The sequence below is a fragment of the Diaporthe batatas genome (assembly GCF_019321695.1).
Source record: "Diaporthe batatas strain CRI 302-4 chromosome Unknown Contig00018, whole genome shotgun sequence".
NCBI classification, from domain to species: Eukaryota; Fungi; Ascomycota; class Sordariomycetes; order Diaporthales; family Diaporthaceae; genus Diaporthe; species Diaporthe batatas.
In genome coordinates this window covers 439,555-565,688 of record NW_025408565.1, presented here as the reverse complement: position 1 = coordinate 565,688, position 126,134 = coordinate 439,555, and the positions used below count along the sequence as shown (strand labels likewise).

At 45.7% G+C, this 126,134-nt stretch overlaps 33 protein-coding genes across 33 annotated transcripts; 17 read left to right on the top strand and 16 right to left on the bottom strand.

The window, feature by feature from the left end:
- Positions 1-9,308: 9,308 nt before the first annotated feature.
- KVR01_012182 (uncharacterized protein) lies at positions 9,309-10,508 on the bottom strand (the record flags this gene model as incomplete). Its single annotated transcript, XM_044782615.1, has 1 exon — positions 9,309-10,508. Exon 1 carries the CDS (start codon positions 10,464-10,466, stop codon positions 9,309-9,311), a length of 1,158 nt encoding a protein of 385 aa, XP_044638760.1. The 5' UTR covers positions 10,467-10,508.
- A 1,493-nt stretch (positions 10,509-12,001) lies between these two features.
- KVR01_012282 (uncharacterized protein) lies at positions 12,002-12,883 on the top strand. Its single transcript, XM_044790713.1, has one exon. It carries the CDS (start codon positions 12,082-12,084, stop codon positions 12,856-12,858), a length of 777 nt encoding a protein of 258 aa, XP_044638860.1. The 5' UTR covers positions 12,002-12,081; the 3' UTR covers positions 12,859-12,883.
- A 3,170-nt stretch (positions 12,884-16,053) lies between these two features.
- Positions 16,054-16,956, top strand: KVR01_012287 (uncharacterized protein; the record flags this gene model as incomplete). The annotated part of the gene is made up of 2 exons (XM_044786582.1): positions 16,054-16,551; positions 16,621-16,956. The coding sequence occupies 2 exons, from the start codon at positions 16,054-16,056 to the stop codon at positions 16,954-16,956; spliced, it is 834 nt and encodes a 277-aa protein (XP_044638865.1).
- Positions 16,957-17,122: 166 nt separating this feature from the next.
- KVR01_012142 (uncharacterized protein) lies at positions 17,123-18,083 on the bottom strand (the record flags this gene model as incomplete). The annotated part of the gene is made up of 3 exons (XM_044790419.1): positions 17,751-18,083; positions 17,313-17,662; positions 17,123-17,244 (listed from the first exon to the last, which is right to left on the bottom strand). The coding sequence occupies exons 1-3, from the start codon at positions 17,852-17,854 to the stop codon at positions 17,123-17,125; spliced, it is 576 nt and encodes a 191-aa protein (XP_044638720.1). The 5' UTR covers positions 17,855-18,083.
- A 133-nt stretch (positions 18,084-18,216) lies between these two features.
- On the bottom strand, positions 18,217-20,060 carry KVR01_012254 (uncharacterized protein). Its single transcript, XM_044795074.1, has 2 exons — positions 19,693-20,060; positions 18,217-19,626 (listed from the first exon to the last, which is right to left on the bottom strand). Exons 1-2 carry the CDS (start codon positions 19,826-19,828, stop codon positions 18,359-18,361), a joined length of 1,404 nt encoding a protein of 467 aa, XP_044638832.1. The 5' UTR covers positions 19,829-20,060; the 3' UTR covers positions 18,217-18,358.
- Positions 20,061-25,871: 5,811 nt separating this feature from the next.
- KVR01_012202 (uncharacterized protein) lies at positions 25,872-27,786 on the bottom strand (the record flags this gene model as incomplete). Its single annotated transcript, XM_044790889.1, has 5 exons — positions 25,872-26,003; positions 26,141-26,439; positions 26,573-26,831; positions 26,913-26,976; positions 27,056-27,786. The coding sequence occupies 5 exons, from the start codon at positions 27,784-27,786 to the stop codon at positions 25,872-25,874; spliced, it is 1,485 nt and encodes a 494-aa protein (XP_044638780.1).
- Positions 27,787-28,472: 686 nt separating this feature from the next.
- On the top strand, positions 28,473-29,750 carry KVR01_012219 (uncharacterized protein; the record flags this gene model as incomplete). Its single annotated transcript, XM_044785337.1, has 2 exons — positions 28,473-29,575; positions 29,636-29,750. 2 exons carry the CDS (start codon positions 28,473-28,475, stop codon positions 29,748-29,750), a joined length of 1,218 nt encoding a protein of 405 aa, XP_044638797.1.
- Positions 29,751-30,125: 375 nt separating this feature from the next.
- Positions 30,126-32,424, top strand: KVR01_012281 (uncharacterized protein; the record flags this gene model as incomplete). The annotated part of the gene is made up of 3 exons (XM_044794801.1): positions 30,126-30,328; positions 30,391-30,715; positions 31,207-32,424. The coding sequence occupies 3 exons, from the start codon at positions 30,126-30,128 to the stop codon at positions 32,422-32,424; spliced, it is 1,746 nt and encodes a 581-aa protein (XP_044638859.1).
- Positions 32,425-32,884: 460 nt separating this feature from the next.
- Positions 32,885-38,712, top strand: KVR01_012133 (uncharacterized protein; the record flags this gene model as incomplete). The annotated part of the gene is made up of 3 exons (XM_044789450.1): positions 32,885-33,699; positions 35,005-35,044; positions 38,503-38,712. 3 exons carry the CDS (start codon positions 32,885-32,887, stop codon positions 38,710-38,712), a joined length of 1,065 nt encoding a protein of 354 aa, XP_044638711.1.
- A 1,818-nt stretch (positions 38,713-40,530) lies between these two features.
- KVR01_012233 (uncharacterized protein) lies at positions 40,531-41,560 on the top strand (the record flags this gene model as incomplete). Its single annotated transcript, XM_044793837.1, has 2 exons — positions 40,531-41,118; positions 41,180-41,560. 2 exons carry the CDS (start codon positions 40,531-40,533, stop codon positions 41,558-41,560), a joined length of 969 nt encoding a protein of 322 aa, XP_044638811.1.
- A 3,548-nt stretch (positions 41,561-45,108) lies between these two features.
- KVR01_012154 (uncharacterized protein) lies at positions 45,109-45,828 on the bottom strand (the record flags this gene model as incomplete). The annotated part of the gene is made up of 1 exon (XM_044784415.1): positions 45,109-45,828. One exon carries the CDS (start codon positions 45,826-45,828, stop codon positions 45,109-45,111), a length of 720 nt encoding a protein of 239 aa, XP_044638732.1.
- Positions 45,829-45,839: 11 nt separating this feature from the next.
- On the bottom strand, positions 45,840-46,304 carry KVR01_012248 (uncharacterized protein; the record flags this gene model as incomplete). Its single annotated transcript, XM_044783790.1, has 3 exons — positions 45,840-45,974; positions 46,041-46,167; positions 46,255-46,304. The coding sequence occupies 3 exons, from the start codon at positions 46,302-46,304 to the stop codon at positions 45,840-45,842; spliced, it is 312 nt and encodes a 103-aa protein (XP_044638826.1).
- Positions 46,305-49,203: 2,899 nt separating this feature from the next.
- Positions 49,204-51,104, top strand: KVR01_012290 (uncharacterized protein; the record flags this gene model as incomplete). Its single annotated transcript, XM_044791350.1, has 4 exons — positions 49,204-49,590; positions 49,660-49,900; positions 49,958-50,026; positions 50,086-51,104. 4 exons carry the CDS (start codon positions 49,204-49,206, stop codon positions 51,102-51,104), a joined length of 1,716 nt encoding a protein of 571 aa, XP_044638868.1.
- Positions 51,105-53,965: 2,861 nt separating this feature from the next.
- KVR01_012205 (uncharacterized protein) lies at positions 53,966-54,555 on the top strand (the record flags this gene model as incomplete). The annotated part of the gene is made up of 3 exons (XM_044794406.1): positions 53,966-54,063; positions 54,126-54,259; positions 54,326-54,555. 3 exons carry the CDS (start codon positions 53,966-53,968, stop codon positions 54,553-54,555), a joined length of 462 nt encoding a protein of 153 aa, XP_044638783.1.
- Positions 54,556-54,904: 349 nt separating this feature from the next.
- On the bottom strand, positions 54,905-57,082 carry KVR01_012158 (uncharacterized protein; the record flags this gene model as incomplete). Its single annotated transcript, XM_044785968.1, has 2 exons — positions 54,905-55,630; positions 55,826-57,082. The coding sequence occupies 2 exons, from the start codon at positions 57,080-57,082 to the stop codon at positions 54,905-54,907; spliced, it is 1,983 nt and encodes a 660-aa protein (XP_044638736.1).
- An 827-nt stretch (positions 57,083-57,909) lies between these two features.
- Positions 57,910-59,279, bottom strand: KVR01_012275 (uncharacterized protein; the record flags this gene model as incomplete). The annotated part of the gene is made up of 4 exons (XM_044794401.1): positions 57,910-58,325; positions 58,414-58,481; positions 58,536-58,918; positions 58,998-59,279. The coding sequence occupies 4 exons, from the start codon at positions 59,277-59,279 to the stop codon at positions 57,910-57,912; spliced, it is 1,149 nt and encodes a 382-aa protein (XP_044638853.1).
- Positions 59,280-61,598: 2,319 nt separating this feature from the next.
- On the top strand, positions 61,599-62,661 carry KVR01_012180 (uncharacterized protein). Its single transcript, XM_044782826.1, has one exon. It carries the CDS (start codon positions 61,691-61,693, stop codon positions 62,498-62,500), a length of 810 nt encoding a protein of 269 aa, XP_044638758.1. The 5' UTR covers positions 61,599-61,690; the 3' UTR covers positions 62,501-62,661.
- A 307-nt stretch (positions 62,662-62,968) lies between these two features.
- On the top strand, positions 62,969-64,477 carry KVR01_012173 (uncharacterized protein; the record flags this gene model as incomplete). Its single annotated transcript, XM_044792771.1, has 4 exons — positions 62,969-63,188; positions 63,253-63,435; positions 63,573-63,875; positions 63,918-64,477. 4 exons carry the CDS (start codon positions 62,969-62,971, stop codon positions 64,475-64,477), a joined length of 1,266 nt encoding a protein of 421 aa, XP_044638751.1.
- On the bottom strand, positions 64,466-67,607 carry KVR01_012164 (uncharacterized protein). The gene is made up of 9 exons (XM_044782118.1): positions 67,344-67,607; positions 66,237-67,264; positions 66,153-66,171; positions 65,862-65,899; positions 65,640-65,672; positions 65,511-65,578; positions 65,431-65,454; positions 65,272-65,297; positions 64,466-65,213 (listed from the first exon to the last, which is right to left on the bottom strand). Exons 1-9 carry the CDS (start codon positions 67,591-67,593, stop codon positions 65,056-65,058), a joined length of 1,644 nt encoding a protein of 547 aa, XP_044638742.1. The 5' UTR covers positions 67,594-67,607; the 3' UTR covers positions 64,466-65,055.
- A 964-nt stretch (positions 67,608-68,571) lies between these two features.
- KVR01_012263 (uncharacterized protein) lies at positions 68,572-71,908 on the bottom strand (the record flags this gene model as incomplete). Its single annotated transcript, XM_044790819.1, has 3 exons — positions 68,572-69,188; positions 69,250-70,106; positions 71,802-71,908. The coding sequence occupies 3 exons, from the start codon at positions 71,906-71,908 to the stop codon at positions 68,698-68,700; spliced, it is 1,455 nt and encodes a 484-aa protein (XP_044638841.1). The 3' UTR covers positions 68,572-68,697.
- A 986-nt stretch (positions 71,909-72,894) lies between these two features.
- On the top strand, positions 72,895-73,973 carry KVR01_012146 (uncharacterized protein; the record flags this gene model as incomplete). The annotated part of the gene is made up of 4 exons (XM_044784169.1): positions 72,895-73,057; positions 73,128-73,291; positions 73,419-73,608; positions 73,672-73,973. 4 exons carry the CDS (start codon positions 72,895-72,897, stop codon positions 73,971-73,973), a joined length of 819 nt encoding a protein of 272 aa, XP_044638724.1.
- A 166-nt stretch (positions 73,974-74,139) lies between these two features.
- KVR01_012166 (uncharacterized protein) lies at positions 74,140-74,579 on the bottom strand (the record flags this gene model as incomplete). The annotated part of the gene is made up of 2 exons (XM_044782963.1): positions 74,140-74,468; positions 74,525-74,579. 2 exons carry the CDS (start codon positions 74,577-74,579, stop codon positions 74,140-74,142), a joined length of 384 nt encoding a protein of 127 aa, XP_044638744.1.
- A 2,650-nt stretch (positions 74,580-77,229) lies between these two features.
- Positions 77,230-78,772, top strand: KVR01_012243 (uncharacterized protein). Its single transcript, XM_044781341.1, has 4 exons — positions 77,230-77,460; positions 77,532-77,620; positions 77,722-78,371; positions 78,460-78,772. The coding sequence occupies exons 1-4, from the start codon at positions 77,391-77,393 to the stop codon at positions 78,638-78,640; spliced, it is 990 nt and encodes a 329-aa protein (XP_044638821.1). The 5' UTR covers positions 77,230-77,390; the 3' UTR covers positions 78,641-78,772.
- Positions 78,773-82,951: 4,179 nt separating this feature from the next.
- Positions 82,952-83,537, bottom strand: KVR01_012127 (uncharacterized protein; the record flags this gene model as incomplete). The annotated part of the gene is made up of 2 exons (XM_044793821.1): positions 82,952-83,221; positions 83,286-83,537. The coding sequence occupies 2 exons, from the start codon at positions 83,535-83,537 to the stop codon at positions 82,952-82,954; spliced, it is 522 nt and encodes a 173-aa protein (XP_044638705.1).
- Positions 83,538-84,667: 1,130 nt separating this feature from the next.
- Positions 84,668-85,664, top strand: KVR01_012179 (uncharacterized protein; the record flags this gene model as incomplete). Its single annotated transcript, XM_044783015.1, has 2 exons — positions 84,668-84,708; positions 84,764-85,664. The coding sequence occupies 2 exons, from the start codon at positions 84,668-84,670 to the stop codon at positions 85,662-85,664; spliced, it is 942 nt and encodes a 313-aa protein (XP_044638757.1).
- A 1,120-nt stretch (positions 85,665-86,784) lies between these two features.
- KVR01_012271 (uncharacterized protein) lies at positions 86,785-88,666 on the top strand. The gene is made up of 5 exons (XM_044787490.1): positions 86,785-87,184; positions 87,270-87,500; positions 87,562-87,629; positions 87,691-87,860; positions 87,926-88,666. The coding sequence occupies exons 1-5, from the start codon at positions 86,986-86,988 to the stop codon at positions 88,425-88,427; spliced, it is 1,170 nt and encodes a 389-aa protein (XP_044638849.1). The 5' UTR covers positions 86,785-86,985; the 3' UTR covers positions 88,428-88,666.
- Positions 88,667-91,185: 2,519 nt separating this feature from the next.
- KVR01_012231 (uncharacterized protein) lies at positions 91,186-91,881 on the bottom strand (the record flags this gene model as incomplete). Its single annotated transcript, XM_044794299.1, has 2 exons — positions 91,186-91,802; positions 91,872-91,881. 2 exons carry the CDS (start codon positions 91,879-91,881, stop codon positions 91,186-91,188), a joined length of 627 nt encoding a protein of 208 aa, XP_044638809.1.
- Positions 91,882-97,888: 6,007 nt separating this feature from the next.
- Positions 97,889-100,754, bottom strand: KVR01_012286 (uncharacterized protein; the record flags this gene model as incomplete). The annotated part of the gene is made up of 6 exons (XM_044782892.1): positions 97,889-97,921; positions 97,974-98,329; positions 98,386-99,289; positions 99,340-99,619; positions 99,698-99,776; positions 99,848-100,754. The coding sequence occupies 6 exons, from the start codon at positions 100,752-100,754 to the stop codon at positions 97,889-97,891; spliced, it is 2,559 nt and encodes an 852-aa protein (XP_044638864.1).
- Positions 100,755-101,302: 548 nt separating this feature from the next.
- Positions 101,303-104,792, top strand: KVR01_012225 (uncharacterized protein). Its single transcript, XM_044781575.1, has 10 exons — positions 101,303-101,627; positions 101,771-101,794; positions 101,901-102,019; positions 102,099-102,607; positions 102,695-103,005; positions 103,058-103,273; positions 103,358-103,588; positions 103,769-103,828; positions 103,934-104,130; positions 104,198-104,792. Exons 1-10 carry the CDS (start codon positions 101,517-101,519, stop codon positions 104,691-104,693), a joined length of 2,274 nt encoding a protein of 757 aa, XP_044638803.1. The 5' UTR covers positions 101,303-101,516; the 3' UTR covers positions 104,694-104,792.
- Positions 104,793-105,095: 303 nt separating this feature from the next.
- On the bottom strand, positions 105,096-115,377 carry KVR01_012178 (uncharacterized protein; the record flags this gene model as incomplete). The annotated part of the gene is made up of 7 exons (XM_044794659.1): positions 105,096-105,293; positions 105,365-106,857; positions 106,951-107,004; positions 107,079-108,046; positions 108,081-112,711; positions 112,795-113,252; positions 113,346-115,377. The coding sequence occupies 7 exons, from the start codon at positions 115,375-115,377 to the stop codon at positions 105,096-105,098; spliced, it is 9,834 nt and encodes a 3,277-aa protein (XP_044638756.1).
- A 948-nt stretch (positions 115,378-116,325) lies between these two features.
- On the top strand, positions 116,326-117,543 carry KVR01_012285 (uncharacterized protein; the record flags this gene model as incomplete). The annotated part of the gene is made up of 3 exons (XM_044784963.1): positions 116,326-116,757; positions 116,838-117,092; positions 117,157-117,543. The coding sequence occupies 3 exons, from the start codon at positions 116,326-116,328 to the stop codon at positions 117,541-117,543; spliced, it is 1,074 nt and encodes a 357-aa protein (XP_044638863.1).
- A 466-nt stretch (positions 117,544-118,009) lies between these two features.
- KVR01_012185 (uncharacterized protein) lies at positions 118,010-118,933 on the bottom strand (the record flags this gene model as incomplete). Its single annotated transcript, XM_044786196.1, has 2 exons — positions 118,010-118,562; positions 118,635-118,933. 2 exons carry the CDS (start codon positions 118,931-118,933, stop codon positions 118,010-118,012), a joined length of 852 nt encoding a protein of 283 aa, XP_044638763.1.
- Positions 118,934-119,421: 488 nt separating this feature from the next.
- KVR01_012227 (uncharacterized protein) lies at positions 119,422-120,598 on the top strand (the record flags this gene model as incomplete). The annotated part of the gene is made up of 3 exons (XM_044790055.1): positions 119,422-119,852; positions 119,942-120,021; positions 120,084-120,598. 3 exons carry the CDS (start codon positions 119,422-119,424, stop codon positions 120,596-120,598), a joined length of 1,026 nt encoding a protein of 341 aa, XP_044638805.1.
- Between the last annotated feature and the right edge of the window lie 5,536 nt (positions 120,599-126,134).

Sequence of the window (126,134 nt, the reverse complement as noted above, 5' to 3'; positions counted from 1 at the left end):
AAAAGGGTATATCTTTCTTAATTATAACTTTTAGTTATTAAAATTTAAACTTATATAATTACTATTTTATATAAATAAGTTATTATATAATTAATAGTATTTCTATTATACTCCCTTTTAATTATTAATCTATTAAAAGCTTTAAATAAAATATTTATATTAATTATATTTTAATTAAAAATATAAATATTTCTTTAATAAATATTTTATATTTATTAATATTATAAAAATAACTTTTAATCTTTAATATAAATTTAATAAAATACTTATATTAAATATATAATTTAAATAATATATTTAAATTAGAAAAAGTTTAATTATAATAAAGTTAAGGATAATATTATTAATAATATAATTAAAAGTAAATTCGTTATATATTACTTAAAGCTAAAGGTAAAATAACTATAAGAGTAATAATAGTTAAAAATAATTAAATAGGTATTAAAATTTTAAATTTTTAAATAAAGGATAGAGGTTTTAAAAATAAAGAAAAACCTATAAATATTATAATAAATACTATATTTAACTTTTTTAATAATAAAATAAAATATATTATTTTAAAATAAAATTTTAATTAAAATAAAATAAAATAAATAATTATTATAAAATTAATTTAATAATAATAATATAATAAGAAGATATTATTTTCTCCTCCTTTTAAATAAATAATATTAATAATAAAAATATTATATAATTTTATTATATTAAAGAATTAATTAGAATTTAATAATATAAGTTATTTAATTATAAAACTAAAATATTAATATATTAATTATTTTAATATATTGATTATTATAAATCTATTTTCTTAACTTAAGTTTTAATATAAATATAAGTTAATATATTATTTAAGTTAGATTTAAAATTAAAGATTATATTATTTATATTAATAATAAAGTTTTTATAAACTTTTAAATTATTATTAATAATTAATTTTAAAAGTTTTTATTTTAATTAAGTTTATTTAATAATAAAGGTATTAAAATAAATATAAGGAATTTATCCTTTTTATTAGCTTTATACCTATTAAAATAAAGGTACTTTTAGTTTTTATATTCTAAAGTTATTAATAAACTTCTTTAATTTTTATAATAAATATATTCTTTAAATTATTACTTTATTAAATATTTTAAGTTTATAAATATTATATAAAGAATTTTTATTATAAAATATAAACTAAATTATTAGTATATAAGTTTTAAAATAATAAATAATTAATCTTTCTTTATTAATTAATAATTAAAATTAAATTATTTATTATTAAGGGCTTTAATTATTAAAAGCCCTTATATATATTCTTTAATATAACCTTTATTTTAAACTTTACTATTAACTTAATTACTTTATTAATATTATAGAAAAATTAATTAAAAATTATAACTTTATATTAAATATTTTTATAATATTATATTTAAAATTTATATTTATACTTTTATATAAACATTTTAATTTTAATAAAATAATTAAATTAAATTTATATAAAAGGTAAAAAGACTTTTATTATAAAACCTTTAAATATTAATTTAATTAATAAAGTATATATAATAAAATCTCCTTTTAATAAAATAAAAACTATTTATTATTTTTATAAAGGTTATAATAATTAAGAAATACCTTTTTTATAATATTATTTATTTATAAGTTATATATAAATAATAAGATTTAATAAACTTTAATTAAATATAAATATTATATAAACTTACTTATATTCTTCTTTTATTATTAATTATTATTTTTATAAATAGTCTTTAATAAAAAGTATTTTATTAATAAAAACTACTTTATTTTTTATATTATTAACTTTTAATAACTTTACTTTAACTTAACTTATTAAGTTATAATATACTTTTAAAAGTTTATTATAGTTATAATTAAAAGGAAGGTATTAAATATTTATATAAATTTTATAAAATAATTAGTTAAAAATAGTTAAAATAATATTATTATTATATATTTTATATTTTATTTATTATATTAGGAATAGTTAAATAATATAGTTTTAATATTTATATATATCCTTTTTAGTAATATATTATTTTAATATAAGAATATATAATATTTTACTTTTATACTTTAAAGGAATATATATTTTATAAATAATTTTTATTTTTAATTTAAGGTTATCTATAATATATTAAGTATTATATTTTTATTTAATTACCTTTAAAATTTAATTGTAAAGTGTACTTTATAGTTTTTTTAAATATTTTCTATTTTTAAAAGGAGAGGCTATTTAGAAAAATCTTATATATTAAATATTAAGTAATATTCTTAAATTCTTTAAATTATATATATTTTAATTATAAATAAAATATTTAATTAAATATATTAAAACTTAATATTTAGTTTAAAGTAGCTTTATATTAATTTTAATATTATTTTAATTTATTAATTAACTTTATTAAAAGTTTTAAGGGTTTATATAATAAAGTATTAGTAATTATATTTTTAAACTCTTTTATATAGTAAATAATATAGTTATATATTTTAATTATAGTAAGTTAATAAGTAATATATACTTTTAGAATATTTAAGATTAAACCTTTTAGTTATTAAATAAAGATATTAAAGTTTATTTTAAGAATAAAATATATATTATATATATAGAACTATAACTATTTAATTATATATAATATAATTTAAAATTTTATTTTATTATATTATAAAATTATTTAATAGTTATTTAAATTCTATTTTATAATATATTATATATTAAACTTTATTTTATATTTATATTAAGTAAATATTTTATTTTAATAAGTTAATATTAATTATTAAAATAATTTTTTCTTTTTATAGTTAATATTAATTAAATAAAACTTATTTAAAAGTATTTTCTTTAAACTATTTATAATTTTTAATAATTATTAATTTAAATAAACTTAACTCTTTTTTAAGAAATTAAAGAGTAGTCTTATAATAATATTATAGAAAGGTATTTATATATAATAGAAGTTAAGGAAGTTAATAAATCCTTTATTTTTATTATAGTTATATAAGGTACTTATTTTTAATTTTAATAATCTTTTTAATTATAAAGGTATAATTAAAAGTTTTATAATAGTATTTTATTAGATTAATTTATTTTTAATATTATTATAATTTAATTATATTAATTATATTTTTAATAAGCTTTATATTATATAGAATATTATTAAGATTTTTAATATACTTTATAATATACTTTTTATTTTTTATTAACTTTAATATTTTAATATTATTATAATTTATATTTAGTTTTATAGTTATATTATTAAAATAAAGATAATATATAAAAGGAATTAAATTATAGAATAATTAAATTATATATTTTATAAATTAAATTATTAAATTTATTATTTTTATAATAAGTTATAATAATAAAATAACTTAATAAAGGTAGAAAATATTATAATATTTTAGCTTTTTTATTAAGTTTAATTTAATTATAATTATAAAAAAGAATAAGGAAAAATTTTATATATTATAAATTCTTTTATAAACTTATTTACTATAGAAAGTATAAAAATATTTTTAATTATAATTATATTAATATATTAAATATTATTAATTAAATAATACTTTTATTTTTTATTAATAAGAATTAAAGATTTTAATAAGATATATAAGATTTTTAATAATCCTTTTATTTCTTTATTTTTAAGTATTTAGATAATAGTACTCTTTAAGGCTTTAAGAATTTAATTAGAATTTACTTAATAGGCTTTATAGGAATTATTTTAATAAATTAAGGAGGTATAATATCTTTACTAAATTAGTTAATATAAAACTAATTTTATATTAGGCCTTCTTTTATTAAAAGTATATATTTAAATATCTTTTTTTAAGTAAGAAGCCTTTATAGTTATTTATTAGTATCTTTTAAGTTAATTAGAGGTTAAATAACTTTCTTTTTAATTATTAAAAATTTAAATTAAATTTAAAAGTTATATTTACTTTCTTTATTTTATTTTATTACTTTTTATTTTTATTTTATATATAAGTTTTTAGTTAATACTATTTTTAGGAATTATTTTATTTAATAGGTAATTATTTATAAAGTAAACCTTATTTACTATTTATTTATATAAAGTAAAACTTTTAAATTTAAGAATTATTTAATTATTTTTATAATAGATAGAATTAAGGGCTTTTATTAGTTTATTTTTAAATATATTATTTTTACTTTTATAAATAGATACTATAAATATACTAAGGGTTTAATTTAATTAATCCTCTTACTTATAAGTCTATTTAAAGTTATTATATAAGTCTTTTATATAAATTATATATATTCTATTTAATTTATATATATTAAATAGTTTAATAATTTTATCTCCTCTTTTATTACTTTTTAACTTTAAGGATAAAATCTTTTTAACTTTAATTAGCTTTTAATTAAATATAATATAATTAACCCTAACTATTCTAATATTTAAAAATACTCTTATTTATAAATAAACTTTTAATATTAACTATTTAAAAGGTTTTAATTTCTTTTCCTTAAACTATATTTTACTCTAACCTTTATAAATATAATATTTATATAAAGATACCTATTAAACTATTTAAATATTAAATTTATCTTTAAAAAAATAATATCTTAAAAAATATAATATATTATTCCTTTAATTTAATTATTAATAATAAAAAGACTACTTATACTTAATTTACTTTAATAAATATTTAATTTTTAATTATACCTATTAAAATTATAATAATACTATTATAAATAGTTAAATTTATATTATTTAATATATTAAATATTAACCTATTTTTTTATAATAGAGAAAGGTAGAAGATTTATTTTAACCCTTATATTTAATAAAATAAATAAAAGTATATTCTTATAAACTCTAACCTTTATAATAAAATAAATTAAATTATAAAACTTTAATTAATAATATTATTCTCTTTAATTTTTATAAAATTAATTTTATAATAAATAATTTTAAAGGTAATATTTTATTAAAAATTTAATTTATTTTAAAATTTAATATATTTATAATATTAAGCCTAAAAATAAAGGTTTTTACTATTTAAATTATATATAAATTTAAATAATAAGTTATTTAAAATTATATTTTATTAAAAGTATTTAAAGTTTTTAATTAATATTATATTTATTTTATTAAAACTTAATAAATCTTTAATTATTATTTTAACTTTTAAATTTAATATAATTTATATAATTATTTTTAAATATTATTATTTTAAAATTTATTTTAACCTTTTTTCTTTTTAAATAACTTTTTAATTTAAAGTTAAATTAATTCTTTTATAACTTTTAAACTTTAATTAAAAATAATTATAATAAATTCTTAAATTATAATATCTCTTTATACTTTAATAAAAATTAAATTATATCTTATTTTACTTTAATTTATATCTTTTATATAATATTTTTATTTAATAATATTAAGGTTTAAAAGAAGTATAAATTATTAGGTATATATATAATTAGTTTTTAATTAAACTTTCTTTTTAAGGATATTACTCTAATTAAAATTAAATATATAATAGTATTATTTTTAATAAAGTTACTTTAAGGTTTTAATTAAAAGTTCCTTTTAGAAATATAGCTTAGTAATAATAATTATTTAATACTTTATTATATATAAAAGATTTATCCTTCCCTTTAATAATAGGAATTTTAAAACTCTAAATATATAATAAATAACTTTAATATTATTTTAATTATAATATTTTTAAACTTATTTTAAGTTTAATATATATTTAAAATTATTCTTTTAGTTATTTTTATATTTAATAATTATAAAAGATTTTTATATTTAAAATAATAAAAACCTATATTATTTTAATTTCTTAACTTTATTATATTTATATATATTATAGCTTTTTTATTATAAGTATAATATTAAAATATTAATTTATCCTTATAAAATTTAATAATAATAATTTATATAAAATATTATTATTAACTTCTTCCTCTTTATTATTTTTATATTTATTTAATACTTTAATTAAACTAAAAGTATTTAGATTTATAAATTCTAATTATCCTTTAATTTAATTATAAACTCTAACCTTTTAAGCCTTTTAAAATTATTTAAATTTAATATATTATAGATTCTAACTTTATCTACTTAACTTTTTATTATCTTAATATAATTTAAATTTAATTTTTATAATTAATTAATAATATAATTTATTTTTATATTTATATTTTATTTTTATTTTATAAAATAAATTATTAAAATTATTTTTAATTAAAACTATAGTTTAATTATTTAGATTATAAATCCTTTTAAATTAGTTAGGATCCTTTTTACTTTAAGTTAAATAATAACTTTATTAAACTTTTAAATAAATTAGTTATTATTATACTTTACTCTTTAAGTTCTTAAAGCCTTTTAAATAGTTAAGTATTAGTCCTACCTTTTATAGATAATCTTTTAGTTAAGGATTTTAATTAATTTATTTTTCAAGTTTTTTATTTAATATCTTTTATAGATTTTAAAGAAATCTTAAAAGAAATTAATTATTCTTTAATTTTTAAAGGAAGGGTTTTATAAAATATTTAAATTATAAAGTTTTTTTATTTATATTATTCTTTAAGGTTTAATTATAGTTAATAATCTTTTACTTTTAAACTTTTAATTAGAATTTAGGTTTATTTTAAGAATATTTTTAATTATTTTAATAAAATTAATTAAAAGGTTTAATTTATAAACTTATAATAATTAAGAAGTTTAAATCTCTAATCTTTTAATTTTTAATATTTATAATAATTTTTAATCTTTTTAAAGATTAAGTTTATTATAATAATACTTAAAAGTATTAACTTTTATTTTATTAATATACTTATATTAATAAATAATATCCTTAAACTTTTAAAAATTAAATAATATTAATTCTATTAAACTTTAAAAAGTTATTAAAAGTTATATTTATAATTCTATATTTAAATTAAATATAAATATATTATTAATTTAAAAAGTAGTTTTAAGTTATTATTAAAATATATAAGGTCTAATTAAATCTATAATTTTAATTTAAAGGGATTATAAATAAAATTAAATCTATATAATATTTACCTTTAAGTTTATTCTTTTTTACCCTTCTATAATTAGGATTTATTTATCCTAAAGTATAAATAGAAGAAGAAAACCCTTTAATAGAATTAATATCTTTTAATAAAAGGGTAGGTATTATATTAAAAGATTTAAAATAACTAAAATTAAATATTATAATTTAAACTATTTTAATATAATAGTATTATATATAAAATCCTTTTAAAAAGAGTATTATAACTTAATATATTAAAAGGATAAATAATTAAAAATAAAATAAAAAAGTTTTATATAAAAGTATATTCTAATAAATATATAATAAATTATTAGTATTTATATAAATATATATATATATATTTAACTAATTTACCTTTAACCTTATATATTAAATTTATTATAACTATATAATATACCTTTTATTATTAACCTTAAATTTTTATTAAAATACTTTTATATAGATTTTAAATATTTATTAATCTTTAATTAAAACCTATTATATTATTAAATTAATACTTTTATTTTATTAATATTAAAACTACCATTAATTAAATATATATTTATTAATATTTAAAAATAAGTTTAAAACTATATTAATATAACTTTAATTTTTCTTCTCTTTCTTTCCTTAATTAAATATAATAAACTTAATATATATATTCTAATTATATTATACTTATATTATTATATTTCTTTCTAACTATAAATATAATAATTTATTTAACTATTTAAATATTTTTACTAACTATATATACTATATTAATACTTTAATATAAATTTATCTTATTTAATATTATAATTATAAAATAAATTATTAAATCTTTCCTTTATTAAAATAATAAAATAACTATAATTAATAAAAGATTACTTTTTTATTATTATTAATAATTACTTTATAAATCACTAATACTAATTAAAACCTATATAAAAATAAATATTTTACTCCCTACCTATTATATAACTAATATTTTAACTAAATAATATCCCTTTATCTATATAGCTAAGGTCTCTATAAATTTAAGAGTAATTAAAGTTCTAAATAAATAACTTAATTAATTAAAGTACTATTTTAATTATAACTTTTATAATATTTAATTTCTTTATATACTCTTATATACTTATAAGTTATTATTTTAATATTCTTTTTTTTCTCCTTTTACTATTAACCTTTTTAATTACTTTAAATAAAGTTTAAACTTAAATTAGAAAAACTAATAAAAACAAGCTACTAAAATAAGTAAATAGCTTTAAAGGAACACTCTATCTAACCTTTATAAAAGGATTAGTATATAAGTAGGTTTTAAAAAAAGAAAGTTTTAAAAAAAAGGAATAAAGGATAAAAATTATTTAATAGAGTTAATTCCTTTAAGAAAAAGATTAAAATAATAAAAAGAAAACCTTTTTTATAAACCCTTCACTAAAAATTCCACATAACCCCCTTTTCCTTACACCCTACTATAATAAAATTATAACTTCTTTTTATATAAGTTATTTTAAAACTATTTTAATCTTATTATATAACTACTTTATTAACTTTAACTTTAATATTATAATAAATTAGCTTTTAAATTATTTATATTAATAATTTTAATATAATACTATTAAAAGTAATACTTTTTAGCTTTATTTATATAGTATAAAGCTTAACTATATACCTATTAAGACGGCTAGTACCTATTAACTACTAGCGCAATAGACCGCTTAGCTAAAAGATTATAATAACTAATTTAAAGTAATTAATTATTCTAATAGTTTATAAACTTAGTCTCTCTAAACTATTATAATCCCCCCTAAGGCCTTATAGAGTACTTAAATAGTTTAGAAATAGATTAGATACTTATAAAAGGCCTAAAAATCTTTTAAATAAAATAAGTATTTATAGTATACTTAAGTTACTTTATTAGAGTAAACAGCCTATCTTAACACTATAACTATAAACTATAAACACTACACCTATTAACCTACTAACACTTTAAATAAGATTTTTTTAAATTATAAAGGTTTAAACCTATAACCTTAAAATTAATTATTAAAATAGCTAGTACCTATTAACTACTAATATAATAGACCGCTTAGCTAAAAGACTATAATAACTAATTTAAAGTAATTAGCTATTCTAGTAGTTTATAGGCTCAGTCTCTCTAGACCGTCACACCTATAGATATATTATATTCTCTTTCTACTATTATTAGTATTATATTTCTTTAAACACTAGGTCTTAAGTGTTTACTATTGTATAAAGGTGCTATGTATATTTTATATGTATGGGGATTAAAAATGAAACCACTCCTTCCCGTGCTAAAACTTCACTCCACCTCTAAATGAGTGCTCGATCTTCTCCTTTGCCCTCACTTCCATTCTTGCCTCAAAATCCTTGATGCTGTCGTGGGTGATGCCTTCTGCAGCTAATGTCTGTGCTAAATCTGCAGCGTTTCGAATTGCTGTATCCCCACCGGAGCCACCCATGGGGCTCATTGCATGTACTGCATCACCGACTAGAGTGACCATTCCGGTATGGTCACCTGAGGAGATTTGAATATCCGGCTGGCTGGATAAGATCGGAACGCAAGCGGACAGTTCGTGGGAAGCAGAACTGAGCAGGAGTTTCAATGCTGGATGCCACGACTCAGATACTCGCACCATGTACAGCCTCTTCTCCTCCGTTGTCTTTGGCAAAAGCTCCGCATATTGCGATGGCGCGGTGCAAACAACCCAGTACACGTAGTCGTCAAAGTCTGGTAGCTTGCCGTGCGATTCACGGTGTACACTGGTCGACCACACCATCGGTTCGATGACGGTCTGGACATTCGGCTCGTGATCCAGGCACATACACCAACTCAAGAGATCTGGCGTATTACCGAGTGCCTCCCTCAAGTCATCCGTCAGTGGCGTTCGACCCCACATGACCCAGCGCTCCAAGTCCAACAGCTTGCGATCTGGCTGGAGTTGCCTTCGAACACGGCTCCTGAGCCCGTCCGCACCGACGAGTAACGACCCATGTTCGGCCGAACCATCTGTGAACTTGACCCGTACATGACCTTCGACGATCTCGTACGACTCAAATTCCTTCTCGTAGTGAATGGCGTCCTGTAAGTCAAGCGAGGCCAGCATCCGGAAGAAGGTCCTGTCGAGCGGCATCGACTCCGCTGGGTCCACCGGCACGGCGACCGGGAATTCAAGCTTCCTGGCGTCTACGTATCGTGGCGCATGGTGGCGTCGGTCAGCAGTGGTGCGCCGGAGCAGGTCCTGGAGCTCCGGCGAGAGTACGCTGTTGAGGGCGGCCTGGCCTTCCCTCGAAATGCGGAATCGATGGCCCTGCTTGATGTGCGTTTGTGCCTGGCGCTCGAATATGCGAAAGGGGATGGAGCGAAGTCGTAACCCTTGCGCCAGCGTAAGTCCGGCGACCCCGGCGCCGATTATCAGGATCGGAGCTTGAATAAGAGGTGATTGTGGCATGACTGACGAGATACAGGCAGGGAGGTGTTGTTCAAATTCAACCTGAACTCTTGTCTTCCCGGAAAGACATATTTGATTGACAAACATGCTTCATGTTTTGACAGTAACAAGTAACTTAGTTAAGCATTAGTGAGTTCCGAGGTTGGGTTAGGGTTACATGTCCATCAGGTGGCGTTAACATTATCCCTTGAACGGCTCGGAGGTAGTACCAACGCGTGCTGGGCTGCGGAACATTGGATTCCACAGTGCGCGTCTCCAGTGGCCGAACTCCCTACTTCTCATGGCTTCAAGTCTCACGACAGGCGCAACTGAAGCCCTAGAGTCTCTATTGGGGAAACTGTCCATAAAATTACGGGTAGTACAATATCAAGTTCATCGCGCCACTCGCAGAATATTTTGGAAATGCAATACCGCTTTCATTGTGAGGACCAAACATTTGAATGAACCGGTCAGTATGGCCCAAACTGTGACTCGCCGCCTTTGAGCAGACCTTCATTATACACCGGAAGATCGAGCATGTGACATGGTGGAGTCGCATGAACGTGCGCCGCGAAATCGTAAGCCCAAAATGAAATCTGCCCAGGTCGGCGCGCTCCCAATAGGTAAGGCATTAATGGAAGAAGTTCCCGTATTACACTCATCGGTTCTACTTTTATGAGATCTTGACCTCAGTTAGAGTGTGGCAAGCAGACATTGTTAAATGTTACATTTGACAACCAGCTCATTAGGCTTTAATCAGCTTAATGTAATAGAACCTGGATTTTGTTCTTATCCTACTTCCAGTACTATCTAGCATATTCGTAGGAGATGTGTTTCCATAATCGTCTGAGTTCCTAAGCGAGCATGGATCTTGGTACTATAAACCTGCCCTCATCAAGTTCCCATATCTTCGTTACGACCGTAACTCGTTCTCGGTATCCATGGGATAGGTTTGCTCGGCCAGGCAGTTCTAAACTTATCAGGTGTCAACGCAAGAGAATAAGGACGACCAAAACATTGGAATCATGTAGCCCACACTTACGCTAGGGTTCGTAATATAGCGGCAATGTTGACGACCAACACGAGTTTTAAGCGTCGATTCGCAGTCTTGCAAAGCGGGCAGGTGTGGTGTGAGGGGCTGGGACCTAGCGACCTTCGTTGGGACTACAACCCCTAAAAAAGAATCATCACGCCATCTCTTAATGCGTGAAGGCCCCCACTGGCCCAGGAGGTTGATGTTGGTTGACATTGAGCGGTTGGACCTGTCCAGACGCTGCGCGGCTACTATTTGCGGTGTTAGTCAACCACGCTAGCCGGCGTGCCGGCCTTGAAAACTGTTGGTTGCCCAGGATTGGCACGCCCCGCCTCCTCCTTTACATGCCCACTGCGGGTGGTTAATGCCCCCACCCCACCTCATGTTTCTTAGACTTGACCTCGCTTTGCGTTCAACATTTTCAACCAACTCCACGGGACAAGAAAACACGAAAAGCCACTTTCCTTCGGCCTGACAGCAAAATCTTCTCCAAATTGGTTTCGCCTCTATTCCGCGAGGACGTACATCTTCTCCAAGGGGCAAATTGTCACCGACTCCGGGCCACACGAACTCTCGGCCAGCACTCGACCCGCAGTTGTCGCAATGAGCGGTATGGAGAATGAACCGTGGCCACCGGTACCTCCAGACACGACATGGGATAACATGGCAGCAGACGAAGTCCTCGAGGATCCATATCACCCTTTTGCTGTAAATCAGAACCAACTGTACAAAACCAAGGACGGCACGAAGGTGTATAAGATGGGCGGGATGCATCGAGCATACATCCTGCACATAGCAGCCGGGGACTGTGCAATTAAGACTCATGGGAGAGTACTCAATAGGGTTCCGGAAGGAACGATATATTTTGACGGCTATTTCATGGAAATGGCAACACCGCTTTCACACGCCACGACCTCATCGGCAAATCGCAAGCAGGCCATTCGGGAGATGATCGAGGCTATCAAGACGCTGCACAACAGACACATCATACATGGCGACGTGAAGCTTGAGAACATGCTCCTAGACGCTGAAGGCCATGTCAAACTCTGCGACTTTGAAGAAGGGCTCTTTGAGGACGAGGACGAGGACGTCTGGGAAGGCAGTGTAACGTTGCACTATTTGTCGCCGAACAGGACTCGTAGAGGGGATGATTTGGGCTGTGACGCGCCACCGAGGAAGGAGGATGATATCTACGGCCTGGGCTTGAGTATCTGGTCACTTTACACGGGCCAGATTCCCTTCGAGGAAATCGCACGGGATGACGTTGCTCTTGCAGAGGTTGTCTTGCCGGGGGGAACGGTGGATGTCAACTTGATCGACGATGAGGAGATTAGGGATCTTGTGAAGGGTTACCTGAGGCAGGGGGGAGCTCGCATTTAGGGAAGAGTTAAAGAAGGGAAAGCGGTTACAGTTCCTTAGTTGGTACCATACAATAAACTGTAAACACTTTTTTCTATTGCCCAATTAGCAACCCTGGTTTCTCTTGGATCATAAAACAGTACATCGGCGTTCAATGCCTGCCATGTCATCTTTCAGCTATTTCCGTGATTCTCAGAATATTATCTATGTACATACCTACCCTAGGGCAGGTAACGGTGGGTTGCATTGGGGTCCGCGAGCGAGCAGGCTAATAATGCATCGTGATGAGAGAACAGGGCGATTTATAGAACACGCAGTGTCGACTGCCTCACACAGATTGGAAATTTCTGGGTGACAGAAAACAACCCATTTTCAACCAGGATGTCGTCGTTGCGAAGTGTAAGAAACTGTGATCCCTGGTGAGCCACAACTAGTGGTGGGAATAGTGTATTCACACAGACTGGCGCACAAGAACCCAAGACTCAGCCGGGAGCGCGAGATGTGGGACGCGATCGGTAGCATCGCTCACCCGGAGCACTTGCTCACTCTACAGCAGCAAGTTAACTCTTTAAGTCGCGTGTGATGCGCAGGGCTTCAGGGATTGGGGTGGATCGTTGGAACAAGTACGATTGGGACGATACGTCCCAGGCCACGGGAAGGGCCCAGGCCCTGGGAGGCCCTCTCGGAGATCCGATTACTCCACAGCGTCGTGAACTACCTAAACTACGTAAAGTATCCAACAATTCATGCACCATTCATGCCGTCACTCAACCGCCAAGGCGACATCATGGATTAATATAACACCGCAGTGGCACGCAGCAGTCTCAATAACGGAGTTCCGACGCATGCCGGAACCATGTGGCGCGATCAGTTACGACGTGGTCTTCTTTCGGACGAGACCTCGCAGTTTCAATACCGCCAGTGGCTCCAGCGTATGAAACCTTATTGGACCACTACAGGATAGAATATAGTTTTATATAGTTTTACTTCTATTCTATATATATTTAAGGATATATATAATACCTTTATATAATAGTAAATACTTAAAACTTAATATTTTAAAAAAAATATAATATTATTAATAATAGTTATAATATAATAAATATTTATAATTTTAATTTTATAATATATAAATAAAATTAAAAAGTATTATTTTAATAATAATATTAATTAAAATTATAAATAAAAGTAATTTATAGTTTAATTATTATAAAAAAGTTATATAATAAGATTAAATCTTTAAAAATAATTATAATTTAAATAAATTATATTAAAAAGTTTAATTAAAAACTATTATTTTTAATATATATATATATATATATATATATTAATAAAACCTTTATTAAATAAATATTATAATCTTTATTTAAATATATAATTATTAACTTTAAAAACTTAAAATAAAAATAATTTATAATATATTATTTTAAAACTTTTATAATAAAGTATTAAAACTCTTAAAGAGAGTTTTAAAAATAATTTATAAAAAAAATCAAGAAAAAATATAATAAGTTTATTTTTTTTAAGTTTATATTTTTATTATTAATAACTATTAATTTTTTAATAATATAGAAAAGTATAATAAAAATAAAAAAGGGGGGATTTAAAATTCCTTTATAGGAGGATTATAAGGATATATATAAAGTTATTAAAGAGTTTATATATAAGTTTTAAAGGGAAGAAATAAGTAGTTATATAGTGCATAGGAAAAATATAGTGTGGCTAAAGCCGTAGGATAGAATGCTGTTCAAAATCAAGTGTCCCCTTCACCTCTGGCGTTAATCAGACGAATATTGATGACATCGGAGACCCGTTGAAGTGTTACTATCCGGTGAAGAACGCGGACAAATTCGATGTTAACAAAAGTGTATTGTTCGAATACCTTACCTCCATATAATATGATCAGGATGGAAATTAATTCCATTTGACTTGTGAAATACTCTGCATAGTGTTTGATGGTCTGGAAGTACGCTCACAGCTCAAGTTAGTTTGATATTTACCTAGGTACAATCCATATACTGGCTAGTCCCTAGAAACTAAGATATATTATGCGCACTTGTGAATTTCTGTACTAAGTTGCCATGGCTTGCAGAGGCCAACAAAATGATAAAAAGTACTTGAGCAGCCACTGGATATTCTAAAGTCGATACTCTCATTTGAGCTGCGATATTGTCATAATCTGAGCTTACCATTTATAAGCCGGCGCATGTTCTCCATGCCTTCTCAACTTGTACTTATTGCTCGTCACGCTGGGTTTTTCAGCGTTTATTAGCGTTTGTTACCACTGTGTCCAGGGACCGTACGCCTCCGGGATGTATACGGATCAAGAACGAAACCATCTAACAACATTAAATGCAGGTTTATACATGAGTAGTAGACCTCTCCAACACATGGATGTAGTGATCCTAGTGCTCATCGAATTGAGCACACACAGATTATCAGGTACTAGCCACAGGGATCATTCTCAAGGAGGAGCTAACGTGTTTTAGTTGAGCTCATCCCTGTCACATGGTAAGACATTACAAAGGTGGGCCTGCTTATGAGAGACGCTATATGTCGTAAAGATAATGCTGCTCGGGTGTTAAGATAATGAGTCGAGGTGTTCCGCTAAAGGAGTCAGGATCGACCGCACTATCGTAAATGCATCCTTAACCTGCTAATAACAGATCTAGCTACCTTAGTAGGTAGTCCAGCGCATTGCGTCTGACTGAGCCCTCTTCCGAATACGAGCGGGTTCGTGAAAAGAAGTACAGTTCAACAAACATAAAAAGCAAAATTCAGATTAGAATTACAAAGGGTAATGAGATGAGCAGTTCCTGCACTACGCCATAGCGCCAAGTAGCCAGGGCCGCGTATGTGTTCGAGTCATCCGCCCGCGGTCATGTGGGCAGCCAAGGATGCGAGCCTGTTCCCGGTTAGGCAGGTCTTCAATGAGTCCTTGAGACTACTGAATATTAGCTTGCCGAGGTTCGGAACATCGGGCTGATCCCTGGCACCGGCTACTACGGAACTACTTCTGGGACACATACATCATCTTTTTGTTTGGCACTTCAGACGAATGCGAGCTTTGTTGGGCTTTTTTTTTTTGTTTCTCTGGCTTTCGCGACCCTCTCAGACTCACCTTTGGAACGATAGACGGCAGCGGTTGCACACTCTCTAGCGAGCGGTTCACCACGCCTCCCAAAGCTGCGTCGCACGGCATCTAAATCACTCACGATGCGGTCATCAACGCTCATCCTGGCCGCGGCAGGCCTCACAGCCGCCCAGGACGCCTCATCAACCTGCACAGATGGCCTCTACATGATCGTCGCCCGCGCGACAGGCGAGGACCCCGGGACCGGCCGCGTCGGCGCCGTCGCCCGCAACGTGTCGGACGCGATCCCGAACTCGTACATCGAGCCGATCGTGTACCCGGCCACCTTCGCAAACTACACCACCTCCGAGGCCGCGGGCGTGACGGCCATGACCAAGGCCATCAGGGACCGCGTGGCCGCGTGCCCCGAGGGCAGGATCGCGCTGCTGGGGTTCTCGCAGGGCGCGCAGGTCTCGGCGGACACGCTCTGCGGGACGGACGACGGCACCGGGTCGGCGTTCCCCGACAAGCCCGACCTGGGGCCCGAGTACGAGCGGAACATTGTTGCTGTGATCATGTTTGGTGATCCTAGCCACTCTGTGGATGCCCCGTTTAACGAGGGCAACGCGACGAGGAACGGGGTAAGCTCGCACCCGCTCGATGCGATGGCGGCTGGCTGGCTGTATGAGTTTGAGCTGACGCGATACCAGATCTTTGCGAGGAATAACGTCACGGCGTGCGAGCCCTACACGAGCAAGATGCGCTCGTGGTGTGACTCCAACGACCTGTACTGCGACAGCGGCAACAGCTCGAGGGTACATGGCTCTTACTTCAACAACACGGCCTACCTGAACGACGCTACCTCGTTTGTCATCAGCCAGTTCAAGGAGGGTGGCTCTGGGTCCAGCCGCGACAACAGCACATCGAACTCAACGGACAGTTCTACGAGCAGTGGCTATTCCCTCAGAGCGGGCATGGGACAGTCGCAGATGCTGTCAGCGGCATTCGCAACAGCGTGTGGAAGCCTTTTGTTTCTCTTGCTATAGACTGGGTTGGGTATTTTGACACCGAAATTTGCATGGCGTGTTGCATTTAGAGAGGCTCTAATTTTTTGTGCAGGTCGCAGCAATGCTGTAATTCTAGAGATGTATGTGTATGACCTGTGCAACATCACTCATCACTCCACCTCTCGGCCCCCGGAGCCCATTATCGTCAGGCACCTGGAGGCATCGCATCCTCAGGCTTGGCGTCGTAGCTGATCCTACCGGCCGGCAGGAAGAACAGCGCCACGACTCCACCCCGGCGACACTGAGGAAAATGGTGGCTGCCAGGGTCTGCGTGAAATATGTCAGAGAAGTTCCCAAGAGGATCTACCGGGCAGGATAGGATAGGAACGACTCACGCGGGCTCGTCCAGCCCTTGCCCACCCACCCGTTCAGGCCCGCGAGCTGCGCCCCTTCGTCGATCGGCACGACGCAGTTGATCTCGCCGTACGGGTGCGCGTGGTACTGGCCCTTGAAGTCCTCCTCGCCGTCGACGGTGGCCATGTAGACGGTCGTCACCGAGCAGAAGCGGGTCGCCTCTGTCGGCGGCGAGACGCGCGAGCGCCGGTAGCGGGACCCGTCGATGGGGATGTTGGCTACCCACCCCTCCTCGAGCCCGGACTTGATCAGGCTGGCGAGGGTGTCGTAGTGCGGCGTGCCTGGGCCGTAGGACTTGTTCAGGTGGTCCTCGAGGGACTTGCCCGGTGTGCTGCTGGGTGGTCAGTGGGCGGCGACGGTCGGGCTTAACTAGACTACAATTCGAAGTCCTAGCGGCTCTCGTATGTGCCAGGACTCACAGGTTCTCCACCTCGGACAGGAAGGCTGAGATTTGGCTGATGAGCTTCTCTTGGTTCGGGTGGATGGTGCCGAGGGGCTCCGAGCCGCCGGTGTAGTCTGCCATGTCTAATAACAAATGCCGGAGTGTTGGGGCCGCGGGATGCTTTGCAGGTCTTGCAATGTTCTGTCGATATCGACGCTTCACCGCGGTGCTTCACCTGCCGCTCCACAAGATATGAGACGCTCTGAGATGCTGCAAAGTTTGATGATCCTTCCCGACGGCGTGGTGGAGCATTGTCGTATTTACGCACGCCCAGCACAGCGGCCCCAAATACCGAGATGGCTTACCGTGAAGCTTGGAAGTTGGGGTAGCTCTCCGGTGGGACCCGAGCGGGAGGATTCGATGGGTCCGTTGGCATTTTGCTGCCGACGTCAGAAGGAAACATTGGCACTGTATGATTATAGGCTTTTCACGGCAGGTTGCACTGTGTTTTAACAGCATTTCTTTGTTGAGCTTCTATGACTCGGTCTTCTATCCTGGACGCTTTCCCAATCACATCTCTAAATCAGGAGTGGAATCTAGACAAATGTCTTCAAGACGGGACACATGAATCGAAAGAAAACATCTCTAAACCTTGTGGTGACCGACAATCTCCACATTCTCAAACTCGGTCTTCTCGCCAGCGGCGATGGCAGCCTCAGGGGTCGTAGCGATAACCTCCTTGACGCGCATGATGTGACGCCCCGTGCGCAGCCAGTGGGCCAGGACATAAAACAGGACAAAGACAAAGCCGACGAGCGGCACGAGGTAGCTGATCCGGGTGCCGGCCGAGTCGGCGATGGCGCCCTGGATCGGCGGGAAGACGGCGCCTCCCGACACGCCCATGACCATGACACCGGCACCGCGCTTGGTGTGGCGGCCGAGGTTTGCGGTCCCGAGCGAGAACAGCGTCGGATACATGGGCGCCATGAAGAAGAAAATAGCAATGAGGACCCCCACAGACGCAGCACCAGTTCCGTTGGACACGTATGCAGTCATAGCGATAGCGATAGCCGCGTAGATGATCATAATGAAGTCAGACTGGAAGACGGTCGCCAGGGCCGTGGCGACGAAGCGGCCGACCGTGAAGGCGATGAGGCCGTACGACAGCATCTGGGAGCCGGTGGAGGGGTGGAAGTGCGCGTTCTCGGTGGCGTAGTTGATGAAGAAGGCGGCCACGGTGACCTGCGAACCGACGTAGCAGAACTGCGCGGCGACGGCGGCGATCAGGTTGTACTGCCTGTAGAGCGGGCCGGCCCCGATGCCCTCGTCGCTCGCGGCGGCCGGATTGTCGGCGGTCGAGGTGCCCTCGATGACCTCCTCGGAGACCTCGGGCAGCTTGGCGAAGAAGAAGAGGACCGCAACGGCGGCTCCGGCGCACGCGACGGCCAGGTAGACGTACTGCACCGACGTCAGGTCCTTGGACCCCTCGCCCGAGAAGAAGGCCTTGGACGCGATGAGCGGGCCGATGAAGGAGGCGACGCCGTTCCACGACTGGCAGAACTGCAGGCGCGCCGAGGCCGTGGCCGGGTTGCCGATGACGACGGCGTACGAGTTGGCGCTCGTCTCGAGGGTGGCGAGGCCGCAGGCGATGACCATGGTGCAGGCGAGGAAGCCGCCGAAGGCGGCCTTCTTGTTGTCGGGCGTCGTGAAGTGTGCTGTCGGCCAGAACATGATGGCGCCCAGGGAGTAGAGGCACAGGCCCATGATGATTGTGAACTTGTAGCTGCGTCGCTTGAGGACCTCGGCTGCGATGGGGGAGAAGAGCAGGTAACCGCCGCCGAAGTACATGACCTGCAGCCCCGTCGACTCGAGACGCGACACATCGAGGACGGTCTGGAAGTGCTTGTTCAGCACTGTGGAAACAGTGTTAGTGACTGTTTGGGGTCAATCTCCAGGAAGCACCGCGGATAAATGCTTACCATCCAGAAGACCATAACTGAAACCCCACAGGAAGAAGAGTGAGATGACGAGTGACAGCGGGAAGATCAGGGCCTTTCCGGTCAGGTAGCCACCGGCGACCGTGCCGGTGGAGATGGGCATGCCACCACCAGCCATGATGCTGAGATATGTGGGGTGTGTGGAGTATTAGATTTATAATATATGTCGGAGAAGACAAAGCTGAGATAGGCAGCAGAGCGTCTTTATATGCAGAAGCAACCCCGGATGTCTGAGTGGTGAAACCGAACGTGAAGATGAAGCCCACGATGCGGATGAGGTCCCCAGAGCTCTCATGCCAGAAAGGAGCTGGGTGCGGTGAGGCTTTATACATCCGGGCCGACTGCAATGAGACCTGATTCATGCGACATTTCCCCAGGCCCACAGGTCTGGAGTTGAAGATCTGGAGTATGGGGTCTGGCAGCCGACGCATGGACCTCAAGCCGACAGCACGCGGGAGCCGTCCTAGAAACAATGCGTTCCATTCTTCCCCACGGTGTGCCACCATTCTGGCTTTCCAAGGTTGGGGGCCAAGACCTCCCAAGCATGGAGCGGCCGGCGATGATGTGTGTGAGGCTCTACCGATGCGGCGGTAGTCGCAGGGACGAGCCAATCAGATATCCGAATGGGATCAGTGTAGAACCCCTGATGGCGCCGAATAATGCGCCGGAGACGGGGCTGGCCCAGGCCTGCCAGGCAATCTCGCATGGCAACCGTGGTAAGGGCTGGCATTGGGTGTCTCGGCGGGTGAGCAGGTGGAGTGCCCTTATCTCAAATATTCAGATGCCCCTTTTTCAAGCGTTTTTTCAGGACAGCTTTCCCCACCTATTTAGTATAGCGGAAGCTAATATAGTTAAAATACTGATAAATATTTAGGGAACTTTTAGAGAAAATATATTAGTTTAAAGAATCTACTTATTGAAACCTATTCTAAATACTTAAAAGGTTATTTAAAATTAAAACACTAAAAATTTAGAGTGGAGGGATAGGTTTATATAGTATTCTAAAGTATTCTTTTTAAATACTCTATAATTCTAATACCTTTCCAACTAGTAATCCTTATAGAAATAATATATTAAAAAAGAAAATTAATAAAAGCTTCTTTTTAAAGTTTTTTTTATTTTTATAGCTTTCTATTTAGTAGAATCTAATATACTTAATTAATAAATTAAGTAGAGGGATAAAAGTTACTCCTTTAATTATTTATATCGCCTTATCTAAATTCTTTTAGAAAAAGAGTATAACCTAGGGTAAAATAATTAGTATTAATATTATAAGCTTAGAAGGGTACTTACTTAAGGAGAGAAGAGTTAATAGGGAAGAAATTTGAATTTAAAGTTAGGGGGGGAAATAGGCATCCCTTTACCCTTATAAGGGGTGTGTTTTGGTTATAGACCTTTGTATATTGAAAGCTGACCTCTCCTCTCTAGCCACACCTTAAGTAAGTAATAGCTATGAGTTAAGCGTAGCTTTCCCAGTACGGAGGTTTGTGTGTCAGAGATAAGAGTGCCCGCCTGCGGGTTGTGAGCAGCAGACTCGCACCCAGTGCTCGCGTGTAAATCCTCGCTCGATTCGGCGGCGCCGCTGCGGAGTCCCCAGGTCTTGGGGCGTACGGCCGTTTGTCTTGGAAAGGTCTTGGGGCTGTTGGCTGCTTGGGTGTGGGCGCAGGGGGGCCATAGCTCCAGAGCTCCCACCCAACTACCGTGCCGCCGTCACAATATTGCCTCCGATTTTTCCCCAATCTGCCCCGGAAAGCAACCCCAGACCCACCGATTGGTCCTATCGCGGCCTGGGGATACTATGCAGTACCACTCTATCGGCCCATCTCGATGTGTCAGGCTAGTCCTGGACGAGTTGGTGCATTGGAAGGAGGCTAGAAGGACGCCAGAAAACATGATGATGTCTGGCATTCATTGAGGCCGTTGAGGTGCGTCTGCTGTCGCTGAAATCTTCTCTCTTTCCCCACGGGCACCCCACGCGGGACGATGCGCCTCGTCGACCTCGATGATACCATCCTGTCTCAGCCCTAGCCCTAGAGACCTCAGCTGTCACCCTACGGCCAAACTATCGAAACAGCGGACCGAACCCCTTAGATAGCGTGCTTAGATAGGTATTCGACTCTGAAGACGTCGTTGGTAGCTGTAAATAATACGAGCTGGTAGTTGGATGACTGCTTGCAATATTAGCTGTTGTGCCCAGATCACTGGAAAGAATCATTCGCTTATACGATTCCGTACTGCTGCACAATATACTTTTCCCGCGGGGTGAAAAATGGACCTGTGTTTTGTGATCTTCGGTTGGCCTTACTGAATGCATCACGAGCAGGGCTTGTCCGTCCCAGCTTGGCACGAGCAGGGTCAAGGTCTGTCTGAATAACTCGCACGGCACCCCCACTAGCTCTCGCTTCTTGACCTTACCGGGCAAGCATGTCGTCGCCAAGCTCATCACTCATTGGTCTGACCACGAGACCTTTGTATCTTGGCCCACGCAGCTCTGGCCGCTCCGTGGTGGCAGCTCGAATCGCATCACCGGACTTTCTCCCGTCTCTTGAATTCTAAATTGTATGCCTTGTTAGATATTGGAGAGATAGTAGCCGAACATTCATGAGGAGCTTCCTGAATGTGCTTGCAGCACGATTGGAGCTGCGGTTGTTAATTGAGGCACAGTTGGGGGGCAATAGTCTAATAAGCTTTCTGATATCTAGAATGCAGATGAGTTTAATAGTAGACACGGTCTTTTATTAAGGTACTCGTTCAAAGTAGTGTATCCAGTTACTGTTCCATGACAACCTGCATGTGTATTCAGCTAGGCCCAGTGCTCATTTGCCCCCATCATTACGGCACTATGGCTCCGAGTCAGCCCAAAAGACACCTTAGGCTGCATGGATGCTTTCGAATTGTTCATTCTAGAGAACAAGATAATTTAGACTTACGCAGACACTAATCGTATCACTGCCGCAACTCCCTGAGTTAGGGTCCGTCCGGCACGCATATGTCTCACCATTAAAAGTACTCGTGTAGCTGGTGAAATGGACGGGATCCGGGCTACACGTGAATGTGTCCGTGAAGCAAGGGTTCTCCGTCGTCGTGAGGCCGTCGACTTCATTACAACTATCATCGTATACGGACCCTTTGTTTCGTTAACACAGCGGGCATCCTTGCACTAGTGCGCAAATGTGCGGACGGGATGCCGGCTTGGAAGATCTCGAACTTACACCGGGTCCAGAGAGCGCCTCGGGCTTGCGCACTGCCAACGGCATAGTTGAAACCTGGACATATGGCGTTGACGTTGGTGGCCGAGTGCAAAACTGCGAACACGGCGACCTTGAAAGTGGAGAACTGCATCGTGGACAAGTTTTAGAAATGAGGTGAAAGGATTGTCCGGCTGATTGCTGTGCTGAAGAAAAATCATACAGTCTTCCCAGAAAGGCGGATTCTGCGGGTTGACTTTATAGTATGGCGAGAGTAAAGCGTGAGTCTTAGTCCTTTTGCAAGCCATCGCGTAATACTGAATTGACTCACTTGCTTGGTCTGTGAATAAGCAACGGTCATGCTTCGGTGCTGGCGAAGTTGCACTGCCTTGAAAGCAACACAGCTTGAGACTGATGATGGCATCTGAGACCAATAGTTCCCATGATCCCGCATCTATCCCAGTCAGCGATATGTCTGTCCATTGAAATTCTAGCATATTGCCACGAAGGCAGACGATTGTGAAGCGGAGCCAGTCTACTGTGTAAAGTCCTATTTTACATTTCATTTCGAAGGCCATTCATATGGTAAGTTTGTCCTCGGCCCAGTGATGTCGTTCAGTCTGTTAGGCTGTCATAGTTGTTTCGATTCAGTGATTGTTTCTGTGTCAGGAGGTGGTGATTTACAGTTATATGCATCTGTGATCCTTCAACAAGTTTCATCTTTCTGCTTCATTGAGCATAATGAAACGAGACATCGCGTCTTGGCTCTTCTCATCTTTTCGATCCCTTCTCGAGTTCCAGGAGGATGGCTTGCGCGACCACTCGGTGGTCGACTGCGCCGTCATGCAAGTTCCTTTCGATCCTTGATGCTGAATGACAGACTCATATTACTGCATAAAATGTATCTGATTCCCCCGCCGACGTGTGTGACACTATAACACATGAGATAGGTCCAGTATGTGAAAAAGGAAAATGGTGCTACGTATCTGTTGGTGAAGCACAGCTGGCATTTGTTTTTCGATCTATCTTGGTAATACAGCATACACCCAATTATGTCTGAGTCTTGTCTACAGCCTGGGTCCAATGTGGAGTAGCCATGTAGTACTATCCACACATTTGAAACCTTGAGCGCTCATCACAAGGATCTTAACTCAAATCAGGTGTACGAAGGTGCGATATATCAGTACCTCGCCTTGAGATGAGCTTGAAGAAGCTGTTCGAGGGCTGCGGTGACAAACAAGGAGGTCATGAGACTGCTCAGCTGGAACTATGGCAGGGAAGACTGGGTTCGGGAAACTAGTGCTCGCTTGTATTCGAAGTAGGCGTATGGCTCAACTCCGAATGCCGAAGAGGCCGTAGAGACCCTGATTCAAAAAAAAAAAAAACATGTTGTAACTGAGAATTAGTAATGCGCGTGTGGTCGCTCTGACTCAGGTCTCCAATTGAACATCACGAGCACGGGATCTGTACGTGATCAGATCCCGAGCGACCCACCGTGATACCCAAGGACACAACATGAAGCCTCATTGATCACAGCATTAGGTCTACTATCGTTTCTAGGAATAATAGCCGATGGAGGCACTTGGAATCACCAGTTCACACCGCGGGTGTGCAGCGATTTAGCAGATATCATACCACAAGCCTCGAGGGAGCGCGACTCAATCCCCTGATTTGCCAACTCCACAAACACTGCGGATCAAAAGACAAAACCCCGAACAAGAAGCGAATTATAGCAGGGTGGACACCACGCTGCGAGGGTGTACCTCAGGCTAAAACATAGATCTTTTCAGACTGGTCCTATTCTCTATTATATTCTTATAAGTTATATTATTAGGCTTATATAATCTTTACTTTTTATAATTATAAATAATTATAAATAATATTTAAATAATATTATATTTATTTTTATATTCTTATTAATAAATAATAGATCTTATATAATTATTTTTATTATATAATAAAAGAAATTATATTATATTATAGTCTTTTATTTTTTATTTTATATTTTAAAGTTAATATTAAATTTTTAAGCTAATATCTACTTATTTAATAATTATATCTACTTACTTAATTCTTATTAATTACTTATTTAATATTAATTTTTTTAAATAACTCCTTTATATTTATAAGTACCTTTTAAGTTAATACTAAGAAACTCTATAATATAATTTCCTTCTCTAATTTCAATACTTTAGGTATAAGCCCCTTTTAGCACACCTTCTGGCACGCCTTCTGGCACGCCTTTTGGTATGCCTTCTAGTACGCCTTCTAGTACGCCTTCTAGCACGCCTTCTAGCATGCCTTCTAGCATGCCTTCTAGCACGCCTTCTGGCACGCCTTTTACCACACCTTCTAGTATACCTTCTAGTACACCTTCTAGCCTATATATATTTAGGTACTAACTAAGTATTTAAATATTAACTAAACACTAAAAGGCTAGAAGTTTAAAGGGTTAGAAGATTAGAAGGAGGGCTAAAAAGCTAGAAAATATATAGTCTTTACCTTTACCTTTCTAACTTCTAACCTTTTAGTATTTAGTTAGTATTTAAATACTTAATTAATATCTAAATGTATATAGACTAGAAGGTTTAAAAGGTATATTAGAAGGGGTGCTAGAAAGTATACTAAAAGGGGTGTTAAAAGGGGTGTAAAAGGGGCTTATATTAAAAGTATTAAATATTTAAAGAATTCTAGTTAGGTATATAGTTTTATATAGGCTTTATATATAAATTCTTATATTAGGTGAGTGGTTAAAAAAAACTGGGTGAGTGGATATAATTGTTGGGTGAGTGGATGTTAGCTCTAAATTTTTATTTATTATAAACTAATAGTAGAATTTAAAATTTCTATATTAGTAATACTTACTTTAATACTTATAATTACTAATATTTTATTTTATATAAGATTTGAATTTGAGTCTATCTTTATTTAAACTTTAATTCTGGAATATACACGCCTTCCAATAGGAATGTGTCAAGCTAGGGACAAGTCGGACTTGCTCTCCGTGACCTTGACAAACATTCCGGATTCCAGGAAAACAGCATAGCTCTCAACATCGCACGGCTTGGTTGGATTGAGCAGTTGGAGATCGAAATTACGGAATACCTTATCAGAAACAAGCAAGTTAGCTTGTGTGGTACAACGGAGGCCCGAACGGCATTTTCCGAGATTAGAGACCACGTGATTCCTCCGATGAACAACGACGGGAAAAGACTCAGGACAGTGCAGACGGAGAAGCTCACCTCAAAGACTGTCTTGCTCAACTTCATGAATGCGATTCTCCTCCCGACGCACTGCCACTGGCCTGAGCCGAAGGCTAACTCGACATTCCTTTCCATCTCGCGGCGGATGGGCTCTCCATCCAGCTCGATGAACCGCTCGGGCCGGAAAACCTCAGCGTCGGGCCCAAACATAGATCGCGATCGGAGGACCGCGCCGGTATTGGAACAGATGTTGGTTCCGCCTGGTACCCACTGCCCTCCCAGCGTGTCGCCGCCAGGTGGGACGACTTTGGGTAGGAGCCCTAGGACTGGAGGTCTCACTACATATGTCATTATTAATCAAGTGTGTCTATATGCCGCCCGATTCTGTGGATGGCGGCTCTCATATAGTCCAGGTAGTAATGTGCAAAAGGTAATGAAAGCGCACAAAAGTTGACTCCAGGAAGCACTCACTGCGGAGCCCCTCATAGACAACGGCCTGTAAGTAAGGCAGCTTCAGGGCCTGGTCCATCTGAATGGGTCTGCTGACTTTTCCTTCTTCAACGGCCGCATTGATCTCCGCCTTCAGCTTTAGATAGACCTGAGGCGTGGTCATAGTATGAACCAGGATGGAACGTATTGCCGACGCAGTGCTTTCACCGCCGGCGATGATCATGAAGAGGCCCTCAACCTCACACTCTTGTTGGTTCAATCCATGGTGCATGAAGGACCCCTAACATCCAACTTAACAAATGAAAGGAACATTCACATATGCCTCGTCATATGGGTACCGGTGAGAGTGGGTGATGCTTACTAGCATGTCCATTACCTGCTCCGAGTCCGGCTGGAAGCGCTTACCAACATGGTGCTCCGCGACGCTGTATAACATTGAGTAAGATTAACCTTTTTAGAGAGAGAATAAGATGGACGAAATTGCATACGCGTCCTGCTACTCACCCCATGAGCGCTCCGAAGCCCTTCTTGTCCCGTGGACTGGGACCGAATAAATGAAGGAATGGCTTGGAGAAGAGTATCTTACGTGCCCAGGAAACGTCAGCCGCCGCGGACGTGCCAGGCCATAGAACTCGGAGGCTTCCTAAGAAGCCATACAAGTCGGTCTCCTGAGCCAAGTACCCAAAGGCCTCTCCGAATGCGAGGCGTGTGATGACGTCCATGGTGAAGAATGTCGTAAGCTCGGTGAGGTCCAGGTGCCGATTCCGATGGGCGTACCTGTCCCTCATGACGCTGAGCAACATACCAACCTGCTCATCGATGCCAATCTCCATATCCAGTATCTCACGGCCCGTGTAGCCGTGGACGACACGAGACTTGTATTTGGTGTGGGCGGTAGGCTCTTGCTGAGAGAACATGTTGTCATAATATGGATTAAGTCGACCGCCCGTGTACCAGGTGCCTCGGTGATACCCGCTGCGCTCCTTGTTGATCTTGCGGATGATTTCCGGATCGCCTGTGATGAGCTCATTGGGGCCGACACGCACCAGCTTGCGCTCCTTGTTCAGCTCGCGATGCACCCAGTACATCCGCCCGCTGTATGTAGTCTTGGCGAGCCATAGGTATGAGAAGTTGGCAAACCAGGATACTGGGTGGAAATTGCGCAGCTTCCACCACGCTACAACACTGCTGGTGAGATACCAGAGTGCCACAGATGTCAGGGGGATGAGAATCATGGTTTGTTTTGACTGTGGAGTGGTGATGATGCCGCATGGCGAGGTCACTCCGAGAGCATGGCGATTTAAGCTCCTTGTGATCAAGAAGGACAAAACCGCTGTCGCGAGGATGAATGATTACTTTGACAGCAGGAAATCCGAGTCTAAAATCTTACTCGGGAATCCTTCAACACGACGTTATTCCTCACACCGCCATTATTGCTATGGTTCTTTTACAGAAGGGATACACAATCCAAGTAGGGACGGCCTCGGACTACCTAGTATGCCCTCGGATTCTACCCGTGTATAGTGTCCCTGTGGCTCTTTGTATTTTCATAGCTTCAAACTCTAAATTGCAGTCTAATGTGTATCGCTTACAGTAGCATAGTAGATCAATTATCAGGCTACAGCTTATATGCTTAGAGGGCGGGGAACCTAGTCTTTCTGCAACGGGGAGAGGTGAGCTTGGTGGGTCCAGCTCGGACTAGAAGCTGGGCGACGTGACGTTGATGGTAGAAGGATCAAGAATAGTTCGCGGCAGTCATTTTTACTCATCCAGCAATTTTTTCCTTGACGCAGTACTTGTCCCGGCCCGGGTTGCCACTTACTTCAGTATTAGTATCGTTCATTCCCCCCCAGGATATGATCACAACAACGCGAAGAGTGTCCTTATCGAACCCCATCTGCCTCAGAAAAGAGTAAGAAATATGGCCGCCAAATCACGCGATACGTGGTACTACCCTCCTGAGATCGCTCATGATCTTGACGGGGAGACTCGTCTCACTGAAGCGCAAAAGGTGGAAATCATCGGGGCCGCATATGAATATACCCGCTGCGTTATCCCTCACTACACCAACTACAAGCGATATGTGGGCTTTGCCCGTTGCATGATCATAGGCATCATCGCCGAGTTTAGGGGCGACATCATGGACGAGAATGGCGGAGACAGCATCGTCGGCTACTCGCTTGATGGCGTCCTGGCTCAACTCTTCGAAGGCACCAAAGGCCATGCCCTCATGGCGAGGGAGTATAAGTCGTTCCTGATTCCTGCCGCGGACAAGTCCAGCGGCCGGAAACATGGCGAGTTATTCCGACGCTATGTCAACGCCCTGGCCTCATCACCTCGAACCTGGTTCCGCATCCGCGACTGCGATGCCCTGTCGCGCTTCACCATCTTCTCAGCCCTGGCCTGTAATGACATCGAAGATGTCCCGACCGACGATGAGTGTGAGCTGCTCAGCGAGATCGGCATCTACCTGTACGACGCCGTGGCCTTCTTCAAGCACCGGTCCGAGGGTGAGACCAACAACACCTTCGCCTACGTTCCGTGGGACATGCGCATCGAGAGCTTTCGCATCGCTCGCGAGATGCTCTGGGCTTTGGACGCATATTATGTCCGTAATCCCATGGGCCCTATCATGATCAACTTCGTCCGCATCGTCGGTGGGCCGGTGCACATGATGATGCGCCGATACCGCTTCGTCGAGGAGGATTGTACCATCGGTAGAGTTGAGGGCGACGACATCATCGAGCTGGCCCGCCAGAAGGTCAAGCTCTGGAATCGTGTCGACGTGGCACCTAAGCCGGACGGAAATGGCAACACCAATTCCGTCGAGGCGCAGGGGGTTCAACGCTACGAGGACTTGATGGCGCGTCGTGAGGAGTGGATGTTTCCAGGACTCCCAGAAGCCTTTGAGGCCGGTGAGAAATGTGAAGATTGTGCCTATCGCGCTTCTTACGGCGCTGAGGTGCGGCACAAGTTTGGTGGCGTTCAGTTGTGCCAGGCATGCCGTGACAAGTTCCGCTCCTAGTAAGTAAAGCACGGAGTTCCCTAGTTCACCTTATGGCAATTTACTAAGTAATGCGGCAGTGTTGAAAGGCTGCCCGAGAGGGTCAAAACAGTCTACCCTGAGATCTTTCTGAAGACACCAGTGCAGGAGACAAACGGGAAACGACATGCTAACGGGGACCTCAAGTCTGATTGATGCGTGCATTTACTGTGTTGTCGTGTTGAAGGGGTCTATGGAAACACTCGGTATTGCATTTGTGGGCCTCAGATCCTGCGTTTCTCCGCCAACAACACAATTCAATAGATAGATAACCGGACGAAATGGCACAATGCATCCAAAGCCTTCATGCTTATCGCTATTGAATGTGGCAGTTATCACCCCTTAGTGCTTACATAGTAGCTAAGTGACCACAAGCAGTGTGATTTACCTTGGCTTAATGCACAGGTGCGGGGAAGATCATTATAATCCATCTGCATAACAAGCCCCTTGCCACAAATGTCGGGTCAATGTGAGTAAAAGTCCGCCACCGCTAAGATTGGTTCTCAAAAACGGTCACTCAACATCACCGCCATGTCGCTGTTACGACGCGTTTCCAAATTCTCAGACTTGTGTCTGCCAATGTTAATCTGTCATCCCATAACTTCATCAAATGCTCTTGTCTATCCGCAGAGTAGCACTATATTTAGTGGCAACTATTCGGCACAGGTTGACTTAGGATATGCGATCTACGAGGGTATCACCAACGCCTCAACTGGGTTGAACACCTTCAAAGGGTGAATACATGACCTGTACCCATGACTATATCCATGTGTCTTTAAATTTGATTTGTGAATAGCATCCGCTACGCGGCACCCCCAACCGGACCTCTCCGCTGGCAACCCCCTCAGCTACCAGCCCTGAACCGTACCTCGGTGCAGCCTGCCCTATCCTACGGGCCGATTTGCCCACAGAGTTTCAATGCGGTACCAGGAAATGAGTTCATCCTAGGCGATGAGGATTGTCTCAACCTGAATGTCTATGCGCCCGCTAATGCTGACAAACTGCCAGTCCTGGTATGGATCCATGGTGGTGGCTATGGGTTCTTCAATGGGCAGCAGGACATGTCTTCGATTATCACGACAAACAACAACACGTTTATCGGAGTTGGTATTCAATACAGGGTAATATGCCTCCCTAATTATGCGGAGGATCATATGAATGCTTACGGATGCTATAGCTTGGGGCCTTCGGCTTCCTGTCTTCAGATGAGGTGGCCCGACGCGGCGCCCTGAACGCTGGCCTTCTGGATCAACAATTTGCCTTGGAATGGGTTCAACAGCATATCGAAAAGTTTGGAGGTGATAGATCACGAGTGACCATTTCGGGGTTGTCAGCTGGGGCGGGTTCAGTCAGTAAGTAACCCCGGCACTCTTTGCCTGTCTTTTCGCAAATACTGTACTCCTCTCCTCGGCTCCCGAGAATGCGAGTCCCCGGGACGTAGAGCAAAAATCATGAAATGACCACCAGACACGAATATACATTGACTAACTCATTATTACCAGTGCTGCACACTATCGCATATGGAGGAACCCTCGGAACCTCCCTGTTCACGAGTGTAGGTGGCCGATGCCGTAATTAGTGTGTGGTCTATGTTGCTAAAATTCCATCTCAGGCTATTGCTGCATCTCCGTACCTACCCACGCAGTACAGGTATAATGACTTCCTACCCACTCAAGCGTACTATGCTTTCGCCGGGGCATCGGGGTGTCCCGCAGACTTTGCTTACGGAAATACGACGAAGACCATCTTCGAATGTCTCCAGTCTCAAGATAGCCTCACTCTCCAGCAGGCGTCTTATAGAATCTCTGCCTCAGGCACATTTGGATCCTGGGGATTTCTCCCTGTCACGGACGGGTATTTCATTCGCGAACGCCCAAGTGAGGCCCTCCTCAAACGGAGAATTAATGGTCAACTGCTCCTCACAAGCAATACTGCAGAGGAAGGGCCTGCTTACACACCGCAGACCGTCACTTCGGAGGAGGAGCTAATGGCATGGCTTCTTCATACGTTCCCTCTTCTCGGCATCGAAGACGCCAATAGAATTTTATACTACTACCCCTTTGTCCCACCGTCAGACAACACTACCCTGACGTATCCGACTGCCGGAGACTCTGGCGCCAGTGCGATAACCACCAGCCAAATTGCACACGGGCACCAGCAACGCGCCAATCTCATCCTCGGCGAGACGACCTTCATGTGCCCATCCTACTGGCTCGCCACCGCCTTCAGCTCGCCCAGCACAGGACACCGAAGCTACAAGTACCAGTACTCGATTCCCACGGCACTACATGGCTACGACCTAGAAGCTGACTTCGGCCCTCCGCGCAGGAACCAAGGCACAGACTTCGTACGCGCGTTGCAGCTAAGCTGGGGGAACTTCGTGCGCTTCGGGGACCCGTCCACCCCCTCGAGCGTGGCAGACGGAACAGACAGTGCCGGCCCAGAGCCGCACCCGCTGGAGCACTGGCCTGAGTTTTCTGCTGCACGGCCCCTGATGGTCGATTTTAACCAGACGGGCGGTACCCCTTATGAGTTCACGGCGGTGCAGGTCCGGAACGGCGGTGCAGGTCCGGAACGACGGGCCGCTTACGGTTGTTGGAGGCGGGGACAAGAATGTGACTTTGCATTCGGAGCCGGGACTGATCAACGACTTTCGCGTCGTGGACGCGTATGGTTGGGAAGGGGGACGCGGGGCGAGATGCGATTTCTGGAGGAGTTTTGGGCCGATTGTTCCCGAGTGATAGTTGATTCTAGAAATGTTTCTACGTGCTATATGCTGCTAGCTCGCTCGTTGAGCAAATTGGCCAGGGAGCCTCTTTGCTGGATCTGAGAATGTACCTCTTCTGTGCGGGACCTCAAGTGATTGGAAGAGAAGAGTGAGATAGATTTACCTAGGGTTTATATTTTGTTAAAATAAGTGAGAATGATTTAATGTTAAATATAAATACACTTATTATTATAAATTATAATGCAGTTCATTCTACTATAGTACATTATATTAGTCTTAAGTCCTTCAGTAACTATTAGGTGGCCTATTTGATATAAGACAGGCTCTGCCAGCACCGTTACAGTAGATACCGAGGTCCTCCTTACTCGTACCGCAGCCCCGCAGCCCCACAGCCCCACAGACTTGTACTACAGCGGCTAGGCACCGCACACCTGCGCCACCCAACCAACACATATCAATTTGTTGTTGCCTACATTGCCTCAAGGTATATATCCAATGTTTGACATGTTCGATCTACAATCTATTTTGTCCCCGTTCACACTCGCGATCATTCAAAACACAAATGGATAATACTACGACAGTTAAGAACCCAGAACGCGAAGAACTAATCCGACTCAAAAGACTCATCCGCAGTTCGAGTGTGGCACCCCACGATGAAGTTCACCAATTCTACGGCCACCGCGTTCTTAAGCACGATACCGCCAGTGGCGACCATCTCGCAATCAAGTTTGAGGAGCTTCTAAGCCCTGCAGGAGATAATGATGGCCTCCAGACAGAGGCCGACATGATGCACTACGCCGCCACTCACGGTGTGCTTGCACCGAAAGTGCGCGCCGTCTACAACATACATACAACATCGTCCACCAGGCCTGCTGCGAGCGCAATGGTCAGCGAAAGGCTGCCGGGGCAACGCCTATCAGAGGTGTGGGCCGAGCTCAGTGGCGAGGAGAGAAAGAGCATCATAGCGCAGCTCCGCGAGCAGATCAGCAACATGCGCTCGTGCACACAGTCTTACATCGGGCGGCTGAACAACAGATCCACGTGTAACGTCTACGAGCCTGTATCGATCGTTGGAGAAGTCTGTGGGCCTTTCATAGACGAGGAACACTTTGACAGGTGGTGTCTGGACCGTGTGCCAGATGGCGTATTTGGACTCACCAAAAGAAAATGGGCCCGCTGGCTTGAGAAAGACCGGCAGCGGCCTCACCGAAAACTCGTGCTCACTCATGGAGACCTGTCGCCCAGAAACATCATCGTGGATGGCGGTGTCGTCACGGGCATAGTTGACTGGGAGAGGAGCGGCTTTTGGCCTGAGTATGCCGAGTACGCCTTTGCCATGGAACTCTTTCCAAAGGTGCACAGAAGCCAGGAAGAGTGGTGGGTCCCCGTGTTGCAGGAGATACTGCCACCTTGCTCAAAAGAACGTCTGAAGTTTACTCGAGCAGTTGCTTCCATGTGGTGCAAAATACTTTAGTTGCAGGTTGGGTGATCACATGGGCACATGTGGACTGTGTATTTCACTGGGGCTGGAATTGAAACCGAGAAAGGATTGCCAAGGGACTGTAGATTTTAGCTATTTCGATTCATTACAACGAAATACTAATGTTTTCCCCTCAGTATTATAACCTATCTAGGTACCTCCGTGTCTTACATCACGACATGCACCACTACTTGCGAGATAAACATCGCCTACACATTATGACACCTTCTCTATTTCCCGAGACTGGAAATGGACGCGATAAGTCCGACTGTGCATTGACAGGTAATCCTTGGCATACCCAGCACAAGTACACATGTCATGGTCAATACACCGTATTCCCGATCTCTCGTCTGACGACTCGCGTCTCCGGAGATAACTGAAAGGTGAACGCGAAGTCTGGTCCAACGGATCATACAAACATCTTAGCCCTGCTGAAACTTATAAATTTGTTTCCATCTATGTTCAAAGACATCGAGGAATCTTCAGTTTCTCATCCAACACTACCTAGGTAGTTACTACATGCGCCAGCTGGCCGCTGCCCACCATTTAAGACGGTGTGTGGTTAAAAACATGCCTCTTCCAAAACCCCTACCCCCGACCGGTTATGGTCTATTGGGACTTACCTGGCGTCCGGAGAAGCTGCCAGACGATCGCTGCTTTGGGGCAATGAAAGCAGCCATTGAGAACGGCGCTACGGTGTGGTCCTCATCATCCATCTACGGAATGGCTCCTGAGCCGCCTACCGCCGGGCTCCACCTTCTCCGCCGATTTTTTGAAAGATACCCAGAGTACGCCGACAGGGTCACCCTATTTATCCGTGCATGCTGCGATGCTGCCACGCTGGCCGCCACCAACACTCGGGAGGGTGTCCTTGCCAGCTTCGCCGAGTGCGACGAGATCCTAGCGCCGTTTAAGAAGATTGATATCTTTGGGCCGGCCCGTATCGATCCTGAAGTGCCTTTGGGAGAGACTATTGGTGCCCTGAAGGAACTCGTGGACCGGGGTGACATTGGGGCTGTGGGCTTGTCCGAGGTGCGGGCTGAAACCATCAGAAACGCCAGCAAGATCTGCCCGATCAGCGTCGTCGAGGTTGAGTTCTCGCTCTGGAGCACCGAGATCCTGACCAACGGTGTCGCTGCAACCTGCAAGAATCTGGATATCCCCATTCTGACCTATTCCCCCCTGGGTTATGGTTTCCTGAGTGGCAAAGTGAGGAGGCTCGAGGATATACCCAAGGGAGACGTACGCCTGATGTTTGGTCGTTTCCAGCCTGAGGTAAGGATATGATATTTGTAGATTTTCCCTGCACAGACATGCTTGGTCTTAGCTAGAAGATGATTTAAGACTGACAAAAGTTGCTCGCAGCATTTCTACAAGAACATCGAGCTCGTGGATCAGGTGGTCGAGATAGCGAAGCAGAAAAGGGTCACTGCGGCTCAGCTCGCGCTTCAGTGGATTCGGTCTCATTCGAATGTGGGAGTCTGCGGAACCATCATTCCGATCCCTGGTGCTTCAGCCGACGTCCGCGTTCATGAGAATTGCGAGGTTGTTGACCTGACGCTCGACGAGAAAAGGAGACTAGATGATATTACCCAGACTATTCCCGTCCATGGAGGTCGTCAAATCCCCGGAATGGATCACATCTTGTGGACATAGATCCCGGCACTTTATCCACCTGGAAAATGTATTACAGCCATCACTGCAAAACACTAGGGGGAGAATACATACATCCGGCTACGCCATGAATAAGTTCACAATAGCAAGTTATGAAAAAAACTGTAAATGTGACGGAGGACGGGGTCAGGAAGCAAAGCGTAGCGTAACCTTAAGTGAATAAAGATCTGAATTTGATTCACGTGCATACAGAAGAGTACAGATCGCCGTGGCAAGTGGTACCCCCATTTATCAAACTATTATAAAGCGATGATGAAACGAAAAAGTCGACCATCTAATCGAGACATATCAGGCGGAGATGCGTCGCTGTCAAAGATTGCGTACTAGGCCATAGTCTAAAATTGATGATAGTCCGAATCTCCTAACTACTTCATAGAATTAATAGATTGCTTGATGAAAAGATTAAGATTCTGACATTGGCACTTTGCACCGTGGACACTCCAAACAGACTATGATCCCATTAGAAACTGAGCCATCCATGAATGTCCTCTCCGTGAAAAGTTCAAGCACACTGTCATTCCAGAAAGCTCTTCCTGCCTTAAAGAGACCTTTGTTTCGCCTTACATGAATAATCCCCATTCATGTAAGTCAGTTCGAAAGCTTGTGTCGAACCATCAACGTCGAGATGTTACACGCGTTCCACGCGCTGAAGATGTGTTCCCTTAGATGGATTATTGATAGAAATCGAAGATGTATCCCGGTCATCGAAATGATATTCTTCAGTAGCAGTTGCACCAGTACCGAAGGGTCTAACTCAAAGACTCTATCGGGAATGGTAGAGTTATGTTAGGAAAAGGCACCGTAGCTGTCGGGCGCAATGTGGGAGCCCATGCCAAAGAGGTGGTAGAGGCCGACCTGGAACTCGATGTCGAACAAGAGGTCGATCTTGAACTGCTACTCAAGCTGGATCCAATGGTGGCCTGTGATGTAGAACTTGATGTCGACCTGGAAGTAGTCGACGTACTACGCGATGTGGTTGTGGTCGTTGGAGTTTTGAGTGTAGAAGAAGAGCTCGTTGATCTTGTAGAGGTTGTTGTGGCAGTTGAGGTGGATGATCGGGTGCTGAGGAGCGGATTCCAGTTTGGTTGCACGTCCAGTGTCACGGACACCGGGAGATTCACAACTCTCCAACCAACGCTGTACCACACAACGAGGTCCACAACAATGCGGCCCGGCGGAATACCGAGTGGTACCTGTCCAGTAATTGCCCGTTTTGATGGGTCTAACGTGACCCAATTCACAACAGGAGTGGTCTGAATGACGACGTCTTGGATATTGAACACGAGGAAGCTCACGACCCAAAAGAAGAATGTCTGCCCAGTCGTAACATAAAGAATGATTGGGGTGTCCAAATTGAACATTGGATCGAGCAATGCTGGTCCTAGATCAGAGGTAGTGTCGATAGACTTGGGAGTTAAGGCCGTCTCATCTGCTCCAGAAACAAGAGAAGAGCTCGAACCGAATTCATCGGGTAGTGCAGGGGAGACATCGACAGCTAGAGGAGCAACAGACGGAAAATTAAAAAGAAGGAGTCCCAAGATACTGTAGAATTGGAAGGTAAACATCATGACATCAGTGTCTCGTGTGCTGTTGTGGGGGTGACCAGAAGGAGAGAGAGCTTAGAGAAGGTGATGGTCTCGACAACACAATCGAACGTTGTTTCGAACGTTGTTGTTTGCGAAACAGTATCCGTGGAGAATTTTGAAGGAGACCTTACATGATAAATGTGAGAGAGGCGGCGCGTTCTCGCGTATGTTTAGACGCGACGATCCATATTACTGTGATGGTCAGGAATACGCGAACCACGCTAGCCCATGTCTCACTGATCGTGAGATATCATCAACTGAAAGTGACCTGGGAGCCATTTAGATGTCTTGAATTTCCAGGGTTGCCAGTGACTCGATATTAGAATCATTCTGTGACCCCGGATTTCTCTCGTAGGTTTCCAATACTTCTGGAGGATGCTTCACCCATCTCCAACAATGAAAAGTGATTTGGCGATGTTACAATCATGGCTCGCGGCGATTTAATTGAGATGGTCTGATAATTCCTGTGGTCTATGCTCCTGGTTCTCCATACACGCTCCATGACGACTCATTTTACTTGAAGTCGCGCTCAATCGTGGAGTTACTGAGATCGTAGGAATTGAATAGCCTGTATGACAGCTCTGAAACGTTATCTTGTCGACGATCTCGTGGGCTCCGCTGCGCCAGATCCAGAGAATTCGCCAATTTGCGAGAACCGCATGGAATGAACGGGCTAGTGAACCATGCTAGACTGTCCCCATGGATCACAGTCCGATAAGGCCGGTAGTTCGGTACTATATAGCTCGGCTCCCTTGCTTCATTGTGTGCAAACGGTGCGATAGATGTGCCTTGTCTCAGAGGGGAAAACTCCGTGGTTCAAGGCCTATCCAAGTGAGACACTCGCGTTACTTCCTAGCAGTGAATTCCACACCTCGATGCTGAATGGACTTGAATTCCCTCGTATTGCTTGTCAGAAAGGCCTGGTCATCACATGTGAAATTGCGGGTCAAAGTCACCATTTTCCCTATGATAAATTGCATACAATAACAGCGCCTCTGGATGTATTCATACTGATTAAAAATTTCATATCCGAAACTTTGCGCTGGAGAAACACATGAAGCTACGACAAGGAGATAGATGAGTTACCTTGGATTGGCCACTTTTCCGTCTTCGACCTCATTCATTTGAATAGGTAGTGACCTCCCAGCGACTCTAGGCCTCCGATCCGTGCCAGTTGATACGCCCCCTTGAGTTAGTGGTGGGCATGCCTCCGGGATAAAGCCCGTGAGAAGGACCCTTAACTCCATATCCGATGCCCAGGGCTTCCTTCATATCGTGGATCGGCCCATGTGGCCGGCCTTCCTGTTTGTCTAATTCCCTCTGTTCAGACTTTCGCCTCTTAGCCTCTTGCTTCTCCGCCTTCAGCCCCTCGGCCTGGGTTTCCAGCCATAACTTCGCAATCCACACCGCTACTATCTGATCCAATTCTTGCTTGTTGAGAGCTACCAGAACCTCGAGGCTCTCTTCTTGGGGGCTCTCAGCGCTGCCCTGCCCGTTGACGGCAATAAGTCGGGTCGAGGTATCGCGCCATTCAAAGACGCCCTTCCTATGCCGCGTCTGATAAAGTGGTTTCCGGCTGTCCTCTTCGCCCCACATAGTTTCATAGAACTCTTTCACCCCCGTCAAACCCCTCGATGTTTCCTTCTTTAGCCGTATGCCTTCGAGCTGCCCTGTCTTCTGTGAACTGACTGCCGCTATGGGTGCATCCAGGTTCCCCAGGTCGCGATGCTTGTAGATCTTATAGAGCTTGTCGCGCGCGTCTGATTCCTCCATCGTGCCGTCTTCTTTCAGACGCCGATTTGCAGACACGTTCAGCAGTGTGACCATCGTTGCATGCCCGTCGAGCGGCCGTGAAAGTTGGTAAAGCGGCCTGGCTCCCGGGACCTGACCCCTGACGAGCACGGCACCGCGAGCCAGGATGAGCGTCCCGGGAGTGACCGTGAACGGTGGAGGAGGCTCTAGGTCGACCGCTGACTCATCATTGTCTTCGATGGCGCCAGGGCGCGGTCCCTTTTCCTGGGGAAGGCCTGCCGGCGCTCCCGGGCTGGACACGGAGTCGTAAGGGGGAGGGTCGCCGTATCCGGCACTGGCAGAGTCAGGGAGTGGGTCTGCCATTATTGGATTGGATGGCTGAAGCACCGACTCCAAAATGCGGGAGCTAAATCAATCCGGGTCGATTGGCGCAAACATCCAGGAAACTTTCCCAAGGGTTCCCTGGGGGTGGACTTCAAGCTTTACTAAATATTCGGGAGAACGCTCCCCGCAGAGTTGGTGGTTCGTGATGCGAGGAGGCGATGCAACCGAAGACGAACACATGGTGTAAGCGCTAAAGCGTCCTAGGTAGGCGGCTGAAGTCATGTCTAGGCAACCTTGGAGATGTTGGCGAATCGGGGCCAGACCTGTGTAAGATTTGGCTTGGGTTTGTGGCGCTGTGCTTGCGTGACCAGCAACCGTTGGAAGCCACAAATGCTCAGTTTGCCCTGCCGAGCAACTATAAGCTGGCGATAAGGGTCAGCAGACCAGATCTTCCGCCCCCAAAGCCTGGGCATAGAGTTATACCGGTTAAGGTGCTGCATCTGTGAAGACTGCACGACCTCATATGTTACTGCACCCTGATCGACTGCTCCGGGGCCGGTCAATTGTGTCGCATGTTGAGGGTTTTCCAGTGGGCGAGGCCAGATATTCGTTTTACCACGGAGGGTACCGGTGCAGTCGCTTTGAGCATAACACCACATCCCGCAGAAAATAAGACTTTCGGTAGGAGTCAAATTTAATTTCATCCAACACGGCTCGCATGTGGAGGACGAGGAGGTAATAGTACATATGCAGATTTGTTTTGCCGCCTGACGCCGTGACTCGGTGTTGGAGTGACGACAACCGTTGAAGCACAACGCGAGGCTCTTGGCAAATACCAAATTTCTATCGACCGACAGCGTATGGCAGTGGGTCTCATACAAGTGCAGGTGCATCATTAAGCGGGCCATATTCCTTGTATATGCAGAGACACCAGCTACTCGAGAGCACGAATACGACCGTCAGAACTATGCTTTGTGTTGTCTGCAAGTGAACACAATTCTTGAAGGCCCAGGAATTCTATTTAGAACGCTCGTTGATTCGCTGTTTCAAGTTTACAAAAGTTTCGCGAAATAGACAGTGAATCGACCGAAAAGGGCTACTACCGGGCTATGCCTCGATTCAAGGTTTGGCTTGGACGCTTGGCGTTCATCTCGCCCTCTAGGATCTTCACTCAGGGGCCGGTAATCTCGGTGGTCTCGAATCATGCGCCACTGAATACCGTCGACTCGGTAAAAATGGACGCTGCGAAAAAGCCGTCGATTATTGATATATGAATGGAAGCCCCTCAGACAGTGGATGATGGGTTAGTTGACTATATGCTACTTGTTGCTGCCCCAGTCACACTCTTTTGAGCGAAAGTCCCTCATTCAAAACGCATTTCTTTTTAACGCCATGATGCTTCCATCACTCGTACCGCTCGGCACTGCTTGCCTTTTCCTGGCCCAGGCCCAGGCCGGACCCCTTTCCTACCGTGCATCTCCTGCGACCGTGACCGAGGGCGAGGGCACTGTTGAGGCCAAGCTGCCCAGCGGAGACGCCGTCACCGTCTACCTCCACGGAGCCACTGTGACATCATGGAAGTCGAGCGATGGCGACGAGAAGATCTTCCTATCGACCGCCTCAGCCCTGGATGGTAGCGCTGCCATCCGCGGTGGTATCCCAGTCGTTTTCCCCAACTTTGCATCTCCACCAGCGGAGGGCCAGACCTCCAAGATGCCCTCCCATGGCTTCGCCCGCAACAGCACATGGACCTTTGATTCGTCCACACCCGAGGAGGATGGATCAGGTGTCGCCCTCAAATTCCTTCTCGACTCGGCCTCATTGAGCGCGGACTACCAGGCGAAGTGGCCCTACTCCGCCAAGCTGGCCTACACGGTCAACCTGAAGCAGGACAACTTGAACGTCCATTTCAGTGTCGAAAACACGGACACTGAGGCTATTGACTTCCAGTTCCTTCTGCACACCTACCTCACCGTCCCTGTAAGCCATATAATACCCCCAAGTGCATCAAATTGTCATCATACTGACCAACCCAACACAGAACATCAACACAACAACAGTCTCTGGCCTCAAGGGCTCCACCTACCAGGACAAGACCCAGAACTTCACCGTGTTCACCGAGGCCTCGGACGCGCTCACCATCACCGGCGAGACGGACCGCATCTACAGCCCAGCCGAGGTGGCGCCCATCGTGCTCAACGCCGACGGTGCCCCCCGCGTCACCGTCGAGAGGAGCGAGACCCTGCCCGACACCACCATCTGGAACACCTGGGCCACCAAGATCCTCAACTCCAAGGACTTCGCGCCCAAGGACGCCTGGCAGCACTACCTTGCCATCGAGCCCGGCTACGTCGCCAAGTTCAACAGCCTGGCCCCTGGGCAGACCTGGGAGGCTGGTGTCAACTACGTTGCCCATGTCTAAGGGAGCTGATCAAAGAAGCAGCGGGCACGGAATGAAGCAAAATGTTTCGGGTCTCTCCGCTAGTGTACCAAAAAATATCTTCCAGTATATATAAGTCAGGAATTGGACATATTCTAGCCTACGTCTTCGTGGAAAACGAATCTTTGACTTGGTGGTGTATGAAGAAATGTAGCATGGAATACAGTGCACGCCGCAACATAACCAACAAACCCTGCCCATAGTTACTCGTTAACACTCTCGAACTACTAGTACTCTCATGGGCTATTCGCGGATCTGGATGCGTGATTTGGAGAGTGGTCTAGTCCTCGTCGCTTTCATTCAAGTCATAGTATATGTTAGTCCATCTCGCTAGAGGTTTGCTGAGGTCGCTTTTAAGTGATTAATGAAGTTTGATACTATGCAACCAATGATTCGATCGGACAATGGCCGTTACGAGGGCAGGTGTTCATAAGTAATACGTGACTTTAGTCGGCTATGGATGCCAACTAGTACGTCACTCTTGTGATTACTATGCTTGCTATTCAGGCCTTCAAAACAATCCAATGATTGGCAAGCGGATTAAGTAACCACAAAACAACTGTTAAATCGTAGAGTGGATAAGGTAACAAAAGATCTGGGACCAAAAATTGATCCTCAGTATAAAGAGGCCGGAATGAACAATGATACTATTTACACCGTCCTCTAGCATCCGACGACCATCAGAATATCTGGAATCCTGCAGGTAGCAAGGCTCAAGTTTCACCTTCGGCTTTAAAAGTGACTAAAAACGGTTTTGACGATCCACCGGAGCAGCTACCCTAGGGTAACGCCATACCATTACTGACCCTCAAAGCTTCTCTGGTATCTATTAGACCACAGCTGATGAGTCGGTCCAGAATATTTTCTAGGATATCTACATAGGACTACAGGCCACACGCCACCAAACTCTCCTCAGGTATTTGCTGTAGTCAACATCAGCACAGAGAATTCTGCTTGTATAACTAGTGCAGCACGTAATGTGGTTTAATCTGTAATGAGTCAAGGGATTCAAATGAGAGGCAAGAGCGGGTGTCGCGGGTGCCTTCGTAAAACGTCCTATGGCACTATTTGGATTGCCTTCAGGAGTTCTATACTATATTTGGGGAAGTTGAGAGAGAAGGACACGATCGAAGTATAGAAAGATTGGAATACTTTTGGTTCGTGCTGGACGAGCTGCTGTGGCCCTAGTATAACATAACAAGCTTTGATATCAAGTGGTTGGCCTTACCTTTTTTTGCATCCGTCACTAGATCAGATTTCTGCTGGATGAATTCAGCTTAGAGACCAGCGTCATCATTTTTGGAAAGCTTGTGCGAAGTCTCATTCATAGAACCATCTTGCCCGTTAACGCTGTCACGGAAAATGTTATCTGGCCCCCAGTTAAATTTAAAATGTATACGCAAGAACACTACAGCACACGTAGACCCTGTGCTATAATATAGGTATGAATACTTAGATTTCTTATCTGATTTTGTTTCCTTAGCAGCATTATTAAACACACTACCTTTCTAAAAAAGAAAGACCTAGTACTAAACTTACTCCTGACCTTGAGCTTTAAGGCTCGTGCATGTGTCAATTTTAACTACCCTAGGGTAGGGGAAGGCTTAGTTTCGTTTTTCCGAGTGATTGTTAGTGAGGGTTTAGACGACTATTAAAAAATTGGTTCCATTCCGGCCTCTTGAAAAGGGCCTAGTAGTGGCACCTGTACCAGAACAGGCCAGGGTCATTCCGGATCAGCATCTGTGCGTTCAGAAACACCCGGTTTGTAACACGTCCCCGAGTTAGTTTCGCGAATGAGTTACCTAGCTTAAATCCCCCATTCTATTAATACTTCCGTAAAACCAGCCAATGTATACTTCAGTAGAACCCACAAATGCCCGATGCAAATGCACTGGGATTTGTTGAATTCCCTTTTAGCTCTATGCTCGTCGATCACGCCTCAGGGTCGTCATACCTAGGCATGCACTTCGACAGGGATCGGTCACGCACGGGAAGCTCTTAATCCTTGTACTGCGGTTTGCGCCATGATTGGCCACCGCGGTGGCTCGGTGCTCGGTGGCCACGTTTGCTCCAGCGCGCGTCTTTGCGCGTCATGTTGTTGTCGGGCGAGCACATCCGCCGCTGATCAGACCTGGGACGTATAGGAAAGGTTTAGCGCACACAGAAGGAGCCTCACATGAGCCTGTCTTGTAGACGTCCTGGAATCTGACGGCCCACTGCTTTTGCACATTAATTTGGATCAGAGAACGCACACTAGGGAAACCTACGATCAAACTGACACAAATAGACCGGAGTCTGCACTTCTTCACGGGATCGACTTGTTCACTGATACTTCAACCGCCGGATGCGTTGTTCTCATTCTCAGTAAGGGTCACAAACGTTCACCGGCGATGCAAGGATGGTAAATAATGTCAGGGAATGAGTTGCTTATCACGGAACGAAATGCCGTCTTAGCCCAGGCTTCAATCGATTTTTCTATGCATACAGTATATCGTTAGCGGACAGTGGCTTACTCACTTATCATCCCCTCTTCACCCTTCTGGTGACGGGACGAAGACTCGGCTACGACGTCACTGTGAATAGCAGCTTGCGAATCTAATCTTATCAATATGAAGATAGTCTCAAGGTCTAAACAAGTTCTTGAATAATGAGCCGCCGTATTGTGGGGGTCTCCCATGATGAATCAGTGAGCGGCTCCGGCCACCACGGACAACAAAGGCTGGATCAGCCTCAGGATAGTGCGGGTCCCATGTTGGCGTTTTGACGAGTCTGAGATTCAATGAGCCTCCCCTCTCTACTTGTGTTGAAGGGAGAGTAGTGCGGGTGATCAAGTCCAAGACAGCGATTGTTTCTTTCCCTCCTGTCGATGGATTGGACCCTCCTCAGGGATTTTCTCCAGTACCACTCACACGGTTACAGTTGGAGTGGCGGCTTGCGACCCCATCCCGGCCGGCTTCATGCCGCTACCCGTACTGTCATGGTCCGATGTTTTCTGAGGGCGAAGTAGATTTGGCGGATGTAACGGCAGATGCGCAAGGGCAGGCACCTGAAGTTTGCGGGAGGTGGTTCTGCTCAAGACCTAATCAATGCACGACTGGCCCATGTAGTTACTACTCACCAATAGTTGCAAAGATCAATAATACGCCAGGGCAAGATGGGGGCGTAGAGGCTTGCTACTCTGTACATCAGCAAATAATTATTGCCTGACCAAGCCCCGGTAGCTCCCATCAAAAGGGAGGAAATGGTGCAGCGCGAGGGGCAGCTGCAGGCCAAGAGCCTTGGAAACCAGGAATTGGATGATTCCATGCAAAAGACAAATCAGGTGACGCATTTTTTGTCTGGTACTTTGCGCAAAATTGTTGATATAATATGAAGGTAAGTACCCTAGGGTACGTGACTTTCCGTCAAGACAGCCTCATGTTGGGGGGTCCTCAGGTACCCAGCACAGGACTCTCGGTTTCCCCGCAACCATCTCCCCCTCTCAACTAAATGATTCATTGGGCGAAAGGCATCCCACAACCTAAAATGTCTCAAGGCCTTCGTCCTGCAGTCGGCGGCTGACCAGCGTGTGAGTTGCTGCCAGCTTGAGCTTGAGAAGGTTGAGGGGCTCTTTGTGGCGGTGGTCCCCGCCAAGGAATATTGTCGCCTGCCGCACAGCCACTACACCAGCCACCCTGATATCCATTGTCGCCGTCTCGCCTGAAAGGGTTTATGACCTGCCCCGAGCCCGATGTACTCCAAAAGTCACCCCAGATTATCGCATTGCGACACCGAATGCAGAAGCTAGAGCCTCTTTGCGAGATCACATTCTCGCGAGGCGGGATCCATACCGATGTGCTCTTCCAAGACCTGGAGACATAATCTCCTAGAAATTCGTCTGCGAACTCCGGCGTGTCTTTGAGGTGTTCAAACAAGGCGGAAGCGATGCCCCTTTGCAGCGTCACTGATCTTCCCACCCATATGAACTCCATGAGCACTGCCTTCAGGTACACAATCTGCCAGATATAGGCCTGCTGGAGCCCTTGAAGGAGGTCAATGGCCCATGGGCTCAAGCTTTTGGATAAGCCCTGATCGATGTGGCGCCAGGTTGGCCGATGAGGACTTATGCATAGCTCCTTCATCCGCTTGTCGCAGTAGTTTTGCACAGCGATTCCCACCAAGATTTTGAGTTTTTGGATCATCAAAAAGTCTGCAGTGCGCCAGAGAGCAACACAGTGCTCGACAAAGTGTTCTTGGGAGACATTTTCCATGATATCAAGCCCTATTTTAATGTTAGCCTGAGCAATTCGCGTTGTGATCTACTAGTATGCCTACCACCACCGTAAATGTACTTGAGAACGAGATCGATACAGATGGGGTCTTCCTCTGCAAGGGTGATCTTTCTGGTATTTGACTCCTGTGGTTGATGGTAAATTGTCAGCATTGGTCAGCGCATGCCTGGTTGGCTTGCTGAGCCACCCACCTGAAAGGGACCCGTGAGAGCCTTGCGGAACCATAGGCAGCGCGGCACAAGGATGGCCCCGTGACACTTCCACGAACGATCTCCACAGACGACTTCAACATCAGAAAAGTTTCCGGAACTCAGAAGGCTGTGATGGAGGTATTTAGACTTCGTAGAATATTGAGATCTTCCAGAACAGATTTGCGATGGGGGCAATGGAGGGATTGCAGCTTACTCAAGATCACCAGACTTATAGTCAACTTCAGCAGCGGTCGTCTTTGTCATGATGATCACGCAGAACTTGGCATGCTGGCTGAATGTGAGGTTGTTGAATGGTTGGTGAAGACTGGGAGTCGGGGGATTGTGAACAGCAGGATGAAGGCAGGGCGAGATGGATGAATGTTGTTTTCACTAGGCTTGTTGCTGGAGGGACAGATCGGCCTCTGATGGCTGACCATACACAATTGCATGGGATGATGTCACAAAGGCTCAGGCTGTCAGGTCCTCCAGGCCTGAAGTGGAGCTCAGAAAAACATTACCTGCAGATGACCCAATACAGGCTTTGCCGTAGCAACATTGAACTCAAGCTACTCAAGTTACCAGCCCAGGCATTGACTTGCAGCGCGCCCCTGATTCGAACATCATAACCTTGAAGCCTCCATCACATTATCTTGGCTCCGTGTCTTCCTCTTCCTGGTTCAGACTGACTCTGTACGCCATAGCGCATTCCAAGATCAAGTAATGCAGAGCTTGTGGCTAGCCAATATAAAAAGCATGCCCCAATCTCCATCAACTTAGTTATGGTCTAACTAATCCCCTATATCCCACCAACATCTTAACAATAAGAACTAAATCTAAATAAACACAAGAGGCAGCCAAAGGCACATCTATAATATAGTTTTGTTTTCAATCCCTATATATATAAAATATATGTAGCGCCTTTATATAGTAGTAAATACTTAAGACCCAGCATTTAAAGAAATATAGTACTAATAATAGTAAAAAGAGAGAATATAATATATAGGTATGTAGTTAAGCCTTGTACTATATAGATAAGGCTAAAAGGCATTACTTTTAATAGTATTATATTAAAATTATTAATATAAATAACTTAAGGGCTAATTTATTATAATATTAAAGTTAAAGTTAGTAAAGTAGTTATATAGTAAAATTAAAATAGTCTTAAAATAGCCCTTATAAAAAGAAGAATTCTATAATGTGAAACTTAGTAAGCTAGCTCTTTCCCATTAATATACTTGATAGTTACCTAAATCTACCCTTATTAAATAAGCTAAATTATAGTCCCTGTCCTAAGTATATAGCTAATAAAATAGTAATATTATAATAATAAACCTATTTAAAAAAGCCTTTTTATATAAATTTTATAAAAAGATTAAAACCCTTTTAAAAAGTTAAGTAAAGTTTATTTATTATATATTAAATAAATACTATATAAGAAAAGTGAAAGTTTAGGTATTTAAAAATTAAATCTTTCTCCTTTAGGTATATTATTTTATTATTAAGGATTTATTTACTTTTATATAATATATAAGGAATGTAGTGGAAGAGGGAGCTCTATAAGGGAAGCTAGTAACTCTATATATGAATAAGTTTAAGGGTATATACTAAGTAATTATTGACTTTATGCTTGAGGTATAAGCTAATAGCTAATCTAAAAGTTGAGAAGATGACGAATAGATAAATATATAGTTGAACAAAAAATATAATGTGGCTAAAGCCCGCGCATCTACAATACTGCCGACATTGCCTCATATACTAGTAGTATCCTGCTCCGGAGCTCCACACCTCCCGAGGTCTCCCGATCTGATTCTGAATTATCACATGCATCGTGCCAAGCAGATGCAAAGCTGCGGTGTGACCCCAATGTTCGATTACGTACCTGCCTCAGGACTGCGCCCATTGTTTACTGGTATTTAGACGTTATTGCCCTCTATGAGAACCGTTTCATTCCAAAACATCACAACAGCAATACTTTGATGTGTTCCTATCTCCTTCCGAACGGTGCCGTGTCACAAAGCTTCATCCGGTTTCACACGACCTGCAGACTGAGATAACAAAAGAAAATGACCCGAAAGCCTCAACCCGGTCCTTTGCGTCGGTCAATGCTGTAGAAGCTGAGAGACAGCGCGTACGCCCGCCTCAAGACGGGACGAACACCATTGGGGCCAGGGCCAAGCTGGGCGCCACAGCACTGCACCGATACAAACTTCGATAATGTCACAGGCTCCGCCTGCCAAAACCTTCAGTTTTTTTTTTTGTTGCAGAAAACCGGGTTTTCAGTCGGTCCTTTCCTTACTGTCCTGGCGGATCGCCATCCACGGTCTTTCCAAATATTATCAGGTGCGGACTCTTGGCAAGAAATGACGCTTGATCCCAGCTCGACGTTGGGTGTGGATATCCTCCATCCGGTATGATAATGCGCCGTCAGCTATGACGACGATGGCGAATCGGAGGCAAAATGGCGGCTTGAAACGCGGGTTGTGTCGGACATCCATACCTCGTCCGAATGTTGCATTTGTTCCACAGCCGTCCGCCTCGGACGACATCTGGTCAACTGTCAATGCACAGCTTATGCCAAGGCAGATTGCATAGTGGCTTATGAAAGCAAACCCAGTGTTCCAGATTCCTAGGTACCCTAAGACTGTACGAGGGTAGAATGAACGCTGAGCTATTCCCCATTTGCCCACTTTTATCGAGCACCAAAAATAAGGGAGACGTCACTTCAAAAGCTCACGTCAAGTGGAGCCGCCGAAACAAGATGAAGGGATGAATCGTCGAGGTGATTTAGATTGCACGCAGGAGTCCCACTCGACTCCACACAAGTCAAAATTGCGGCTCACAGCCAGTGCTCTCAAACGAAACGGGAATCCGGTCTCATTGGGCCGAGAGATGGCGTCAGGATCGCAAGTCTACATGGAAGTATGTATTCTTTTGTACACCGAGCAAGCAAAGTCTCTGTGTCTTGGCATGGCTGATTCAGATGGCACCGCAATACCCGTGCAAGTGTATAAGACGTCAGATAAGTTTCCTTCCTGATGCTGGATTTAAATTCCATCAGTCAGCGAGGTATTTGAGGTCATGTTTAGAAAGTTTTGCGTGGTAAACAAGTGCAATGAACTTTTCAAGCCCAAACCAGACAATGACTTCGCCAGCCCGCCCCACGATGTCCGAAAATGCTGCTCAAGTGTCTTCTGAGCCCAGCAGTCGCTCCTCTCCGGCATCCAGTGACCTCGGACTGGTCTCCCTCAATTCAACACGGGTGAATCGTGGAAGTACTTTCTGGGAAGAGCCCATATACTTTGATTACTCTCCGAGCGGCACGCCCACTAGCTCTCCTCCCTACACGCGACAGTCATCGATGGTCGATCTCCGTGATCTCCACAAAGAGTCACAAACCAGTTTCGACTCAAAAGATAGTCAGGATGCCGAGCTGTATCATGTATTCTCGCACCGCCGGAAATGGGCTATCGTTATTCTGATCGGTGTTGCCGGGCTCTTCTCCGGCCTCTCTTCCAATATTTATTTTCCTGCTCTAGACGCTATCGCCCAGGTCGGTACTTTTGTTCCAAGATCACGGCCTGCGGCTGGATGAGCTTTTTTCACTAATCTTCATTTAAAGGATTTTCATGTCAGCTCGCAAGCAGTATCTCTGACCATCACATCGTACCTCATCTGCCAAGCAATATCTCCCATAATATGGGGGTCTCTCGCTGATTCCCTTGGCCGCCGACCAATATATATGGCGTCTTTTGGTGTTTATATTATTTCAAACATTGTGTTATCTTTCGCTCCGAATTTTGCTGTCCTTCTGGTATTCCGGGGCATGCAGGCTGTTGGGAGTGCATCCACAGTAAGCATTGGTAAGTCGTTGACCGGAATGTTGGTTTGGACAAGACTCGTTAAGTATTGGCAAACAGGAAATGGCGTGATTCAAGACATCACTCCCTCGTCAGAGAGGGGCAACTTCATCAGCTTTTACCAAGCCAGTATGTCCGAAACACATTGACCCACGCCATGCCCGAGATCTCTAATCAAGTGCCTCCAGTTCGCAACTTCAGCATTGCGGTCGGGCCCGTGCTTGGCGGCGTGTTGGCGAACTATCTTGGGTTTCATTCAATTTTCGTCTTTCTCCTTGTTCTTTCGACACTCACCCTCGGGTCCCTGGTCGCATTTCTCCCTGAGACAATGCGATCGATTGCAGGCAACGGGAGCTGTCGCCTCGGAGGAATATACAGGCCACTGATCGAATGCTGTGGCGTCAAGTCGAAATACCATACGCAAGACGCACCAAAAGACGGGCCAAAGATCACAGTTGACTTGGATACATTTACCTCACCCCTGAAACTACTCGTACAGCGCGATATTCTGACAAACTTGGTCTTCGGCGGGGTCGTCTACGCGATCTGGTCAATGGTGACCTCAAGCACGACGGGGCTGTTCAAAGACCGCTTTCACCTCAACGAGACCATGATCGGCCTCGCATATCTGCCCAACGGAATCGGCACCATAGCGGGCTCGGCAGTGGTGGCCAAGCTCATGACACGGGACTTCCGGGTCTGCGAGAAGGCGTACAGGGCCGACAACAACCTCCCCAGCGACTACACCATCCCCACCAAAGCCATCCCGGCGGACTTCCCCATCGAGCACGCCCGCCTGCGGAACCTGTGGTGGATCGTGTCGCTGTTCATCGCTTCCATCGTGGGGTATGGCTTCTCCCTCGGCGTGCCGCGGTGGGTTTCCGACCAAGCTGGGTACATCGCGCTCCCCCTCACCCTACAATTCATCATCGCGGCGACGAGCAACGCAGTCTTTGCTGCAAACCAGACGCTTATCTCGGACCTCTGCCCTGGAAAGGGAGCCAGTGCTACGGCGATTAATAACCTTGTCCGGTGTACGCTTGGCGCCATCGGTGTGGCTATCATCGATACCATGATTGCGAACTTGGGGGTTGAGTTTGCGTTTCTTACATTGGCGATTGTCATGGCCTGTTGTGCGCCGCTTGCCATTTTGACTTGGTTTTTTGGACAACGCTGGCGAGGAGAGCGAACTTCTACCAAGGCTTAAAGGCAGAACCATAGAAATGGAGTATTACGAGCGGACGAGATAATAACGTGTTGTCGTCTTCCATGGTCTGCAGGGTTGCGACCCACGACACCTATTACACCGAGTGTAGTACTGTATAAAAATAAGCACACTACAACCATTACACTGAAGACTTTTGCAATTCCACTCCATGCCACTAAGAAACACAATGCGTGTGATGTAGTGTAGACTCAAGTGTAAAAATATTGGAAAACTCCGGCAATTCCGTCTACTCTTTCATGGTCGAGCCTGTAGTTAATGAGAAGGATGGGGGGCTCTGCAATGAAAACATTTGAACATCTCCAGTCCCAGACGATTCTTAAACCGGCCCTCGGGGACCATGCCGATAAGCTTAAAAGAATGCATTTCATCTGATATATATCCACTTGAGATTCTCGAGGCATCGAGAATCATTTCCAATCAAAGTTTTGAAACCTAGCCTACCCTAGGGTATACGTTTGGCCGCAATGCCGACGGTATCAAAATACCCCCTCTTTTCGAAAGCTTTCGACTGCAGCCAGAACCCTTCTGGTTAGAGTCCGTCGTGTTGCTCAGTGTGCAATATTCGAATCCCATTCGGATATTCTGCATTAGCCATGTGCAGGCTCCAGCTTGTCGTTGGTTTTATGCTGCGTCCACCGTAATTTATGCTGGCTTCCCGTCTTCCTGCAGGAAGTCCATATAGCCAGACCGAACAAGGCTCTAAATGAGCTCATTGAGGCATTCATACTTCTCTCTTTTTTTTCCCTTTTTTTTTTCTTTCTCTCTTTACTCTTGTCCTTCTTTCGTGATTTAGTGGCACACCGGAGACTGGGCTCAAGTTGACAACGTCTTGCTCCAGACTGCGCTTCATGTCTCGACAAACCGATGGGCCAGGCACTGATGCTACTGTGCCGTTGAGCTTCGACTCGCTCACGGACTGGCTATGATCCTTGGACGAAGCTACTACTTGGCAATATCAGCTGCGTGGTGCCCGTTGATAGAAATCTTGGCACCCCTCATGCTTTCATCATGGGACACTAAAACGGCTGCATCGGCAACTTCCATGCTGTTATAATCTTACTCCATCAAGGGACAGGTGATCTGTATAGAATTCCTTCTACAGATCAATATTAGCAGCATAATGAACTGGCGTTGCCGAAGCTACGAGATGGGTAGACTGCCGAAGCCTCCCGAGGTCTCTCTGAATGGCAACCGCATCCAACGAAAGGCTCCTGCGTTGAGATTTGGTGTCGACTGTAGGTCACGGCCTTGGGCGTTTACCACTTTATGAAGGCGTTACAAGTGTTTTACATGTATGGGGACCAGAAACGAAACCACACGTGTAGGTCACCACGTGTCCCTTTTGGTGTTCGGACCAATTTCCTACTTAAAGTCTTTGTGCTTTGGGCCCGTCCAGTTGTGGGTCATGCTTGTGTCCCTGTTCGACTGTTTAGTCCATATTCCAGTCCAACATCTTACCTCAATGAAACATGAGGCTTCCCTAGGGAAATTTTGGCGGCTATGCCTACGGCTCTACTTGGTGTGGGCAGATGGATGAGCCGGTGGACGACCTCACCCACGATCATAGCCGGTGGACTACCTGACCCACGATCATCGCAGCGAGGACCTAGGGTCACGGTTCTCGCTGACCCGCCCCAGGCATGATCAAAACCTTTAACTCTAAAAATAGCGCCTCTCGGACGCCGGCCAGAAATACCACCTGATGAGACGGGTCCTACCGTGAAACTCTAACCTTATAACCAGGCGACCAATCACTGCTTGGCGATCGTTGGATCTTTAAATGTTCACGACGTGATTCGCACCGCACACCTCACGATAGTCACGGCTTTCTGCCCGGGCGCGGATACACGCTATCGAGTATCTGGGAGACCATCAACCTATCCTTGAACATAAGAGTAGGCCGTTATACTGGAAGAATAGCACATACAATTCATTCTGTTCATCTGCTGCTGGAAGAGCTGCTAAGCAGATGTCGAAACTCCTTGTCTTCGGAGGGAGATATGCTGGGTTGCGGCAGCTTACGGTACGCCGGAAGCACCGGAAAATATTTTTAGTGGGGAGTATGCATTTGCGCGAGATATATTGTTTGCCGACGCTTCTCTGCTGCTCTTGTTGGATGCTTTGGTTGGCCCGATGTGGCTTTTCAATTGAGTGGACGGGCGCAAAATACATGAGATGAATTTCGCTCTGGAGAACGCGATTGGGCCCCAGGGTACTGTGCCCACTCGACTTTTCCGACAAGAAGTTGACCCCGAACTAATTAGTATGTATAGATCGGCCTAGAACAACTACCGCAGAGACTTATTGTCACCCTTTGGTTGTACGTAACAACACCAGAATTTGCTTGGCGGAGGCCTATCGGTATTGTGGTCATACTTTAAACTCAGCCGCACGGGGACAATACCCAGCCTCGCGTGCAGCGGCCGAGCCTGGAGACCGTTGTTCTGCCACCCTGGACGTCGGCAGGCGCCCATGCTCGCCTCTCGATAAAGCTTCGCGAGCCGAGTGCGACCGAAAGAGCTACCTAGGTTCAACACAACGGGCCGCTGTAAGCTGCCTTGAGGCAGTGTGCCAAGAATCCGCAATAAGCTTGAGTATGTTGGACGGCGTCGGATATTTCAGCGGGATCCGGTGGGTCAAATGTACATTGGTTTTCGAGAATCATCTTCACCGTAAGCCACATATCAGTGTTGTGCCTATAAAATCAATGGAAAGTCCCCTTCTCCCAACCTTGCTTCTGGTGTTCATCTCATCACTCGCTGGCAAGTCTGTGCTCACTCAAACTGCACCCTGCCTCCTCTCTTCTGGAACCGTAAGATCACTCACCAACAACTTTCACAATGTTCGTCTCCATCTGGACGCTCTTTATTGCATTGGCCGCTGCGAGTCCAGCCGCACTGTCACCCCGGCAGTCACCAGACTACGGAACTGTGAACTTGTAAGAGAATCACTCGCCGTTCATTTCATCACATGTCCAGACTGACTTATCGTCTCTTCTAGCTTCTGGGACACCGGTTGCACGCAGCCTGCAGGTACCGAATATCCTGCGAACAATGTTGTCCAGCCCGGTCCGGCCGGCGTGGCAAGTATGCAATGGGTCCAAGTGACTTGCACCAGCGTCTTGTGTACAACGAGTAAGTGTCCTGCCAACAATTTACGGGGAGTCCCATAGTGAATATGGCTAACAAGAAACTGTGGAGGCCCCACCCTCTTTGCCTGCGCCGATGCCAACTGCAACCAAGCTCGGATTGTCCGGGTCGGCCAGTGTACGACATACCAGACTGGGGTCTGGGCATTCTGGCAACGCGAATCGGCTACAGGCGCAGGCACAGGCACACAGCCCCCTCCAATGCCGCCCCCTCCCCCTCCTGCGAGCCCGTGCAATCCTTTCCCGTTTATGCCGCCTGCGGATGAGATAGACGGGCGGTAGAATGGTGACGATGATGGTGTGGGTGATAGTGAAGATTGAGCGGCACATCAAAGTTGTTGGAGAAGGTGTCTGGGATAATGACTTGGAGGGATACAGCTCGGAGATGACATCGAGTTTGGCCAGACGTAATGGGAACGTTTTAATTCTTTGCACATGTGGTTTGGGTGACATGTCACGAACTTGTGTTGTCCTATTGATTAAACAAGTTTCAGAGTAGATAATGATGGCAGCAAATAATCACTACGACTGCAACTCTGGTAAACTGCGACTTCAAATAACTCCCAAGTCATCTAGTTAGATGCTCATCTTCCAGAGTTGAGAAGGCAGGTGACAAAGGAACATCGCCTACTCAAGACACTTCGGGGATGAGCACGACAACAACATACTTAGTGGTTTTCTGGCCATCCTTCAACGGAGTCCAGTAACTCACAAAGTCCTCCGCACCACCGTGACCAAGCGGTGCTAGCCTCTCGAAGCTCATGCTCTTGCGCAGAGTCCGACCTGCGTGACCGGGGGTGCTAGGTGCCGAATCTCCCCCTCCCAGCCCCAGAGCTGCGAGGCCGACCCCGCTGGACTTCCTGGACAGCGAAAGGCCCCGGGGCCTCCGCAGGCCGTTGTTCCCATTGAGCGTCAGATCGAGCTTGACCGACCGCCCTTCGGCGATGCTCGCCCGGACGGTGGACTTGAATGACTTGTTGACCGAGGGTGAGTTTCCGGCCTCCGAGAGGACCTTGAAGACGTTGTTTCCGATGACGTCTGCGAGGCATTTCTGGGTTGAACCGTTGTTCAGGCTGTCCATTACAGCTGTTGAACAAAAGGCTACTGGTAGTTGGGCACGCAGGCTTTTCTTATCACTACCACTGCCCGTTGTCCTACCTGCTGGGATGTACTCGAGGACGATGAAGCGTGAGTAAGGCGAGAGGACTGCGTGGTGGGTTGGAAGTGGCGGAGACGGGTAGCTCATCGAACCACGATGTTCCATTGGCGTGTTCGGTTCAGACGTCGACAGGTCATGGGTGCTCTCCGTCTCGATTGGGGACACGGGCGCGTCGCCCCGTGAATGGCGTCTGAAACCCTTGAAGAATTTGTTACGGGAAGTTTGCGGTGGGTACTTGGCATCCCTATCCCGACCGGGCCGCCTGTCCTTGCTGCTGAATGCATTCCGCCACGAGCTGCGGTTTTCGCCGTCGTCGTTGGTCGACAGCTTGCGGTCCCTGAGAGGAGGGACGTAGCCCAGCAAGCCGGCCACGCTCTCCTGCGACTCAAGGACTTCAGTCACGTCCACTTGACCGCCAAGGTGGTAGCGGACCTGCCCGTCAAGCCCCATCAGGTGTGCTGTGAACAGCAGATTCCAGAAGACGCGTCCGTCCTTGCGATAGTTCAGCAGCAGCTCGGACCACTCATGGTTCTTGTTGACGGCGTCCCTGATGCGGTCGACGCCGCTTGCCCTGGTTCCTGGGCCCTGGAGAAAGCGGCAGTTACGATCGCAAAGCTCCTCGTGCTTGTATCCAGTGATACCTGCTAGCCCGTCCGATACATAGACGATTGGACAGTCGTCCTGCCACGAGTCCGTAATGCAGAAAGAGTCACCAAATCCTGAACAGATCTGGCTGGGCGAGTAACCTGGCCCAATGGTTTGCAAGCCGAGAGATAGCTGGTTTTTGAGGAAATCAGGGTATATGTCCTGTGACAGGCTTTTCTCAATGTGTGATTTCGCGTCGTCGAACAGGCTTTCCAGTCCCGGCAGAAGCGAAGAAGAGACGTTCTTGATGTCGGTATTGAGGCTTTTGGAGACAGCCATTGGGAGCCTGATGGGTTGAGATGCTGCTACTCCGGTGTGCTTTATGGAGATATTGGCCATGATGGATGAGACCATGCTCATTGTGTTGCTGTACTCCTCCACTTTCATCAAGAAGTCGATATCCTTGTAACGGCCGCGAGACTGCGCAAAGTGTCTCATACGAGCGATAGCCCCTTGATCCTTCAAAACGGCATTGACAGTCTTCATTGCGAAGACGTCAAGGATTGGAAGCTGCGGAGTGAACGCGTCCTCGAATTGCTCCAGATTAGTCCTGGCGTCTGGTTCGCCGAACGTGTTCCCCGTCCAAATGCCAGGAGAGAAGAATGGCGACCGAGGTGTCCCAAGAGTATCGTAGTCCGTATATTGCCTGAGTGCAGAGTCATTGACATGTGACTTGAGACCTGATTTGTTCTTCAGTCGTCTGGTCAGTGGGTCTGGAATCTTCTTCCTGCGAGAGCTCAATGGCGACAGGGGCGAAGGAGGCGGCGACAACGGCCTGGCAGCCTGCTCAGATGACTCGTTGTCCATCTTGAACTCCGGGAAGGGCAGAGTGGTCTGTGAGGAATCGCGCCTGAACAAAGTCCCATACAGATGTCGTCCTGCATCCCCAAGGCAAGGAGTAGTAAAGCTGTCGTCAGAGCTGTCCGACTTCCTCGCCGCAACCCCCAGAGGATCTGGGGACTCCAGCGGGGAGTTCTGGCGCGGAGAAGGTGTTGTTGCCGCCATGCTGGTCTTCGAGCTGATTGGTGCCTATGCCAGTGTAGCCTGGGGACTGATTCAAGGTTCTGAAAAACCCCGTCCGGATTGGTGCGAGGGCATGTACAACCGCAATGCGCGGGGCCTAGTTAGATTATGAACTTGTGGCCGGCGGCAGCTGAACGTTCACAGCATCGTGGGGCCCTGGGTGGTCGAAGGCTCAGCTAAGGCAAGTCGGGAAAGCAGTTCGGCCTGAGCTGTGATGCTCTGCCACGGCCGAGTCCTGAGAAATAGCTGTGTCTTTGACAAAGGCATGCTTTCGTGCTCGGCACCATCCAGACCCGACATCCTCTCCTGGAATAGTTGTATGGAAATAGTTTGGTTCATGATGCGCCGGCCCGAATTTTGCACGTGTGAGATGCCATAGTGAACCGCTATGCCATCTCAAAAGGCCCGTGGGTTTGAACCTTGAAAAGGGGTAACAAAGAGCGTCTTCTCGAACTGGCCTTGGGGGCCGGCCTGTGCACACCAGCTGCTGATGTCGACCATCACTAGCGATGAACGGTTCCTGGCGCCGACCCGCAGTCAGACAAGCCAGAACCCGAGCAGCAAATCAGAGGGGGGGCTAATCCAGCTTCGCCTAGCCTAGACGGGAGCTTTGATACGACTAATGCAGAACCTCCATGTTGAGTGTTTCCAATGGGGCCAGTTGGGCTTGGAAAGCATTAGGCCATGATTCTGCATGCCCATTCGGGACGGGATCTAATGACTCGATTGCGAGGGTGCTATGGGGGATCCGTATAGGCCTGCTCTAGAGACAGATGAGCTCCCCAACCCGACGAAGGCTTCATGAACGGTCAAAACGTTTCTCTTAGGGGCCTCTTATCCGTGGCATCACTCCCCTGGCGCCGTTTGTGGCCAAGATCCGTCATTTCCACGCCGTCGCGAACACCTTGATCCGCCGAGATTGAGGGCTTCCCGGCCGACGAGCCGCTGAGCTCTTCGTATGCGTCCACACGATTGACATCAACGGCGGTGCCCATCTCTACAGGGTTAGACTGAGAAGATGTGGTCCTCGCTTTTTGCCCAGAAGCGAACACACCGATTGTGATTAGAGAATGTGTGGGTGGCTGCGGAGTTGCCATTTCCTCTTGGTCGAGTCTCCGTCGAGGCAACCGGCGGAGAACAAACCGCCGCAGCATTGACATGCTGCCAGCGATTATTCCAATCCCACATTCAAACATTGACCATATTATTACATTGGCGATGTTATCTGGGGTTTGGAATCCCATCAGTATTCATTTCGCGACCACAGCTGCCCGGGTGTGTAGCAAATCTGCACATGGTGGGAATACACTCACAGAGCTGATCCTTATCGATACCCCAGTACTTCAGGTAAGGGATTCGGACGATTGTCGACAAAGAGGCACTGTGAAAATATGGTTAGCTATGAAGCATAAATAAGGTTCGGGCTTTAACATGCCTGCCACCAAGGGTCAACATGACCCATGTCAGGACCTTAGTCCTCCTGTCCATCTGCATATTCCACAGGACCAAGATTGGTAGTCCGGCGCAGGCAAAATCCGTGAGAATAGATGTCGCAGTGACCACGAACCCAATGACCAGCACGGCGTCGTAATCACACTCATCAGGGGTAGCTGTGTGATCCCAGTTCTTTTCTATAGGCTGGCAGACCAACATTCCGCCGAGCACTCCCGTCAACCCCGTCATGACCACAACGGCAATGACAGTCCAGAGTGCAATCTTGTGGCTTCGTTTAGCCGCAACACGTAGCATGGTTAAGGAGATTGCGCATTTGGCGAACATGGCGGCCACGAAGTAAAGACACTCCCAGATGAGGAGAAACTGGAAAGACTTGGTTAGACCGGTACGTGCATATCTGAGTCAAAGTGGAGCTTCGCAAAGCATCAGACATAATGCCTACCTTATGACCTTCAGACCACTGCACCATGTTGATCAACTCATCGCGGGTGCCTACTCCAATGAAACAGCCGTACGCGGTGACAATACAAGTGGCCTGGAATGTGAGCATGCCCGCGAGCATGGCCCAATCGTCGGCTCCGAAGAGCCCCTCCCGAAGACGAATCCAGCATCGTAGCGAGACGGCAAAAAAGGTGAGGATAGATAGGATTATCGACAGCACCAGAGTCCCAATCGCGAGGTCGTCGGTCGGCGTCAGGTAGAGAGACTTCGTTTCAAGAATCATGCTGTGAAGTCCGGCGCTTGTCGCATGTCATTTTGACAGGGACTCTTGCGCGCGGAAAAAGAAAAGTGACAGGAAGCTCGGGTAAAATTGACAGTCAAGCAGAGGTCCGCAGTGGCTGCGGAAAGAGGAGTTCTTAAGGCTGCTTGCTCCATGACAATCTTGCAGAACCCTCCTGATCGTCCAGTGGACCCCCCTCGGGTGGTAATCACCGGATAAGCTTGTCCAACAGGGCCCCGTTGTGCGTGCAGGGGCTGAAGTTTCAATCACAACCTGGGCTTCTATAAGCTGTTGAGAGATTTGTGCATTGGTACGCTGCTTGCCCTGGCCGCTGCTCGCCGGGGCCTGTTGTTTTGCGCGTCGAACGCTATGCCTTTTCTGATGCTTAATTTCGATGATTTCAACATTAATAATTCAACTGCCTCATCTCTTTTCTGCTATGGAGAAGACAGTATTGCTGAGCGTACCAGTTGTGTCTGATTGCCGTGTTCGGCGCCTGAGTCGTGTATCTAGGCACTATGGATACAAGACCACGCAAGCTCCGCTGTGAGTGGCAGGGAGTCGACTAAGCGCACATGAACTCTCCCGGGGAACTCATCCAGTGCCGCGCATGAGGGGTTCTTTGCCATTCCCCGGACCTTGTTACAAACTCAGCCCGACCGGCCGATGAATCCTCCAACACGGCAGGCACGGTAAGTACCGCGGCACCGGGCCCTCCGCTTTCTCGACGCCGGAGATCGTTGGGCGTCGAGCCCACCAACAGGGAGAATGTGAGTGGAGAAAGTGTGAGTGGCTTCGCCCGAGCGGCTTGCTCCGCTTTAATGTTCAGTGCGCCTGTGGCTTTGCACCGAGCTGGTTATTCTGGGTTGGTGTCGGTGTTTCGGAATGGATACAGTACCGTTCCGAAGGATCAAGTGCTCCACGACCATCCCACGCATTTTCTTCCAGAGAGGCTGGCAATAAATACCCGCCGCGTCACTAGAGAGCCTTGCCAAGGCAACACCATAGGACCGCTGAGGCCAGGGGTTTGGTTACGAATACCGCGCGCTATCCTCCGCTGGCAATGTTGGACATAGTCCACCGAGACCCACGGCTGGCAGCCGAGGTGTAAATTTGCTCTGCTTACCGCGGCGCTTGGCCACGGATCAACTTGCTGCGCTATCGGGAGACCGGTCGTAGTTAGCATTCTTCGGGATCGACCATCGGCATCATCAGCCAACGGGACCCCGGGAAGATCTGCTGCAAACCTTCAAATATCGGAACTCGATTATGGACAGATCGACGTGAAAGCCATTCAAAGTGTACTCTTTGTGGCTCATCTACTGCATATCCACCGGCAGATCGAGATCTGGGCTCCACTACTATTTCCCGGCATATTCCCGGAAATATGAGCCTGGCAGTTGAGTTCTAGAACATAGATTTGGTTGCATCTCTTACGTCGTCTGGTGTTTGTTACGGCGCTCGGCTAGCCTTACAGTAGCCAGGAACGTCCGATCTCTGGCATAAGACCCCGACCTGAGATAAACGAATGGAGATCTATTTGGCCCAGACTACAGACCACGAGCACGGCATTCTGGGGTTCTTGAATTGTTATGACCAGAGTAGACTAGTCCATGCATTCAACAAAGACGGATTTTTATGTCCACATTGGCGTGTGCAAGAGCACCCCATGGGATCTTAGGATTCGTGAAAGTCAGCCGACCTTCACTCCTGTGATGGCTACGGCGCATTTAAACGTCGGTCTGGTGCTCGTTAGAAGTGTCTTCCTCAACGGGTACCAGATTACTCCAAGTACCTAGGTCGATGTCGCTTGAGAGCTGCCTATGAGTCGTGATCAACGTCTCCTTTCACGGATATCTTCGAGCTTCTGAGCTTAATTCCTGCATCGGAATGAACAATGCCATAAATTTGCTCCATGGAACGGGATTGAACATCCATGGATTGGACATTGATCCAGGACTGCCCTGGCAGCCCTGCCCACCTGCCAGATGTGCCAAGACCATGCAACCCTGGACCTGACTGACACTGGCCGCTGGAGAACGACATGGACGGGAAATGATGGTGGGATCAGCATATTCTTTTATACGTTTATTACTATACGCGCAGGACGAGACTTATACCATTTCCACACAAAATAGTTCTTGGGAATGAATCTTATTCCGGCTTCCCAATACGTACGTATATCGTAAAGCAAACAGAGCAAGCAACCCACTGAATTATCCCCGTTCATCCTTTCTCTGCATGCCATTACGTCAGCTGCTCAGCCACTATTGACATCACGCCAAGTGCAAACACTGAAGATTCTCAGTCTCGCGATGGAAGCTTCACGCATGCCTGTCTCCAGAGCCCTGCTTGCACAAACTTGCCCCTGGACTTGTGCAACATTTCACACTCATCGGACCTAAATCATCTTCATGCCTAGATTCCATCTCAGAGATTTGTTTTCCAGCCGTCACTCCTCAGCGCCCAGGACAATGGGCTCCACCTCCAAACGTGGCCTCTGCTGGCCAACCGACAACCACGGCCGCGACGAAGTCATCGCCTTCACGAGGCCAGGGTCCAAAGTATCATGGCTGTACAACTGGTCCCCGCGCCCGACACCCGACGCGAGCGAGCTCCAGTTCGTCCCCATGCAGTGGAACCACGTCAACATCGACGAGCTGCACGAGCACGCCAGCAACGCCGGCGCCCAGACCGTCATCGGCTTCAACGAGCCCGAGCTCCCGGACCAGTCCAACATGCCCGTCGAGCTCGCCGCCGCCGAGTGGCTGCGGTGCATCGAGCCCCTCCGCCAGGCCGGCGTGCGCGCCGGCAGCCCGGGCATCTCGTCGGCGCCCCACGCCGTCGGCTGGCTGCAGGAGTTCCTGGCCAAGATCCGCGAGGGCGGCTCCGACGTCGACTTCTACTGCTTCCACTGGTACGGCGTCGAGCTCGGCCAGTTCTACGACTACATATGGAGCACGCACCACCAGCTCGGCCCGGACAAGCCGGTGTGGATCACCGAGTTTGCTTGTACCAACTGGAGCGTCGAGGACCCGCTGCCGCGGGAGCATGTTGAGAACTTTGCAAGGGAGAGCGTCAAGTACTTGGACACGCTGGATTGGGTGGAGCGTTATGCCTGGTTCGGGCCCATGAGGGATTGTGGCACTGTTGGGCGGTGGGCTACCATGCTTGATGAAGAAGGTGGATTGACACCTCTTGGCCAAGCGTACAGGGACGAATGAAACAATCGAAGATCATTTTCATCAGCACTGGCACTTGAAAGATGAGCCTCTGCGGGAAAGTCTTCATTCTCGCTGACATCATACAATACTCTGTATTATTCCTGTATTGTTCCTACGACTTTGAAAAGGACCATCGTGATGACTGCCAGACTGTAGAATTCTTCGCTGGAAAGGAATCTATACGATGCCAGTATGCACACCCAACTACAATGTTCTCGTCAGCTGTGGTGATTCGGAGTCGGCAGGCAGACGGGTAGGGCCAAGCCACTACTACCTAGGTACTAGTACAGGTGGCACACTTCCCAAGCAACGACTTTTAGCATGTGATGATCGCCGACTGCCTCCAGTTCCAGGTTTGACGCCTAGCCCAATGCCCCCAGCGGCAACCCTGCTGAACAACAATCTCTCAAACGGGCTCTTGTTACCGATTCCTAAACCCTCTTTTACACCTGTCTTTGAGCATGCGCAATGAGTGAAACAGAGCTAACACGTATCGCCGTACAGCGGCCGGTCGCATCCCTTACTGTTGCCGAGGACATCGAAAGAACGCGTCGACCGTCGCGTCATGAAGAGGGTGACACTTCGAACAGTGGACAAATAGCGGAACAGGCTCTGGCGCCGGTAGATGGAGGATTGGCTGCTTGGAGACTGCTCTGCGCTGCTTTCGTATTTGAAGCATTGCTATGGGGTAAGTACACCAATCCCGGCGACTGAGCTTGATTCGTAACGTCCGCAGAAGCTGAACCACCCAGGTTTCCCCCTCTCCTTTGGTGTCTTCCAGGAGTATTATTCGAAAACACCAGAATTTGCGGACAACCGCTACATTTCAATTGTAGGCACAATTGCATCAGGCTTCGGATACCTTGGAGCGCCGGTCATCATGCCTTTGGTTCAGCGATACCAGCGGTGTCAGCGGCAGATGATTTGGGTCGGGTGTAGGTCTAGTGCCTTCTCAACAATTACAAAGCTATGGAAACGGCTCCTCTGACCACTTTGTCAGGGTCAATATGCATCGTCGGACTGGTCTTAGGGTCCTTTGCATCCACCTTGGAGATGCTAATCCTCACCCAAGGCGTGGCCTATGGTGTCGGCTTCCTCATATTCTACTACCCCATCCTTAGCATGGTGAACGAGTACTGGATAGCTCGTCGCGGTATGGCCTATGGTGTACTTTGCGGTGCCTCTGGGGTCTCAGGGACCGTCATGCCGTTTGTGCTGCAGGCGCTTTTGGCAAAGTACGGATACAGGATCACCCTACGCGCCGTCGCCGTGGCGCTCACGGTGCTCACTGGACCGTTCATTCCTCTCCTCAAAGGCCGTCTGCCACCTTCCGAACGCGCCAATATCCCCAGGATGAAGTGGGATTTCTTTCGGAGTCCGCTTTTCTGGGTATATTCATGCTCGAATTTGTTGCAAGGGTTTGGCTACTTCTTCCCTGCTCTTTACTTGCCTTCTTATGCATCGTCCCTGAGGCTCGGAAGTAAGAGTGGCGCGCTTCTCCTCGCGCTCATGAGCGTCTTCCAGGTCGGCGGTCAACTTGTTTTCGGTTTCCTCTCTGATCGCAAAGTGCCGCTTAATGTTCTGGCGTGCTTATCAACCGTGGTTGCGGCAGTTGCCTGCTTCACCATGTGGAGGCTAGCTGAGTCGTTGACGGTCCTGATCTTCTTTGCCATCGTATATGGTTTCTTCGCCGCAGGATTCACTTCAATCTGGGCGAGGATGAGTACCGCTGTCACCGACGACGTGACAGCAGGGCCGATAGTGTTCACCTTGCTGAACTTCGGGAAGGGCATCGGCAATGTGCTCGCGGGTCCTATTGGGGGACTGTTGATTTCGAAGCCAGACTTGGCGGCTGGGGCTCCATCACCGTCGTCGTATCTTTGGGTGATTGTCTTTACGGGAACTTGCATGTTTGCGAGCACTTGCGTAATTTGCCTGCGATCCATGAGGCACCTGAGGCTTTTTATGTCCTGGTAGTCGATACAATGGCTATTCTGTACGGCATTTGTCCAGAAACTACTTTCAAATTCTCAGGTGATTCAACAATCATGGAGTGGCTTTTCTTCCTTGTCCCAAATTTGACAGACACCAAGTCAAATCCTAATGCCTTAATCACGAGCTTGATGTTGATATGGAGTCTGGTGAGGTACCCCCGCTCAACAAGCCCCTGGAGGTCGGACGGCCGGGACGCTCTTAGGTTGTGGAACAATAGGGCGACCAACTGTGCGTAAGCCAGGCTGAATATTCTGCGAGGCCTCTGGGGTGCGAGCTGGATTGAATCATGGATCGGCAAGACTGCGAGCAGAGTAGCCAAGACCGTCCACGACGGCGTCCTGTGACGTCTGAGTCAACCTGACCGTAGAATACCATCCCGCCTGCGTATAGAGGCCGGAGAAGTGGTTGACTATAATCCACAAATCCATTGGCTACCCTTGTTGCTTGTGCATCGCTATGAACTGCAGATCTTACCGAAGGCCTGTTCACCGCACCCCATCTGCATATTGGGATGCAAGTCACCACTGTCATCAAATCCGTATCAGAGGAATAGATTTCAATCAGAGGCCGAGTAGCCCCCCTCCTTGACCTCCTCCTCCAAGAAGTCCGCCTCCCTGACCACCACCTCCGAGGCCAAGAAGACCACCGCCTCCTCCTTGCTTGCCTCCCTTGCCGCCCTGCTGCCCGCCGAGTCCACCCAATACGCCTCCTAAAAGGCCTCGAAAGTGCGTTAGCTTCGTGATCACACCGCTGACTGAGAATAATATGACACTTACCGCCAACTCCATCGCCGACTCCGCCGCTGTCAGGGATTGTTAGCATTAGTCAGGTAAAAATGAGATGATACGCCTCAGCATTGATGAGATCGATCGGTGCCAAGTCAACGGCTGGCTTGGACTGTGATTAAGGGAAGGCTGATTGATCCTGTGACTTACACAACATCGCCAACGCCGCCAAGGCTATGATGTTGTTAGTATCGCGATGCTCCAAACGAATCAGCGATGATTCAACTCACAGGTCTCCTTGGCCAAGTTTGCCGACACCCTTTCCTAGGCCGCCAGTGATTCCGCCGACAGCATCGCCCTTTGTCACAGGTTAGATACGTGGTTTCAATTGGAATATTGACGAAAGAGGTTCAACTCACGACTCCTCGACCGGCTCCGCCAACAATTCCGCCCTGGGTTTCGTATTAGCTTCATATCTCGGAAAATCTGATATCGATAAATCATGTCTTCATCCTATGCGTATTTTCCAAGATGGCTCAATGAATAGGAGTGTTGGTGGTGCCAAGGCTAATATTCTCCAGTGTTCTCCAAGTTCGAAGTTTTTTAGGGGGTTGGAGGGGAGTCAAAGGGAAAGTACTCACGACTGGTCCTCCTAGGCTGTCTCCGAGGCCGCCGACAGCTGTAAAATCACCATTAGTTAGTCTGTTGTTTCTCACTTTGCGTCGACAGTATCCACGAAGCAGACTTCTGCAGACTCTTCCTCGGGCCCGACTTCTCAGAGAGCTGCTTGAGTGCAGCCTCTGAGAGCGGCTGGCCTCGAGACAGCACTACTTTGGGTTTCTGGGGCGGTAGAGGTGGTGGTGGTGGTGGTGGCTTTGGTGGTTGTGGTGGCTGAGGTTTCTGTGCTTGTGGTTGTGGTGGTTGTTGCTTACTGCCTCCGACGGTATCTCCCTGCACGAGAAGTCAGTTTCTAGTTCACAAGAAGTTGGACGTGCGTTGATCGGTTTAGTACTCACCAGTCCCTTGCCAACTCCTCCGACCGTGTTTCCGAGACCCCTGGTAGCACCACCGAGAGTGCCGCCAATGTCTCCACGGCCGAGGGCACCAGTCGTGTCGCCCAGCGTCTGACCCAGACCGTCCGTGGCAGCTCCCAGGGTCTTGCTGACGCCCCTGGTGGCGCCGTTGACAGCCTTGCCAGCGACTGGCAGACCCTTGCCGACGTCGCCGATAGTCAGGACGCCCTGTTGCCCGACATTGCCGACAGTGTCTAGGGCACCCTTTCCGGTCTTGCCAACGGCGCCGGTGACGCCCTGGAGCGGGCCGCTCTGGCCCTGGCCCTGTCCCTGTTGCTGGAGGGCCTGCTGCTGCCTCTTGATGGCCTCTTCCTTCTTGCGCTGGGCAAGGATCTGGTGCGTCGGCATGTCGCCACCCTCGACGTAGATCTTCTGCTTCTTCGGTGCCGCCTGGGGCGTCTGGGCCGAGACCTTCTTGGCAACAGCCTGGGGCTCTGGCGCCGGCACGTCGACAGCACGCTCCGGTGCCCTGACGGCCGGCTTGGGCACCTTGCGTACGACTGGTTTCTTGTCTGTCAGGCCGGGGATCTCCTCGCCCCGCGAAAGGGCGGCGGCCATCTCGTACTTGGGCGTGTGCCTTATCTTCTTCTTCTTCTTCTTCTTTTCTGTTGTGGCCTCGGATGGTGCATCCACTGCGGCGGCGTCCTTGACTGCCTTCTTCGCATCTGCGGCTGTCTTGCTGACGGATGGCCTGGAGGCCGACGTTGACTTCTTCACTGGTGCATGGTCCTTGATGTCTGAGCTCTGGGGCAGGTTTGGCTTCGGCTTGGACGCTGCGGCTTTGATGGCGTGTCTCGATGATACCTTTGCCTCGGCTGCCTCTTCCTGGGCGGCCTTCACGGCCTCATCGGTTGCTGGCTTCCTGGATGAGACTTTCTTCAGGGCATCATCTGTGGATTTCTTGGCCGAAGAGACCTTCTTAACCGCATCGTCCGTTGAAGGCTTGCTTGGCACCTTGTTCGACGTTGAGGCTAGGCACGGTCCGGATTAGCGTTTGGATTTTGGTAATGACCTAGCACGGGACTGCGATGGCTCGTAAGAATAGCTTACATTGTAGAGCGGCTGCCTTCTTCAGTTGTGCGATCTCCTTCTGCAGAGCCTGGTTCTGTTTCTGCAGTGCTGCCTCTTTCTTGAGACGAGCCACCTCCCGCTGCAACAACTCGTTCTGTTTCTGTATATCCGCCATACTGTTACTTCGAACTGATAAAAAATAGACTAGAACTGTCCTAGAAATCGAGCATTCGAAAGATTGGGACCGAGACTGCAACTCACCCGGAAGTGTGGCTGAGGAGGTGAACATGTACTTAAATCGGGGGCTCACCGGTGACGTAGGGCGCCACGGCTGGTTGAAGGGGGCGGGCATCAGGTGTGATGAGATGACAGCTGGGGTCTGGTGCCGGTGACGTCGGGCGCAGGCGCTGTGCCGATGCTGATTCGCCTGAATCATACCCCCTTCATGCACGATGCACATCGCGCCTCGAACTCACTCGCCACACTTGGGCCTAGCTGACGCAGACCAGCGACCACTCACGTCGCCCAGGCTTCATGTCCGGCAGGATAACGTCCCCCTGCAGGGCACCTGTGTTGCATGTCACCGCAATCATACCAGCCCCCAAGCCACACGATAGCTGTGGGGATCTTCGCTCATCTCGATCACCGGCCCGCCAGAGACAGCTACACAAGCACGCCAGGCTCCGGCACACGCCATCACCTGCAGTTGGCCGGCAGGTCCGTCTGTCCGCCTGAGACAGAGCGTGCAAAAAATCAAGAATTGTGGCGCCTCGACATCACTTTCTCCTCTTTTCTCATAAAGGGTTAGCCCACTTGGGCTTCCAGCGTGGACACCCTGACACCTTGTCACTCACGACAGGGGTGTGTGCCCTGGCGGTCTATGAGGTCTGGACCCTTCTACGGCTCCGACTTCTCCTCGCTCACAGATTCCCATCCTTTTCGGTATGGTGGAAGATAGATTGCGAGTTCCCCAGATCATACGTGAGAGAGTGGAGCAGATCCCTTCAAATCGTTCGTGATCGCTCGGCCAAACTTTATATTGATCGGGCGGCCATCCGTGGAATAGCACATTATCGTTCCTGTGGGTTCGTTGTACAAAAGTCTGCACTTCCGTGACGGTTTAGGAGTGAATCCCCCGTCTCGGAAATCTCGGCAAAGAGCCGAGACCCGGGCATAGATGACTTCCAGGTTACCGAGTCACCGACAGTCTCGCACCAGAGGGTAGCACCTTAACATAACACCCAGCTGTCTTGAACTCTGAAGTATGTGTAGATCAGAAGTCTTTACATATCGTGATCCATGAATTCTACCTAACTCGCCATACACCTGGGCTCATTGCTTATATCCAGTCTATGTAGTGTTGTCCCCCAATATGCCCACATCACAAACCCCATCATCCTCTGTTATTCCAGGCGTTATTCCAAGCCCTCAGAGTATCCCTATAGTCACCCCCTTGCCACATATCATCCCACTCACGCATCAGCCTCTCTCTAGCACCCGTCTCCTCCATGCGGCGTGCATCCCACATAATGTAACCCCAAAGATGTAGCGGCTTCGGAATAAAAATGCCAAATAAGTTGCTGTAGGTCTCGCCCCAGATAAGAACCCATGCCAGCGGTGGTGAATCTGGGCTGTCCCCACGAAAGGGTATCGGGCGCTGTTCGTCCTGGGCGAGGTCTCGCTCCGAATACGACCTCTCCCATCTCTCGTTCATGTCCGTGTTCCCAGTGACATCGTCGAGCCACATGTGCCACACGCGGTAGCCCGAGTCCATGTTGGCGCGCAGGGTAGCCGCGAGCTCTTCGCGGTCTCGGATGCGCAATACGGACGCCATAAGCGGCAGGCCTTGGCTCACGAGGAAATTTCGTGAGCTTGATCTCATGTCTGCTGTCCACGTTAGCATGAATAGCAGTGTTAGCCAGGAGAGTGCTGTTCTTGAACGTACGAAGTCGCACGGGACTAATCTCCTCTCCAGGCTCCCCGGGGGATCCCCAGACAACGGGATCGAGATCCCCAGAGACTTCCAAAAGTCTCTTCTGGTATTGCTGCTGGAAGAAGGCATTGATGCAAAGCATTTCCTCAATCTCCCAAGGGTCATAACCTGCAAGGAACCTGAGACAGCCCAGTTGTCTTAGTCGCTGATTCGCCATATTGTTGCCTTCGAGCTTATTCCCAAAGACGTCACACACAATTTGGAAGCGATACATCGCTCTTTGAATGCGTATGCGCTCAATCTTGCTGAGCTCCATCGCTTTGGCCGATGTGCTCAGGTTTGCCAGGGCCCAGCATGCATATTCGTCGACGAGCGGCTCGACTATTGATGTTTGGAACGTGGCCATCTCAACGGCTTCCGGTAAAGAAATAGAGTGAATCCAGTCTTTGCATGACAGATGCTGCACATGTTCCCGGTATGTCTCCAGAAACGGCCATATTATCCTCGTTTCGTGGCCTGCTTTCATGGCGGCGCAGCGAGCTTGCTGGAAGCTGTCCTGAATGGCAGCCCGTGCTGTGCTCGCATCGACGAAGGTGTCCCCGAGTATATTTATCAAACAATTTGCAATGTAGTTCTTGGGCTCACTTTGGAACAGTGAATAAAATACCGGCGAGGACAGGATACAAGCGCCAAGAGATCCTAGACTAGGAAGGCAGAGCATAATGTGCCGCTGGATCTCGGCGGGCAGGCTCTCGATGCATCTGGACGGCTCATCGCAGCCATCGCTATTGCTTCGGTGCCGTTGCGGCTCGTTCGACTCCATGGGCACTCTCGTGGTCGGAAGGGTAAGCGGACATTGTGTGGAAGAGCTCGGTTTGCTTATCAGCTGTTGGGTTGGTGGAGAACCAACCCCTCCTCGGCCACCCAGTCAGTCTCAGGCTGCTGCACAATGCATTTATTAAGGCATAGGGTTATGCAATGCGGGGAACAACCTCGCACAAATTGGCTTGGCTGGGTTCAGTGTGCCATTGCCACATGTTCAAGTGACCAAAGCTAATGTGGGATTGACTCAACAAGGCGAAGGCCTGACGGCGATTGCCGCTGACACAGCTCCAATAGATTAGTAGGTATCCATGGATGGATGGATGGATGGTACTGAGTTTGAAAGCTTCACATGAAGCCCAATCCGAATGGGCTGTTTGATGCTGAATCCACGGATGGCAGAGGTGCAGTTAGCCGCATATGAATGTCAGGATGCAGGTAAATTTGATAGCTGGCAATCGTTTGTGATCAGGTTCCAAGATTCCAAGTGTGTAATGATTCCATTCACTGCATTTATCGTTTCAGGAGAACCTAGACACCGCATAACATTGCTCCAGCCTCCACTCTCCTCAATGTGAATCCGTTTATGACTCTTAAAATGGAACAACATGAAGCAAACGCATTACTTTTGTCCAATTTATTGTGACCATGGGGTCTTGGTTATTAGAGTTGTTGTACCTAGTGTTTAAAATCGCCCTGACTCTCCAATTCTGCCACCGCATTATTTCGTATAACACGAGACCTCGAAGTCCTAGGTACGGACCAAGGCTTTTTACCATCTTTCATTGCTAAGTCATCCGATTGCTTCCGCTCTCCATCTTTCTGCGTCTGGCTCCTGGCCAACTAGTAAACGGAGAACAACCTCTTTGTCAAGCTGGCTTGCGAGGGAAGGTTGATCTAATAGAAACTGACCAGCACGACAAGACAGCCTTTCATGCCGTGGTCCCTTGTCTACGCGGTGAAGCTCTGAATGGAGTACTGATTTGCTCCAAGTCCTCGTCGCCTTTCTCGCATGTGGGATGATCACGCACCGCAACCGTGGTGGTGTCTTGCCCTCGTGGCCCGCTAGGTTTATAATTAACGCCCGCGAGTTGTTTACGGGTGGTTGGGCCCTGAATGTTTCGTTCTCTGCCGCTGGGGAGAGGTGCGGCTAAGGGTAATATTCCGGCTTCAGGGCTGCTGGGGTGTCTCGTGAAGGAAGCAGCTGCGTTCAGTTTTATGATCCGAGGACGCCTAAGACTTTGGGAGTGCACGTGGAGCGAACGGAACGGAATTTAAATGATATGCTCTGCACGGTTAATTTTCATGGTCATGACTGATTATCGAACACTATTAAGGATAGAAATAACCGATTTTTGAGCAGCGGTTAACCCTTGTACGACTCAGGTTTTCAAGATATAATCATACTTCAATGCGACTAAATTTCAACCCACACTTGAGCACAAGTCTGGAACGGGACATAAAGACTTCGCAACCGCCATTTTCCCATTGTGATATGATGTTGAACTGCGCACTTGGTAATGATGCTTCCAAACCCTGATCAGTAATGCTGGAGAGGGAAGAAGTTGAAGTTGCGCATGTAGAAAAACATCTCCGTCACATAGGTTATCGCTCCTCCGCGCTCAACCAACTTTCCCTTGGGCCTGAAAATGTTGGGCTCGATATCGAGCTCGATCTCCCTGGACTTGTCCGCAACAACCCTTGGCCATGTCTGAACCCGGATTGTCTCGGGCCGGGCAGACACCTCCTCTCGCACCTCAACGGCGGCAAACGCGACCTTTTTCTGCTTCCGATATTCCAGAGAACCTGATTCGTGCATTTCCGCGTGATTGTCCTGGTGAATAACCATTTTAGTTGTCGTGATGGTTTTTCCGAATGAAGACTTCCGGAGGTCGCGAGAGCTTCAGAGGCTCGTGGCACGAAAATGGTGGCGAGGAGTGCGAACAGTCGCTGGTTGCAGATTTTTTTTATTGCCACCTTTGTGCAAGAGCAGAATGATTGAGATAAAGAGAAAGGACTGGAATTCTGTGACTGTGGATGTGTCGCTCTGGGATGATCACCCGACGATTGTCACACTTCGGCTGTTGCACGAAGCATAAAGGGGCGAATTTGAGAAACGGGTGCAATTTGGAGGAAATTTTGGAACCTTGAAAGTGGCAAGCGCAGATTTGTAAATATTTTCAATTCAAACCCGAGGTCAGGTTCGCTGATGACAGCGACGCAATGGTCTCCCAAGTTCCCCGGGAACGCTGACGGGTCAGCCTCGCGTGCTGACCGTCAGCCAGTCCGCCACCAAGATTGAGCGAGGCTCCTAAGGATGCACCCGGGTGCTCCCCAGTGGCAAGTGCGGGTCGGATTCGGATTCGTAGAGATAAACTCATGTGGGCAAACGCCTCCATCGCGAACCGAAGATACCGCTGGAGGGTGCACTCCCAAAGGTTGCCGAACTTTACCTTGGCACTCAACGGCGTTTCAGATCCCAGTGCGAATTGGTGTAGAGGCGAAGTCGCGGTGGGCGATCGGGTATCTTATAGAAATGCACTACGTCAACCTAATCGCCTTACGACAATTTGCTGACCAGTCGCTCGGAAATGCCAAGCCAATAACCCATAAAACTATCCCCATTTCTCCTTGTGGCTGGATCTTGGGAACCCTTCCGCTCGACAAGTGCGTCTTCGAAACCTTGAATACTTGTTACCAGCTCAATATCTTTTCGCGGAGAAATCGCTGAATATCGCCACACTGTGATCTTGAACTATACAGTCCCAATTTGTCAGTCTCTCCTCGCCATTTCCAGCATCTACATCCACACACAATTCCGGCAGTATCGTCAAGATGGGTGGCGTACCTTCAGTCCCCACCGATCCCAACAGGACCCTGGAGGTCATTGGGGCAGGTTACTCCCGCACTGGAACTTCGTCCATGGCGATTGCACTTGAAAGGCTTCTGGATGGGCCCGTTTGCCACGGTGGCTCACAGATGCTGGGAAGAGAGGATAGTAAGTACCCCGAATTTAGACCCAGAAGGCGCTGGTCTGCATCATGGAACTGACCTGATTGTGCAAACAGGCTATGTCCAGAAGTGGATCGAAGTCTACAAGCAACGTGATGCGGGTAACCGCCCAGCGATGATGAGAGCCCTCCGTGAGGCGACAAGAGGATTTGCAGGTGTCACTGATGTCCCTGCTGTTGACTTTATCGGCGAGCTGGTCGAGCTCTACCCCAATGTCAAGGTAGATCTTGTTTTTCACCCATCTTACCCAGTCATCAATGATTCTATACTGAAGCACCCTCATCATCGTGTTTCGAGATAGGGAATTGTGCGTAGAAGTATTATGATTACTAACCGTGGTCGAACAGGTTATGGGAGTCAGACGAGACCCAGACGCCTGGTGGAAGAGCATGGGCAACCTGAACAAGGTTGCTTCACCATGGTGGCTCCCGTACTTCCTGGCGCCAATGCCTACATGGCGATGGTTCCCGGCTTTTATCGAGGGGATCAGAGGGAGAGGAAAACTAGGCGCCAAAGTCTCCGGCAATGTGGTGCCAGGTCCTCGTATGTCCGGCTCGGTCCCTCTGATCAAGTACAATCGCTAACAACCCCATCCCCTAGATCTTATAGCGCTCCACAACAAGACAGTGGAGAAGAAGACTCCACCCGGGCAAATGTATTGGATGGAGATCACTGATGGATGGGCACCGCTCTGTAAGATGTTGAACAAGCCTGTGCCCAAGGAGCCTTTCCCCCGGGTCAACGACGCAGCAGCACTGAATGAACTGATCAAGGGAATGATGCTTGCGACGGCGGGTGTCTGGCTTATCATCACGGTCGTCATTTTCAGTGCCATATACTTCGGGGCGCGTTCGGGGATTTTGCTGCCGTCAAGCCTCAGTTCCTTAATCGTGCTGTCCTAGACTTAGAGAACAGGCTCGGTGGGCGATAGTTACATAGACAGAGGTAAAATGGGTTGAGACTTCCATTAGCTTCGTTCTCTGGTCTCAGTGACCACCAAAATTCATTCTCAAAAATTCTTGTCACCCTAGTAGTGACGAGATCGACTGTGTGAGGCATCGAGACTTTTCAGGATTTGCAAACATCGTCACCTCCCAGGACGATGACGTTCCACCCATCTGGCCTGAAGATCTGGCCCCCTGTCAAGTCAGTAAGGTGAAGCCCCTCCTTTTCCCTCCACCAACACTGCCGCATGATGTCCTCCACCGCCCTGGCGAACACTTCCCAAGAGTCAAGAGTAATCTCCTCGTCGTTGTCGTTGCAAAACCAGGCTTGGGCGGCACCAATGCAGGCGAATCTGCCGCAGTATCCCGGGCCCGGTGGGACACTGGCATTTGGGCGCCCAGTCAGTCGCCTCAGGGCGCTGATGATGTCGAGAACGGATCCAAGCCCAGCGGCTGATTTATATTAATTGCCTGCTGGGTGCACGTAGAAGTAGTGGCCTTGTACTTACGGGCCCACCGCTTGGTGCAAACCTTGCAGTAACCGCAGTCAGGGCGGTCATCCATTGACTCGCTGGAGTGCATGGCGTTCTGGAAACGCATAGATGCACGCGAGGCCCAATACCTATCAAGTAAATTCGTGTAGTCGGGGTTTGCCTCGTTGAGCTGCTGGTAAACCTCCTGGACCGTGCCATTGAGAATCACGAGGGACGACGCGTTGCCGGGGATCGACTCGACGGCCCAAGACAGGTCTACCACGCCGTATTTCGGGTCGGGGGACGAAAGATTGGTGGCAGGGACCTAATGACAAGTCAGCTTGTTGGTCTGCGCAGGTAGCCGCTTGCCATTGTTTGGTCCGGACTCACGTAAGACACTGTCGCCGCTATGACAGCAGAAAATACCGTGATGACGGTTACGAAGGAAAGATTCATTATGCTGAAGAGGGTTGGACCTTGCGCTGGAGAAATATTGGATGGATCGGCCGCTTTGGCCACCTTGTGGATGGATTCGGTCAGAGTCGCTTCTCGACTGACCTCAGGATCTCATTGAAATGGAAATCAGGAAGGTAGTCTGCGATCGGCGGCTCCAGGATGAGCGGGCTAGACATTGAATCTGGTCCCATCAGCTTGAGAACGGTCACTCAGCATCCAGTTGTTGGCGAGCTTGTGATGCGGGGGGTTGAGTGAGTAACATGCGGATCCCGAGGTCGGATCAGGGACGCATCCCTCGCCCTAGGAAGGTACAACTGGCACATGACCAGGCCCCTGCAAACTCGCGTGGCGTAGAAGATCACATTTAAATATCCATTTGCACCATTCCATTGTAGTGCCTCAAACTATGTCGATTTATCCATCTTATCCGCCCCTGTGTCAGTTAATTATCTGGATGGTCGAGGATATCGCCACACTGCATATCCCCATTGGAGGCAATGTCGAGAAGTTTGAACTTCTTGGTTAGGGTGCATGGAATCCACATTCCTGACCGGCAACTAGTCGATTTGCCTTTATTGGAGTCGTAATTTGTGATTCATATGCCATCTGAGCTTCAGTTGGCTACGCCACTTGCATCTACCCGGAGACACTCCAAGGATGCGGCTCACCTGTAGGAAGCGCTTTTCCAACTCCCCAGGGTTGTCACGAATTTCCTGTCTCGACCTCGGCCTCTGTGATTTCTGTTGAATTGGCATAAAACAGAAAGAGACTATTTCTTCCAGTCAATCCTCGGAGAACCGGCCATGATCAACCTCAAGCAATCGCTATTTCAACACCGGGTATTCACTCGGCGGTGAGCCCCAGTACGTTCGTTCCACCTGCGAACAACCATTTCTGTTTGGTCCACTTCGACCAAATTATTCTGGCCGTAACTTGGTCATAAGGGCCACTGTGACTCTGCCTGCAGGTCCTTCCATGTCCAATCATGCCATCTCGCCCCACCCACATCAACTCGGTAGCGCTTTGGCACACTTCCACCTACGGCGGTCGACAGTCCCTATCACTTTGATATTGATATACTTGAGGAACATTTCTCTCTGCTGGTGATGAAATTCTATCACATTGTCAGGAGCTTGACATGTGAGTGCAGACTCATAGAGGGTGTTGTTTCATGGAATTGGAAACCAAAATCTATCCCACTCATACTCATTAACGGGCCCCCCTGGTGATATTAATGTCTAGTCCCTTTTTCTTCTTTTTGTTTTTTTAGGAGTGAATCTGGGTATGGATATTTTTAAAGCTATTAACGAATTATTATTATTATTTATTTAAAGTATTAATAATAAGAAAAACACCTTTATTTATCTTATAATATATAAAAAAACTTACTAATAAAAATTAAATAATATATACTAATATACTTAAATTAATTAAAGTATATAAATAATAATAAATTTAAAGTAAATATATTTTAAATATTATTTTTAATGAATATTATTTTTAATAAATATTATTTATTATAACATTATTTATATTATATAATTAATATTATTAATCTTTATAATATTATACTTATAATTATTAATAATATATCTTTATAACTAGGAAGTTTTAAGTACTTATTATTAAATAAAGGTATTATATACATTCTAGGATATATATTAAATAGAAGGGACAGTACTGAATATCATTAGTTATTATTAATTACATGGTGTCGACGGTGAAATTTTCTGCCTTAATGACCAGGTACTTTGTGACTAGGAACATTCTCCCGGAGAACCATGTTCTCCCGTCAAGGTAAGGACATCGGGTTTATGTGACGTCCTCTTTGCTCCTGGACATCTATTTGGCCCGGTTCCGAAATCGTCACCTTTGCAACAAGGCGCTTGGCGCCAAGATATCTTGTCTTTTTTCCCAGTCAGGCTCTTTTTCAAGAATGGAAATAGAGAAATTGCGCACTCATCGACTTTCGGGATCCGACCAATAATCAGCGAGCGGTTGCAGGCTGGATCTGTTCCACCAATGCTATGACGCACACAATGTCTCATTGCTGACCTCGTGCAGCGCCTCGCTGCTTCGTTCAGCCCCCCGAGGCTAACGGCATATGGGCGCCTTGCATACTGTGCCTCAGCGTGCGAAGAAAGGATGGGTTGGTTCTCGGACTTCGGAAACCGCATGTTGACCCGCTGACAAATTTATTCAGGTGTCGATCTGACATAACCTGTGCTCGGTGCAACCAGGAGACCGAGCAAAAGCTGGATTGTAAACAAATGCTTCCCTATACGATTACATCCAAGTAAAGAACCAAGACGAACATCTCCCTCAACTCCGATCTAGAAACTGTCTATCTTCTCAATACAGTTCCAGAAACTGTCTCACCCTCAATTAAGGTTCGAAAATCGTCTACCTTTCCTTCTGGTGCTTCTTCTTCACTTACGAGTCTACAATGGCCATTGCAAACACCCCCAAGACTGTAGCAGGGAAACCTGTGGGCCCTATCGGCTATGGCATGATGAGTGAGTCTAATTTTCCCTATAACAAACTAGAGCAATGACCTGGCCTTTTTTGTGTCTGATAATTGTCCCAGATCTCACCATGTCCGGTAAGATCTCACACGAGGAGGCCATCAAGCCAATGAAGGCAGCGGTCGAGAATGGCGTCAACTTCTGGAATGCGGTATGCACTGTCACAGGGACCTCTCCCTGTGTCATTCCCGCTTCTTTTCTATTTTCCTTTCCACTTTGACATGTAATAATGACCCAGAGCAACAATCCCAGGCGACCTTCTACGGCCCCCCCAATGCCAACTCCCTACACCTTCTCAAGTACTACTTCACCAAGTATCCCGAGGATGCGTCGCGCATTGTGCTCAGCCTCAAGGGCGCTTACGAAATCAGGACACAGGCGCCCAATGGCAGCCCCGAGGGCCTGCGCGCCGCCGTTGAGGAGTCCCTGCGCGTGCTCGACGGGGTCAAGACCATCGACCTGTTCGCGCTGGCGCGCATCGACGGCAAAGTGCCCGTGGAGACCTCGGTGCAGGTTCTGGCGGAGCTGATCCGCGAGGGCAAGATTGGGTCGTACGGGCTCAGCGAGGTCACCTCCACGACCATCCGTCGCGCCTATGCCGTGCACCCGCCCGCCGCGGTTGAGGAGGAGCTGAGCCTGTTCGATCGCTACGTTCTCCACAAGGGCGGCGTGGCCGACACGTGCCGCGAGCTGGGCATCCCGCTCGTGGGCTACAGCCCCCTGGGCAGTGGCTGGTTGACAGGCCAGTTGAAGACACTGGATGATTTGGCAGCTGATGACTATCGTCGCTACTTCCCGCGCTTCCAGCCTGGCGCCTTCGAGAAGAACATCAAGCTAGTCGAGTCCGTGGAGGCGCTCGCCATGAAGAAGGGCATAACGCCTGCCCAAGTTGCCATTGCCTGGTACGTGTTTGTATCCTGCATCCCTTGCGAATTATAATCCTGCATTCATTATCCTGTACCGCGTTCAGCTAACGATGGAGGTGAATAGGGTTCTGCGCCAAGGGGCGATCGCTATCCCTGGTGCGACCAAAGTGCCTCGAGTCGAGGAGAACAGCAAGATTGTTGACCTGACCGATGCCGAGGCGTTAGAGCTTCAGAAGGCTGTGGACCACACGGCAGTCGCCGGCGACCGGTACCCAGAGGCGGCCAGTAAGCATTTGAGCAAATAGGTGCCTGAAGGGGCGTAGCAGTCCATTATTTAGATATCTGGCTACCACCATCTGTGGAGTCCCCAAACTCTACCACGTAAAGTCTTCACAAAAAGTTTATTAAAACTTTATAATTAAATGAGCTTGTATTAGGGTTAGGGCGGATCTATCGCAACTTAAAACGAGGACTTAGCCTGGTAAGAGTCCCACTTGATCCATCACTCTTTCTGTCTTGTATCAAGGTTTTTGCGTAGAAAAGCCCTAAAAGAGTGTGCTGCGGCTCCTCAATTGCAATTTGGCCTCTTCGTTCCTGAGATTGTTGTCCAACTACTGCAAACTGAAGAAGAGCAGATTCACTAAGCGCAAACGCACTTGTATAAGCTCACATGAGCTACGGTTATAACATTGGAATAGCAGGAGTAATCCACATCATCCCCCAAACATACCCGAATGTGCCTCATAGCACAGTCTGGTCCCCATTTGTCAAGTTCCAGATGTTGTGTGGGTCGCTCCGCCGACATGGCAGCTATTGGCCGAAAACCGTGTCGCAGAGGGACTCTCTAGATGTTCCTATTGACAGAATGAGGCAAGACCTAGATTTCAGATGCCTAAAGAAAATATTTGAATGACGGTCTTTTCTATCAGGCTTTTTAACCGCAGGCACTTGTGAAGCGCCTTACCTAGGTACCTAGGTAGCGAAGCATCGCCTTGAACTACCCGTGCTAGCACTTGACCGGTTTCGTTCTTAATCCGTATACATCACAGAGGCGTACGGCCCTTGTATAGAGCAGTAAGCGCTAAGAGACCCAGCCTTTTGGGAAAAAAAATACAATGCTAAACATAGTGTAGAAGTCTCTACGTAGGTAGGTGGCCTCAGTATTGTACCGCATAGACAAGGCTAGGAGTATCGCTCCTGACGGCGCTGTAGAGTAGACTTGCTTATTGATATGTAGGGTAAGGACTAATATATGGCGAAACAGTTATACGGCGAGACTAGGAATAGCCTTAAGATAGTCCCTTTAGAAGTAATCCCACGAAACAAGTCACAGCCAAAAGTTTAGCCCTCCACCACCAACACACACACACATCCTAAAAACACAACATGAAGATCACAAGAAGACTTCGCCAGGTGAGCCAAACTCACAAGAAGACCGTTCACTACGAGTGCGTGCCAAGCGGGGCGGAAAACCTTCAGCAAAGCCGAGTGAACAGACCTCCCTCACCAAACAAACATTTGAAACCAAATCGCAGCAAAAGGGCCAGCGGCCGAGGAATCACACCCCACATATTCAGCATAGCTAGACAAAACAGTATGGCCTACTTCAACGACGACAAACTCGATTTCTTATACAAGACTAATCGCCTGCAATTCCACGGAAAGATCATCATAAAGCCCAGACAGAATGCCATCGATGCAGCTAGAACTATGAGCAACTATCAGCGGTTCAGAAACACCCCGCCAGTCACAAACTCTCAGCAATTTGTTTTCTTCGTGGATGGCTCCAGACTTTTCAGTGGCCAAGACAAAGCCAAACAAAAAGCCACCGGATCAGGAGAGGCAGCTGGGGCTGCTGTAGTGCTCCAGACGCCCAAAGGGGAGTGGAAGCAGTGGAGCTTTCGTCTCGCGGATGGGCTCACACCTCAGGTCGCGGAAGTGACTGCTATAGCTGAAGGGCTAGAAATTGCGGCATCAGAATTATCGCAGCTACACGGCTACCAGCTCGGAAATAAGGACAAGGTGGTCATATTTACAGACTGCCAACAAGCCATGCGGCAGGTAGACGACCTTCGGTGGAAAAGCATCTGCCAGGAAAAGCTGCCATACGATCCGGTTGTGCGAAAGCTCGTTACGAATTCACAGACACTTCGCAGGCGTGGATTCGAAGTAGAGATTCGATGGGTCCCTGGCCATTCAGGTGTAGATGGCAACAAGCGCGCTGATACTGCAGCTCGCAATGCAGCTCGACCGGCACCTGGTCTTTCCGGTCCTCCAGTTCCGCCACGGCCCAACTCCACGGCCAACTCCACGGCCGAATCCGCGGCCAACTGAGTATAGACCTAGCATGGCAGAAAGTGTTTATTCGGATGAAGGAATGCGGACAGTAAGTCTGTGGATACTTGACCTCAAACGCAAGCTGCACGGACAAGGCTAGCGGGCATCGCTTCGGACTGCGCCGTCAACCATATACTTCTAATTCAAGCCCAGTTAAATAGAAATATTTATCCTACCTCGTCATCTCACCCATCGAGAGAGCAAGGTTTTTAATTCTCATCGCCCACTCCCTCAGCTCCGCCGATGGGCTCCAAATAGAAGCCAAACTTGGCTTATCTCGAGTATTGAGTGATAGTTCATCAGTATACTACATTTGCACATTTGCCATTGGCAAGATGTGGTCCAAGCCCTTTTCGTCATCCGAGGACAAAAGAGACAACCTCGGGCCCTGAATCATCCCATGCTTCGGCGTCTACCTCTCAGCTTGCACGACGGTGTACAACTCCATCCGTCCACTCGAGCCAGAGAACTGCATATCTGTCTAGCGTTGGCTTTTGCAAGCAGTGTATACGAAGTTTAGAGACGGCTACGAGGTCTATCCATAGCCCAGCGCCGTTCGCAACTTCTATGAAGAGGTTCACATCGCGGTATGTGTGGAGATGAAGATAGCCCACGGGATATCCCGAGCTGTTTATAAGTATCGCGACATTACAGCCATCTAAGTGACCGAAGAAGTTTGTCCGAGTGGTATCGCACAACAGGAATGGCGTTTGGTCGGGCGCGAGCGGAATTCCAGGTTCCTCGACCGCTGTTGCGGGATTAGGCGTCGGTCTAGGGTGATTTGACGCCTCAGTCTCTTTTTCCTCAGCCACAATTGTCGCGCGTCGGAAGCTTGAACTAATTCTCCGTCTCTTTTCAGGCGGATCTCGAGGTGAGGCGCCCGTGGACCACGGCGCAATGGCCAACGTCTCGCACTTCACGGGGTGCGTGGGATGCAAGCCCGCATGCAGTATCGGTTCTTCGAGGCGAGAGCTCATGGCAATACTCCCCTGCCACCCCACCCACGACCAAGATGGCAGCTCGGAGGGGTGTCAACGACTCTCTAGAGATGGAGTGGACGGCGTGCGCCGGCTGAGCTCCGTGGTCTCATTGTCAGGCGTCCAGCACAGGCTCCACTTGAAGAGCCGCTCTGGTATGCCATAGAGGAAGCCCCCTGGGAATGAACGGCGCAGAGCCGACAGAGTGCTCGAGATACCCTAGGGTAGCTGGGAGTGCATCCTTATTAGAGCGGAGCTTTTTCACGCAGTACACCAGCAAGTCCAATGGACCCTGCGGGATTCACCTTGCACATCCCCGATACCGTCATCTGCGAATTCTTTCGTGATGGATTTACGAGAGACGATGGTTCCTTTGTACCTATTGAGGTGCTCTAAGAGGGACTTGTGAATAGAGCACTGTGTCGAGGCTCGGACCATGGCCTCACTTTTGCAACCCCCGCAAACCTTCCCCTTATGTGGAAGGTATCGCCGAGTTAATACGATTAATGATGTATAAATTAGTAGCCCAAAAAAGTATAAAAACATACAGCACCGGGTATTCGCTGGTCGTCACCGACCCAACTACTAATCCAGCGATCACAGGCTTGACTATGGGAGAGCGGACGGGATCCCGTATTTTCCTGTATCTATGGCCGTATGTGCTTGATGGAAACCATTCCTCACTCATATACCTAGATATTTAATCTTTTCGAATGAGTTGCTGGAATTGCGGGGGAACTAATGAGGATGCCAGCCATGAGGCAACATCGTTGCGCTCAATGCGACAAAGCGGGGATTCGGCCCAAACCCTGGTTCGGCCCACGCTCCACGCCCACAAGATTGACCCATCGGTATATCCTTTCCCGGTTATCTAGTTTTGTTTCCACTACATATGCCTCTGAACTTCCTGATCAATTACATAGTAGAAGTGTTGAAGAAACATTCTACAAACCCTTCCTTATTAATGGTGACACCGCCTTGCATTGCTAAATAACCTAGCAGGGCAAGCATCCATGTTGCAACTGATTCAAGTCTTCATAGGGACTTTCGAAGGCGCTCGTATGCAGCCCGCATACGAGTAAGTAACCTTGGAACTGAACAAGGTCACCACCAACTTTGGAAATTCTCGTCCTTCGCCAAGGACACACGATCAACTTTCGTTGTTTGCTTCGAGGGGAGGCGAATGTTCGCACGTGATTCGAGGGTCCCAGCTCTTGTCGAAGACCTGCCCAACAAACCAGAATGGCTCTTCGTAATTGTCTGTAGTACTCGCGCTCTCTAGGCCTTCGGCTATTGACCCGACTAATTAGCGGACTCACGAAGCAGCAGCAGCATGATCATTGCGGACACGAGTGACGGCCACTTACACTTCTCGGAAACCTCGTGTGATATCTGAGTGACCGTACAAAGTTCGTCTTCTGACAGGTCTGCCATATGTTTGTTGATCGGGGAGTTCCAGTCGAATTGGGGTTGAAATGGAATGTTGCCCTTGTTCACGTAATGAAAATGGGCAACAAGAGTCTTTGCTCCGGATTGGTAGCCTCGGATGAGTTTCATGTCGTAGTACTTGTCCTGGAGGGGGTCAGCATGACATGTTCCTACATAGGTATAGATTGTCTACGATGGCGGGGCTCACAGGATACAGCCGCCTTGTGGTGAAAGCGACTTCATGCTGCAGGATGAGCTCATAGCTATGCATGAGAATGAAGACAACGAGGAAGATCGTGAACCATTTTTTGGCTTGGTTCTTCAAAACCAGGTTCTCCAGGCCCTTTAGCACGTCTCGGCTGAGTGGCCCGAGAATCCTCTCCATGATAATCGCGGAGAACTGGAAGTCGATATACGGGGGCAACGCGATATTGTCTTTTGTGCGCCATGAAGGCGACATTTTCTCGGCGCCGAGCATATCCTCGCCGGCGCACCTCCAACCTCCTTCCAAGAATCGAGCCACTACCCATAGGCGCAGGGCTTGACGGACGAGGACATTCTAATCGATGAGCGAGCCAATGATCTAGGAGATGGTATATATCAGGCGTAGGAGGGGAGGCTTCCTGGATTTTGCCCGTATGCAAGACGGCGGGACTCTCTGAAAACGGTGGACACAATGGGTCTTGAGTCGCCAATTAGGTGATCGATGTAGGGAAGCGTGCTCTCATCGACGAAATCGTTCACAGCCTTGATAGCTTCGTCAAGGGTTGCGATCATTGATGGCCCATGGAATGGAATAGTAAGCTCGTCCCTTGCCGCCAATGCCCTTGGAATCCCTTGTGGACTCGTCTGGTTCTATCGGGGGTTCGAATTGTCGTACCCTCAGATTCAGAGTTGTACCACGCCGCTGGCCCAGAGCGAAGGTGCGCATCTCATTCTCGTCACCGACCCATATTTTGGGCAGGTGGAAATCTCCGAATCTCTGTCTGGTTCGCATGTGTGCAGCCTCGAAGGCGTCGTTGGAAACCGTTCTATACAGGGAACAGTCCGTGATCTTGTATCGAAGACAAGGCAGCTTGAAGGTGTTGAACACAACCTTCTGGCAGGGCAAACAAGGCCCAGTCGGATTGTTGGGGTCGAATACACATTGTTAACCCACAACGACAACGGTGAGCTGGTCGTGACTGTAACTTAGCATGCTCTTAGGAAAGTCACTCACACGCCTGCGGCTCAGTCGACACTTCATGCACATGGGCATTGACCTCATCAGACTCGTGTGGAGTCTTTCGGCTTCGCTGTACGTCTTCCACTTCGGTACCCCACGACTCAAAATGGGAGCGTCTCCGCGTGCTGAATGCGGTCGGATGGCCTTCTGGGTTCAAATGCCCTCATTCTGTCGTGCAGGGGGGGGCGGAAATAGTTGCCGGCTGTTGGCTTGCTGAAGAAGTCGTGGCCAATTGAACTGTACTTTTGCTACCAACCAACAGAGAACCGAGTTCTGATCAAGTCGACGAAGTAAGGCAGCCACAGGGGTTGATTTGAACATTCTTGCTCTATTTTCGGACGACGTTCCTCGAACCCCCAAGAAAAATGGCACTCAGTTTCTTGGAAATCGTGGACAAGATTGACAGGTACGAGAACAGCCACACGCGTCCAGATGAGAAGAGATGTTGATTCCAAAAAAAGCTTTCCATATTATGCAAATGACCCTGCGGCCTATCAGGAGTTCATGAAAGACTACTTCTACTTCATCATCGATGGGTACTCCAAGCCCTTGGGATACGTTCACCACTCTATCATTGAGAGAGTCGACTGGCCTGACTATTGGACCATCGATTCCGAAGCCCGGACCTTGCGCCTCTGCGTTCTAAACGATCACAATGCCTTCGAGGAGCGATCCAAACTCGTGGATGCCACAATCTCGATCGCGCAGAAGCAGGGAAAAATCCCAGAGCTGTGCTGGAGAGGAGACCCGACTCCCGTCTACACGCATGAGGGTGAGCACGTCTTCAACATGAACGACCTAGGAAGTCAGCTCTTTGGCGTCATCTCATTTGGCGTGCACCTGATTGCATGGAATCCCACATCGCAAGGCAGGCAATACTGGCTTCAGAGACGGTCCATGAAGAAGCGCATGCATCCCGGGAAGCTCGACACGATGGCTGGCGGGGGTATGAAGCTCGGCGAGAAACCCCTTGATGCGATGGCCAGAGAAACGTTTGAAGAAGCCAACATCCCGGTGGAGTTTTCCTTGTCACATCTGAAAAATTGCGGGGTGATCTCCTATCATCTCGACTACAGCTTCTTGAATAACCCGCTCTCCATACCGCATGCTTTGCATGTCTTTGAAATGGAGTTGCCCGCAGATCTTGTCCCAGAACCAAACGATGGGGAGGTGTCTTGTTTTGTTAGGATGAGCGAGGCGGAAGTCATGGATCAATTGTTCAAAGACGATTTCAAACCTATCGTGGGCATACAATGGGTGGCGCATTTTTGTCGGAACGGAATTTTAAACCCAGAGAATGAGCCAAGATTCCTGGAGATCTCATCAAGAGTACATAGAAACCTTGCTCCCTTTATAGTCTAATGCACACAATCTTGGAGCAATACTTGACAATAAATCTGGTTGACAAAAAGTCTGTTTATTACGTGCCATACTTCAATGTTGAATCCTTTTGTGGCGTTGACCGACATAGCCCCCCGCTTATCGCTCTTGGACCCCAGCCCAGCTCATCGCTCTTGGACCCTGGCTCATCGCTCTGCTCATCGCTCCTGTACCCCTGCTCATTGCACCGCTTATCGACCTCTTGATCGCTCGTCGACTTGCTCGTCGACGGCTCCATCGTTCGGATACTTATCGACTAATTTGCTCATACACGGCGTCCGCTTGAAGGTTTGAATGGGCGTCACATCCAATATGAGACAGAATGAAATGTATAAGTAAAGCTAGTACAGTCGTTGAAGGTGCAACCCGAAGTCTCATCAGTAAACGCGAAGTACAATCTTTATTGTGCTCTATGCTCGTTATTCAACAAGAGTTCAAAATCCTCGAGCAGCCAAGGTTAGCAATCAGCCATGCAGACTACTCAACAGTCGACCCAGCCTCAAATCTGGAGTCTTTCCGCCGGTGGGACCCAGAATGACCCCCAGCAGAGCCGCATCGGTGTTTACACTGATGCCGGGACGGGAACCCCGCTCACTCTCACCAACAACAGCAATTCAATTGCTGGCTCGGCCAAACCCTACTCAAGTCTGGTGGCCTGTAACGGTAAGATGACCCACAGCCAATGAGAGCTAGTCAGCGTGCGACGTGTCTAATGTTTAATGGGCAGATTTCTCGGCTGAGCTATACGGTGCTGCTGCTGGCAGCCCAATGCGGAGTGGGATGGGTAGGTCATCTTCGCTTATCGCAATGCGCCCCACCTCCTCTGGGTGGAAGGATTCGCACCCTCATTCGTCCTCTGCGTCCGTGATTCGCCGTGGGTGACTTCTTCAAGTGCGTGATCAGTCACATCGCGGAGGAGCAATGATAGAAAGGTGCTATTGGCTGAGGAAACTTAGGTACTGTGGTGATCAATTCGAAATTTAATCCTGCATGGCGGCCAATAGCCGGCTGGGTAGCGGGACATACAAGGACAAATAGTTTGATCAGTGTCCAATAAAGGGTAGAATACTTATCAACCCATACATATCGTACTGAAAGTGCAGTTTGAAAGTGCAGTTTTGATCAGTTGAGCAACAAGTGGAAATGCCTGATATCCCTGGCCCTTCCACCCATTAGAGTATTAACCCGAGCTCTGAACCCAAGGCCAACAAAAGTTTCAGTTCTCACTTCCAAATTCAACAGCAATCCAAATCATAGTCAACTTTGCGAGCGGGTCACTTTTTTCGGTGAACATTCTGAAACGATGGCTCCCATCATCTTCGACGATGGTGCTCCGGTCCAAAACATCCCAGCCGCCCGCTATCGCAAAGCTGAGACCAGCAGGCTCCGGATGACCGGAGACATGGTCTGGGACGGTCGTAATTTGAACTCCTCCCAGTATACCTACCAGCTTACAGAGGCTGAAATCGCCGAAATCGAACGAGCGCTGGACATCTTCAAAGGTTCGCAGATGAAGTCTGGCCCGTGCCCGGTTCTTTGCTGCAGCTCACTACCTAGGTACGTCACTAACAAAAGGTACGAAACCAGGATATGGCCTCGACGGACCCGACATTAGCCCGACCAACTTTCCACTTCCATCGCTGGGAAAGAAATTGAATGACTTCGCCCATGTTGTTCACGCGGGAACGGGATTCGTCGTCCTCGCCGGCCTCGACCCACGGAAGTATACCGTGGAGGACAATGCGTTGCTCTTTCTCGGAGTGTCCTCCTACATCGGCGAGGAGCGCGGCATGCAAGACAATGCGGGCAGCATGATGGGTACCACGTCTTCCCGGGCGAGAAAATAGACAATAGGATAGCATACTAATGGCGTTTGCAGTACATGTTCAAGATCTTCGAAAGAATTCCCGCCAGGGGGCCTCGCTCAAGTCTTCGAACAAAGCAACGGTAATGAGCTATCCTTAAGGAAAACGTGGAGGGCTGCAACATCTCGACTAACCTGCTTCAGGCTTTCCATGCGGAGTTCTACTGTGATATCCTGGCGTTCTACGTGCAGGAAGAACCGGCAGAGGGTGGAATGATGAAGCTAGCTTCGTCGTGGCAGGTTTACAACAACCTCTGCCAGGCCCAGCCCGAAGTTGTGGAGAAGCTCATGCTTCCGGACTGGAAGTTCGAAAGGTAAGCCGCATTGAGATCCACTAGCTGTCAGGTAAATGTCGTACCGGATCGTTGAGACAATTCAGTCGTGGGGAGCTGTTCCCCGCGTGCACCAGGCCCCTCCTCTTCCTGGAAGATAGAAAGGCTATCCTGAATTACAGCCGCCGCCCTCTCCTCGGAGCACACACCCGGAAGACTGGCGACATGATGGGAAATTTGACACCGGATCAAGCCCTCGCACTCATGGCGGTGCAGGATGTCGCTACTCAGGCTTGTGTTTGCGTCCCACCAACGAGGGGTAACATGATGTTCATCAACAACCTCGGTCTGCTCCACGCCAGAGAGAAGTTCCGTGATGACTCCGAACATGCGCGGCACATCGCCAGACTCTGGCTTCGAAACCCAGAGCTCGCCTGCAACCTGCCACTGCAGCTCGAAAGGGGACACCAGACAATTTACGGGGAGAACGGCCTGCGAGAACGGTGGAATCTGGTCCCACCGACCGTTGGTGAGATCGGTAACTGGGGCGATGAAGGCTATGAGTCCCCGTCGGGCGGGCAGGGGTCGTCGAGTAAGACTTCCCATTGATGACTGTCTCTCTCTCTTCGCCTCTCCTGGTCTTCGTCTGTAGTGAATGAATGAACGATGTAATTTAGTCTTGATGACCTGTCCATTGACTGTCGAGGCTCGCTTGTTTAATCTTTTCTCCCCTCGATCTGCGGCTTTGTATCTCGAGTTTTGTCTTTTATGTTTGCCAGACGAGCTTTTGAACGCTTGGTAGCAAAGTATTTGAATATATTTCGGATGCAATTTGCGTCCAACTCAAACTAAATAGCTCCATATACGCGCGATACTAATTAAAGATTGTTAGTTGACACGGGTCTCAGTAAACACGAGAATCTCCCACAAATTTGACTTTGATCCTAGGCATCGAATATTGCCAGACAGAGCGGCAATCAAGACCCCATAGAAATGACAGCTTAGATTTGTATTTAGGAAATTATGTTAAGTTTGTCTTGAGCGTTTAACACCGTATGAAGGCGCCATGTATGTCCTCGGACGTATACGGAATAGAAGCGAGACCAGTTACGTCAAGTTTTCCGGGTCCTTCGCGTTCTTGCGGCAATCAACCCCCAGCCGTCAGCCAGCGGGGTCCAGTAAAGGTACAAAACCGTCCACGTTCCCCGCACCAAGTCGCCCCTTTGCTTTGCTCGTGCTTCTTTTCCCAGCCTTCCCCAAGTGACTTAGGAAATTCTGAAGACTCCAATGGAGCCAGTACCCAACATGATTGAGTACCTCCTAGGTCCCGCCATAGTACACATCCCCCCGGATCTAGCGGTTCACGAGTCTCGAGGATCTCGCTCATCATGGGAAATGTCGAACAAGAATCCGAAAAATCGAATTAACAGCGTCAAAGAAAGCGAGGCAGACTGGGAGATTTTCCGCGCCGACTTCGTAAGCGGGAAAATGTCTGCGGTCCCAGTATTCGCTATCGGCCGGCCGCCGCTACGCGTTGATGTCATCTTTGGCCCAAAGGTTGACCTCGAAGTTGATACTTGGACAAAGCCTCTCATGTCAAAACTCTCAACCATGGTTCAGACAAGTGGATCGTCAAGGTCTCTCCTCGCTAAGCATGTGGCGGCCGCTCTCGGACATTGGACACGACGCACGCCTGGATTCCAGAAACAGTATCTGGGGTTGCCCTTTGGATCCAGAATAGTGGTCATGAACCTCTCGCGCGATATTTGCTTGATGGAGATAGGTTTCGATCCCGACCGCCGTCCTGAACTGGAATGGTCTTCTATTCAGGATTTGCGGAGCATGTGGCATTTTCCACCTGAGATATGGCCGCCGAACATCAAAATTGAAGAGCTTGAGCTGATATCCGAAATCCACGACTCAATCACATTAGTCTCACTTCGCGGATCACCAGGTACTCAGTATATCTTCAAGGCCAGCACGTCACAAACGAGTTACATGTACCACGAGCTGAAACAACTGCTGTTGCTCGGTGAACATCCAAATATCGTCAACGGGCCGCTATATCTGGTCACTTCAAGGGTCAAATTTGGCAACAAAGAAGGGGTGTGCGGCTTCCTTCTGGAGCACTATCCCATGGGCAACCTAGCCCAGGCACTGCGACCTGGAAGCGATATTCAACAAAGTATAGACTTACAGACGAAGTACAGATGGGGAATGCAAATAGGACAAGCATTATTGCGAGTCTGTTCTTCACCAGTGGGGTACTTCTCAGATGTAAAGCTTGAGAATATTGTTTTGAAAGAAAGTCACGGGAGATACGACGCTGTCTTGATCGATTTCGAACAGCGCGGGGCATGGTTTTCCTGGTCGCCACCGGAGATCAACAAAATCATGCACCTGGCATACTTGGCAAGCCTAACAACAACTAGGCATATCCCAGTAGAAGTCCGTGAGAAGTACAAGAGGTTCCTCGACACATATCTCGCCGACTGGAACCGTTTCCGCCGAAGGCGACGGCAGAAATACGACAATCCTGACACGGGCTACAACATTAGCTGGCGCGCGCTCGACAAGGAGGAAAGGGAAAAGGCTATGGTATTCATGTTTGGGAGGTTGCTATGGTGTATCTTTGAAGTCCAAGCAAGCGCCAACGCGGCCGAGTTCCTGGGCGCTGAAGTCTTTAGGGAGTGGGATCCCAAATACAGATTCCCAAAATTCGAACACACACCATTGGAAATTCAGCAACTGATTTATCAATGTACCCACGACGCTCCCGAGTGGTCAGGCAAGCTTCGGTGCATTGAGAGATACGGGGATGTCGTGTACTCGCTGGGCAGGTCTCCCGCTCAAGGAGGGACCCCTGCGAGTGATGCAGAGACTATGCAATGTCTAAGGAGATGGTGGTCTGATGAACTGGAGGACGCCGAGAAATATGTGATTGAGAGGAGCCGGAATCCTGATCAATGCGAAGCTATTCGGCGTGCAATGCAGCGACCGAGCATCGCGGAAGTGGTTCGCCAGCTGAGCGAATTCGGAGAGCGGTTCGATGTTCGCATATGAGGCTACGCGCATACTTGGGCATGTGGCCCATAACGTGCCTGTACGCGGTCCTGCACACTTGTTGCATTCTCTCCGCACTGTTAGTGGCATTGCATCTTTTAGAAGTTGGATATTGAGCGTTTACTACCGTATGAAGGCGCTACCGAGGTAATATGTATGTCCTCGGACGTATGCAGAATAGAAGCGAAACTAGCTGTTGACGTAAAGCAGTGTGAAGGATCACACCCTCTACATAGGCATGTCCCTTAACGCCTTTTATGCATCATCCTGCTTGTCTGCATGACACCCTCGATGCGAAATCTATCTATCTATCCAAGCTCTGTGCCTCACACATACCTTTGTACATCTTCCCCAGACTCAAGAGCTCGTCATGGGTGCCCTTTTCAACAATTCTTCCATCGTAAAATACGCAAATAACGTCCGCATCCCTAATCGTACTAAGACGATGCGCCACTGCAATAGTAATACGATTCCGCGTAGATCTTGCATCGGTCAGTGCCATCTGCACCACCTTTTCCGACTCGGTGTCGAGGGCCGAGGTCGCCTCATCCAGCAGGATGACGTTTGGATCACGTATCAGCGCCCGCGCTATGGCGAGGCGCTGACGCTGACCACCAGAGAGCTGGGATCCACTGGGTCCGCATGGTGTGTTGAGGCCTTCTGGAAGGGAGATGACAAAGTCCCAGGCGTTCGCCGCCCGCAGTGCCGCTTCGACCATCTCGTCGTCGGGGAGTGCCTCTTCGCCATGGTCGCCGGGCTCGAAGCCGAGCTGGACGTTCTCTCGGACTGTTCCTTGATACAAGGTTGGCTCCTGCTGCACCAGTGCGATGTGTCGACGATAAAGAAGGGGGTTCAGAGATTTCAATGGTTCCGAATCTATATGAATGCAACCAGATGTTGCATCATAGTAGCGCTCAAGTACTAGTCGGCAAATTTTAGAACATTTCCCCTGCACTCACTGGCTAGTTGATTCGGCAGTCTTTTACTCACATGCTATCATTGTGCTTTTTCCACATCCAGAAGCTCCAACAAAAGCAACAAACTGCCCTCGTTTGATCGTTATATCGATCCCTCGCAGGACCTTCTGTTCAGGCCGGAGGGGGTAAGTGAATTTGACTTGACCAAGTTCAATATCTCCTATGCCGTTGGCCGGTCCATGCTGTATATTCTCCGGTGTCTCGAGAATCGCTGGCTGTAAGCGAGTAAGCCAGAAGTAATAGTTTGCTGCGTTAGCTCCCTTAGTGATGCCTATGGTCCTGTTAGAACTTCATTCGTTTGCGAACTGCTTCAACACTTACTTGTTGTATACGCAAACATAAGTGCTGCGTTCTGCCCAGCAAAAAATATGCCCATGAATGACACGAAGAACTGGTAGAATGTCACACTCCCCTCGGAGACTAATTTGCAGCAGGGCTGCCATACACTACACTACATGCACTAAGCTTACCAATGGAATATAAATATAAATACTTTAGCCTTTAATATAAATATAATATAATATAAAGGCCTTTAATATAAATATATATAATATAGTAGGTTAAAAATTAAAATATAAATATAGGGGAGTAGTAGTGCGCCTTATAAGGCGCATACCTAATTTAAATATATGCCTTATAAGGCGTAAAAAGTATAAAAAGAAAAATATTAATTTATAAACTATTTATATAAATAAATATATATTAAATAATAATATAATATAATATAAATTTTTAATAATAAACTTATAATAATTAAAAGATTTCTTTATAATAATATAAATAAAATTAAAAATAAACTAAATAAAATTACCCTATACCTTATAAGGCATATACCTTAATTATATATACGCCTTATTAGGCGCACCTACTAGCCCTATTATATGCCCGTCCTTATTCCTAACTATTTTTATTAAAGGCAATATATTATAACTTTCTTATAGTTTATTATATACTTGCTTAAACTATTACTTTAAATCTTTTTTATTATTATTAAATAAAATAATATTTTTTTTTCTAATATTAATTACTTCTTATAAGTACTATAAATATAATATTTAATATAAAGAAATTATATTTGCTTTAAAGCTACTTTAAAAAGCTATTACTATATATAAGGACAATAAAAATAACCTCTTAACCTTAACGCTCATTACTACAATAAAAAAAAAATTTAAAGCCATTTATAACAAATATAGGTATTTACCTCTTTAATTATATTAATATAATAATAAATCCTTAATATTATTATTAATAGAATATATCTTTTATTACTAATATTAATACTTGTCCATTAAGCCTATATAGTTTATAGTTTTAAGTGCTAAATTTATTAAAAATAATATTAAAAATAAAAAGCTTAATAAAAAGGCATTACTTAATTAAATATATAAATTATTCTAATACTTGCTAAATATATATTTAAAAAACCTTTATTACTTAGCTATAGGTTTCTTTAAGTAAAAAATAATATTTTTATTTTTATATTCCTGCTTTTAAATTACTTATATTACAGCCTTAGCATTAAATACTCACTCCTTTTTCTTATTTTATATATTTTTAAAAAAAGCCCATTAATATGCTAAATAAAGGGCTATTATAATATAATAAATAAATAATTCATTAAGCTTAGCATAATAAAAATTTAACTTTTTTTATATATAATTTATATTAATTATAAAATATTTTAATTTAAAAAACCCTTTAATAACTTTTTTTTATATTTTAAGGCATTTTAAAAAAAACTTAAAGCCTATAATAACACCCCAAATACTATTATATACCTCTTTAAAACCATTTTTTTATTTTTAAATCTAGCTATTACCCTTAAATACTTTAAGCATATTATTAATATCCTTAAAAACTTTACTTATAATTATAATTATATTCTAATTTCTTTTTATTAACTTTATTTTTATAAAAATAAAAGGGTATTTTAAATTAAAATATATAGCAGCAAATAATATATTACTAATAGTTATTTTATTTTTACTATAATATTAAAAGAATAAATAAAGCCTAATAACTTAATAAATAATAATAAATATAAATAGCTAGCATATTAAAATATATATAACCACTTCTAATATTATTTAATATATAAAGTTTATTTTATCCTTATTTATAAAAGTTCTTTTAAATTTTATATAACCAACTAGTTAGTTAATTAGACTAATAAATAATAATAATAAGTACTATAAGCTTAATAATAAAGCTAGTTTTACCACTTTACATATTATAATTTAACATTTATATTATTTAAATTAAAAGGTTTTTAAATAATACAATATTATTTCCAAATAATAAAGTACTTATAACCAAATTAATAATATATTTAAAATAATAAATATAACATTTAGGGCTATTAATATTAAAAGCTAGCCTAGTTTTTTATTATTATATTATTATTACTTATATTATTTAAAATAAAATACCCAACCTTATTTATAATTTTAAATACTTATAAAACCTTAAATATATATAATATAATATTTTATTTAATATAATTGCTAATAAGTTTTAATATATTAAAATAAGCTTTTATAAGTATATAAATTTATTAAAATAAAATATTATAATATTATATATAAAATATTAGTTATTTAAATACTAGCTATTAAATATAATATAAATTATTTTTAAATATTTTATAAAACCTTAATTATTATAAATTTAAACTTATTATATATAGTAATAAGCTTTAATTATAATAAGGTTTGTTTAAAAATTACATTTATTTTTACAACTAAAAGGTTTAAATATTTAAATATAATATATAAGGCTTAAAATTTAATAAAGTAAAAAGGGAGGTTTTTAATAATAATAAGGCATAAAAGTTTTTACTAAAAAACGTTTTTATTAAAGTTGCCAATTAGATTGCTTATAATTATTTAGTTTTTTAAATTAGTAGTATTTAGCTACTAAAATTTAGTAATATTTTATATTTTAAATATAAATTGGTTTTAAATTTTAGCCTTTATAGGCCTTAATATATTTTTAAACTAATTTTATATTTTATAGTTTAATTAAAAATGGAATTTAATATTTTAAAAACCCCCTTTAATATAATTATAAAATACTTTAAAAAACTTTTTTTATATATAATAGCAATAAACCTATTTATACTTTTAATTTATAGAACTTTTAATATTAAAGCTATACTTTTAAGGCTAACTTTAAGGCTTTTTAAAGCGCTAAAATTTAGTAAATTTTAAAAAATAAACCTAAAAAAAAATATTTTAAAATAGCTTTAATATAGGCTATTTTTTTAATAATATAATATTAATAATAGGCTATATTATTTAAAAATTAAATATATATTAAGTAATAAATAAGGAATATTTAATAATTTATAGGAAATTATTTTTTAGGCCTTAAGTTAATATATATATAATTTAATTTATTATTGCGCCTTATAAAGTATAAAAATAATTTAAATATGCGCCTTATAAGGCGTACTAACTTTATAATATAAGCAAAATAATTATATATAAATTTAATTAAATTTTAATAGTTTTTACTTTATTTTATTTTATAATTAGTTTTTATATATTTAGTATACTATTATTTTTATGCTTTATAAAGCATATACTTAAATTACTTATATGTCTTGCAAGGTGTATATATATAATTTATAATTTATAATATGCCTTATATATAAAATTATTTAGCAAAATGTTAATAATAAATAGATTCTATAAATATAGTTTTAACTCTTATAGCTTTAATATTTAATATATTATTATTCTTATACCTTGTAAGGCGCATACTTAAATTACTTATATACCTTATAAGGCGTGCATATATAATCTATAATTTATAATATACCTTGTATATAAAATTATCTAGTAAAATATTAATAGCAAGTAAATCCTATTATATATAAATATAATTTTAACTTTTAGGGCCTTAATTCTTTATATATCCTATAAATAAAATAGTATAATAAATTGCTATTTAATGGGCCAAAATAAAATCTTTTAACTAGGCTATTAAATATTAAATATTAACTATTATTAAAAAAATAATATAATATATTATATATATTAGCTATAAAATAATTAAAAAAAAATATAATATATTATATATACTAGCTATAAGGCTATTATTACTTATATTATATATTTTAATTAAAAAACTTATTTAGGTTATTATTAGTAAAATATTAAAAACTTTATTTAGCCAAATTTATATTTAATAAAAACTTTACTTGTTAGTATTATTTAAACTGGCAAGCCTTTTTATTAAAACTTATTAAAAAAAAGTAATGGCAAATATTTTTAAATAAAAAAATTAGGGTTTTAGTTATTTAAATATAATTTTACTGGCCCTATTTATATAAAAAGGCGGCTATATTACTTTTAAATATTACCTTTAAAAGTTTATTTTTTAACTTTTTTCCCTTAAAAATCCCTAAGTTTAAGCTTATACCTATTAAAGAGGAAAATAGTAGCGCCATACTTATATTAATAGAAGTTATTAGCAAAATAATTTCTTTAAATAAAGAAATTTGTTTAATAAACTTAAAAAACCTAAATTTATTAACCTTTATATTGCCCATTTTAATATTATTAAAAGAATTTTTTTTTATAAAATTTTAGCTTTTATAGGCCTTAACTTTATTATAAGCTATAAAAATGTAATTTAAAAATGTTTAAATTAAATAAATTTTATTAGTATTAATATATTTAAAGCCTTTTAAAAGTGTTTTTTTATAATTAGGTAAATATTAATATAAGAGGAGAAAAGGGAAAGGGGAATAAGTAAAAAAAAAAAAAGAAAAAAAAGGAATTACTATAAGGTTAAAAATTAAAAGGCTAAAAAAGTATATTATTTAGGTAATAAAATTTATTAAAGTAAAAACTAGGCTAATAGATTATTAATAACTAGTAAATTTATAATTATATGTGCAATTAGTATAATAGTGTGTAAAAACTTTATATAAAAACTAATTATAATAAGGTTAATTATATAACCTAATTATAAATTATAATTATTAATATACTTTTAGTATATAAATATTTTAATATAACTAGCAATTTAAATTATAGTTATAATAAAATTTTTAAAACTAAAAAACTTATATATATTTATTTAATAGAATAAGCTAACTACTAAAAAGTAAATAGTAGATAGGTTTTAAATATATTTAATATTTATATTATTAGGTGGCATATTATTAAAGTAGGCTTACTATATTTTAAATATAATAGCCTAAATAACGTTTTAGGCCATTTAAAACTCTATAAGTATATTAATAGTAATTTATAATATATATATAAAGGTAAAATTTATGTGCATTATTAAAAGCTTTAATAGCTATATTTTTAAATAATAATAATATATTAAAATGCATAAATAAGTAGGAAATAATAATTATATTTAATTTTTATTTTAAAATATATAGATATAATAATAAAAGCCTTAAATAAAAGTTTTTAATATTTATAAAAGTTATAATATAATATAATATAATATTAGTTTTATAAATAAAATTTAAAAATAATAGGTTATAAATTATAATTTTATTTTAATTTAAAGTAGTTTATATTTATACCTAAAAAGGCGTGTATTTTAATTAGCTTTATATCTTTTTAAATATAAGCTTTAATAAATTACCTAAATAATACCTTAAAGCTTTTAATATTTTAAAGCTTTTAATACTTTAAAACTATATTTATATTTTAAAGCTTATTTAAAGCCTTTTATATAGCAGCTAGCAAACTTTATTAAAATATATAATGCTTATATATATATAAATATATGCCTTATAAAGCATATTAATAATTTAAATATATGCTTTATAAGGCGTAAAATAAGGTTTATAATTAACCTTTATAAACTTAATTATAGCTATTTAAAACCCTAAAAATTTAATAATTTTATATTAAAACCTACTATATTATATATACTGGACTTTTTAATATAATATAATAAATTTTAAAATACTCTTAGTATAATGGGGTGTAGTGGGCTTATTTACATGTACTATACTATATTGATTATATTGAGTGTAGTGAGCGGCAGCCCTGGTTAGTAGGGGCGGAATTCCGGCGAAAACCCCGACTAGCCCAAGTCTCCAAGAAACCACGATGGCGAGGATACTAGAGGCGGTGACACTAATCATTGCGATGACGACGAGGGAGATGTTGAACCCCATTAACTCGGTGATGGCTTGAGAGTGGGAATCTAGGCGGCCCGCCAGCGCGCCAACGGTGTTCTCGGCCCTGTCGAAGAATTCAATGTCTTGGCGAAGCATGGATTCCAGCATGTTCTTCCTGAACTTCTGATTCAGTGTTTGCGCGACGATGTTGGTGAGCCAGCCCAGTGAGAAGTAGACGATGAAACATCCTATGCCCATCACAAAGAACATAAGGGCTAGAAAATCTCCGCGTCCACGCAATTCGTCCAAGGGGAGTTGGAAAATGTCCATCACTCCGCCTAGGAGCACTGCTTGTCCCGGAAACACGCCACCTAAGCAGTCGTTAGTTCTGCCAACGTACGCAACCGTGGAACATATTCTGACTTACTTGCTACGAGACAAAGGAGAATCATAGCCGCGTAGATCCTATTCAGCTCCGGTGTAGTCCACACCATTGAGAATATTACCCCAAAAAGGCCATTCTGCTTGAAATTCTCATAGTTGTCCCGGTCACCGAGACGGTGCAATCGTAGCCTGTCGGCGGTCGGGTACCGCGTGATCGACTGAGAGAGTTCGTTCTCTGTTTGTTGCTCTATCTTAATCTCATCCTCCTCGTCAGAGGTCGAAGTTGTGTCGGCTGCACTAGAGTTCAGGTTCTGTGCGTGAACGAGACGAGAGTAAGCGCCGTCAGCAGCCAGGAGCGAGTCGTGAGTCCCTTGCTCGAGAATACGTCCTTTTGACATGACCACGATGTTGTGGGCTTCCCTGATGGTCGCAAGCTTGTGAGCAATCACGATGGTAGTCCGGTCTTTGGAAACGTTATTGAGCGCCTTTTGGACAATGTCCTCAGCGTGCGGGTCCAAAGCACTGGTAGCTTCATCGAGGAGGAGAACGCTGGGCTCTGAGATGATGCTTCTAGCGATTGCTAATCTCTGCTTCTGACCGCCGCTGAGAAGGCCGCCCCGCTCACCAATGCGCGTGTTGTAGCCTTCTGGCAGCTTCGAGATGAACTCATGAGCAAAGGCGAATTGGGCGGCTTGCTCGACCTTTTTCTGTTGCTCCTCGAGGGTTGCATGTTCCCAAGGAGTTCCAACCAGGCCATTTGCGATATTTTCGAAAGCAGTTCCGTTTAAAAGTACCGGCTCTTGCTGGACAAGGCGTACGTTGGTGCGGAGCCAATTGAGGTTGAGGCTCTCGATTGCTCGTCCATCAAGCTCGATGGTTCCTGAGCGAGGCATGTACCACCTTTCAAGTAGACCTATAATGGTCGACTTGCCAGACCCACTAGCTCCCTGTGGCATGATTCAGCGTCTTTTCTCTCCATTTGATCAAAGCTACCTACCACAAGCGCAGTCACTTTCCCAGCTGGGACGTGCAACGAAAAGTCCTCGAGCACAGTCACACCTAGCCTCGTAGGATACTCGAAGCCGATGTTTTTAATCTCGATGACTCCTTGAGTTTTAGTGGGCCGCTCACCACCTTCGTGAAAAGGATTTATCTGAGAGGGTCTGTCGATGAGTGTGAACAGCTGAGCGGCGGCAGCCCCGGCTCGTTGGAAGGAGACAGTGTATGGAGCGATGATGGTGATGTTGAGGACGGCTACAATGACCGAAAGAAGTACGCTATTCAAGTTTTATAAGCTATGACAACCACCTGGGCAAATAGTGCATGGAAGAATTTGCGCAATGGACCGGACTCACGTGAATACAGTTCCTAGGGAATCCACTTCCCCGCTGGCGAACATCCTGACGCCTTGCCAGAACGCCAGGCCCATCCCAGCTGATGTGTTTCAGTATATTGGTCCAGGAGATAAGCGACAGAATGATGCGATATTGAAGAGGGTCACGAACCATAGACCACAAAGTACTCGATGCTGAAAAGGGCGCCATAAAGGGGACTCTTTCTGTCACCTAGGCTCCTTGCATGCGCAATATAGGTAGCATAGCGGGCAACGAGCCTTTGGCGAAGGCCAAAAGCGTGTACGGTCCTTGCCGTGGACAGGACGCTCTCGGCATATGCACCTGCCTTTCCATAGATGTCCAGCATCTGGCCTTCAATCTTGGCTTCCATTGAGGCAACAACCCCCATCAGAATGATAAGGGCAGGAGCAATGCAAAGAAGAATCAGGGTCAGCTTCCACTGGCTGACGAATGCTATAATGAAAGAAGCCACAAAAGTTGCTGCGGACTGAGCGAGCAGGGCGAGCTTTTCTGCGATGCCAGACTGGATCAGGTTCCCATTTGACGTAGCTTGCATCGAAATAGATCCAGCTGTTCCTTGGTCGTAGAAGGCAACCTCCTGACTGAGAGCTGATTTCAGATACTGTCGTCGAATGTTTCGGACGATATGGTAGCCACAATAGTTCGAAAGGGTCGTGTACACGTAGGTTAGAAATAGCCTACCAATTCCGATGTAGACGAAATATAAGCAATATGTTGTGACATCGCCCAGGAATTCGTCTCTTGAACTTCGGCCTGCGACGAAATTACTCAATGTGCTGACGAAATCACCGAGCACGAGGTTGACGAGAGCCAGGCCAACTCCGGATCCAAAAGCAGCGAGGAAGGCCACTGCCTCCAGGACGATATGTATTGGCTCAGCATAGGTGAAGATTCGGAAATATGCTGCGCCGGCGGTTACTGTGAGACCTTGGCCGTCAGGTCGGGTTGAAAACTGATCTGCAGGCTCGACCGGCGTCTTTAATCCTGGCCTCTGGGCGTGCTTCTCTTCCGCGATTGGCAAAGAGCCGTCTGCCATCGTGAAAACTGGAGAGGTTGTAGTATTTTGGGGGGAAGCCTTGGATGGAACAAACAGGCTCATGCCACAAATGAGCAGTAATTATTGCTGGCACCTTTTCGAAGTTTTATGGCAGGACGAAACAAATTTTGATAAACAAGTCCATGAGAGTGATGAAAATGGACACAGGAATGCATTACCGGTATATAGTTGGGGCGGGACCATTGCACGCCCAGGCATGCTAAAGATCGCGAAACAATTGACATACATGTGGGCCAATATCGATCCGAATCATATGCACCAAGATCTGCCACGGAAGCCAAGTCTTCCACGCCGCTACTTCTTTCGGCGGACTCGCACGTAAGTTGCGGCTATACTAATCCAGATCACATGTATCAGGAGCCCTCGGCCTCCGAGTGCTTGGCCACCTGGGCACTGGGGTCTGTTCGCTGACGCGGCTGACTAAACCAAGGAGGAGTAGGGAGGCTCGGAGCTCGCACCCCTCGGGCTGCTAGCTCTGGTCCGTCGGAGTCAATGCTCGGTGCTCTTCTTGCCTCTTCTCTGCCAAAGGGTCACCCACATTCAGACATTCCTGAAGGACCCCCCTCTTGTGTTCTATGTCTGGTCCGCCTCCGAAGACCCCTGTTTTGTAACGTGTTGGATTTAGGTGCATACCGGGCGCACAGCAGGACACCCAACCTTCAATGTTACGCGTACTGGGCGACACTGGCGTAACCGGGCACATTTCCGCTGCTGGCGATCCGACTACCGAGAACGGCTCAAATGGGCGGGGAGGATGAAAATCTCAGCAGCCATGCCGAAATGTCCGGTGTAATTGCGCATAGTGATGTGGCTGGCGGAGATCTGGGGCCGGAAACCAGGAGCCGGCGTGCGGTAGGTATTTATTGGATTACATACGTGTGCACTTGGGCACCTCGCCTTTGCCGGTGCCCACTCGTCATCAATCCAACCAATGTGATGTACAGACTGTATTCCACTAAAGGGGCTTCCAGGCTGACAATGATATCTGGTCGCAGTGTGAACCATGCCGCTCACGCAAGGTAACTCCCCACTATGGCATCTTTACATACAGATTTTCATTCAAATATTTCTGCCACAGCATATTCAACTCCCCAACTGCGGCTAACGAGGCATTCTGGAGGATAGGTTGGTTGTGATAGGGGCCAGCCATGCTCCACCTGTGTTCGCTCTCAGGTGACATGTATCTACGCGGCTCCCCAAAGCAAACGCCCACAACGGCAGCGAATACTCATATCCCCCCAATAGTAAGATTATTTTAAGCATTAGATCATCTCTCAAGGCTCGTCTCGTCTGCATCTCGCTAACCACATCTATGATTTAAAGCGAAAGAAAGATTGATCGTATCGAGGAAAGGCTCGCAAGCTTGGTTGACCTGCTCGGCAACCTCAAAGTGGAACCGCCGCCCCAAGCCTCTGACAGGCAGGCCAAAGTCCTTCTTCCGCACAACCACGAACAGACTCCGAGTAGCTCCGTTCCCACCCCAGCCTCCATACCGGCTTCCACCTCGAGCTATAGTTGTGTGCGAGGACCCCCGACTACACACACCGACACCTCCGACCCTGCCTTCGTTGGAGAGTCGTCTATGGCCGCGCAGTACGACTTCGCCAACAACTTTCTTGAGCAGGCCCTGCATGCCGGACCACTGCAGGACTTCCGGCTTGAAATGGATGAGACCTTGGGCGCACTTCGTTCTCTGGTCCACGCCCGGAAAACGCACACTGACACCAGAGAGGCCGTTTTCCCACACGCCAGAAGCCCCTTGCCCTCCCAGCCATTCGCACGATCGCTTCCAAACGCGACTACAGCAATGGCCAGTATAAGTGTTGCAAAGGGTTAGCAGCTACCTCTGTAACAGCAATCCTGTGGGCATCGTTGTGCTATTGTCCATTAAGACACTGACTAATTAACTGATACCACAGACAACTTCCGTCTCAATTATCTATGGTTATGCAACATTATGTCGATTGATAGCTTCACTGCTCGTGCCATCAAAGTGTTGTTCTCATCTGAGTATTCGGAAGCAGAGTACATAATCGTCAGCATCGGTCTCTATTGGCTGTTCAATGTCCTTACCATCGCGGTGCCCGATCAAAAGCTGGGTAGTCACCTCCGCCGGGAAGACTTGGTCAAAGAAGGACTGTTGTGTCGCGAAAACCTTGAGACTAGTCTGTCGACACTTCCATTCAACTTGCCAAGCGACCAGGACCACATAGAAGCTCTAATTATGGCGGTAAGAGGTGGCGTTCCCGCCCGCGTTGAGCTACTCACTGAGATCGTGACAGGCCTTCTACGCTGTCGACAACTCCAAGCCGTCCCTGGCCTGGTCATTCTGCTCAGCCTCAGCGCAAAGATGTCTCAGCCTCGGCCTTCACCGGGATCATGTCGTGAACCAAAACAACGATTTTCGGAATCGGAATCAATGGCTCTTCTGGACCACTTATGTGATAGACAAGGCCCTTTCACTCCGTCTTGGTCGTCCTTCAAATCTTCCTGACTATGTGAGAACTCCCCGATCGCGTAGATACGAGGGTACGAGGACATATTTCATCATGAGGACGCCGTTAACATGCCACCGTCTACAGGATATCACTGTATTACCCCCGAATCCTTCTCTGAACCCGGGTCCCGAGCCCTGGTCATTTTCAGACCTCACTTTCGTATCATGGATTCATGTCGCCCGGATCCAAGGACGCGCCTATGAGGAGTTGTACAGTCCTGCGGCTCTAAGGCAGTCAGACCAGGTTCGACGGGCCCGGGTAAAGGCCATGGCAGATGAGGTCAAGGCAGTCATGCAACGTAGTGAACAAGTAAATGTGAGTATTGACAGCTCATATTATCCAATCAGGAATCATCAGAGCTGTATTGTCTTACGAACCCTCACAGCCAATGTCGCTAGCAATTCTTTCCATCATTTTAGCCTGGTCATTCCTTTTCATTGGACTTAGGTTATACAATATTGAAACCAATTGATAATGACTAATTATTTATATTAGAAACAGTCTAAAGACCATCTCGAATGGGCTACTACAATAGATATCGACACCTATCAACTGGTTAGCACCACCTTTCACCAGTCACACATTCCCATCCTTCATGTGTTGGAACACTCTTAAATGCAATCAACCGAGGATCCGCAGAAGCACTGACGTGGCCGGCAGATGCTCATGATGGATAAAGTATTAAACTTGTCGGTCTTGACACTGCTCTATCGAGCAATCCCTTCTCCGCCAGGCTCCGCGTCGACGTTTACACCAGAGTGCGTTGAAACTGCACGTTTGGCCCTCGAAAGGCATGAAGAGTGTGTGCAGCATCTAAAACCCTATGATTCACAGGTCCAGGTGCTTTATCTGCATTGGTAAGTCTAGCCGTTCTCATGAACATTGAACATAATAGCATTCAAGGCTGAAAAAGAGAACAAATAGGACGATTCATTATAACCCGTTTAACCCGTTCATTGTCATATTCTGTCATGTCATCGAGACAAGTGACATGAGCGATCTAAACCGACTCCACGATTGTCTGGCCTCTTTTGAACCCTTGTCGAAAACCTCCGAGGCGACCGCACGTATTCACCGGCTATTCAATGTTCTGTATAATGTTGCTCTGAAATATGTCGAGGTCAAGCAAAATCAGGAGCAGGCTTCAGTCAGCCGAGAATTCGATGCCTATCTCACCGCACTAGGGTTCAACCCAGGTGGATTGATGGACGTCAGGCAGGACGGCGATGGTACGGAAGGGTCCACTTTAGCAGGGACTGGTATTTCTGTTACCATGCAAGACTATTCAGGGCTAGAGGGAGTACAGATGTCCAACCAAGACGTAAATGCTCAAGGCATGCTGCAACAAGGCATGCTGCTTGGTGGTTGGTTCCACAGCAATCAGCAGATGATGGGTTTGTTGGAAGAGGACACCCTCTGAAATGCTGCCCCAGTTTCTTGATGGCCAACAACTTACTCCCGTGGCTCTTAACAAACAGAAGATTCCAAGGGAAGTCTCAGAGATTCATCAGCGAGCCCTCAACAACCCTCTTTTGATGAAGCTCCGTTTTCACGTCCTGGAACATTCGGGGTCGAGTCAAAACGAATCCTTTGGTATCACCGCAGACATTAAAGGCTGACAGGGTATACTTGGTAGGGCATGAACAGAAGTCTTGTACGATGAGCGATGGCACTACAATGTAGAATTCGGGTAAATAGAAAGGAAAAGACCACCACTTCCCTCTCATGTTGATGAAAAGCCGCTGGTCTACCGTTGAATCCCGGACCTGAGCGCAAATTGGAACAACTGTTGGTAGACTGCATGGAGCTACAGCAAATCTCACTACTCTACAAGACCTGATAGAGCCTCCTTTACCACCCCCATCGAATCCGGCCGCACTGCTGATAATATGTCAAGGACCTGAGAATACCTGCCCACCAGGATCCCCATTGATGCATCATTGAACATGCCGGTATAATAAGTGATTTCGGCATCGAGCTTGGAGTCACCTCTCTCGTTGAAAGAGAGAATGATGTCTTGCTGTTTGGTGTTAGACATGAGTGACGCCGAGCCAACCGCTAAACTGCGGCATAATATGCTGGGCGACTTACCTCCTGTGGGTCCTGTTTCCAAATTGATGGGTAGCTCGTCGTGGTGGTGCCATTGTGCGTAGAATGATAGTCGATCTTCCGGTAATTGATCAATGTGTTGAAGACTGGCGGAAGTAATTCTTGTCCAGATGCTGCAGCCGAACCACGAGACTCGGACTGATGTCTTTCGGATTCAAGGTGCTTTTCAATACTCGTCAAATCAAATGAATATGCGTGAGAGATACTTTCAACGTTGCACTTCTGAAGAGCACGCAGCCCATCTAGCAAAGTCCCCGAGCTTTGCGAAAACTCGACGTGCCCAACCAGCAGGCACAAGACAGGCCCCACGATCTCAAGCTCGTCATCACCAACCTGGTCTCTGTCCGACACCAGATGTCCAAAGCACACCGCGTGGTTGCCGGTGAGGACATGTAGTAGCACTGCCCAGGCGAATTGCAGCAGGTTGGACAGGGTTACTTCCGCGTCTCGGCACAACTGATGCATGGATTCTGTGATGTCCAACGTGGACTTGACCGATTCCATGTACTTGCCGGCTGTGTGGGCGGGCTTGTCCACCAGGGGAACGTCTCTTGTGGGGAATAGCGTCCCTGAGAGATGCTGGCTTTCCAGGATGCACGGCACAACGTCGTGCAAAGCTGACTGCCAGAATGTTTTGACGGTATCACCTCCTTCGTCACCATGCTGTGGGGTAGGCGCGATGGTTCGTGCAATGTATTCGCCGAAAGGCTTGCAGGGAGGCAGCAGATCAGCAGTACAGCCTCTGTAAAACAAATCGAAATCCGTCATAATATGGGCCAGGCTAACGTGGTCCACGAGCATGTGGCTGAGTATCAGGTGCATATACAAAGCCCCTGAGTCACTCTCATCCACTAAGATAGCCAACGAATGTGGTGCCGAGTTTTCCTTGAACACGTTTTGTCGAAACGTCTCAAGGTGGTCATGGCTCTTTGTCAGAACATCATCGGTCGAAGCCACCTTGAAGATAGCATTGTCGGGTTTGAGGCCCTTCAACACAACTTGACACACCTGATCATCCGCAGCATAAGTGGAGTCACTGCCCACAAAAACTGTTCTGAGGATACTGTGCCGGTCAATGGTTTGCTGCCAAGCACGCAACAGCCGACTAATCTCCGACCGATCATGTTGCTCGGATGGAAGAGATTCGCGACTTTGCAGCCTGTCGAGCTTCACCAGATTGTTGTAGACGTATGGTATCCGGCCCTTGGAATGAAATGACTTATACATGCGCCTCTGGAACGGAGAACAGTACATGATGGATTCAACATTATCACCAAGGCTGTGTAAAGTGTTTTTGACATTCGAGCTGAGTGAATGCCGATCAATAGTATAATTCGATTGCTGTTGACAGACTGAGTCGGCTGAAGTCTTCTGTTTCACAATACGGGCTAGTTGGCGTATGGTCGGCATGGTCAGGACATCTTGAGTTGACAGTTGAAGCCCAAGGACCGTGCATTGACGCTTGATGTCCATAGCTGTGTTGCTTTGATCAGATATTGTACAAAACTGAGTGCGTAGCAGCTCCTGAAGTCAGGATGGAAATGGTGGCAAGTTAAGGCAGTGCTTACCGGACAGTGAGTTTCCGCCAAGCTGGAAGAAAGACTGATCAATAGATATAGAGGCTTATATTTCATGATCACGTCAGTTTTGTTTGCACTGCAAGATGTCCCTCATTTGCGAGTGGGAACGAACATACCTGGGTCGATTCCCAATACCTGACCCCACACGAATTGAATCTTTTGCTGCTCCTCGTCAAGTGTGTCTCCCTGAGTGTCACAGCCATCTAGAGCTTTCAGTTCGTGGACTGAATCCAGTGACTGCATGTCCATTTGCTCGACCCACTGCGTCACCAGCTTTCGATCCACCTTGTGCGATATAGTTACTGGCAGCTCCTCCACCAGCACCCATGTCTCAGGCAACATGTACCGGGGCAGGTGTCTCGAGAGGAATTCCTTTGCTGTTTGAACAGACTGTGAAGTCTTTTCAGCATCATCTTGGTCAAAAGCTCCTGTTCTCACAAGCTGAATGCGGCTGGCCCGATTCGTATCGTAGTTTGGGTCCCCCGGCATATTTGTCACGCGGAATTTGCCGTCGAGGCATGAGAGGCTCACAACCGCCACTATTCGGCCACGTAGCTCCCCATGTCGAGGTACGGTTGCAATTCCATGTTGAATGACCCCGCTCCTGTCCAAATGATGTTCTATCTCCTTCAACTCAATCCTCTGCCCACGGACCTTTACCTGAGAAGCGTCCTTCCGGGCCTGGATCAGCAGCGAGCCATCTTCGGGGTCATATCTGACAAGGTCGCCAGTTTTGTACATTCTGAGAGCCAGATTGGAATCTGATGCCGAAATTCCTCCCCAAAAATTAGCTGCCCACACCGGGGGCGAGATAAAGGATGCAGCCGTTCTCGCATCATCGTCAAGATAGCCTCGGCCAACGATGGGTCCTTGCAGCACAAGTTCTCCAACTGCACCAATCGGCATCAGGATATCATGGTTCTCCGGACTGACGATCCATGCATGACATCCGACGGTCCATCCGATGTTGGCCGCGTTGGAACCAAGGTGGAAGTCTGCGCCGACCGAACTGGTCACCGAGCACTCTGAGGGACCATAGCTCGGCCTTATTTGGACCCTCCCGGCCCATCCGTCAACAAGCCGCCTGGCTCATCGGTTCTGCGTGTACAGTTATGAACTTGACAGGCGGGACGATATCTTGGGGTCGGATTGTGCGCATGAACGACGGTGTGAATGCTGCCCAATTGACATTGTGTTGCTTGATGAACCCGGGGATTTCCGATAGGCGTTGGGTCTCTGACGGGATGCAGATGCACCCGCCTGCCACGAGCACGGTGAATATCTCTTCCAAACATGCGTCAAAACAGTAGTCGGTAAACTGCAGTGCTCGGGACTCGGCATTTATCTGCAGCTCCCCCATGTTGGAAGTGACTGCGGAGCAGAACGATTGATGCTCAATGACGACCATCTTTGGAGTGCCAGTGGTGCCGGATGTCGAGATCATGTACATCACATCTGAAGGATCACTTCGGCTCGAAAACAGTCCAATGTCCTGCCATGTGGCTGGTATTCGTGCCAGGCAGTTGTTTGACCAAGGCGCAGTGATGACAGAGCCCTGTGAGAGCACGCCGCACAGTTTGTGCTGTTGGGTTCGAGAGGCAAGGCCCATAGTTGGCTTAGCTTGTTCCAAGATGGCTTTGCAACGTTGAAGAGGGTAATCTGGGTGGATCTGGATGAAAGCCGCGCCTGCTTTTGCAACAGCAAGCATGGAAACAACGGCCCACAGAGACTTTTCGAAACAGAGCGCTACTACACCCCTTGGCTTCACGCCTTGGGCTACCAACATGGAAGCGAGCGTCGAGGACAGGTACTCAAGCTCCCAGTACGTCAAACTCCCATCCCAAGAAGAGACTGCTGGCCGCTGTGCCTGCCCCAGGGAGCTCGCCCTTTCTCGGATCATGTCGTGAATACAGCCGTGGTATAGCGTGACCGGTGTTCCGTTCCACTCCCGCAGCTGTGCCAGGTCTATGGCTGTGGCCACGTTGAGCGAGTCGATAGCGCAGGACGGAGAATTGACAATGGTTTCTGCAACGCCGGTGAAGACTTGTAGGAGCCTCTCAGCCTGGACCTGGGACATGAAGTCGTCGCGGAATTCAAGCGACATGTCCATCCCATGCTCTGTCTCGGTCACACTTAGTACCACATCAAACTCGGTTGTATCGTGTGACAAGAGGAGCTTGGCACGAGTTTGTTTTCGATCCTGATCATCTCGGACTCCTCTGACCTTTTGCACGTTGATCATCGTGTTGAACATTTGACCGCGGCCGCGAAGTGAATCGACGGCATTTTGAATCCTGCCCAATGGCACAGTCTGTCTCGACAGTTGCTCAATGTAGCTCCTCTGGAAGGTGTGGCATACCTCTCTCACTGTCATGCCTGATTTGAAATGAACCCGTGCTGGAAGCATATTTATCATCGGGCCCACGATGTCGTGCGCTTCCGGTATGGGGAGTTCTCTGCCCCAGAACATCAAACCGAATAACACGTCATCCGGGTTGCCCATATATGTCCTCAGTGTGATGCTCCAGGCCGCGCACATGATTGAAGTTGACGACAAGTCATGTTGTTGGCAGGCGAAGGTGAGCGACTGTTTGTCTTTGATAGCCGCACCCACACGATGGAATTTGGTGCTGCTTGAAGCGCGCGCGCTCGGCTTGTCTCTGGCTTCAGGTGGGTTTCTAAGAGTCCGAGGAAGTATGGAAGGACTTGCGTCCTCCAGAAATTCGGTCCACCACTTGGTCATCTCCTGAATGTCCTGTTGAAAGACGTATTCAATGAATTGTGAGTACTTCCCACGTGGATGCCCATCGCGCCCGTCGTATGCCTCCAAGAGGTCCTTGATCAGGAGGCGCGACGTATAGCCGCACGATATTAGGTGGCTTTTCGTGAGCCTACAGAACACACGCGACGCGCCCTCAGTGGACGGCCGCTCGATTATGGTGAGATTGTGCAAAACCGAGCCAGATAATGGGTGCTTGAGCCGGTGCTCCTGCCGCATGCTCTGTAGCCCCGGGATATCCGTCGTGGTATCTTCATGCGCAAAAATGACTTGAACATCAGGTGAGTGCCTCCTCAACACGACTTGGAAAAACCCGGAATTATCCTCGACAAAGATGGTTCGCATGATAGCATGTCGTCGGACAATCTCCCGCCATGCCTCATGAAGCCGAAAAATGTCGATCTTGCTCGATGCATCCGATGGAATCACCTCGAACAGGAACTGTTGCTCATAGACATCAAGAGCAGATTCGTGCTGGGTTTTGAGCTGGGAAACCATGATGCTTTCTTGGATCGGCGAGCACGGGTATATGTGTTCGATGTCTTCTATGCCAAGCCCCAATCGATCATGGGCAAAACTGAGAATTCGATCTGCAGTCTCCGGACTCGTATGCGTCGTCGCAGGCTTCACCATAGGCCCAGAGCGCTGAGCAAATTCGGCATGATGGTTCTCGCCGAGTAAACTTTGTGTCGTCTTCGTACTCATTGGCTGTATGTCACTCAAAAGTCTCTCGAAAAGGTTGGCCCACGCCAACAAATCATCCTGCCGATCCATCTTTGAATTCCATGTGATTTCTCCACAGAGTTTCTCTTTTGTCTGTCTGAACTGGACAGAAATGAGGCTGTATCTGGTTGAGCTGGCTCGCTGCTGAAGCTTCAGATCCGACAAACGGGCCTGCAATTGAGCTTCGTCATGAAGACGGAACATGGAATCCGTTTCGACAGTGTTATCGAGTTGCTGAAATGCTCCCAGGTAGTTGAGTGTGATTTCCATGGGAGTGCGGCAGGTCTGTTCAGTCTGTGCCCCCAACTGCTGACGAGAAAAACTTGCAAGACCATTCAGATGCATTTTCTGTCTCGCTTCAAAAACTTGCTCCATGATACCGGACCATTCTTCGAGACCGGGATCATGGGCTCGAGGAAGAACCAACGGCGCGAATGTAGTGAACCATCCCACAACGCCGCCAATATCAGTGAACGTGTCACGGAAGGGTTCCCGACCGTGTCCCTCCAGGTAAAGCTCAGGCAATCGCGAAAACACCGCGTGAAATGATGTCAACAGGGCAGAACAAAGCAAGTCTAGAAGTCCAAAGCTGGTCGGTTCCAAATGCGCCATCAAGGGCGCACATCGCCCTGCATCCAGTTCAAAAGTCCGGACCACGATGTCATTGAAAGTATTCGAATTTCCTTGCATCCCCCAACGATCTCGACGTGTTTCGTTGGGTGGAGGTGCATTGGGCTCTCGACCAGTACTAATGTCTACGAGGTGTTCCTCGGCATCCTGCGTCGAGAATTCGTCGGCAAGAGCAAATGACCACTCCCGGAAAGACACAGGTTCTGGATCCGGCGATATCAGCCCGCCGGATCTCAAAGTACTCTCAAGGTCTCTCAGGATGATACGCCACGATACAGTGTCGATGACAAGGTGGTGAATGCTTATTGAGAGTAGTATACTGCTTCCCTCACCCTGAAATATGTCGACGGCGATCAGCGGGCCTTTGGATAGATTGATGCTGAGGATAGCTTCTGTGACACAGTCAAAGACATATTCGGTCTCAGAGTCGCTGTGTAGCCGCAGGCGCAAGTTGTTTTTGTCTTCCTCGGCAGCTATCGTTTGTTGAACTCTCAGCTCTTCATCGACACGGAACCTTGCCCGGAGCATGGGGTGGACCTTGAGAAGCTGAGTGAACACCTCCTTGAAAAGCTTCCGATTGTCATTCTGGAAGCTGTTGGTTTTTATTAACTCGATAACCAATGTCTGCTGGTCAAGGCTATCACCGCTGGCACCGTGTGTTGAAAAATGCAGTCGCTGGATCGGAGACAGGGGAAATGGTTGCTGGCTAACGAGTCTCTCGGGCAAAAGCGCAGTCAGCTTGGGCTCATTTAGTGGTCTCAGGTCCCTGGATATAGCTTCAGCCAGCCGGTCAATTCGGCGGTGGCGCATGATATCGCCTGCTGTCAAGGCAATCCCTTTCTTCCGAGCTGCGTGGCTGATCATCATTGCCGAGATCGAGTCCCCACCGAGGAAAAAGAACGAAGTATCCCAGAGGATCTGGGACTCGGGAAGGCGAAGGACCTCGCTCCACAAGGTTCGCATTATTTTTTCGATCTCACTTCCAGCACGAAAATCATCCTGGTGCTGTCCACCGCTGATCCGGGATGTGATGTCGTGATAGTCGCTCCTGTCGAGTCCCTCGAGATATGCCTGCACCCACATCCTATCCAACTTCCCCGACATGTTCTTCGGGACGTCCTCGACACAAATGAAGATTTCTGGTACCATGTAACAAGGGAGACTGTCTTGCAACAATTCCACCACATCGCGGACATAAGACCGCCAGGAGCCGCCCAAAAGATTCATCCCAGGCTGGTCACTGCCTGAGCTGCACCCGGCTGATGGTTTGGACGTCTTCGGCACTGACTCCGTGGCCGAGAATGAGATAAAGCCCACAAGCTGATTCTGGCACGGTCCCCGGCGTGGGACTGTAACCAGGGTCTGCCGTATCTCAGGTGCCAAAGACAGGGTTCTTTCTATCTCGCCTAATTCAATCCTCTGGCCGTGTATCTTCACTTGGCTGTCTTTTCGTCCCACGAAGTGCAGTCGAATGTGGCCGTGATTGTCGTAAACATGGCGAACAAGATCACCTGTACGGTAGAATCTCCGGGCGTTGTCGGAAGCCCACGAGAGGCCTTCAACGAATGCGGCGGACGTGAGGTCAGGTTGACCAAGATAACCACGAGCTAGAATCGGCTTGATGACAGAGATTCAACGTTAGTCAAGACAGGATTCCATTGTTTCAGCCGGACGGTGTTAGCGAACAAGGATTGACTTACACCTTCAACTAGTAGCTCGCCGGTAACGCCAATGGGGCAGAGCAAGTTTGTGTTGTCAATGTGCGTAATCCATAGGGCACATCCTGGGACCGGCGTGCCTATGTCCATCTCTGGGGATCCGGGAGATACAGGGCAATGGATTGAGCTTGTCACACAGCATTCCGAGGGCCCATATACCTGTATCAAGGCTTGATCACCGGGTATCGCCGATGGATTGCTTGGTCTCGCCCAGGTCGCAACGTTTCGCGCGGTCATGGGCTCACCACCCAACACAATTGTCTTTATGCTTGGGACGTCAGCCGGTGTAAAACTGTCGGCTAGTGATGGTGTAAGGTGAGCCCAATTGGCACGGCTTGTCCTTGCAAAGTCGGCTAGACCACCCAGATCAAGTCGATCAGCCTCGGACGGAATGCAAAGACAGCCACCTGAAATTAGGGTTGAAAGATGATCTTCTATGCCTGTAGGGAATAGGAGGTTAGCCATATAGCTGGCTTAAGTTTTCAACTCGAGGTGACACAACATGGACCTCGATGACTTATGAAATGACTTACAAGTGTCGAAGCCATAAGAGGCAAATTGAAGCACACGGCTTGTCTCATCAAGTCTCAGCCCACTTTTGTGAGCATGTGCCGCGAAGGAATAAGACCCGTGCTCTACAACGACACCTTTCGGGACTCCAGTGCTGCCCGAGGTGAACATGACATATGCTGGGTGGCTTGGAGGGATGCGTGGCAACGCCGGTCGTTCCATTATTTCAAAGAGTCGCCCGCTGGGCACGCTTTGTTGGGCGTATGCTCCATCGATCACCAATACCTCATGAGCAAGTGGCGAACATCTGCTTTGCTGCATCCGGCTGCAGAGTATGAGAGGTAAAGGTCCATCATCCTGTCGATCGCAGCCGAGGGTTTCTATCATCTTGGCAATCCTGGCTAAGGGATTCGTAAGATCGAAAGGGACAAACGCGTTGCCGCTTTTGAGCACTGCAAGAAGTGCGACTGTGAACCACATAGACTTCTCGAAACATAATGGTATGAAGACGCCTGGGCCGACTCCCGTGGAGCAGATCTGTCGGGCTACGTTTGTCGAGACCGTGTCCAATGTTTGGTAGTCCATGTGACCATCCCAGGCACATATAGCCGGAGCCAAGGGTTGGAGCCTAACCCTGTTGATTATATGATAATGAACGCAACCTGGAGAGATGATCTCATCATCAATAGCCGTAGAAGATTTCCGATTCCATTCGGTCACAATCACACGATCCTGGGGGCTGATCACGTCCATCATGGCAACTGTCTGGGAGCCTGGGCCTGAAGCTGTTGTCATTTTGTGCAAGATGGTCTCAAATGTCATAGCAACCCCCTTGGCCGCGTGATCAGACAAGGTTGAGGTGGAATAAACCAGTCGAATCCGTATGTCACTGTCGGAGTATACGGCTTTCAAGACCAATTCGAAATTGGAGGCGTTGTGAGACTCGAGCAGCTTAACTGGATTTTGTTCGTCTTCGTCGTCTAAGAGCATGAATGGCGCATAGTACGATGTGACAATAGTGTTGAAGAGTCTCGTTTGCGCTAGACCAAGGAGGCTCTGCACTTTGTGTAGAGGAAATGCTTGATGCGGCAGCGCGTTGATAAAGTCATCACGCACTTTGCTGACAACGGCTTCGAGTGACAACGGCCCGACAGAGTCGACTCGGTTGACAAGCAAATTCATCATTGGCCCCACAATGGTTGCGGACCCGGGGATTGGAACATTTCTTCCGGAAGCAAGGTACCCATAACATATGTCAGACTGTCCCGTGTAGGTATACAGCAAGATGGCCCAGGCGGCCTGGATGACGTTGGATATGGTCACATTCTGTTGACGGCAGAAGGCACGTAGATCCGAATAGTCGATGTAGAGAGGCAGGGTATTGTTTGCGCCCGATGTGACTGGAGGTGAGCTGGAGGTGGCGGCCTTGGAAAGGCTGCGCTCTGCAGGAGGTGTACAAAACGACGGAAAATGGCACGGCACGGCGCCGGCTAGGTACTGAGTCCAATGGTCCAATGCGGCATCCTCCCGTTGTTGCGTACTCTGTAGGTATTCGATGTATCTTTCATACGGTGTCGGTAATGGAAGGCTTTGTAAAGCTGTGCCACCGGACAGAAGCGCCTGTCTCATTTCTTCCAGTAGAATATACAGCGACGCCCCGTCAACGACCATATGAGGAATGTCGATCTTGCAAAGTCGTCGTCTGTTGAGGACTCTCATGGTATCTGAATCGAGGCCACCGTAGGTTTTAATTTGGTGAACATAGTCAGGGATCTCTTGTGTTGGTGCCATAGCCAGATGATCCCGCACGTCTTGCAAGGTCGCACACATAAAATCCTCCGAGACAACCTGCGCCGATTTGGGAAGCTGCCGGAGCACCACGCTGTATAGTAGGTGGCCAGACGAGTTCTCTGAAGCTCCAACAAAGAACGTTCTGAGACATTGATGCCTTCCGATGATTGTTGCCCAGACATTAGTCAACATCTTTGAGTCCAAGGCGATTGGAACGCTGAAGAGTCCTCTCGTTCGATATATGATGTCGCATCCTGAACCCATCTGTTGAGCTATGTACATACTCTCTTGCATACTGCTGGCTGGGTATATTGACTCGACGTCCTCGATCACGAGATTCCGGTCCTTAAGCGCTGATATAATTGGGCCAAAGTCGTGGTCCGCAGGCATTAACGGGAATCTTCTGATTCTTAAACCTCGGGACTTGACCGCTGATGAGGCCTGCAGCTGTAACTGTAACGAAGCCAGTACGCCATGTCGGTCCAGCTGGGCTTCAGAAGCAAGAACAATCTCCTGAAAGCTGTGGCGCAGTATTTGCTGGAACGAGATATTGAGCGATTCTGCCTGAAATCTCTGATAAAGCTTGATGGCCTGGAAAGAGTCACCTGTGTGGTATAAATTTGTTAGGCTCACACGCTTTGAGTCTACCTCGTACGTCAACGCCGTACATACCGCCAAGAGCGATGAATGACAAGTCTGGATTGATGTCTTCGTTCTCAATCCCCAAGGCTTCCAGATATGCATCCTTGACCACGGCTCGCATGGCCTTCACTGGCATTCTTCCGTACGCAAGCTCATGACAAGTTTGGACATCCATTGTGGTCACCAATGTAGTTCGACTATATTTCTTTCCGTTGATATTTTCTTATCCGTAGTTAATGCTAGAGAAACCAGTTAGTACTGGATACGGCTTTTACATATCCTACTTCATTGAATGTCATCAAGGCGTAATGCTTCAAGTGCTCCATCCCGGACCGGCAACGGAACGGTTGTCGCCTGTGTCAAACCTTACCTAGACGTGCCACACAGCCGACGCCACCATGTGTAAAACCTTGGAATAGAATCGAAAACCATAAAAGATACGTTACTATAAGTATCGCTTTCAATATGCAGCTATTATACAAGAATCTCTAACAAACGGATGACTGACGAGCTACTTTGAATTTCATCATATCAGTTCGGACCAGTTTCACCGCCACATCATTCTTCACCATGTCGAACACACAGCCGTGCAAGTTGGTCTTTGGAGCCGCAGGGCCACTTTGGCGACAACATGCTCCGCAAGTCGTCGAACTGCTCCGTGAGGCTGGCGTCAATGAGATCGACGTGGCACAGGTGTATCTCGACAGCGAGAAGACAGCAGGCGATGTCGGGGCGGCGCGCTACTTCAGAATCGGCACTAAAGAGTTGGGCTGCGGTGGGCTTATTGTCGGGGATGGGCCAGCAACGAAGGAGAACGTCATTCGACGCGCCTTGCACAGTCTCGAGCTCCTCAAGGTGGACCACGTTGACATTTTCTATATCCACGGACCAGACCGTACCATCCCGTTTGAAGAAACACTCGAGGGAATCGATGCGCTTCATCGGATGGGCAAGTTCAATCACTTCGGGCTGTCCAATTTCCTCCCCGATGAGGTTGAGAAAGTCAGTTGATTTCTACATCCTGGGGGTTTGCTATTTGATATTTGGCTTGGCAACTTGTCTACTAACCTGAGGGGGAAAAGGTCGTCAAGATATGCCGCGAAAGGAGATTTGTGCCTCCAACTGTCTACGAAGGCAATTACAACCCTATAGCCCGGAAGCCTGAGACCCTGTTATTCCCAATGCTGGAGAAATACGGCATCACTTTCTATGCCTACTCGCCCTTGGCCGGTGGGTTCCTTGCAAAGTCCAAGGAGGACGTTCTTGCCAAGAAATGTCCCAAATTTGATGCGAACAGTGGGCTTGTCGGCCTGATCTACTCAACTCTGTACAACAAGGTAAGACTCCCATCTCACACCCTGTACTATCATCAGCAGTCATTGATCAATCATGGCATTTCAGCCATCGCACCTGGAGGCACTCGAGGAGTGGACTGCAATTAGTAAAAAGTCCGGTATCCCCCAGGCAGAGCTGGCTTATCGCTGGACTGCCTACCATAGCCTGCTGGACAGGCAGCGCGGTGACGCCATGCTCTTCGGGGCTTCGTCGCTCCAGCAGCTCAGACAGACACTCGAGGGACTGAAGAGGGGACCCCTGCCACCCGATGTGGCAGGAGCCGTAGAGAATGTCTGGCGCCTTGTCGAACACGACGCTGGATTCGACAACCTCAATCTTAACAGTTTTGAGGCGGCTGATGCTCCCGACTTCAAGGCCATGTATGACCAAGCGCATGAAGGTCAAAAGTTTCCTGTGCAGGTGGTTGCTGAACAGAGAGTGGAGATGGTCTGAGAGACTTGTACTCATTCCTGCCCACGGCGGATCGCGGCAGGTATTGTTCATCAGGTTGGGAAAGTTTGCCACAGAATCTTATCAGAAGATTGCGCAACTAGAAAGATGTTTGAATTCTATGCATCGAGTCTCAGAGTGTATTTTGTATGCTATAAATCAAGTCTGTGTTACTCCGCCGTCAGACTCAGCTCACACACTTTATCTAAGTACATGCCCAGGTGCTTGCCATTATGCAATTCAAGTCGTAGACATGACAACCGCAGGAAAATCACATTGAGTCCCAATAACACTTCGCCAATATGCCATAAAGGTACACGGAAAACGTTGTCTGTTGATAGTCCGGTCTCCAAACTCCATATTAACGAATACGGCGCGTTCTTACACGGGCATAATTGAGTGCTGATCCACTGACGTGCCATGGACGAATAAAATTCTTCAATCCCGTGAAGACAATGGTCGAGCAGTATCAATTCTCTAGAAAACAAAAAAACTTGATCTCAAAGCTAATTCTTGGCTCTGCATCGGAGTAACTTGGGTGCACGAACGCGCTATGTGGAACAGTCATCCCGCCTTCTTGCATTTGATGACTATCAAAGCAGAGGAACAGCAATGGCTCGGTGGGGAGTTGATTCTGGAGGTAGTACCACCTCTGGCTGTCATGCTGTTTCAACTTCAGAGACTCGTTCTGGCGCAGTCCATTGTCGAAGGAAACCTTCCACGGCACCAAGTTGGAACGCCCACAGGGCTGTTCAGAGATTGATAGCCAGTCGCAAACGGCCAGGGGATCGCGAGTAACTTGTCGCAAAGGTCTCCAGACGTTGACCACAAGCATCCTCTTATGCAGGAGTTCTGTCTCCTGCCCCTTCAGAAGGTCATTTGCAGCGAAGCGCATTGCACCCGCCATGGAGAAATCACAGTGCACCTCATGCGATGGCCCGTGGTGATTCATGTGGCGGGAGGTATCATTGGCTAGGTTGCGCAGACGGTACCCCGCCGTAATTATTCTGAACGAACCGGTCCTGGTTCCGAATCGTCAACAAACTAATATTTGCAGTCATTCATATAAATGTAAAGACTTTCGAGTAACGCACAATTTCCTTACTAGGTCCTCCGTATGCGGCACAAGTACCCTCGCGATTTCTTCTTCCGTCATGTCCATGAGCTGTTGCTCCAGGGCATCGGGAGGAAGGCTGTTTCTCGTGTATTTGAACCCATTTCGAAACAGATCATACTTGTACTCGTGTCCTCTCAAGTCGTTGATGACTGTGGGACACTTGAATCGCTTGGATGCTTCTTGGTAGCTTTTTTCAGTTTCTGGAAGACTGAAGTCGAATTCTATTGCCCCCGGGAAGCTGTGAGGAATGAAATTTAGTTCAAATGTCTCAGCCATAGTGTTACTATCTGCTAGAGACGGGAAAAAGCCATTCGTCTTGAAGCAGCGTCCTATCCAATAGACCATTTACCAGTTCACAAGGTTCTCTTCGGTTCGTTGGTATTTTCTTAAGACGAGTCTCCAGAAAGGTCCCGACGCAGTTGAATTTAGTAAGCAGTACCATGGTCAGAGGGTTGGAGAGCAGGTGTATCCTTAGTGCCGGACCGGTACAAACCTTGTCCTCGAAACCTTATTTGAAGAGAGCCGTGGACGCGTTTTCCCGAGGTTGGTAGCACAAGGGTTGGCCTTGATCTGGCACACAGGTCAAGCCTTCCAAGCCTGTACAGTGCCCATAAAAGGAAAGCGTCGATAGGATAGGTGAAGCGCGTTTATTGGTCTTGATTTTTTTAATCAGTCTTGTACTTGATTGAAAGGAGACTTGCTTGTTATAGTCCTATGCTCATTTCATTTCTAAAAGCCAAGGAGACCATTACTTTAGTTACACAATGACAACCACAGCAACAATAACGCAGACTGCAGAGAATCCTTGGGGGCAATTCTCAGAAAGACAGGCCAAGGAATATGCAAAAAACCGTCGCTCATACTCACAGAAGCTGTATGATGCCGTGCTGGAATTTCATAAGACATCAGGGGGTGGATTCGAGTCACTTGTCGACCTAGGATGCGGGCCCGGAGTCGCGGTCCGGGACTTGGGACGGCGCTTTACCACTGCGGTGGGGTTGGACCCCTCACAGGGTATGATCGATATTGCTCGGACCCTGGGTGGATCTTCGGCTTCCGGCCACATCGTGTTCGAGCAGGGTTCAGCTGAACAACTGGAGCCCCTGTCGTTGAAGAAGGCAGGGATCCCCGGCGGTTGTGTTGATTTGGTGATCGCTGCTAATTCGGCGCACTACTTTGAGCCAAAACAATTCTGGTAAAGCACATAATCCATTTCCATGTGCCAAAAATCAGGGCCTACGGACGGTTATTACACCACCATACTAACGACGAGCTGCACCATAGGGCGGGAGCGGCACGTGTCCTGAAACCGGGCGGAAGTGTTGCAATGTGGTTCAGCAGGCCTGTAGGAATGCATCAATCTGGTAAATGTCTAGGCGCGAAGATACCTTGTATTCCTTGGCTGACCCATAGTTAATGGGCACAGTCCCAAACGCAAGGGCAATCGAAGAAGTCCTCACCTCCCTACAGGAGACTGAAATGGAACAGTTCGAGAAGATACCTTTACAGAAGTCCGACACCGGTAACAGCACAACGCAACCAGATGATGGTGACGACCCTTCTTCCAAGTACTGCGGGCTTTTGATGCCATGGGACAAACAGGTGCGGAACCCAAATTTTGATGAGACCCTCTTCTTTCACAGGGGGTGGTCTGGACGGGGAACGGAGTGCGATGAAGATGAATTCTTCGCAAGCCAACCTAGGTTTGACCTCGATACCATGGAAAGAATCATGAGCACCACGGCGGGCCCATATTTAAAGTGGAAGGAGGCACACCCAAGTCTTGTGGGGACAGAAGATGACTTGTTGAAACGAAGCCGCAGGGAGATAGAGCGTCTCCAGCGCCAGGTAGGAGTGAAGGCGGGTGAAGAGTGGGTGAAAAGCAGTGTCATGGGTGCTTTGGTAATCGTCAAAAAGAAGACTGGGTGTGATGTCAAATAGTTTGAGAAGTTCCGAATGCTATTCCATTTCAAAGGGCTTATCGAGACACGTCTCTGTTTTCCATGTCGCAAATCGAGTAACACTTTGAATTAAACTACTGAAAAATGAATATGAGGAGGGAGTTCCTCTACAATCATGATGCGGCGATATCATAGCAGAGCTCGCAAGTCAGCGCGCGTCTTGTGTTTTCATTTTCTATTTTTTTTCCCCACATACGGTAATGGAACGCGAGGTCGACTGCTTCACCGCGGTGTGTGATCTTTTTCAGACTATAGGGACTTTAATCTCTTTGTTTCAGGTCGCCTGGCCGCCTGGTTGAGCGTACGATGTGGATCAGGTCCAATGTACTATCTATGATCAAGGCAGCCGCCTCCTCGTCTTCTGGTCTTAATCTTCCTAATACGCCATAACAGTAACCGAGTGACAAAGTGGCATTCATGTGTGGATCTTGGTACCCGCTGGCAAGATGAAAAGAAATAACAGACAGCGAGAGAAGCACGAGTTGAACAGTATCCCTGTAGGTTACTCCAGTCAGCCGAGGAGTCAGAACGAAGGCAAGTCTTTGCCGTGGGTAAGAGACGATTCCATGGAATACTTGCTTTTCGACAACAGTGTTCTCCGTTACGAAGACGTCAGCAGCCTTCAGGATAGCACATGCAGACTCAACACAATTCTCCAAGCTTTGCCGCTTAAGCCGCTCCAGGGCTTCGAAATGTGGAACCCCAATGAAGTGAGGACTGCACAGAATAGCAACAAGGGGGCAGTGAATAAGAAGCCTTGCGCCATGGAATTGCGAAAAGATGCGAAATTCGGCGGAGTGGCACATGGCGCTCACGTACGTGCTACTAGTGCCTTTCTGGGCACCACCAGCCCCTTTGTTCTCTGCGTTCGTTGCAGTATATGATTGGGGCACTGGTCGCAACCCCGTACCTCGCGGGGCCTCGTAGTCATGGATATTCACATGATTGAGAGGGCTTGGTAGGTTGTTGTACCAGTGATCCAGCTTCCACCCACACGATTTGAGCATGTCTTCAACTTCCAGCGAAGAAGCCGAAAGATCCTGAAGACGAGGCTCGATATTGACTCGAAGTTGAACGATGTGCCGAAGCAACCCCGCATAGGACAGCTCCACAGCCATCATATCGAGAGCCCCGTCTTCTGTGCCGGTTTTGGGGGACACTGTACTCATGGCTGAATCATGGTCCAATAGCTGCACATCGTCAGTGCTACATAGTGGTGACGTTTCAGAACCAGCAAGGGTAAGAGTGACACAGGTCGGTGACTTCAGGATGTCGGGAACACGGCAAATTTGGAACTGCAATTTGCATTTGGTGCACTGGAAACAGACTTACTGTAGACACTCCTTGTTGCAACGAGTACCATGCATCGAGGCAGAAAAATGCTTGAACACACTTCTCCGCCAGTAAATTTCGGCTTGCAGTGCTCTGTCGCCGGGTCATGCTTGATTGAGGTCCTACAAGACGTAGTTCGCGAAGGCAGGACGCCGCAGAGGTTAGCTGAGGACCCATTTGTGCCAAGTCGCATATGCCAGCGATGGAGGCCTACTTCGTGTCAGTGTGCATAGAATGCCCTCGACTTAATGAGTAGGTGGATGTGAGTAAGCTTACCATGAGCAGTGTCCCCTGGACATGGAATTAGTATAAAAACAAGATAATTACACTCGTGATACATCATAGTCTCATCAGGTTTGGGTGTACACATACCTGCAGCTTTAAAAGACTGATGGGTGCCTCCCAAAGGCGCCTGTACGATGCCAGGACCCCTGCGAGTCTCCTCAATGATTCAAACAGGGGTTTGCTGGCAGAAGATGCCCTAGGATTGTCCGCCATCGTGGCGCAGTAGCATCCAATTGCAAACAGGGCATCTGAGCATGTCACGACGGTCGGGTCAGGCTGCGGCTGTCGCGCGGACCGAGAGAGATCCTCGACACCCTCCGGCGAGAACAAGGTTCCGATCAAACTTCCTTCATGTGAGTAAAAGACCAGGCATAGGTTACTAATGGACAAGACAAGTGGCAAATCCATTGCGTGTGACTTACGGTATATTTGCCGTGCGGATTGCTATGCGTTGAGCCAGATATTAGCGGTCTGTTGCGTGACTGAATGGGGATCGTTGGATATTGCGAACTTGGACTCGCAAGGAAGCTCACATTCACTCCAGTGGCGAAGAACATCTTCATTTTCGTTGATCCACCAGGGCTCGGATGCTCTATGCCTCTCTGCTTGGAACACTTGAAGCGAATTGGATCCACAACTGACGTTGCCAGTGTCTCTGTTGTTGGGATACCTTCCAAGTAATGCCGATCTGACACGGGCAAATATTTCCACGATTTGTGCGCCTCTTGAGCCACCAACCTTCTGTGCGATTAGTTCTGGAAGCCCAAATAGATCTGATATTGAGTCGGCAATGGTAAAATTCGAACTGTCATGAGCTACAGCAAAATCATTTCCTGCGGTAGTCTCGGAGGCAACGGAGCAGGTGGCGTCGGCCCTCTGCTTCTCACCTGCACTTGATTGAGTAGCAGCAGCATGATCCTCGGGTCCAAGGTTCAGAAACTGCAGATCTGTTAGGTGACTGTGCAAAAAGTAAGAGGCACGGGAAGAGTGACAGTTGGGTCACTCACCAGATCTCCAGGTGATGGACAAGGTATGCTTGGGTCCCGGCCATCCTCGACCGAGTCACAGGGCTGGTCCAATATGTCACCTGTTAAGGCCTCCTTGTTCGGCGGAGGACTGGTAGCAAGCGCTTCGAAGTGGAAATCCTCGAAGTCACTATTTCCGGCCGCCTCAGGCGGAGTTTGACGGACCACTATGGTGGAATCATCGCTTACTGGCTGGACGAAAGCCGGAAGGGCGCCCGTGTTCATCATGTGAGCAGATATACAACCCTGATCCGGCCAAGTGTCCATCATCGAGCCAGAGTCAGGCCAGGCATTAGCAAGGAACTCCTCATCGTAGACAAGGTAGCTAGGCAGCATAAATTCGGGCTCGTCGCGATATGGTCCAAAATGAGGCATGAGAGAAGAAGCGCTCAGCTGACTGTGAAGCGCGTTCTGCATCCTCTGCCTGTAATGCCCTGCCTGGAGATGCTGGGCGCGCCACATTCTGCGACAGTGCCTAGACACCTCGACAGGATAGTGGCACTCGCGATCATAAGACTATCGCAGTTAGAAAGAAACCTTCTGATTCTCGAGCTCCAACCCAAGGCTTACCGCACAAGTCGAACAGGGAGTCTTCCCGTCACCTGTCAAAAGTCGCGATCAGCCCCACGGCCCCTCGTTTCACGCGGGAGGTCCACCTGTTCGTCCGACGGCTCGGCCCACCGTGCTTGACGGCGATCAGTGGACTGCCTAGCGGACAGCAATGCAAAGCGAGTCAGGCCTACGACGTACATCGGACCTTTTTCTCACGACACACGTCGCAGGCGCCTTTTCGACGCGTGATACGGAGCGGAGCGACTGCTGGAGCATCTTGCCCCTGGCGTGCTGGCGGACTAGTCGTGGCGGGGGACGACATGTTGCTTTGGACCTGCACTCGATGATCACATCTGGAACTGCGCGTAGCCCGCATATGCCTTCGCCAGAACTTCATTGCTAGGCTTTTGTAATTTCCATGGCCATGGCAATCAATCGATGGGCCGTGACTGTGCTGTCTTGCTGGATTCACACGAGTCATACTGAACATGCACGCACGAGTCGCCCCCATCACAGAGCCGAAGTCAGCGGTTTCCGTCCGCGCACCCAGTGCAAGGAAACAGGCGTGCGCACCACCTCAGAAGGTAAATTCTAGCTTAAAACTAGTAAGGGGCAGGGCGTCAAGGGATGGAAGGGTTTCCTCATCTGTCGACCACTGCACTAGATACTAGTATTCAAGACGGTCTTTATTTAACTTTATTAGCTAAAGGGTGGGTAACTTTAGTGGGCGATTTACAGGTTGTAATATAGTATAAATAGTTAAGGAATTATAAATTATACTCATTATATAATATTAGAATATAATAATTTATATTAATTATATTATATAAAAATAATAAATAATCTTTCTTTTTTAATTTATTTTATTTATTTTATTTATTTTATTTATTTTATTTATTTTATTTATTTTATTTATTTTATTTATTTTATTTATTTTATTTATTTTATTTATTTTATTTATTTTATTTATTTTATTTATTTTATTTATTTTATTTATTTTATTTATTTTATTTATTTTATTTATTTTATTTATTTTATTTATTTTATTTATTTTATTTATTTTATTTATTTTATTTATTTTATTTATTTTATTTATATAATAAATTATAAAACTATACTTACTCTTTAAAAGTATTTTATTAAGTAATTTTAATATTATATTTATAAATAATAACTTATTATAAAACTATATTAATTACTTTAATTAAAGAAAAAAATTATATATTATTATAATATATTTAAAAGATATAATAATATAAATATTTTTAATTAAAGAAATTTATTATTATTATAAGTTAAATTATTTATTAATTATTAATTATAATAACTTAATTAATATTAATAAATATATAATAATAATAAATTTTAATAATTTAATTTTAAAATAAAATAAAAGAATAAGTATATAATTAAAATATAATTAATTTATAATAAATTTATTATATATTAAAAAAGAAATAATTATTAAAATTTATTTAATATAATATTTTTTATAATAAAAATGAAACATTACTTAAGCTTTATAATATAAAGGCTTAAACTTTATATTAAATAGAGTAGATTTAAAAAGTAGGGTTACTTAAAAAAGAAAAGAAGAAAGGAAGGTTACGCTTTAGGCTTTAAGGTGAGAGGTAATAATATAGTAGCCTTATTAATAAGGGGACCTATAGGGACCCCTATGAGGCCCACCTGCCACCCTTAACTCTTAGCTCTAACTAAAAATAGTTATTAAAGCTATAGGCTAAATACCTACAGGACTAACTAGTAGGTCTATACACTCTATTTATCTTATTAGTTTAAATAGCCTCTATACTTTTTATAATATAGGATTATAGTTTTACTACCTTCCCTATATTATTCTTTAAATAACTTTAGTTTTAAATTAATAATTCTTTATAAATAATTTAAGTCTTTTTTTATTATAAATTATAAAAATTATTTTAATTTAAAACTATTTAACTTTATAATTTAAAACTATTTAACTTTATAATTTAAAAAAATTATAAAAATATTTATTTTTATTAAATTTTATTCTCTTTAATTAATTAATTATAATAACTTATAAGATTATTAACTTTATAAATAAAAAAGCTTAAAGGACTTTAAATAAAAAATTAATATTTTTATAAATATTAAAAATAATAATAAAATAATAATAAATTTAAAGATATTAATAATAAAATAATAAAATTGTTTTTAAAATACTTTAATATTTAATTTATATTAATAAATTTAATTTAATATTAACTAATTTAAATAAATTCTATTTAATTTTAAAAGGGTTTATTAATTTATTTAAACTAACTTTTACTTAAAAATAAG

Coding starts and splice junctions, on each gene's coding strand:
- KVR01_012282 (XM_044790713.1), top strand. CDS start 12,082: ATGAGCGGTATGGAGAATGAACCGTGGCCACCGGTACCTCCAGACACG.
- KVR01_012254 (XM_044795074.1), bottom strand. CDS start 19,828: ATGGCTGGTGGTGGCATGCCCATCTCCACCGGCACGGTCGCCGGTGGC. Junction 19,627..19,692: donor CAGTTATGGTCTTCTGGATG/GTAAGCATTTAT, acceptor CTGTTTCCACAG/TGCTGAACAAGCACTTCCAG.
- KVR01_012180 (XM_044782826.1), top strand. CDS start 61,691: ATGCCTAGATTCCATCTCAGAGATTTGTTTTCCAGCCGTCACTCCTCA.
- KVR01_012164 (XM_044782118.1), bottom strand. CDS start 67,593: ATGTTCACCTCCTCAGCCACACTTCCGGGTGAGTTGCAGTCTCGGTCC. Junction 65,579..65,639: donor GCGGAGCCGGTCGAGGAGTC/GTGAGTTGAACC, acceptor CCTGTGACAAAG/GGCGATGCTGTCGGCGGAAT. Junction 65,214..65,271: donor AGTCGGCGATGGAGTTGGCG/GTAAGTGTCATA, acceptor CGCACTTTCGAG/GCCTTTTAGGAGGCGTATTG.
- KVR01_012243 (XM_044781341.1), top strand. CDS start 77,391: ATGGCCATTGCAAACACCCCCAAGACTGTAGCAGGGAAACCTGTGGGC. Junction 77,461..77,531: donor TATCGGCTATGGCATGATGA/GTGAGTCTAATT, acceptor TAATTGTCCCAG/ATCTCACCATGTCCGGTAAG. Junction 78,372..78,459: donor GCCCAAGTTGCCATTGCCTG/GTACGTGTTTGT, acceptor GGAGGTGAATAG/GGTTCTGCGCCAAGGGGCGA.
- KVR01_012271 (XM_044787490.1), top strand. CDS start 86,986: ATGGCTCCCATCATCTTCGACGATGGTGCTCCGGTCCAAAACATCCCA. Junction 87,185..87,269: donor AGCGCTGGACATCTTCAAAG/GTTCGCAGATGA, acceptor GTACGAAACCAG/GATATGGCCTCGACGGACCC. Junction 87,501..87,561: donor CAATGCGGGCAGCATGATGG/GTACCACGTCTT, acceptor TGGCGTTTGCAG/TACATGTTCAAGATCTTCGA.
- KVR01_012225 (XM_044781575.1), top strand. CDS start 101,517: ATGGGCGGGGAGGATGAAAATCTCAGCAGCCATGCCGAAATGTCCGGT. Junction 101,795..101,900: donor AACCATGCCGCTCACGCAAG/GTAACTCCCCAC, acceptor TCTGGAGGATAG/GTTGGTTGTGATAGGGGCCA. Junction 103,274..103,357: donor CTTCAAATCTTCCTGACTAT/GTGAGAACTCCC, acceptor CACCGTCTACAG/GATATCACTGTATTACCCCC.